The sequence below is a fragment of the Crotalus tigris genome, unplaced genomic scaffold, assembly GCF_016545835.1.
Source record: "Crotalus tigris isolate CLP2741 ecotype Arizona unplaced genomic scaffold, ASM1654583v1 scf7180000017940.1788314, whole genome shotgun sequence".
In the NCBI taxonomy this organism is placed as follows: domain Eukaryota; kingdom Metazoa; phylum Chordata; class Lepidosauria; order Squamata; family Viperidae; genus Crotalus; species Crotalus tigris.
In genome coordinates this window covers 1,408,582-1,539,845 of record NW_024096732.1, presented here as the reverse complement: position 1 = coordinate 1,539,845, position 131,264 = coordinate 1,408,582, and the positions used below count along the sequence as shown (strand labels likewise).

General features: G+C 45.8%; 4 protein-coding genes across 8 annotated transcripts; all 4 read right to left on the bottom strand.

The window, feature by feature from the left end:
- Positions 1 to 12,637: 12,637 nt before the first annotated feature.
- Positions 12,638 to 56,779, bottom strand: ABL1 (ABL proto-oncogene 1, non-receptor tyrosine kinase). Of its 3 annotated transcripts, none has more exons than XM_039345163.1 (11): positions 55,567 to 56,779; positions 30,429 to 30,599; positions 29,808 to 30,103; positions 27,414 to 27,686; positions 21,122 to 21,206; positions 20,583 to 20,760; positions 17,435 to 17,619; positions 17,164 to 17,316; positions 16,801 to 16,890; positions 16,233 to 16,394; positions 12,638 to 15,726 (listed from the first exon to the last, which is right to left on the bottom strand). In XM_039345163.1, the coding sequence occupies exons 1-11, from the start codon at positions 55,700 to 55,702 to the stop codon at positions 14,099 to 14,101; spliced, it is 3,357 nt and encodes a 1,118-aa protein (XP_039201097.1). In that variant the 5' UTR covers positions 55,703 to 56,779; the 3' UTR covers positions 12,638 to 14,098. The 3 variants fall into 3 exon arrangements, with proteins under 3 accessions (XP_039201097.1, XP_039201096.1, XP_039201098.1); XM_039345162.1 differs by having other exon boundaries at positions 30,429 to 30,602; positions 55,567 to 56,778; XM_039345164.1 differs by lacking the exon at positions 55,567 to 56,779 and adding an exon at positions 36,441 to 37,032 and having other exon boundaries at positions 30,429 to 30,602.
- Positions 56,780 to 59,028: 2,249 nt separating this feature from the next.
- On the bottom strand, positions 59,029 to 64,112 carry EXOSC2 (exosome component 2). 2 transcript variants are annotated; one of them, XM_039345166.1, is made up of 10 exons: positions 64,016 to 64,112; positions 63,492 to 63,593; positions 63,014 to 63,059; positions 62,576 to 62,665; positions 62,166 to 62,231; positions 61,726 to 61,794; positions 60,943 to 61,119; positions 60,277 to 60,405; positions 59,920 to 60,016; positions 59,029 to 59,630 (listed from the first exon to the last, which is right to left on the bottom strand). In XM_039345166.1, the coding sequence occupies exons 1-9, from the start codon at positions 64,060 to 64,062 to the stop codon at positions 59,936 to 59,938; spliced, it is 807 nt and encodes a 268-aa protein (XP_039201100.1). In that variant the 5' UTR covers positions 64,063 to 64,112; the 3' UTR covers positions 59,029 to 59,630; positions 59,920 to 59,935. The 2 variants fall into 2 exon arrangements, with proteins under 2 accessions (XP_039201100.1, XP_039201099.1); XM_039345165.1 differs by having other exon boundaries at positions 63,915 to 64,076.
- A 1,007-nt stretch (positions 64,113 to 65,119) lies between these two features.
- PRDM12 (PR/SET domain 12) lies at positions 65,120 to 79,724 on the bottom strand. Its single transcript, XM_039344855.1, has 5 exons — positions 79,457 to 79,724; positions 73,822 to 74,012; positions 71,333 to 71,488; positions 68,681 to 68,792; positions 65,120 to 67,976 (listed from the first exon to the last, which is right to left on the bottom strand). The coding sequence occupies exons 1-5, from the start codon at positions 79,722 to 79,724 to the stop codon at positions 67,594 to 67,596; spliced, it is 1,110 nt and encodes a 369-aa protein (XP_039200789.1). The 3' UTR covers positions 65,120 to 67,593.
- A 16,208-nt stretch (positions 79,725 to 95,932) lies between these two features.
- Positions 95,933 to 127,906, bottom strand: FUBP3 (far upstream element binding protein 3). 2 transcript variants are annotated; one of them, XM_039345159.1, is made up of 19 exons: positions 127,807 to 127,906; positions 119,551 to 119,656; positions 116,354 to 116,404; positions 115,796 to 115,829; positions 114,093 to 114,142; positions 112,982 to 113,053; positions 112,035 to 112,092; positions 108,128 to 108,290; positions 107,456 to 107,554; positions 106,957 to 107,058; positions 106,597 to 106,699; positions 105,237 to 105,337; positions 104,882 to 105,023; positions 101,245 to 101,405; positions 100,696 to 100,769; positions 100,080 to 100,156; positions 99,440 to 99,511; positions 98,581 to 98,702; positions 95,933 to 97,568 (listed from the first exon to the last, which is right to left on the bottom strand). In XM_039345159.1, the coding sequence occupies exons 2-19, from the start codon at positions 119,651 to 119,653 to the stop codon at positions 97,560 to 97,562; spliced, it is 1,593 nt and encodes a 530-aa protein (XP_039201093.1). In that variant the 5' UTR covers positions 119,654 to 119,656; positions 127,807 to 127,906; the 3' UTR covers positions 95,933 to 97,559. The 2 variants fall into 2 exon arrangements, with proteins under 2 accessions (XP_039201093.1, XP_039201094.1); XM_039345160.1 differs by having other exon boundaries at positions 115,796 to 115,826.
- Positions 127,907 to 131,264: the final 3,358 nt, after the last annotated feature.

Sequence of the window (131,264 nt, the reverse complement as noted above, 5' to 3'; positions counted from 1 at the left end):
CCATTGTAACTTTGATCACTAAACAAACCGCTGTAAGTTAAGGGCTAGCTATATTTGACTTTACAGAGCCCCTGTGGTCTTCAAACCACATTTTGACAACTGCAGCTTCGGAGGAGCCCTCCCTACGAAATCCCTGCTTGTCTTTACAGCCATTGCTGGGATCATTCAAGGAGAAGCTAGCAAGCTTTGTCAAAAAGGACGGCATTTGTACTGCCAGCCAGCCTGAAAGTTGGCAATTTGATTGTTTCTAATTTCTCTATCTGAAAAGTTGGAGGTGTCTTTAATGCAGGGATTGTTCGTCTCTGTTACGGAGTGTTTGCACGCTTCAAAAATCAACAAGTGCTATTTGGCCGCAGCTGACAAAATCAAGACCGAAAATATGAACAAACATATAATCAGGCACGGCTTGTACCACTTTGGATTCTCTTTAAAACAATTGCTTTTTTCTTCCAGGATGTCAGAAAAGAAAACTTCTGCAGACTGTGAATGAGGTGGGTTTTTTTTTTTCTCTTCCTCTCCCAATGAAAATGAAAAAAAGAAAGAGAGAAAAAGAGAGAAAGGGAGAGAATAAAGCTTTTATTTTCATTCAGAAGAGGCAAGGAAGAATTCACCTCTTAATTCCTGTTGCCCTTAATTAGCCTGCTAAAAAACATCAGCTCTGTTTGGATAATGACTTTTCTAGGCAATGGGGAAGTCCCTCAAACAGCATCAGTGTGGAAGACAGATGTAAACCTAGTGTTATTTAGGTCTGGGAACATGCATTCTTGCAAGTGAAGTGGGCTGCAAGCAAGGCTGTTAGGATTTGTCCTCTCTTCTTCCAACAACTGCTCAACCACAACTGTAGCCCTAGTGATGATACCTAGTTGGGTAACACAAGATCTGCAAGCAACCAACCAACCTAAGAGTTATTGTATGTCGAAAGGGAACAAGTCACAGCACTGATGATGTTACCTAGCTGGGTCATGAAACGTCTGCAAGAAAACAACCAAGCTCCGAGCTACTGTATATTAACAGGTGCAAACCTCTTTTTCTCCTAGCACTGATGATGGTACCTAGTTTGGTAATGAAATGTCTAAGAAAACAACTAAGTACCAACGTCTTCCTCTCCTCCTCCTCCTCCTCTCTGCAAACCCCACTCTCTCCAAGCATTGATGATATTACCTAATTGGGTCAAGAAACGTCCACTAGAAAACAACCATATAATTGGGCATGACTCGTTTAATTACCTTCCTGCTCAGCAATGGAAATTCTGGTCTCCATTATAGTCACAAGTCAAGAAGTTACTGAGTAGGGGTTGGGCTGGATGATCTTTGAGATCCCTTCCACACTGTGATGTGGTAGGAGAAGCAGCATCTTTCTCTCCCATCCATTCAACCCTCCTGCTGGGATTAAGCCCAACAGGAAGGGCAATGAGGCTGAAAGCAGACTGCCAGTTGTGTCGGTGTCAGAAGAGACTGGGAAAAATGGGGGTGGGGGGGGGTGAGACGGGAGCCCAGCTAATCCCAGACCGGGTCTCGGATCCCTGCTGATCCTTCAGGGGCCTCTCTCCAGCTTTAAGGATTAGCCGGGCCCTCAGTCTGTCCCCAGAGTCGCTCAAGCCAGCTTTTGAAGCTTTAATGCAATTCCAAATCCTTTCAAAGGTAACCATTGGTTGCAGGCTTTGATGGGAGAGGAAGGGAAATAACCCAGAATAGAAGTAATTATGATATCCACTCTCTTTCTTTGGTTACACTTAGCTCTGAGTGAGTCAAGGGAGACCGTCTGCTGGAAAAAAAGAGAGGGGGAGGGTCCATGCTTATGACACCCCCTCCCTATTCTGGGGCTGTTTAATAACCAAGGAATTGGGAGTATGGAAAACAAACTGGCTGGGATGGGAAGTATAAATGCTCTGGGCCTGTTCTTACATGGTTTTTAGAAGCTCATACACGAATTAAATAAGATGGAAGGGCTAAAGGAATCAATCTCTTGCTTCCCCCCCCCCTTCTCCCATGGAGTTTATATGAGTCTAATCAGGTTGTCATTTTCACTATATCCCAACCATTCATTATGGTATCTTAGCCTCTGGAATGTGTACAGCAACAAGCACAATAAAGGGAAAGGTGAGAACTAATGAGGTGTCTTATTTAAAGACAGAGAAGCAGGGATATTCAGATGCCATCTGACAAACTATCGGAAAAGATCTGAATCCCAAAGAGATAAAAATGTAAGTAATTCAATCTTTTTTATCTTGCGCTCAATTCCGTTCTTCCCTCTTTTTGTCCATCCATCCATCCAATACTTTCTAACCAATAAAGGAGAAATATTTCTAGTTCAGGATTGCATCCCACCCCGTTATTTCCTTTCAAATTGATCAGGAACTTTGTTTTATTGAGGACGATGGGTTTGTTTCATGACTTGTTGCCCAAAAGTTATAACATTGGATCGCTCACGCGATCAACTGACCAATCTTGGGCTCAATTACAGTCAGAAGTCCGGGACTGCCTGTATTGTAGGCTTTGCCAATGTGTTGACGGAGGGAAAAAAGGGAAAAAAATGTGATTTTTATGACCTTTATTGCCATGTTGTTAAGTGAATCGCTGCAGTCAAGTGGCGGTTAAATGCATCCAGCTATCCCAATTGATTTTGCAAATGGTGGTCTCGTGGGCTTTTGGGATGCTTCAATATATGTCGGTAACTGAGTGCCTGAATTTGGACCATGTGACCCTGGAGAGGCTGTGAAGGTTATAAGGGTGAGGGCCACTTGTAACGCCCTTTTCACAGTGCTGTTAACTTCAAATGGTCAAAAAAACAAATTGTTGTCAGTCAAGGACTGAGGTGCCCAAACGCTCCCCTTTCAATTGTTCAATGCAACAGGAAGGAGAGTTCCGCGTCTGTTCCTCTGCAGAGGCTGATTCTAAAAGCAGATGTGCCACCTCCAATAGCTAGCAACACAAAATTGCCCTTCCCTTCGGGGATTGCTCACACCCTCCCAACTACACAACCTACAAAAGCACACACGTATGGGATTGCATCCATCCCACACAGCCTGTTAACCAAACAAAAGGCAGGTTCCAACAACTGGAAACCAGCTTTGAACTGACAATTCGGGTAATCAAAGCGTTTCTGAACATCTCATTCTTTGCAAAAAGAGAGAGAGAGAGAGGGAGAGAGACAATTTGTACAAAAATAGCACACGGCAGCCTGGCGAGCTGATGAAGATCATGCTGAAGGTTTGCTTCAATCAAGGAGACGCTGTGTTTATTGTTTAGGGGAGCATTACAGTGGAACAGATTATATATTTTGCCTTGGAGGGGCAGGAAACGGGACTAAACAATTAACTACACTCAAATCATGGTTTCTGAGGCATCTCCTGCAGCCAGTCAAGGGGGAGCTGGAGATGAGGGTGCCCCACATCCAGCTTTAAGGCTGGAAAGGATCTTGGAGGTCTTCTAGCCCAACCCCTGCTCAAGACCTTATTCCATCATCGACAAAGGGTTGTCCAACCGTTTCTTGAAGACCTCCAAGAATGGAGCCCCACAACCCTAATCCTGTGTCTGGGGTTGCCCCTCTGATGAGGAAAGAAAATCTGAGCTTCCTCAGATTTTCCCTTGGGATGTGAATTACATTCTCCGTTCTCACAGCTTGAGAATATTCCCCATTTTAATTCCAAGAGCCATTGTGTAGATTGCAAACTTGATTACAATTCCAGAGGATCTGTTTCGTGAGCTTCGGACTCCAAGCTGGTTTACGTGGGCCCCAATCTCGGCTTGTTCAGCTTCCTCAGAGGCCTCGTAGCCGAAAAACGAACTGGCTAGAAACAAAAAACAAAAAAACAAACTCCAACACACAAAGACAAAACCTCCCAAATGAATCATATTTAGACAGCTTAATCTGGCCAGGCAGGTAGGAGGGGGAGAGAGGGCAAATTCCCATCTCCATCAGTAAGATGGTTTTATGGTTCAAAGAACCTGGCAGAAGATCCTTTGGAGAACTTGACCCACAATTGATGCCAGACAAGATTGTAGACGGAGCAATATTTGTGTCTGTGGCTCTTCCTTGCTTCCTGCTGCGAAATTAATTTCCTCTTTTGAACTCGAAAGATTTGATCGCCTTTGCAAGCTTATGACTTATTTCTCACACCTACGAGTACTGCAGCATCCTTGCGGTCACATAATCAGAATTGGGGTGCTTAGCAACCAGCATCTTATGACGGTCGCAGCGTCCCAGGTCACATGATCTCCTTTTGCAACCATCTGACAAGCAAAGTCCATGGGCAAGCTGGATTCACTTAACAACCATGTGACTCACTTAACAACTGCAGTGATTCATTTAACAATGGTGGCAAGCAAGGTGGTAAATTGGGTCAAAACTCACTTAAGAAATGTCTCCTTTAGCAACAGAATTCCAGGGCTCCCTTGTGGCTGCAATGCATTCACCGTTTGTGACGTTATCATCAGTTTTCTTCAGAAAAAAAGTTTCTTCAGAAATTTTCTTCAGTTTGTCTTCCTACATCTCTGGAATCTGAGTATTGGCACATATAATCCATTAAGCTTCACTTTTCATCTGAGACTGCTCTTTTTTAAAAAAGAAAGAAAGAAAGAAAGAAAAAGCAAGCTTCTGGCTCCTTCTGATTACCATGATGTGCTTGAAGAAAAGCAAAAGAGGGAACATCCATCCCTAGCAAGAAATATCTTTTCAGATGGGGAAGCAGAAAGACTCCTGGTGCTCTGCCTAATTTTCCCTAACCAACGCAACAATATATTGTTAGGAGGACTCAGGATAATGAACTGTTTCAGGGGTGCTTTGAAAAATGCTCCTAGAACAATGTAAGCGTTGCTTAAAGGAAGCAGAATTTGGGGGAAGGGGGTTAATCTTGCCCCCTTCCCTGAGGTAGATCAAACCAGGAGGAGGAGGAGGAGGAGGAGGAGAAGGAGGAGGAGGAGGAAGAGAACTGTGAGGTCCTTGGTGCTCTCCGAGCTTGGTGGTTTCCTTGCAGACATTTCATGACCCAACTAGGTAACATCATCAGTGCTAGAAAGGAGTGGGGTTTGATCTCTTTTTATGTCAGGGGCTTGCCCTGACAAGGATAATGGGAGTCTTTTTGGTGATTCCTTGATTAGGCTGTTATTTATTGTTACCTTGCTTGTTTGAGTTGGCCATTCCCTGATCGGGGTATTGTTTACTGCCGGATTGTTGGCCTAATGTTAACCTCGCTGTTAAAAGACAAGCAAGTTCAGAGATCACCAAGGACCCCATAGTCCTCCTCCCTCCCCTTCTCCTCCACTCCACACACCCCTCTCTCCCTACCCCTGATAATGTAACCCAGTTGGGTAATGAAATGTCTGCAAGGAACACCACCAAACTCAGAGAATCCGTACGACCCCGTAATTCAATCTTGGGCTACAAATATTCTCTTCAGTTTCAAGTAAAAATTAGCAGGGACCCTTCTGTCTTCCCGCAGAGAAGTCCACAAGGCTGCCTCGAAGTGCTCTTTCCCTCAAGGAAAAGATGGAAAGATTTTGAGTGACTGATGAATGTGCCATCTTGTCATTTGGCTTCGGTACTGGCCAGTGATCTGAGGGTGTTTGTTTTTCTACAGATGAGGGTCCCCAACCGCATCTCCTGCCTTCTCCTGCTGAGTTTTGGGACCTCTTTCCCTGCCAACAGCCTCCAAGCCCCAAAACACGCTGGAGAAGGAGTCCAAGTAATCCCAAATGGACCTGATTTGGGGGAAGCCGAACATGTGAAGTGGCGGCGTTCACCTGTGGACCTCAATTCCCTTTTCAGCATCGCCAAAGAGCTTCAGAGCTTCGGGAAAGAGAAAGCGGGAATCCAGTTCCGATTTGGGAGGCAGGAGATGGACGAGAAAGAAGCCAGCCGTCTGGAGACCCCCGGAGAAGAACTGAATCGCTACGACAACAGGAAGAAAACCGGCCTTAGCATCTGGTTTGGGAGGCGACAAAGAGAAGCATTTTGTTCCAAAGGCAGCTTTCCTGGAGCGCCAATGCTGACAGGATCCATTTGACGTGATTCTGACAGGATCCATTTGCAGTGCTTGCTCTTCTCCTAAACCCATCACCCATTTCTCAGCTCTGCAGTCTCTGGGGATCTGAAAGTTTCCAATTCCTTTCCTTTCTCTTTCCTAACCTCTCCTCTCCAAAACCGAGTTGGCTTCAATCTAAAGGGGTGCCTCAAAGAAGAGGAGGTCAACCTCTTCTCCAAAAGACCTGAAGGTGGGACAAGAAACAACGGATGGAAACACATCAAGGAGAGATCTAACCTAAAATTAAATAGAAATTTCCTGATAGTTAGAACAATTAATCAGGGGAACGGCTTCCCTCCAGAAGTTGTGGGTGCTCCATCACTGGAGCTTTTCAAGAAGAGACTGGACAGCCATTTGTCTGTCATGGTAGGGTCTCCTTCTTGAGCAAGGGGTTGGACTAGAAGACCTCTAAGATCTCTTCCAACTCTGGTATTCTGTTATTCAGAAGAGCATGAGATACATCCAAGCTAACTGCCCAAATCATTTTTTTCCTCCAGCTCCTTTGAAAGATCCAAAATGATTTGGACCATCCCAGGTGGATTTTTGCTTGCCAGGTGCTATTTGATGGGAGATAATGCAGTGTGTGTCATTTTCTCCTCTTAAGATCCACAACCCACAGCGCAAGTGCAGGTCTTCCAGATGTGCAGTAGAAGGCCACCTTCAACGGCCCCACAGGGAGTTAGTCTTCCACATCTGGAAGACAGATGGGGAAGAGCTTGCCCTGAATCCTTCACCATGCTGCTTTTCAGCTCTGCGGCAGATGTGCTTCTCAAAGAAAAAAAGCGCTTGAGATCAAACATCTGTAGCGCCAACCGCAAAACTGTCTCACATATTTTTTTTTTTCCTTTTCGCATTCTTACACACAGAGTTGTCCTCAAGTGCAAAGGTAAGTATTGGATTAGGAAGGAAGGAAGGAAGGAAGGAAGGAAGGAAGGAAGGAAGGAAGGAAGGAAGGAAGGAAGGAAGGAAGGAAGGAAGAAAGGAAGGACAATAAACAAGCTTGTATCAAATTGAAGGCCAGATTCTCTTAACAACCGTGTTTACTAACTTAACTGTAGTGATTCACTTAACAACTGTGGCAAGAAAGATCGTAAAATGGGGCAAAATTCACTTAACAACTGTCTCATTTAGCAACATAAATTTTGGGCTCAATTGTGATCGTATGTTGAGGACTACCTGTATAAGCTTGGTAAATTAGCATTCCACGTGAATCCAATTCATTAATTCTGATAATTCAGATTTATTGCCTCCTTCCCCACCTTACCCCATGCTTGCAAGACCGAGCCCCCAAAACCGACTGCACATCTACCTATATTTTTTTTTAACTTTTCTGCTCTACCTGAAAAGTGGAGAAATAAAGCTGGATACGATCATTATCCAGGGAAGCAAATTAATGCATATATTTCCAGACTTGTGGCCATAAAAAGAAGAAGGTTCTTTTTATGAAATTCGTATTATTTTTCCAGCTCGCCCCGTGTCGATGGAGAATTGTCAGAGATGAAGCCCCCCACCTGGGGACAATTTGAGCCCCCCTGCTGAAGAAATGAAATTATACTCTTGATCTTGCCGCTGTCAAGGGAAAGTTGGGGGGAAGGGAGGTGGGCATTAATGGACAGGGGAAGGAAAAGTGGATTTTTCCTAGCAATGCTGGGATGCACTTTTCTAGCCCAGAGACATTATTCTGGATGTCAGTAGCTGGTGTTAGCCTTGCAAAGCAACTGCCCTTTCAGTGCTTCTCTGCGGGCGATCCGATGCCCACGGAGGGCTGGCCTTGCCCACTCCTGTCTCTGCTTGTCAAAGCTGGCAGGTGCTTTAAAGGAGTAGAGATTTCTGGAGTCCACTAGCTGTCCATCAGAAAGAATTGCTTTTAATGGACCTGAGCTCTCAGGGGGTCAATTTTTACTCCAGTTGCAATGTTCTCTCTCCCCCTCTTCCTTCTCTTAGAACATAAAATCATAGGCTCGGAAGGGACCTCGGAGGTCCTCTAGTCCAACCCACTGCTCAAGCAGGAAATCCTATACCATTCCAGACAAAACGTTGTGCAGTCTCTTCTTAAAAACCTCCAGGGATGGAGCACCCACCACTTCTGGAGGCAGGTCGTTCCACTGGTTAATTGTTCTCACTGTCAGGAAATTTCTCCTTAATTCCAGGCTGCTTCTCTCTTTCCTAATTTTCCAGGAATTTCTCCTTGTCCCATCTTCAGGTGCTTTGGAGAATAAGCTGACCCCCTTTTTCAGATATGACTCATATTTATGACGGTCACAGCCCTCTTTTATGTTTTTAGGGCCACCCCATCCTTCCACCAGACCACAGAACCAGCATCAAAGCACCATTTTAAATCTGACCAGCTCCTTCCTTCCCTCTCTTTAGAATCTTGCAGCAATATATATTCTCAATTTTTCCTGTCTCGGAAACAGGAAAAGCAGCTGAAAGCTAATCAATCACTTAGCGTGCCTCTGGAGAAGACCAAATGACAAAAAATTGTGAAGAACAGGACCCTTGACTAAGTAAACAGAGGTGAGGATGGAATGATTAGAAATTTGATCATTGCTGCCTCAAACTGGGTTAAGCTCTAAGAGAGATACCACCTGTTGCCCATTTTTTTTTGTCCAAAGGAGCTAATACAGTCCCAGCTTTGTAAATTCAGCAGATCTGAAGATTGGAAAGGGTTCCACAATTTCATTACAGAAATTTCATGAAACGTTATTAAAGCTTTTGCCGAAGAGAGAACTGCTGAGCAATTTTTACATCGTCTCCCATCCCGGGAATGCAGGGCTAACCCACCACGCCTGCCCCTTTAACATGTGGTTGGGAAGGTGAGGCTAGATTTAAACTGCTGGCCCAACTTAGGCAACTAATAACCAAGAGATGGAAGGGCTAAATTTTGCAGAGAAAGTATGAAAGCTGGCTGGGTGACTTTGGGCCGATCACCAGGAGACGGTGAGTTCTAGTCCCGCCTTAGCCATGAAAGCTGGCTGGGTGACTTTGAGCCAATTCCTCTCTTTCAGCCTAACCCACCTCACAACGTTGTTGTGCAGAAAACAGGAGGCAGGAGTATTAGGTACGTTCACCGCTTTGAATTATCCTATAATGTAATAAAGATGGGATAAAAATCTAATAAATAACAAAAAAGGTGAGTGGGCACAGGCAGGTAAACCCAGAGACGCATCAACAAAAGAGATAATGAAAAAAGACGGTTTTGTTCACGAACTTTCAAAATAAAGGATGATGCAGGTAATTGAATTTGCAAATGCCCAACTTGGCCTGGGCAGGGCAGCAGTATTTGCAAATTCAATGCTATTTTTGTGTGTGTGTTTTGGGGTTGGCGAATCAGCATTACTTGGGCTCCCCTTCATTTCTCTCCTTAGAAGCCCACTGGGAGAGATAGAGGCCAGGCATGACTGACTCTCTATTTGGCTGCCTAACATTATTTTAATTAAAAAAAAAAGTTAGAGAGGGATAAAAGACACAGATGAAAGAAAGCCTCACCATTAAACCGAGTTTTGGATTAAGTCACGCAACAAGCCTGTCGATAATCTAAACAATAAGGTTGGATCTGCACAACGCGGAAGTCAATCGATGGCTACCATCAACCATGGTTAGCATGTTGTGCAAATGCACTGGCTGATTTTTATTGCATTAAGCGACGGGTGTGATCCTGGCTTCCTACACTGAGAATGTGAAAAGTCTTTCTTTTTTGCTAGATGTCATTGGTTTAGTTTCATGGATGGATCAGAAGAGGATGGGATAACTGTGATTGCCCAGGAAGCAGAAATTCAGCCATCGTTTCAGCAGAAGATATAAAACAGGGCTTGTTCGCTGAAGCCCGTGTTGACAAGAAGGCCCCAGGAATTGTCCAAAGTGGCCATCGAGTTGTAATGTTTAGAAACTCAGAAAGAACAAAGTCTGAAACTGTGTGAATGGGTCAGTTAGGATTCAGGTGCCACCCCTTCTCTTAAGATCTCCCAGCAAAGGGGGAGAAGAGGAAGAGAGGGGAAGGAAAAGGAGGGGAAGGGGAGGGAGGGCAGGAGCAGGAGGGAGGAGGAGAAGGAAGAGAAGGAGAAGAATGTAGATTTTTTTCCCCCAACAACAAAGCAACAAAGCTACTTAGGGGCAACCTGTCCATAAGGCCACTTTTCAAAAGGCAGAAACATCCTCACAACCTGCGCTGCAGCCTCAGTTTCCCTCTCTTGCCCGACTTCAAAGAATTACCTCTGCACCGAGTCAGCTGGAATGGAAAAGCTGCAGGAAACTTTATCGACTTTCCTGGGCCTTCTTATTTCTAATTTCTTCTTTCCCCACCCCCCCCACCCCCAAGTGTTCAGAGCCTTCACAAATACTCACCCTGTCAATTTTCTATCGAGCTGTGGCCAACAGATGTTTGCAAACTGGACTCAGTTCGAAAAGAAACAGGCTAATTGGCCAGTTTCAAATCTCCAGCTGACTTCTCTTAGCCGTGGAGAGAGCAGCGCAATAAACAAAGATTTTGCCAAGATTCATGGTGCACTAGTTTAATTAAGACTCCTTGGGGCTTGGGAGGAGGGGTGAGAGGGAAAATGGGATTGGATCCTTGCCTTGAGCCAAGAATACAGCCCACGTTGCCTCCATGCCATGACTTCTTAATCAAGGGGCAAATATTGAAAGCGTAACGCGTCATCACGTCACTGAAGATTGGCCCTTGTCTTAATAAGAAAATCCTTGGAGCATCTGGAGATGGGAAATATTTCAGTGGTTTGCTGGCTGGTGGGGGAAACAAATGGGCAGGAAATACTGATTTCAAGAGGGTGGTTGAGTTAGGGTTTGGTCCCACCCATTCTATTAGACGACACCATGAAAGGAGGAGGAGGGGGGAAAGAAAGAAAGAAAGAAAGAAAGACGAGGGAGGAAGGAAGAAAGGAAGGAAGGAGAGGAAGGAGAAGGAAAGAGAAGGAAAAGCAAGAAGAGGGAGGTGAAGAAAGGAAAAAGGAAGAGAACGAGAAGGAAGGAGGAGGGAAAGGAGAAGGAAGGAAAGAAAGAGAAGAAAAAGAAGGGAAGGATGGAGAAAGAAAGAAAAGTAGGAGGGAAAAAGGGAGGAGGAGGAGGAGAAGAAGCCTCAAAATCCTCTTTTTCCTTCCAAGATGGAAATGAAGTTTAGAAAACCCTGTCAACCCCCCCCTGCCCCCCCCCACTACTAAACTGGGTCACTGGGAAACACCTGAATGGCACAGTCAAGCCTTCTTAGTTGGGAACCAGCAAACTGGGTTAGACAGTTGTGAACATCGCTTATATGTTTGAATCGGGCTGGTTTTTTCTACTGTATTCCCCCCACCCCCGTGGTTGAGGCCATCCTCAGAACAGTTCGCCTTTCAAGGAATGTCGCAATCCGTCTAATTCCAATTGTGTTCCTAAGTTGAGGACCCCTTGTAAATCAGGCAGCACAAGGCTGCCGAGGGGATGTTGGCTAATTGTTGTTTTTATGATCACCGGCTGGTGAAAGAGAAATCAAGGCTTATTAAAAAAGAAAAGAAAAAGGCTGTTTTTCAAGCTAGCTTCAGCCAGAGGCTCCTTCATGCACAAAATGACTGCGGGAATTCAAGATGAGGAGAAAAATAAATTTGGTTGGCTCTGTGACTGCGTCAACTTCGAACAATACTGTTAATGGAGAGGACAATTTTTTTTCCCTTATGGCCTCTTCTTCTCCCTACCCTGCCCTCAACTCTTAGTCTTCCAGAAACAAGGGACAAAAACTAGGTATTATACAAAACAAAAACAAAAAACAGAACAATGCAGGTATCCATCCATCCATCTATTCCTTTTTTAAATGTCATTCTAGTTTCCCCCACATTTTTTTTTAGAACATGGGACAATGTTGGAAGGGACCTTGGTGGTCTTCTAGTCCAAAACCCTGCTCAGCAGGAAACCCTAGGCCATTCTGGACCAATGAATATCCAGTTTCTTCTTAAAACGTCCAGTGATGGAACACCTACAACTTCCAGAGGTAACTCGTTCCACCGATTAATTATTCTCACTGTCAGGAAATTTCTCCTTAGTTCCAGGTTGCTTCTCTCCTTGATAATTTTCCATCTGTTGCTTCCTGTCCTGTCTTCAGATGCTTTGGAAATCAGTCAATCCCCTCTTTTTCTGTGACAACCTCTCAAATATTAGAAGACAGGTGTATCATGTCCCCTCCACCAGTCCTTCCCTTCCTTAGACTAGACCAGGAGTCCTCAACCTTGGCAACAAGCCAAACTGGCTGAGGAATTCTGGGAGTTGAAGTCCACAAGTCTTAAAGTTGCCAGGGTTGAGGACCCCCTAGACTAGACACATCTAGTTCCCTCAACTGTTCATCGTACAGCTTAGGTTCCAGACCCTTTATCACCCCTATGTTGTGTTCATAGTCTAACATGTAACGTCCTGACCATATCGCAGTCTACAGACCCAGGAACAGGCCTTGTTGATCTGGGTTTAGTTTTCTCTAAACCGTGTTTGCAGAAGGCTCCCAGCTCTCTGCCAGTCTGCTTCAACAAGTTTTTAAATTCTCATCAATTCGCTTCACCCTTGACAAATGCCAGGCTATCAGTCTGAGGCCCCAGTGTGGGTCCGTCTGAATGCAAGAAAGTCAGCTTGCTACAGACCTTCTTTCTTCTTTTCTTGAACATCAATTTATTTAAAATAAAAAAAAAAATCCAAAGACTAAGAAATACCATCTTGAATCCTTTGAAAGAACACACGTAAAGTGGAGGAAGAGAAAGAGGAGAAGGAAAATGGGTGAAAAGATTTTTTAAAAGTCCTGGATTTGGCAAACATAAGCTAGAGATGAAGGGGGGGGAATCCCTCCCCTGTTGAGTATTATAGAAATTACGAAAAAGAGTTGTAGCTATTTACACATCTGAAGACAGAGTGGGGTCTACAAAAGGTGTAATACTGAGATATGAACATAGTCTATATTACAAGGAGAGAGACTATTCACAAAAGTATTTGTACCCTCTGTATCCAACTCACTCTGAATTTGGGGGTATCTTCCCCTTCACCTCCATTCTTTCAAAGCTTAAATCACAGTTTCATTTTTTTTCCCCGTTAGGCTCGGCACAAGACACAAGGGCAGCCTGGTAAACTGAGTATGCCAGCAAAGACTGCATCCACATTTGTGTAACCATCGCTTGTGGGGGGTAAAAATAATAATTAAAAAGGTTTACGGGTGGAGATGCTCGGGGTAAGGGAGACAGTGAATCAAATAACCCCAAAAGATGCTTCAGTTGGTCCTCATAAGAGCCCTGCCTAATTTCAGACTGAAGGCTGCAGCGTACAAGAGGGAGACACAAATGCTAGAGGGAGAATGGGGTGGAGAATGCGTCCATGCGCGTAGGAGAAGGAGTGGCAGAACTTGGGGGGGGTTAGAGTGAAAAGAGGCATCAGCTTAGAATCCCTATGTAGCCACAAACTAACTAGGTCCCACTTCCCTTGAATTTCACTAACCCTTATCTAACTCCTAGCAGGTGCTGATCTCTAGCTAAGATTCCTACGCAGAGGCTTTCAGCAATAGAGTAGCTTAATTGAACCTTCACGTGTGAACCTGATCTTTCGCACCTGACAATGTGCAAAGAGGGCTAAGTAGGAAGCAACCCAGAGAGATTCCTGCAATCAATTTGGTCTTGACAAGTGGTGTTCCACTTTCCACACAAAGCTCACCCTACAAGCAAACAAGCATTAGTTAGAATGTCCCAAAGGATGCAACATTAAGACAAGTTAAGCTTCACCAGACTTGGACATCCCAGAGTTAAGAATGAGATGGAGGGAAAATCCCGATGAGAGAGATGGAATGGGGGCGGGTAGGTGTGTGGGGAGGGGTTCTTGTTTCACAAGGTGGCTTGTGAGGAGCAGAGGATGAGCATATCCTGAGGGTGAGAGCAATCCAATCAAAGCAACATCTGGAATGCTCAAAGTCAATGGTTTTGGACAACCCCAGAGGATCACTAAGATACAATCCACATGGCTAAGTCTGTGTGTTGTCTCTTTGAGGGATGGGGTCCATTGTTCTGTCCCGGGAACCAAAATGTCTTGGGTCAGCTCTATCTAAAGATTACCTCTCCACTTCTGCTACCTCTGAACAATATCGCTGATTTCTTTGACCGAGCTGAGCAACTTGCTAAAATCTGGGGTGGTGGCAGGACCTCCACCAGCCGTGGCAGGGCAGATCTGAAGCTCCCGGAGATTGTTCTCCAGTTTGTTGATGGCCTCTCGGAAAGCAAACTTATTCCGCATCTGCTGGATTGAGTCCACATAGCTGACGCAGAAGGTGTACAGGTTTTTGCCCGCTTCCAGGACGGCACTATGGCTGACCATCTGTTCGGAGTTTTTGCTGATGGCATTCCGCAGAGTCTCAGAGCTCTCCAGGACTGTTCCCTTCGTGACGGTACCACTTGCTATCTTCTCCGGAGGTAGGCGGGTCTTCCTCAGGGAGACCCGAGTGGAGATGAGAGGGATGAAGGCTGTGGAGGTGGGCTGGTCTGCAGCCAGAGCGGACGAGATGGTGGGGGGTGACGGAGAAGGGGAACCGGCCATCAAGAGCAATTTGGCGGATGAGGGAGACTTTGGTACGGAGGACATCAATGCTTTTTTGCTTCCTTCTGTGGACAAACTGGACTTGGGAGTCTCAGCATTTACGGGGGGCTCTGCAGCCACTACTGTCTGCTTGCCCTTGGCCAGGGACCCTTCAGGTCCTTCATGGCTGGGCCCAAGACCCCCTTTGCTATTTTTGCTCGAGTTCAAGACTGGAGGAGGTGGGGCAGGTTTGAGCTTCGACAGCTTCCCTTTTTCCTTCTCTGGAGCTGGCTTCATCTTGCGTAGACGGGACTCCTCGGCCAGAGCTTTGCCAACAAAGAAGCCCAGGGTGGCTTTGCCCATTGTGGTCTGCTCAATCGATGGACCCCCACAAGCAGAAGGGAGCAAAGGCTGCCTCCGGCTGAGTTTAGGGGTGAGAGTGGGCGGACTGGAGCCCGGGCTGCTCACAGCCTCTTTGGAAGTCTCTTCCAGCATCTCCTCATTCTTCTTCAGCAACCGAGGACCCGAGGTGATCATTCCCCGGTTGATTGGATCAGCCTTTGCCTCGCTGGCTCGTTTCCGAGGCAGGGCGGGCTTTTCGCTCTTGTGGCCCCCAAAAGTTGACGAGTCAAACTGGTGCCCCATGGACTGTGGGTTCCGAGGGAGGGTGACCGACTTCCACTCGGTGTCCCTGCCCCCATGGGGCACACAAGAGGCAGAGCAGGAGCGCAAGAAACGCTTGCTGGAGATCATGCCGCCATCCTCTTCGCCGGGACACGGGCGATTATTGGCCGAGGACCCCGATTTTTTCCAAACATTTGGGGTCAACAAATTGGAATTCCCAGTCCCATTGGCCACTCCAGCTGCCTCGTTGCTGGCATTGGGGAACCTGGACCGGTCCTCTAGATCAGCAGGCTGTGTGAGCAAGACCCCGTTGCTGCTATCTTTGGTCTCGTCCTCTCCGACTCCTTTATGCTCCAGGTGGCCCTCCACTTCCCGGAATGAACTGCTCCGCTTTGGAGGGGTGGGGGCCGTTTTCTTTTTCTTCTTGATCAGAGCACTGAAAAGATTGGTCTTTTTGTCTTTCGGGAGCAAACGGTCATCTTCATTTAAATTCCCATCAGCAACAGCCCTTTCCTTCCGCGGCAGTACAGGGGACACTGCCGGCTCGTGTTCTGCGCTTTCTGCAAAATAAAAACAGATAGATTTTGACGCAAGATGTTGTGAAACATCCAGCCAGACAGGGAAGGGGTATCAAGTAGGGAATTAGCCTTGAATCATTGCATAGTCACAAAAAATCCGAGACAGACCCCTGGAACCTTAACTATCTATTCTCAATCAGCCTGGGGAGATTCCTACAGAGGTAGTCCATGGTTGCAATGTGTGAAAAATGGCCGTAAGTCATTTATACAGCGCTGTTGCGACTTCAAACGGTCACAAAATGAACTGCTGTTAAGTCGAGGACAGCCTGCATGATAGGCAGAATGCACTAAAGTAGTTATCTTGAAACCTACAGTTGTGGATCTGATCACTTGCCCTTAACCCAACCCCTTAAGCCAGTATTTCTGAATGTTGGCTATTTTAAGATGTGTGGACTTCAACTCCCAGAATTCCCCAGCTGTCGAGGTCATCCATCAGCTGCCCACCCTTCAGACAGTATCCCATTATGGTACAGAAGAATTGAACGGACCACTTTCTGCCGGGCCCTTCACAGGCACTGCTTCCAAGTTCTCGGCGTCCTTCCATTCAGCCATCTTTCGAGACGACCTGGTTTTCGTGGGCAGCTCTGGTGCTTGCAAAAAAGGGTTGGCCACACTCCTCCCCATTTTCTTCCCCAGCTCTTTTTCCACTTCTGAAAAGGAAAGAGATAAAAGAAAAAACTTGGACCAGATTTAAGGCCAGATTAAACAGCCGTTTTGCAAAGCCACGAAAATTTTGGGCTCAACTGTGATCGTAAGTTCAGGGCTGCCTGTAATGAGGTTTTTCTCAAGAGGGAAAGACAGTACAGCAAGCCAAATATTAGCAGCTGAGACAGGATTCCAGGTACAGATTAGCTTCTAAGTGGGGGTGTTAGAGAACTTATTTTTGCCCTTTCTGCACTCAGAATAAAGACTTAACTTATGTTGTGGCATCTCCGCCAAGGAAGGAAGGAAGGAAGGAAGGAAGGAAGGGAGGAAGGAAGGGAAGGAAGGAAGTAACTTGGGTTTTCCATTGCAAAAAAAAAAACAAAAAAACAAGAATTATCTGGAGGCACCCACCATCTGAAATGCTGGATTCTTGAAACATCGTCTCAAACGCTTGATGGATTTCGGCAAAAGACGGTCTGTCTGAAACACTCCACTGCCAGCCTAAAGAGAAGATTGAGAGAGCAACTGGTGAAAAATGCAAGAGTGAACTCTAGAAATATTGTCTTTCTCTCTCTCTCTCCCTCCCCCCTCCTCTCTCTCGTTCTTACAATGACAGCGGGAGGGACGAGGCTGCAAACTTCTGCTACTCTAACCTTATAATAAAAGTACAGCATTCATAACTTGCTTTCCTAGTTTAGTCTACCTTGAAGGGTTGGCATAAAAAAGCTACAGGTGTGGGGCTGTGGGGGTTAAGGAAGCGGAGCGCAAACTCACATTCCCTCATGAGCTCGTAGACTTTTTCGGGACAGCCCTCCGGGCGCTCCATGCGATAGTCCTTCTCCAAAAGTTCATACACTTGCGACAGGTCAATCCCAGGATACGGGGACATGCCGTACGTGGCGATTTCCCAAAGCAAGACACCAAAAGCTGTCAGGATGGACAGGAAGAGAGTGAGGCTCGCTCCTTGTTTATATACAGTAGCTCTGAGCTGGGCTGTTTTCTTGCAGACAAGGTCCCTTCCAACTCTCTTATTCTGTATTCTTACCCCAGACGTCAGATTTGATGGAGAATTTGTTATAAGCCAGGCTTTCTGGCGCGGTCCACTTGATAGGGAACTTAGCTCCAGCGTGGGCGGTGTAAGTATCACCAGTCATCAACCTGCTTAAGCCAAAATCAGCCACCTTCACCAGGTGATTCTCTCCTACCAGGCAGTTTCGGGCAGCGAGATCTCTGCAAGGGCAGAAGAAGAGGGCTGTTAAGAAAAGACCAAGGGAAACAGCTTAAAAAATATTCCAAGGGAAAGCAGGAGTAAGGTTAAGAACGTGCGGAGCAAAGGCAAATTAAAACAATGCTGAAATAAGTTTTAAAAAATGCTGAACTTAAAAAATCTTCAAGAATAGAAAGATATAGAGAGGAAGATAACCCAGGTAGTATGATTTGCAGTTTGGATAGGTGATACATTAAACAGGGAGATATAAAAATGTTAGAGAGAGACAGGGTAGTATGGATGGATAGATGGATGGATGGATGGATGGATGGATGGATGGATGGATGGACAGACAATAGACAGAGAGAGATAAATAGATGTGATAGATTGCACTGGAGTGCGGAGTCTATACTAAAAAGAGGAGGAGGATTAGTTGACAGACAGATAAGGAGATGGATAGAATCCAGGGAAAGACAGATTAGACAGACGGAGAGATAAGACACATTGGTACACATGAGAAAAAAAGAGACGGTGTTAAAGATCCAAGGACTCACATTGGTTGGTTAATAAAAGAAGTTATTTTCATTGAGAAGGTAACATTGAGAAATGGCTAAAACTCCCTAAAATAAAAGAGAGAGAGAGAATCTCTCCACCCTACATCACATTAAATTGGACACTGATCCAGGGCTTCTGCTTTTTCTCACACTGGAAGATCTGTCGGAGAAGTTCACTTTGCCTTAAGCAGGAGCAAAACAAGTGGCAGTTCTGTCATTCAACATGAATGACATATCCCCGAGGGCACTTCAATTTGTCCTGCGTTGTTCAAGCACAGCTTCTGTTCTTCCAAAGTAGCACCACTAATGGGAAACAGCGCCTCTTGAAAGGGTGAAACCTCAGATGCTTGAGGTCCTCCAAGAAGACATGGGAATTTGAAAACCATCGCAGGTCAGAAGACACAAAATACAGAGAAAATACCCCTATCTCCTCCACAGACGTTCTAGAATTTCCAGATCTTCTAAGGTTTCACACTTAGGCAAGAAAAATAAAATAGGGGGTACCTGGCGCCACAGCAGTAATTGTGACAGAGATCTAGCGATCCTAATGGACAGGTCACTTAAATAGGAGCCCGCCATGTGCTGCAGCTGCCAAAAAAGCTCATACAATCCTACCCTGCATCAACAGAAGGATAGAGTCAAGATCACGTCAAGTGTTAGTACTACTTTATGCAGTCTTGGTAAGACCCAACGTGGAGTACTGCAGCCAGTTTTGGTCACCACGGTACATAAATAATTTTGAGAGCCTAGAAAGAGCACAGAGAGGCCCAACCATGATACTAATAGCTTTGGAGGATAAACTATTACGATGAACAGTTACAGGAACTGAAGAGAAGGACGAGGGTAACAATATTTGAAGGGCTGTCACATAGGAGAGAGGGTCAACCTATTCTGCAAAGCGCCTGAAGGCAGGACAAGAAGCAACCGATGGAAACTAATTAAGGAGAGAAGCAACCTAGAACCAAGGAGAAATTTCCTGGCTGTGAGAACAATTAATCAGTGGAACAACCTGCCTCCAGAAGTTGTGGGTGGCCAAGTTTTTAAGAAGAGATTGGACAACCGTTTGTATAAAATGGTACAGGGTTTCCTGCCTGAGCAGGGGTTGGACTAGAAGATCTCCAAGGCCCCTTCCAGCTCTGTTTTTCTGAATGGTGCACGGTCTCCTGCCCGAGCAGGAGGATGGACTAGAAGATCTCCAAGGTCCCTTTCACCTCTGTTATTCTGTATGCTCTAGAGAGCCATGGGGTTTCTCACATTGGAGAAACCAGGGCATGGGCTTAACAAATACCAGTTTTCAAAGTCAGAGAGAAGCATCTTGGCAGCATCTACCTCCAATGGAACAGAGTCCCAAATTTAGCTTGGCAAGCGGGGGGGGGGGGTGTTAGGGGAAAATGACATAAGAAGGAGACTTCCCCCCCCCCCTACTGATGGAAGAGTGGATCAAGTCTCCCGCTAGGCTTTGCTATTAGGGCGATCAGAGACCATTTCCCCAGACAAAGAATGCAAAGCATTAACGGTAATTGCAGCTGGCTTAAAGGTCAAAATCCTCCAGACGGGCAGGACTTGCAAAGATGGTTAATAGAGAGTGGGAGACAGATAAAGCTCAGACAATAAAGAATCATGAAAGCCAGGGATGACAAGGTGAGTGAAAGATGGACGTCATCACAAAGGAGCTTTGGAGGGAGAAGCAGCCCAGGAAGAATAAGAGAGAGAGAGAAAGAGAGAGAGACGAAAAGAAAATGGAGAACTTCATAAGGTCTTCTAATAGAAGGAGAACAGGAGGGTCATTATGGGCAATTTGGTGCCGTTCCTGGAGGCCCTTGGCCGGCTTTGTCTCACAAAGAGCTGTGATGAGTGAGGAAGATGGTTTCACCGCCAGCCTTATTGCAAAATCACAAAGGCACCCGGAACGGCGGCTCACCTCCGCTGGGCAAGACACAACTGGGTCAGGGGAGACTTTCCAGGGGTTACGAACCCCTTAACAGATGCAAACCGAGCCTTCGCGGTTCCTCTCCGGCGAGCATCTCAGGAAGGTACCAAGGGTTGTGGGACACTGTGTAGAGGTACGCAAAGATTCAAATATTGGGCCCATCTTGGGTCAAAAAAGGAGGGGGTGACCATCAATTTCAGCTGATGTGTCACCCTAAATGGGTTTAGCCGGTCCCACTTGGTCCAGGCAAAGAGGCTAGCTGTGGCCCCTGGCTGTCAAGAAATTTTGACTGGTGGGATTGAGGAGGAGGGCTTTTTCTGCTGTGGCCCCTGGAACAAGCTGGTGTTGGAGGTGAGATCTGCTTCCACCCTCCTGGCCTTCGGAAAGAATCTTCTGGAAGGGAGAGGAAGACGGAGAGAAGGGAAGGGAAGGGAAGAGGAGGGGAGGGAGGGAGGGAGGAAGGAAGTCTGGGAATGGAGCTGGCATTCTCTGCCCATCCTACCTGTGGATGAAATTCTTCTTCTCCAGGTACTCCATGGCAGAGGAAATCTGGGTGGCCATGTAGAGAAGCACAACCGCGTTCACCTCTTGCCGGCTGCAATCCCGCAAGAAGTCCAGCAAATTCCCGTAGGTCATGAACTCGGTGATGATATAGAACGGGGGCTCCCTCGTGCAGACCCCTGCCAAGCAAGGCGGACAGGAGTCAGCCAGGACAGAAGCTCAAAGGGAAGCCTGACCGACCTCAAAAGCTGAGCGCGAGAAGGGCCCAAAGCCAGGCCTTCCCAGATAAGACACCGAAGCTTCGGGCCCTCCGTAGATGAAAGCCACCTCAGAAGAATTAATTAAAGACCTTGCTCTGCTTTTTTATTTTTTTTTTTACTTTCCCTCCTTTTTAGTCATCCACTGCCAGCCCGTCAAAGAGCTGAAACGTCTCGATGTGAAGCTACGGTGCAGTAAACGGCTCCTTTGCTCCTTCGCCTTCCCGGTGCCAGGCAAGGGTCTCCGGTGTGCGCGGCCATGCTCGGGATTTATGTCACTTACCCAGTAATTGCACCAAATTGGGGTGCTTGATTTCTTTCATGACAGCGGCTTCTTTCAAGAATTCTTCTACCTCCATGGTGTCCTCCTGTGACGAGAACAGAGGGGGAAAGAAGGAATCAGGCCTAAAGGCTGGTTGCTGGCGAAAGAAAGCTATGCTCAGCACAATCAGTAGAATACCTTCCTTCCTTCCTTCCTTCCTTCCTTCCTTCCTTCCTTCCTTCCTTCCCTCCTTCCTTCCTGAAAGAGACTAGCCCAAAGTTACCCAGACAGCTTTCATGCTTAAGGTAGGACTAGAACTCACCATCTCCCGTTGATTGGTTCAAAGTCACCCAGTTGCCTTTCCTGCCTAAGGCAGGACTAGAACTCCCAGTCTCCTGGTGATTGTCTCCAGGTCACCCAGCTGGCTTTCGTGCCTAAGGCAGGACTAGAACTCACCGTCTCCTGGTGATTGGCCCAAAGTCACCCAGCAGCCTTTCAGAACTAGAATTCACGGTCTCCTGCTTTCTAGCCTGGTCCCTTAACGCCTAGATCAAACTGGCTCTCTATGTTTCTCTTGAAATTTCTCCACCCTTCTTAAAGTTGCCCTGCCCACTTCGCTTCTGCCCCTGTCCCAATTCTTTGCCCATCTCCGATCCTAATGAGATTCCTGACCCTGAAGTAACCAGGATGAGAAGAAAGGACAGATCATAGGATGGAATCCTTGCCAATCAAAACAGCTTTTCCCTTTAATTTTGTTCTCCCAAGGATAACATGGAAAACTTGAAAGAACATGTGATGCACTTGCAAAGGGATTGTTGGGGTGGAAATAACTCCCCTTCCCCAATATTCACTCAATTCACATCGGTGAAAACCCTTTTTTTTTCCTCCTTTCCTTTTTTCCAGAAATTTCATTATCGAGATTGTTTTTCTTGTTTTAGGCCTGAAGTGCAAAGATGCAGGGGAAGTGCAAAGACACAGCCAAGCAAGAAACACCAGTAAAATCAATCCAATTTCGCAAGAAACGCACAAACACCACCAATTTTCCCTCTGCCCTGTTTTCTCCAGCCCCCTAATCATCTTGGTTGCTCTTCTCTGGACTCTTTCCAGAGTCTCAGCATATTTTATGTATCGTGGTGACCAAAACTGGATGCAGAATTCCACTTTCAGGAGAGGCATGAAATTTTCAACAAAATAAAAACACAGATCTGTGCAATAAAATCTGTGAAATTAGAAATTAATTGGGGGGGGGGAATAAACAGTAATCTTTGAAAATAAAACTCACCATTACACACACACCCAAGCATTTCTCTACTATCTTGGGTTTTTCTGCACATTTCCATTTACTCCAGCAGACAAAAAACTGCATTGATATAACATACAATAGGAAAAGAGCAGAACTGTGGGAGGGCAGCTCAGAGTCTTAAAAGGACTATTGATTTGAAAATATAAGACAATCAGACCCACAGCCTATTTATTCCAGGCTAAGTAGCACTCTTATTAGTTTACCAATGAGTTTGAAAACGTTGCATGCAACATTGAACTGCAGTACCCCACTTTGGATCAAATAACCCAGCAATTCATAATTTGATCCTCGAAGCACTGTAGAATCTTCGTTAATTCTTTTTCCCCTGCAATGAAGCTATCTAATCCTTCATGAGGGCCTTTCCTGGTGATGGCCATTACTCCAGAGCATGCAGTTGTAAAAGGGAGAAAGGAAGGAAGGAAGGAAGGAAGGAAGGAAGGAAGGAAGGAAGGAAGGAAGGAGGGTAGACAAACAAGTATCCTGGTATCACTGGCTATGTTACAGAGGATCAGTAAGGGAGCATATTTCAATCTTAGTAAAATTCAGATGTGTGGACTTCATTTCCCAGAATTCCTTGGCTTCCATAGCCAGTGATGAGAATCCTGGGAGTTGAAATACACCAATATGGACGTAGCCAAGGTTGGCAACCCTGGCCAACCTTGGCTGGGTTTATACCACATTCTGTTCATTTTACCAAATCTAGAGCGGCTTGACTCCCACATAAACCTAAGCCATAAATTATGGTTTATAAAAGCATGTTGACCCAAACCCAACCCAACCATCATTTGGCTTTCCTCAGGGTGTGAACCAAGCCACAATGATGTTGAAACAAACAGAGTCAACTCACAAAAAAACAGAGACTGGAAGAAAAATGGAAAAAGAAGAGCTAAGGATCTAGGTATTAGGAGGAAAAATTAAAATATGGACGAGATCTGGAATGGGGAAACTGAGGCAACCAACAAAATCAACATCGTTCCCAATTGCAAGGAAGAAGGAAAGTCGCCATCTTGATCTAAAAATTACAAGACTTCCTTCCTTCCTTCCTTCCTTCCTTCCTTCCTTCCTTCCTTCCTTCCTTCCTTCCTTCCCTGGATCCAGACTACAGTCCTCAACTTACAACCATTTGTTTAGTGACCATTCATAGCACTGAAAAAAGTGACTTATGACCGGTTCTCACACTTATGACCGCTGATACATCCCCCCCTGCAAAGATTCCTATGCAGAAAACCGAGCGAGAACAGCTCTTCCAACACATCCCCGTGCTTCTGCTCTCTCTATGTGTGTGGGTGTGTGTGTGTTGGAGTGTGCTTGTTGTGTGTGTGTCTGGGCAAGCATCCCACGCTAATTGAAGTCTTATTTAAGGGCATCACCGAGCTAAATGTTGCGAGGAGGAGTATTGAACAGGGCAGTGCCAGCCATCATTTATCTCTCTGCAGAAACTACTTTGTCAAACCAGCTCTCTGTGGCTCCCAGCAACTCCGAAAACAGGATAATAAATAGTCTGCACAGGAAAATAATTAAGCACCAGCCGAAGTCCAGTCGGAACTGCAGAGGTGGCTTCCTTCCCACTGTTAGCTCAGCTCGGAGAGCACCCTTGCTGGTGGAGGCAGTCCAAAGGAGACTGTCCAAGCCATTTTCAACAATTTCCTCCGCCCTTCTCATGAAGAAAAATTATAGTTCTCAAGAGCTTAAGTGGGTCTCCCCCTGCTGGCTTCTGAGTAGGGAGACGAGGGGACTGGAAAGGCTTCCGTGCTTTCTTGACTCCAAAGACCCAGCCATAATCTTGAACGTCAAAAGGCTAAATTGACAGGTTTAAGAAAAGTGTGTACAGGGACATTCTGTCACTAAGTAAGAAGGTGATAAGACCTGAAGGAGCAGGTTGGGGGGCAGTTCCTCCTGGAGAACACATATGGAGTGGCTAAGCATTGACACCAACTTGGTAGCGTGTAATCCATCAATGGGTCAATGCAAAGAGGGAGCTCCCTTTGAGGAGTCCATAATGTTGGGAAATCTGGAAAGAAAGAGAAGAAGAAGACAACCAACAGCAAGTGGTTGGACTTCATTACAATGGAGATAGGGGCAGAGCTGGAAGACCAGGATGAAGACCGATCCTCCTGGAGAAGATTTATCTATGTGTCCCTAATAGTCCATAGCAACCTGACATAATCAATCAATGGATCAATGCAAAGACTCAGCTCACTTTGAGAAGTCCATCATGCTAGGAAAGGTGGAAGGAAAGAGGAGAAGAGGATGAGAGACTCAGAGGAGACACAGTTACAGGGCTGATGGGGGCATCATTGGAAGACCTGAAGGACCAGGCTGGGGACAGATCTTCATGGAGAAAACCTATGGCTGGATGGCCCATAATCAGTCGTCATCATGGACAAACTAGATGGTTGCTAAGAGTTGACATTGGATCAATGATACCTGATCAGTCAATGAATCAATGAGAAGATGGAGAACAAGACGATGACCAGGTGGATGGACTCAGTTACAGTGGTGATAGGGGCATTGTTGGAAGACCTGAAGGACCAAGTTGGGGACAGATTCTTGTAGAAAAAATTATCTGTGTGGTCTCTAGGAGTCAACACTGACCTGATGGTAGTCAATCAAGCCATCACTTTCTATCTGGCAAGCCATATAAGCCCATACAACCCATACAAGGCAAGACAAGAAACAATGGATGGAAACTAACCAAGGAGAGAACCAATCTAGAAACAAAGAGGAATTTCCTAACAGTTAGAACAATTGATCAGGAGAAGGGTTTGCCTTCAGATGTTGGGGGTGCTCCATCATTGGAGGCTTTCAGAAAGAGACTGGACAGCAGGGTCTCCTGCAGAGCAGGGAGTTGGACTAGAAGACCTCCAAGGTTCCTTCCATCTCTGTTATTCTGTGTTCTAGGTCTCAGATATGTTCTAATGCTGGGATGGATGGAGGAGAACAGAAGAAGACAACCAGCAAGAAGGTGGAGGGACTCAGTTGCAATAGGGATGTGGCTACCATAGGGAGACTTGAAAGAACAGACTAGGGATAAGAGATTCTCCGGGAAAAAATTCTATGTTTTTACTCACTAGGAGTTGAAAATTGCTTGCTGGCATTATAATCAATCAATCAAAAGTGACAGGGGAGAGGGAAAATGTGAAAAGATGAGTTATCTAAGAGTTAGATAGCTGGGTGCCAGAGGGAAAGCAAGACTGCCTTGAAAAACAAGAACCCGGTGTAACATTTTACGGGCTCATTTTTTTTTTCCAGGGACAATTCAGCAAACTCGATAAGTCAACAGCGGCCCAGGAAATCTGGTTCCATCCCCACAACTGGGCACCTTTCAGCTTCTACATCAGAATAATCACTTGGGCTTCTTGATATATTGTGCGTGAAGATGCAGGGAAGACAGATATTGAAATAAAGTGGTTTTTAAAGCCATTTTTGCTCTATCACCAGTCACCCTTTTCTTGGGGAAAATAGATGCTTTCCTAGAGGCGCAGCTTCCGGGGAAGAGATAAAAAGCTGTGATGATGAATGCAACGCTTGTCTTTCGTGCTCAGGGGAGAACTGGAGGCAATTTGGAGTAATAAAGAGATTGGCCAGATTTAATGCCATGAAACCAACTGTAGTCCTCAACTCCAGTCAGCCCAAAATTTCTGTTGCTAGGCGACGGTTAAGGGAGTGTTGTTGTCCCATTGCCACAGTTGTTAAGTGGATCGCTGCAGTGGTTAAGTTAGTAACAGGTTGTTAAGTGAATCTGGCCTCCCCACTGTCAGAAGGTCGCAAAACGGGATCGCCTGACCCCTTTTTTTTATCCCTGCGTAGGAGCAAAACTCTCCATTGTTGAGTTGGCCCTTCTTCTAGCATTAGCCAAGATTCCCGGTTAATAACACTAGGTGGCGCGATTTCCCCACCGTTAATTTCAAACGGATTTAGGGTTAAGGTTTGGATGGGGCCTCCTGTGTGGGGGGGTGTTCTTGTACTTAGAATGGCTTAGAATAGAGCTGGAAGGGACCTTGGAGGTCTTCTAGTCCAGCCCCCCACTCGAACAGGAGAATCTATACCAGGGATGTCAAACTGCCGGCCTGCAGAGCCGCGCCCGCCCCATTGCCGGCAATGGCAAAAAAGCTCCGATACGTTGCGCGACGTCATGTGACATCGCGAGTTTGACATGTCTGATCTACACCATTTCTGATTTCTTTTTAAACTTAATCGGCTTCATTTGGGGGAAGATCCAAATTCTCTCACGTCCCTTCCTTCCTGTTACCATTTTTAAAACAGGAAAGAAGGAAGGATTTGGATCTTCCCAAAATTTAAGTGAAAAAGGAAATCAGAAATAAATTCACAAGAACAAGAAGCCACCACCCTGAGGTCCCATCCAAAACCTTAATCCTAAATCCATTCGAAACTAAAAGTCAGCTACTGACTTCACAACTGCAGGATTCGCTGAACAACTGGGGCCAAACTCAGTTAAAGACTGTCTGGCTTGGCAATGGGAAATCTGAGCTCAATTGTGGTTTGTAGGTCAAGGAAAACCTGTGTTCTCCAAAACATTTTGATGGGTTGAATAAGCTCAGATATTCCTCTTTTAGTTCATTCAGTGTTTTCTGCAGCAACGCAATTCCCAGCTGATGGGAGGAGCTGCTCCTGCTTTCCAAGTGCAAAATCTCTCTCTCTTTTTTTTTTTATTGATCATATTTTGTGGTTGCTCACACCCACGACCCAGACCAGAGTATGAAAGTATAAAATAAAAAAGAACCCAGCCATTAAAAACAGCTTGAGATCCATAATTCACGAGACAGGTTTCTAAAAATTGCCTAAAGAAAGGGGCTAGGAGGTATTCAAAGCCTGTTCGAAAAGGAAGCGAAAAGCTATTATGCAAAATAACGATGATGATAATAATAATAATAAGCGACATCTTTTAATCCATTAATTTCAGCCTCTCCTAAAGGTCTGGTCGTTTATAAAGGCTTGGCGGGGATCGAATGCAACTGAGGATTTAAATTGAAGACTTGCCCCTCTTACCTTGAGGGTCTTTACCGCCACGGTGAGATTGTACTTCTTCCAGACGCCTTCGTACACCTCTCCGTATTGCCCACCCCCCAGTTTGTGCTTCATGGTAATGTCCGTCCGTTCGATCTCCCACTTGTCGTAGTTGGGGGACACGCCGTAAATGGTGGGCTTGTTCCTCTTTGGAGCAGGATAATGGAGAGTGATGATCAGGCCATCAGCCACGGTCGAGTGGTGGTGGACCAGCTCAGCCAACGTGTTGAAGCGGCTTTCTGAAGAGACGTAAAGCTAGAGAGAAGCACAGAGAAAGGTCTTCTGAAGTTACGCTTCTACGTGAAGGTGGGGGTGACCATGATTGAGCCACAAAATTTCTGTTGCTATGCGAGACGGAGGTTAGGCTTGGAGGTCCTCCAGGAGAGCCTGTCCCAAGTCAGATCCTCCAAGTCTTCTAGTGAAGCAGTGTTTATTTCCCCTTGTGTTGTCACTGCCTTCTTCTGGACACGTCCTCAGCCCTGGGATCTCCCGGTGGTCTCCCTTCCAGCTACCAATGAGGTCAGCCCACGGGTAGCTTTCCCAGAATCCGCCAAGATCAGGCAGCTCCTAGGCAGGTTCCCACTTATAAATAAATACAGGCCCCTCTTTGCAACCAGAAGGAATGGCTGCTCTGTTATACTATGATTAATTCAAGGCAGTCGAAACGATTATCAGTGGCCAGAAACTGCAGCCGGGCAAAAACAAATTATTCATCCATACACTTGTAGCGGCAGGCTCCCTGTCGTGACAAAAATCACTCTGAGAGATGAGGCACAAAAAAAAAAAAACCAGAAACGAAGAAAGAAAGAAAGAAAGAAAGAAAGAGAGAGAGAGAGAGAGAGAGAGAGAGAGAGAGAGGAGGAAATTTACATCCCACGGTCATCAGCCATGTTTCTTTCCTACATGAAAGTCATCTTAGAAGTAGTTACAATTCTTAGGGGGGGTTACTAAAAATAGTCCTTGACTTACGACTGTTTATTTAGGGACCGTTTTAAATTGCAAGGAAGGGAACTACGATCAGTTCTCACGCTTACGACCGTTGCAACATCCCCAGGGTCACGTGTACCAAAATTTGGGCCCTTGGCAACTGGCATGTGTTTAGGAAGGCTGCCAAACCTTCCAATAAGCCGATGGGCAAGCTGGATTCACTTAACGGCTATGTGATCTGCTTAACATCCACAGCAAAGAAAGGTCACAGGATGAGACGCTTCACAATGGTATCCCTCAGCAACAGAAGTTCTGGTCCCACTCGCGGGGGTTAAGCGGAGGACTGTCTACCTACAGCTCCTTCCTCTACAGCTTTTCGATAGGAGCAATTGAAAAAAAAAATGACAATTTGACCTCGTTTCAAATTCCTCCTCTGTTTTCTGCACCCTCCTGATCCTTTTGCAGCGGCTGCCTCCCGCCCCGATTCCCCAGCCTCCCAAAACAGCTCTATTTTCAGCACTTGCAGTTATTAACTTGCCCGATTAAATTAATAACGGCACGATCGGGGAAGATGCTTCGGGAGTGACAGCAAAGAGCTCCACCTGATTTCTCCCAACAAATCCCAACAGGGCCCAAGATACGATATCTATTTCATCAAACAACTTAATATTGTTTCGTACTGCAGGGACCATGATAATGGGGCCAACAAGAATCTAATTCCGCACAGTTTCCAGGATGGTTATTTTATTAAAAACAGAAAACCTCCAGCTGATAAGACTCTGACAAGGAGCCGGCGGATGTGGGTGCTAATGAATTCTCATCGCCGTTATCTCTTCTTGAAAATTCTGATTAAAACAACTGGGGTAAGAAAAGGAGCATTACTCTTTTCCACAAAAATTCTCCCCAGCCGTTTCCATCGAGCAAGGATGGACTGTCCTCTAGTGGAAAGAGAGCAGAAAGAAGCAGCAGGTGCTCCTTTGAGCAAAATTACACAAGGTGCAGGTGGTGGGACTCACAGCCATTAGAGACGGTCCTCGACATACAACGGTTCATTTAGTGATCGTTCAAAGTTACCGTCTTTTTGTGACCATTTTTCATGCTTACGACCGTTGCGGCGTCCCCCAGGATGACGTGATCAAAATTCAGACTCTTGGCAACTGACTCGTATTTATGATGGTCGCAGCTTCCTATGGTCACTTAACAACTGTGTGGCTAGCTTAACAACTGCAGCGATTCACAACTGTGGCAAGGTAGGTCGTAAAACGGGGCAAAAGCCACTTCACCTGCTCAGCAACAGACATTCTGGGCTCAAAATAACCTGTAGAGAGTTTGGGTTGATTTTATTCTACAAAAATAAGATCTGGAGATGCCTCCATCTGAAGCGTCCCAAACACACCAAGCTGGTCACTCACTGTGTGCTTGTGGAGGGTCAACGTCAACGGCACTCACCTTCCCATCCGAGGCGGTGTTGATCCGGTAGTGGTAGACCCTCCCCTCGTATCTCAAAGATATGGACCGCTGGCCAGGACTGCTCTCGCTTTCCCGTACCAGAAAGCTGCCATTGATCCCACTGCTCAGCAGATACTCCGCCGCGTTGCGGGACACCGGTCCCTGGTACCACGAGTGCTTTTCCAAGCTGTTCACGGGGGTGATGTAGTTGCTGGGGACCCAGCCTTGCCCGTTCTTCGTCTGGGCTTCGCACCATTCTCCATTGTGGTTGTAACCCAAGACTCGAAGTTTTTCCCCTGTGGGTAAAGAAAAAAAAACCAATCACAACTCTGAGAATTGTTGAATGCTACTTGGGAGCAAGTGGTTCACAGGCAGAGATTAAAACACAGCAAAAGAAGGGGACATTTGCAGTTCAGTCCTGGGTGTTCTCTGAACTTGAGGGTTTTCTTCCAGGCGTTTCATGACCCAACTAGACAACATCATCAGGGCTAGTGAGTGTGGCTTGCTCCGTATTTATATACAGTAGCTGTGAACTGGGCTGTTGAAGTGGAATTCCTTCCCCCAAATGCCACCCTTTTCTTCCTTCCCTTCTTCCTTCTGCTTTCCATTTTGAGGACTTACCTTTAGTGATGCTGAGTGTGTTGTCCCCGCTGGCTACGAAATCGTACAAGGCCACAAAAAGATTCGGATCATTTTCACCCGGAGCACAAAGGAGATTTTCCTTGGAATTCCAGCGGGCGGCTTCGCTCAGACTCTGCGGCTCGAACTCGGAGGCCACGGGCCGTTGAAGCGCTTCTGGTGGGAAGGGAAGGGAAAGAAGAGAAAGAAAGGAGGAGAGTTCATTTTCTCGTTTGAGGATCTGGAAAAAGCACAGCTGAGGAAGGAACCACGAAAGAAGGAAACGCTTTGCAACCGAGAAGTGAATGGGTCTACTGTGAGGCCTGCACAATGCCACAACTGCAGGACACTCAGTTCCCTTCAGGTGAACTCTCTTGCATTCAGTTCGAGGGGACAGGATGGGATTCCCTGGAACAAAGAGGGATTATTGGAGAATATGGTTCCATGCTGTCTAAATTCAACCCAGCATTTACAGTCTGAATTGCAGAGATCTGTATAAATACTTCACTGAAAAGAAAAGAAAAAAAGGGGCGGGGGAACTGTTATCACAGCCTCTTTTGGCTTGGTTTGGCTTTTGGTAACTTCAACATTTCTTCTCATAGACATTTTCTCTTTCTCTCTCTCCTTCTCTCTCTCTTTTTCCTCTCTCTCTCCTTTGCTTTTTCTCAATTCACCAAAACTGGAGGCACAATTACTAAGACTTTGTAGGGTTTACAATGGTGAGAAATGGTGGGAAAGGAACTCAGAATCACTCCATCCTGATTGCAGTAGGTATACGTTGAAGCAAAGATGGGCTTTGACTGATTTTGACCCGTATGTTGGCTTTTTTTTTTTTAAGTAGTTTATATTTCACTGTTTGGTGTACAGAGTCTCCCTCCCCCCCCCCTTTTAATCCATAATCAGCCCCACTTCAGGTAAAAGGAGCTGAACATTTAAAAAATAAATTCATAAAAGGGAAACTCTTTCATGTCTGCTCGGGTTCTAAGGCAGGAACTTAAGCATTTGTTCAACAAAGACTTCGGCTTTTCTGGCACAGCAACATCCGTGTGTTTATAAACAGGGAATCACCGTTGGGGCAGTGCAAATTGTTTCCAACTGTTTGCAAAGTGAGAGGTTTTTGATCCGGTTTCCCCCCACCCCACCCAACTCTTCAATGTTATGGAGGAACCACTAAGCAAGTTTGTTTTCTCTTTTCTTTCAGAGACCATCCACCTGGTTCCTTTTTCAGGGTTTAGCAGGAGCTGTTGGGACTTTTTTTTCTGCACGGGGAGGGGTGACGCATAATGCAAGTGAGGGGAGAGAGTTCGGGCTTTGCCAACTGGCCAGGTTGCGCTGCCAAAATCTTTCCTTCTTCCGGCCACTTAAGATAATATTTACCAGGTGGAATCAAGTGGAAAAAAGAATACAAACCAAGATTGGTGGAAACCACAAAAGGAGAGCTTGGTTAAGTGCCCTGGATTGGTATCTTTGGAGCTAAGCCAAGTCCTTTTTAGAAAGAAAGAAAGAAAGAAAGAAAGAAAGAAAGAAAGAAAGAAAGAAAGAAAGAAAGAAAGAAAGAAAGAAAGAAAGAAAGGGAAATATTGGCTCACCCAAGACACTAGCTTAAAAGCAGTTGGATGAAATCAATGGGAGTTGCTTTTAGGAAGCACGGCATTAACTAAACAAAAAAAATAAGGAGGTTAGAGGGATAACTTGCAGGGGTGTGTGTGTGTGTGTGTGTGTGTGTGTGTGTGTGTGTGAGAGAGAGAGAGAGAGAGAGAGAGAGAGAGAGAGAGAGAGAGAGAGAGAGAGAGAGAGAGAGAGAGAGATTCATTTTTAAAGGAGGATTGAGACGAGCTGAGGAAGGGTCAAAGAAGAGCAGGTCAGCTGGGATGGCCTTGAGGTCCCACAAGGGAAGACAGAGGAAACTGAGCGTGTTAAGCCAGCAAAGAAATGGGTGGAGATAGGATAACACCCTTCAGATGCCTAAAGAGGAAAAGTAGAAAATGGCTTAAATGTGCTCTCCACCCTCTCTGAGTTCAGGAGGTGGAAACACAATCTTAAATTACGAGTTGGTGGATTCATAATTTGTCAGGGTAAAAAATGAGAGTTCTTCAACAGTAGAACGAACTTTGGACGGATTCGGAGATTCCCTTTTTGTTGATTGTGTTCAGGTGCACAATGTAAAATAAAAGAATTGAAAGGGACCTTGGAGGTCTTCTAGTCCAACCCCCTGCTCAAGCAGGAGACCCTATACCATTCATTCCAAGCAAGTGGTTGTCCAGTTTGTTCTTAAAAACCTCCAATGATGAAGCACCCACAACTTCTCGAGGCAAGCCATTCCACTGGTTGGTTGTTCTCACCGTTAGGAAGTTTCTCCTTAATTCTAGGTTGCTTCCAATTAGTTTCCATTCATTGCTTCTTGCCTTGCCTTCTGGTGCTTTGGGAAATAGTTTGACCCCCACATCTTGGTGGCAGTCCCACTACAAAAGTGAAACAGATGCTGATGGCCTTCAAACAACCAGGAGATGGAGGCTATGGGAGATAACACCAATCCAAAGACTGCAGATCTGTTGGAAACCTTCTTGAATCTAATAAATATTTGTAGCTCAGGGCTGAAATGAGGGGTCATTGGTTCTCTCTGACCTTGGTTGTTTTCTTGCAGATGTTTCATTTTCCAAACTAGGTGCCATCATCAGCACCGGTAATGAAACGTCTGCAAGAAAACAACCAAGCTAAGAGAACACCAAGGATCTTCTTGAATCCATATGGAATCCCTAAATGAGATCTTAAGCAGGCTTCATGACTACATCAAAAATCAGATGCATTTAGTTCCTTCAGAAGACCAACATGCCTGTTGAAAGGAGTTAAGCGACCCACTCGGTCCACGTTCAAGGTCTAAGTGTATCAAACCCCAGATCCAAAATAGGAAACGTGATCCTTCTTCGTCCACTCAACCTTTTTTGGCAATCGCTAACCACAACAGAAAGTCGAATTTCCTGCTGTTTTATGATGATGGAAACCCAGCTCCTGGCTCTGGATAAGCACCAGGATTCCTCTGTGTACCTCCAGACCATCATTCCTGGCTTCCAAAATCAACAAAGGAAGGCAATGACTCTCGAGTAGAGTTTCTCAACCTTGGCAACTTGGAAGACGTGTGGACTGAGGAATTCTGGGAGTTGAAATCCATACCCCGTCAAGCTGCCAAGGTTGGAAAACCCTGCTCCACCTTTCTCCCTGGTATTGTTACACAGTCTCTGCCTCTTGACATTGGCCAAGTTGTGGAGATCTACAAACCAGGAAACTTCTCATAAATTAGCTACTAAGATTCAGCCTGGTAAGCGAGAGATTTGTTAAGTGGGTTTTGTCCCATTTTTACAAACTTTCTTGCCACAGCTGTTAAACGAATTGCTGCGGCGGTTTAGTTAGTAACCTGGTTGTAGTAACCCAGAATCTGGGTTCCCCCTTGACTTTGCTCGTCAGAAGTTGCAAAAGGGGATCGTGTGATCCCCCGGGACACTATAACCGTCATAAATATGAGTCAGTAACCAAGCGTCTGAATCTTGATCACGTGACCATGAGGATGCTGCAACAGTTGTAAATGTGAAAAAGAGTTCCTTTTTCCAGCGCCGCTGAACAGGACTACCTGGAGCTTGTGCTGGCCTTACCAGCAGGTGTGGCAATTCTCACTGCCGCTGGGTCTATCTAATCTAACAAAGAGAAGGATCAGAGGTGATTCCTCGGTGGCATGAATTGAGTATGGCCAGTCTGGAGAACAGACGGACTAGGGGTGACATGATAGCAGTCTTTCAATATTTGAGGGGCTGCCACAAAGAAGAGGAGAGGGTCAAGCTATTCTCCAAAGCCCCTGAAGGCAGGACAAGAAGCGACGGATGGAAACTCATCAAGGAGAGAAGCAACCTGGAACTAAGGAGAAACTTCCTGACCGTGAGAACAATTAACCAGTGGAACAACCTGCCTCCAGAGGTTGTGGCTGCTCCATCATTGGAGGTTTTTAAGAAAAGATTGGACAACCCTTTGTCTGGAATGGCACAGGGTCTCCTGCTTGAACAGGGGGGTGGATTAGAAGATCTCCAAGCGCCCTTCCAGCTCTGTTCTGACTGATTCCTAAAAAAATGGGCTGATTTTTCCAGTTTGGAGGGTTTTAAGGAACAAAATTAGTCCTTTAAGGCATCTGTTCTACCTTTAGAGGCCCCCACCTCAAACATCTAAAGCCAAAAGGGTTCAGTCCTTGAAGGTCATTATTTACAATCCTGCTTCTTAAGGCCCCCCAGGCAGACAGAGAATTTTAATAAAGCCTCCAGTCCCCAAAGGTCCTTCTGAGCCGATTGTGACTTAATCAAGAAACAATTGTGTTATATGAAGACCTGGCAGATATTGGAAGACAGCCGTCTTCTAACATTTGAGGGGCTGCCACAGAGAAGACGGGGGCAAATTGATTATCCAAAGCACCTGAAGGCAGGGCATTTTTTTCAAACTTTTTGGCTTTGGGGGAGGGTTTTTTTTGGCCATCTTTTGACACTCAAGCAACCACAGAGCTGACTGGTGGGAGAAAAATCACGTGCCCCTGTTTCTGCTTTCAAAACTGACAGGCCGAGAGGGAAAAAATAAAAATCTTGGCCGTCCTGATGTTTAAATTTGAGTGGAGTCCAGAACTCCTGACTAATCCACCGTTGAAATCCTGGAAAAACAAAAGTTATTAAGTACAATACCACGGGAAAGGGGAGGGGGGAAATTTCTCCTCAATTTGGAAAATACAGATGGTTGCCTGCTGCAAAAAAGGAGCAGAGTCACGATGCGATGAAGGGACTTCAGCAAGTCTGAGCGGAAAATATGTGATGAGCTAGAACAAAGATCTAATGGGCAACATTCCCCAGAAATGCCATAATTAATAGGATTAATCCCCCCCCCGTTTGCAAGGCAAATGTTTTCCTCATTCTCAACATGGACTGGGAGTTCACCCACCTAAATCCTAAATCTGCACAGATGGAAATCCGAAGGGAATATTAAATTTAGCATGGAAATATAGGAAACTAAAAGCAGTCATGGTCACAAACGAATTCTCCCTCCCTCCCCCCCCAAAAAGCCTTTTTTGGCCAGAATCATCGCCTTTTTCTTCCCGAGAGATGGAACTGTGTTTAAAAATTCTTCTTGGAAAATTCAAGTGATTTCATCCTTCTTTTTTTTTAATCCACCAAAGGGATACCCAGAGGTGTACCTGAGGATTAGGTTTCTCTCAGCAAGTTTCCTCAATATTCTTTAACCATACATGGAAGAGAAAACAGGCGTCCTTCTGGTGTGGACTAGAAGTTAATAGAAATCACTTGGTTTGGCCAGTACCTTTTTCCCCTGTGGGAAGGAAGGAGGAGGAGGAGCAGGAGCAGGAGGAGGAGTTGTTGTTAAGGAGCAGGAGGAGAAAGAGAAGAAGGAGAAGATAAAGAAGGGGAGAAGGAGAGGGAGGGGGAAGGGGAAGGGACGAGGAAGAGGAGGACATGGAGAAGCAAGGATCCTCTCTCACTTGAGCATGGCATGAGGCTGACCAAGGGGAAACTGAGGCAGCCAAGATCCATTGCTTATTCCATTGCTCTGTTTTCTCCTGGAAAAGAAAAAAAGCAAAGGAAGGAAGGAAGGAAGGAAGGAAGGAAGGAAGGAAGGAAGGAAGGAAGGAAGGAAGAAGGGAGGGAAGCAAAGAAGGAAGGAAGGAAGGAAGGAAGGAAGGAAGGAAGGAAGGAAGGAAGGAAGGAAGAAGGGAGGGAAGCAAAGAAGGAAGGAAGGAAGGAAGGAAGGAAGGAAGGAAGGAAGGAAGGAAGGAAGGAAGGAAGGAAGGAACTTTGGGACAAGGACTTTGAAAGTTCCTAATTCAACCCCCTCCCAAAAGGAGCCATTCTTCTCCAGATAGTAATTTTATAGAAGGACTTCTACTCCAGACAGGGAGTAGTAGCTACAGGCCTACAGCAAAACAGAGGGGGAACAAACCCCCACCCTACTTTTCAACCAGGGCAGCTCTGGACTTACCTTCCAAATAGCAGCTGGAAGAGGAGGACAGCCCTTTTTTTGACTTGCAACCGACTAATTTCAGGCAAATCTCCAACATTTTCATTGGTTAGAGGAACACCTCCAGCCTGATTGCCCCCACGGACCCCCGCTTTCTTCCTCTTCTCCCTAAACTTCCAGGCCAAAAACCCCCTCTCTGCTTTTCTTTGCTTTTTAAACAAAAAAACAAATCCACTATAAATCCAGCCTTCTGAAAACCGTTAGCTCAACGCCGACCGTCCATTTCTGACACCGTCCATTGCGTCTCTCCCCAAAAGTTAGAAACTGCTTCTCCTTCACTTTACATTCTTCAGGCTTCCTTAAGCAGGTCCGGCAGAAAAGAGAGAAGTTGGCTTTCCCCCCAAAAAAAAGAAGACGAGGGAGGGAGGGAGGGGAAGATAGAGAACTGGAGGGAAACAGACTGAAGTTACATGGAGCAAAGGCTCCTAAATTTCCCCCATCCCTCCGTCCGTCCGTCTGTCTAGGGAGGCGCTGCAAAGTCTCTCCGATTTGCAAAGCTTGAGTTGCCAACAAAGGCCTTCCTTCATTTTCTGGCGTGACATCAGGAAGGCCTGGAACGCCCACAACACACACTTAACTCCTTAGAGTCATGATTTTGCGGAGAGCCAAAGGGTCAAGCGTGCAACTTCGGAGAGAAAGAAAGACTGTTGGGAAATTCCTAGCGGGAGAAAAACATCTCTGGATGCCCTCTGTCACCCTTCCGGATCTGCGGCGGCTGCACAAAGCCAAGTTTTATTTCAACAGGAAGTCAATCCATCAGAATAGAGCTGGAAGGGACCTTGGAGGTCTTCTAGTCCAACCCCTGCTCAAGCAGGAGATCCTATAGTACCATTTCAGATAGGTAGCTGTCCAGTCTTTTCTTAAAAACATCCAGTGTTGGAACATTCACGGCTTCTGGAGGGAAGCCCTTCCACTGATTAATTGTCCTCACTGTCAGGAAGTTTCTCCTTAGTTCCAGGTTGCTTCTCTCCTTGTTGGTTTCCATCCTGCCTTCTGGTCCTTTGGAGAATAATTTGACCCTCCCTTTGTGGCAGCCCCTCAAACATTGAAAGACTGCTATCATGTCACCCCTTCTTTTCTCTAGACTGGTCATAGCCAATTCCTGCAACCATTCTTCATGTGTTTTTGTCTCCAGGCCTTTAATCATTTTAATTGCTCTTCTTTGCACTTTTTCCAAAGTCTCAATATCTTTTTTTTTTTGTAATGTGGTGACCAAAACTGGATACGATATTCCAGGTGTGGCCTTACTAAAACGGTACTAACACGTCACGTGATTTTGATTCTATGACTCTGTTTATACAACCAAGCTTTGTTTGGCTGCTGCTGCTGCACACTGCTGGCTCATGTTTAAGTGATCCCAACGATGCTTTTTCCAAAAGGCAACTGGACTTTCTTGGCTGGTTTTTTTCCCCTTGAAAACGTTTCGTTTCTCATCTTAGAAACTTCTTCAGTTGAAGGGAAGGGAACAAGAAAGTCAATAATCAGGTGCTGTCACTTCATTTTCCAACAGACCTTCATAGTCTTTTTTCCCAGCTGACTTTTTCTTTGTTTCCAGAGAATTCAGGAAGGAAGAGTCACTTTGCACAGAACACCAGAACGAAGCAGCAGCGGCTATTTTATCTCACAATGGCAGGAAGGAATTCCTGTTTAGATAGCTGTCCAGCCATCTGATATCTATTGCTTTGTTTGTGCTGGATTTTGTCCCTGGTTTCTAAGCTTTTGATCCAGCCCTCCAACCATAACAACATCACCTTGCCAGCCTGAATGACTTTCACCTCTCTCCTTCTTATTCCCAAGTGGGTCAAGGTGGAGCTACCTGGGATCAGTGGAACTCCTTGCCTCCAGAAGATGTGGGTGCTCCATCACTGGAGGTTTTGAACAAGAGATTGGACAACCATTTGTCCGGAATGGGACAGGATCTCCTGCTTCAGCAGGGGGTTGGACTAGGAAAAGAATTCAGAATACTAGAGACTTCCAACTCTAGTATTCTGAATTCTGATCAAGGGTTTCCAGAACTGGCTGACAGAGAGGAGCTACTCAGGGAACTCCTGCTCCCAGACATAATATTAAAGGAGAAGAACTGGGGGGAGGAAAAGGAGATGTCCAAGAGGAAAATACAGGAGCTACTCTTTCGATGTTCTCACCGTGATTTTTTCTGAGTGAATTAAAACTCGCTTAAGATTGGCCATCTTTTCTGCTGGAGATGTTTAAAGAGAAGATGGATGGATTGTCAGAGATACTAGGCAGGCAATCCCCAACTTACAACCATTTGTTTTGAGAGGGTAGTGTGTGTGTATTTATTTTCGCATATTTTGACTACAGAAACCCAAGGATTATTAGCCGGTGCCATGATCTGCTGTAGGCCTTTAGGATGGGGCTAATTCCCTACAGATCAATTTCCGCTCAGGATTTGAACCAGGAATTTGGAGTTGGCCGACGGTGGCTCTCCAACACCTTCATTTGGTGGCACCTTGTACCAACTGTAGGGTCCGTGGCGCTCTCCCTTCTAGCACTGATGAAGTTACCTAGTTGGGTCATGAAACATCTCCATGAAAACCACCAAGCTCAGAGAGCACCAAGGACCCCACAGTTCAACCCTATATTCTCTTCTACCTTGTACCAAAGATCCACTTTTAATTTTTGCCCTGTAAAACTTCCAAATTATTAAAGAGAGAGAGGGGGGGACCCAAATTCCTCTCCTTACCATCAGGCCGAGATGAATTAAACCCACCCCACTTCTGGAAGGAAAGCCACCATTCCAGGCCCACGAAAGGAGCCATTGTCTGCTCCGTTGTGACAGAACTGACTAATCCATTCCTTGATAAGCAGAGTTGAGCATAAAGGGGGAGGGGGGAGAGAGGCAGCAAACCACAAGGGAACCCAAGATTACATAACTGGGGTCTTGGTCCGCCTAGCCATGAAAACACTTCTGGGAAATTGCAGTGTGGCTGTGCTGAGAGGCATTGTCACGAGAGCACAGCCTGGAACGGAGTCCTCCTTAAGTTCTTCTGCTTGTTTGTAACTGGAGGCCCGTCTCCAGCCGCCCAGCTGCAGGATTCCAGAAAGAATTCCAGTGGAATTACTAAATGGGATTGCTAAACGCCCCCCCCTCCCCGTTACCCCTCGAGATCGTCAAGCAACAAGGTTAACACACTTGAAGCCAAAGGACTAAGAATGAGTCAGAGAAAGTTATTTGAACAGCCTTTCTAGATACCAGCCCAAATTTTTTCCTCCTTCTTCTTCTCCTCCCTCCTGTCTCTTTCTCCCCATCTTCTCCTTATTTCCTGCTCCTCTTCTCCTGCCCCTTCTCCCCTTCTTGTCCATCTCCACTTCAACTTCTCCTTTCTGGCTGCAGGACAAAACCCCCTGAGGGCATCTCAGATCTGCCTGCGTGTGTATCGGTGGAAGCTCCACCAAACTCAACGTCTACTCCCAACAGATGGCTGATGGGCCCGCTTCCAACATCTAGGAGATGACCAGTGCCATGGGGACACAACCCAGGTCATACACAACCTCATCTTTGAAAGAATGAAGGTCCCAAAGCAGAAAACACATGTTGGCAAGCACACCCTTCAACTGCAGACACAATCATGATCTCATTTAGGCCCCAGGAAGTGTGTTTTCTATCGTAACATGCTGCTGTGAAAAACCTCTCGCTAAAGACAAATAAATACCACTTGTATTGGGGGAAGGAAACTATCTGTGGTGGGGGAAAACAATCTGGGAGAGGAGGAGACAGAAAGCCTAAGGAGAAAGGCACAACCTGGTAGTTTTAAGCAGGAAAAGATGGGTCCAAATCCAGGCTAATGTAACACAGTTGCTGGATTCACACAACATACAGCCCACAAAGACATGCTAAAACATCCATGCTGCTCTTCCTGAAGCATTAAATTTTATATGCCTATTTTAGCTTAGCCCACAGCCAGTGTAGGATTCGAACCAAGCCAGGATTTGACCATGGTTTTACAATTCAGATTCAGGCTGGATTGGGGTCACCCAAATGAAAGCTGTAACCTTTATCTCGGTATCGATACAAAAACAGCAACTCCATTTTACTCTCTGAGTAAAAGCCAACTTTACAATAGAGTGCAGTGCTCTGAACAGCCATTAGATGGCGGCAACATTTAGACCTTTTCTGTAGCTCTCTGACACCATCTAGTGTTGCCCTGGAGGTTTGCGATGCAGATAAAGTAAGTGGATCACTGCAGTTATTAAGTTAGTAACCCGGTTGTTAAGTTTTCCCCATTGACTTTGCTGGTCAGAAGTTCACAAAAGGGGATCACATGACTTTGGGACACAGCAACGGCTTTGTTGAAATAAGGGAAAATAAATACACAATATACAGGCACCAGCACAGCAGCCCTCTGTCTAAAAAAGATGGGAGAATTCAAAGCATTTGCAACATATGACTTTGGTTTTAATTCATTATCTCCCTGCATTTATTTTAAGCCGAATTACCAAGTATATTGCCTGGAGCCATTTTGTGAGTGCTGGAAATGCGACATAAAAAGAAATAAAGCAGTAAATCACCCATCTGACAGCCTGGGAAAGCATCCAAGGAGAAAACTTTTTCCAAATGCAGCGGAGAGGAAAGAGTTAATGGTTCTATAAAAGAGGAACAGGCCTAAAAGATCAAATTGCATCCGAATGGAGAAAAGAAAAGAAAAGAAAAAGCTAGGAATTCTTTTTTTTTTTTTTTTTTTTTGCAGAACTGGATGTGAGTTGAACAAGGAGGAGTTAAGATTCCTCCAAAGTTGTTTCTAGGGTTGCTAGAAGAAACTGGAAGAGGAAAAAAAACTTGGTGCATTTTAAGCTAAAAAGTACAGAGACGGTGCTTGACTAACCACAGATAGTGACCAAAGTTATAACGGCACTGAAAAAAAGTGATTTATGACCATTTTTCACATTTATGACCGTTGCACTCAATGGGGAAGCCGATTCACTTAACAGCTGTGTTATAAATTTACCAATTGCAGTGATTCGCTTAACAGGCGTGGCAAGAAAAGTCGTAAAAAGGGACAAAACTCACTTAACACATTTCTCACCGTGCAACATAAATTCATAAATGCATTGTGTTATCCCTCATTCTTCCCTTCATTAGATTAGACCAGGAGTAGCCAACCTTGGCTCTTTTATGACGCATGGATTTCAACTCCCACAATTCCTGAGCCAGCATGGGGAAACTATGGCCCCCTCATGACTCGAGGACGTCAACTCCCAGAATTCCTGAGCCAGCATGGCTCAGCTTGGAAACCTCTCCCTTTCCCCTCAGCGTGGCTGGCTCAGGAATTCTGGGAGATGAAGTCCACGAGTCAGAAAAGAGCCGAGGTTGCCTACCCTTGGATTAGACAAACCGAGTTCCTGCGACCATTCTTCACCCATTTGAGCCCCCAGGCCCCCTAACCCTCTTTGTGGCTCTTTTCTGCAATCTCTGGTTTTTCCTCTTCTCCTCCGTCCTCTGGGGAGGAAGAGAAAATAGATCCTCAGCCTAAAAAGGGGAGAAGCTGGAGAGCAGAGCCCAGGCTTGGCTAAGCACCAAACAGCAAAGCAAAAGCTTTCCAAGCACAAACGTTTGTTAAGTGAGTTTTGCCTCATTTTACGACCTTCCTTGCCACAGTTGCTAAGTGAATCCCTGCAGCTGGGTGGATCTGGCTTCCCCCTACTGGCTTGGCTTGTCGGAAGGACGGAAAAGGGGATCAGGTGACACAACAGCCAAGCACGCACACCCACCTCGGCAAATGCTTTTCCAATTCAGATGCCGCAAAGAAGAGACGTTCACACAAACACACATGCTCTCCTTCCTTCCTAAGCAGCAGCAAAGCACCCAAGATGCGTGACCTACTTAAAAATGCTTCCCAGTAACACAGTTGTGTTGAAAGACGACATGTTAAGTGAAACCAGCCAGGCTGGAAAACGCTTTTGGGGCTCTCCAGAGTGACTTTACGGCAATGTCGGTCTAACGTTTCGCTTCTTCAGGAGTTCAGGAAGCCCACATGCGAGGCACCAGACTGGCCTATTCTATGTAGCTAGTCCTCAGCTTACAACAGTTCATTTAGTGACCGTCCAAAGTGACAAGGGCATTGAAAAAAGGGACCTAGGGCCGTTGTTTCACATTCACGACCATTGTAGCATGCCCCATGGCCACGGGATCCAAATTCGGGCACTTGGCAACCGGTTCATATTTATGACCGTCGCCGTGTCCCAATGTGATGTGACCTCTTTTGCTGCCCGGTTGGTTTGGATTTGGAGAAAGAATTTAAGCTTTAGGTCAAAATATTAATATCTTCTGCAAAGAAACAGAGATGTGAGATTAGAAATTGCAGAAAAGTTTAGGCATCCAAGTAGATTTCACTGGACTGCTGTGTTTGGCTTGAGGGATAAATAAATCAGCTGCACCAGAGTTAGAATGGAAAAATAATGGCCATAATAATTACAAAATAACCTACCCCCAGGAAAAAAGCAAAGTGGTATTTCCATAAAATATTTCAACATAAAAAAATGTAATAACGTTGAACAAATATCTTTCTGCTGGTCTAGCTGGTGGACTGTTTCCAGTTTATTTGGTTTTATTGTATATGTTTCTATTTTAATGGCATATTTAGGGTGTTTATTGTACCACCCAGAGAGTTACAACTATTGAGCAGCTTTAAAACGTTTAATAAATAAAATTCAGGTGGTTAAAAACATATTTTGTCTTCTGAATTTTAAAACCCCTAGCTACCCTCCAAAAGGATTCTTACAATAGTTACAAGTTATACAGCTTTAAACTGATTAGGGGTCATATGTTTGTGTATTGATATTTCATTCATTTGTGTTGGATTATAGTGAACCATGGGGTGGTGGTGGTGGTGGAGGAGGAGGAGGAGGAGGAGGAGGAAGAGAGGAAAATGACCGTGGACTCCCTGGTGCTCTCTGAACATTAAATAAATGAGATTAAATTGAACTGAGGGAGGGAAGGAGGGAGGGAGGGAGGGAAGGAGGGAGGGAAGGAAGGAAGGAAGGAAGGAAGGAAGGAAGGAAGGAAGGAAGGAAGGAAGGAAGGAAGGAAGGAAGGGTTTCTGAGCCAAAGAGATAAGGTAGTTCCAATGAAGGAGAATGAAGGAGATAAGACACCTGCCACAATTCCTTCTGAAGCTCTCAACTTCTTCTGGTGTTCAACCAAGACATGCTATACATCTACAAATCAGTTTTATACCTGATTTTTACCCCCTCTGATCACTACTTCACAGTCACATTCTCCCAGAAACAAAGATTGCAAATCATCTTGTTTACATCAAATTTAACTACCCACTCCTACGCATTGAAAAGTACAGATTATATACAAAAGAAAATGGATATTGATTACTGCACTGTCAACAGCAAAGTACCCAATTCCCTTTTAAAGAAAGACAGAACACTAAGGAAACATTTGTTGATTGAATAGCTTGCAATTTGCAATAAAAAAAAGAACAGGGATCCATAAATATTTCTCTTTCTCTGTACAAGGATCCATCAATGCAACTTTTTAACAGTAAAAACAAAAAACAAAAACAACCCTGTATCCATCATACTAAAATAATCCATCAATGCAACTTTGTAACAGCAAAAATAAAACACCAAGTCCATTAGGACATAATAATCCATAAATGCAACGTTATAATAGCAAGAATAAAACATTGCATCCATCAGAATCCTGAATTAAAACTGCAGCTCTCAATTAATCAATCAAAGCTCGCTGCATTGATCAAGAAAAAAAACTTTACAGCCTTCGCAAAGTAAATGCATCAAATTTTGGTGAGAATAAAATCAGAATTAAATAAGGAAATGAAGGCAATTTCACAGGACCATCAATAAAGAAGTATATCTGTAGCTCAAGATTGAAATGAGGGGTCCTTGGTGCTCTCTGAGCTTGCTTGTTTTCTTGCAGACGTTTCATTACCAAACTAGGTAACACCATCAGTGTTCATAGGGAGTGGGATGTGTGGAGAGGAGGAGGAGGAGGAGGATGACGACTCTGGAGTCCTTGGTGCTCTCTGTTGTTTGTTCCCACCTAAAGTCCCCAAACGTCTCAAAGTAGATAGACCCCATTCCACTGAGCCCAAATGTCCTGCCACTTTTTAAGGCTGTTGTTGCTTATTTTTCCATTCCCAATTTGTGCGAAACTGCACTGAAATCTTGGAGCGACGGACATCACCACTATTCCCGAATCCTAAGTCTGAAATTGCCCACAAAATGATGCAACCGTAAGTTTTCTTTCTTGTGTAGCCTTTAATACTTGCTAAAACTCAAGGATCTGATTTTCTGTCATCAGAGGTTTTTAAGCCAGGGATGAATTGCCTCCTCTCAATGACCCCAGAATACAAATACATCCATTAAGATGATTCATAGATTGGCTGTTGATATGCAAACGGATGCATAAGCTGTTTTCCTTCAAAATAAATAAATATATATATTATGCAAAGCATTGTCTGAAAGCCAAATGAGGCTGCTCTGAGACAAGGGAAGGTTTCCAGGGGCACCTAGCAGAAAATAAAGCTTTGATTAACTCTGCACAGGTGGCAATCCACCAAAGGAAAAAGAATGAAAATGAAAGAAAGAAAGGAATGAAAGAAAGAAAGGAAGGAAGGAAGGAAAAAGGAAGAAAAAGGAAGGAAGGAAGGAAAGAAGGAAAGAAGGAAGGAAGGAAGGAAGGAAGGAAGGAAGGAAGGAAGGAAGAAAGAAAGAAAGAAAGAAAGAAAGAAAGAAAGAAAGAAAGAAAGAAAGAAAGAAAGAAGGGAAAGCACATCAACTAAATCAAAATCTGCAAAAAAAACAAAAACCAAAAACCTGCAAAATTCTATCCAGATGTTGGGCTTCATAAACCAGAGATGCAATTTTAAGTCCCTTTCATAATTAGTCTGTTGAACTTTGGAACAGCTTCTTCAGTAAAGATGACTAATTCTAAATTCCTAGAATATAAGTATCATCCTTTTGGGGGGGGGTTATCACTCAAAACAAACAAACAAACACAAAAACCCATCACATACACACACCAGCTAGGTTTTGTCCCTGCTACAAATGTTATTTTACAGCTGCTTCTTTTCAAACAAACCTCTTCTTCTTCTTCTTCTTCTTCTTCTTCTTCTTCTTCTTCTTCTTCTTCTTCTTCTTCTTCTTCTTCTTCTTCTTCTTCTTCTTCTTCTTCTTCGTCTTCTTCTTCTTCTTCTTCTTCTTCTTCTTCTTCTTCTCCTCCTCCTCCTCCTCCTCCTCCTCCTCCTCCTCCTCCTCCTCCTCCTCCTCCTCCTCCTCCTCCTCCTCCTCCTCCTCCTTCTTTTTGGAAGAGCACTCTCCAGTGGTGAAAAGGAAGAATTGTTGGTGTCCCACAGTCATGTGTGTCCTCCCCAGATGACGTCCGACAAGCAAAGTCTACAAGGGAGCCAGATTTGCTTAACAACCAGGAGGGATTGTTAACAACTGCAAGGATTTGCTTAATAATCGTGGCAGAAAAAGGATTGCCTAGCTCAATCCTTTACAACTATCGTGCACAACAACAGAAATTGTGGTCCCAATTGTGGATGCAGTCATAAGTCGAGGTCTAGCTGTTCTTGATAGTACAACAGTACATCTAAGTTTGCAGCCTTGTCCTGATGGCCTCTGGATGCGAAAGACCAAAACTTCGTTGACTTCAAGCCAGCAGGATGGCTTAGCAAGATTCGAGACTTGTGCTCCACTTAAGCCAGGGGTCTTCAAACTTGGCCCTTTTATGACTTGTGGATTTCAACTCCCAGAATTCCTCAGCCAGGCACGCATCAACACTGTCTTTCCAAAAGTGACCGTCTAACTCGTTTGAGAAGCTCTGCATTCATGGAAATTAGCTATTCTGGGTCTTCTAACTCTTTTTTTAAAAACTGAAATTAATTGCACAGTTTTTTTCATTTGCATGCTGGTCTTTTTCTTTCTTTCTTCTTTTTTTTAAGTTTTTCTTTTCTTCTTTTCCTCCTTTCTGGGCTGCTGCTGCTGTTCATTTATTCCAATCTGCTGCACATTCCTGCAGCAAGGTTATTAGCTCTTTTGCTAATGGCTGCCAGGACTCATTTAATTCTGCTTAATGAATGTATGTCTGAGCAGCGGAACCTATTATGTAGAGCTTAATAAAAGTTGGGAATGAATTTTCCTCCCAAATTTATGACTACAGGCTGCTGCTTTGAGATAAAATACGTGGTAATTGTTTGGAAAAAAACAGGCAGGGGGGAAGGATTAAAAAAAAAAAACTACCACCAAGACGGGTGGGTGGCGGAAAGTACCCCAAACCTCCCAAAATTTCCATTGTTAAGCAAGACAGATGTTATGTGAATTTTGCCATATTTTACAAACTTTCTTTCTTAAGTGAATCCCTGCAGTTGTTAAATGAGTCACACGGTTGTTAAGTGAATCTGGCTTCCCCGTTGAGTTTGCTCGTCAGAAGGTCGCCAAAGGGGATCACCTGACCCCGGGACTCTGCAACCGTCGTAAGTATGAACCAGTTGCCAAGAGTCTGAATGTTGATCACATGACCCTGGGGATGCTGCAACGGTCCTAAGTGTGAAAAAGGGTCCTAAGTCACTTTTTTTAGTGCCGCTGTAACTTTGAGCAGTCAATAAACAGTTGTAAGTTAAGGACTCCTGTAAATGTAAGAACTGATGTTTCTCTAAGCATCTCCACAGATGTTTAGGCAATCTTGGCTCTTTTATGACTCGTGGACTTCAACTCCCAGAATTCCTGAGCCAGCATGCAAACCTCTCCCTTTCCCCTCAGCAGGGCTGGCTCAGGAATTCTGGGAGTTGAAGTCCACAAGTCATAAAAGAGCCAAAGTTGCCTACCCCTGCCCTAGACGTTTCTTTAAGGCAGCAAGAAGTTGTTTTTGGCCTCTCAGCTACTTCCACTGTCTCCCTCCACCATCCGTCCATTGTGAGTGTCTCAGAGTCTTTCCATCTTTACATTCCACAAACTCCTTTTCCCAACCACAAGACTCCTTTCTCACAAGGACGTCACACAACACCTCTTCTGCTGCTCCCTTGACTCACTCCTGGGCTAGGCTGGTGATACACGGGTCCGGCAACATGACTCAGAAGCAACTCAGCACCTTCCGAGATGCATCAGCCACGAGGCTGGTGGACCCATCTCCAAACTCAACTTCCTAATTTGGAAGACAGAGTTGGAGGTCTTCTAATCCAACCGTCTTAAGTACATGCCAGTTGCCAAGCTGCTGAATTTGGATCACGTGACCACAGGAATGCCGCAACATTTTGCGTGATAAAATGGTCGTCGTTCACTTTTTTCCCCCCTGCCGTTGTAACTTAGAATGGTCACTAAACTAAACAAACTGTTGTAAGCCGAGGACTCCTTGTTTGGTAACCGTTCAAAGTTTTATTTATATTTATTTATATTTCTCATTCCTAGCCTGCCCCTCTCCCTCTAGATGGGACTAGTGACAAACAAAGTGAGTTAAGAAGAGACTGGACAGCCGTTTGTCTGAAAGGGTATAGGGTTTCCTGCCTGGGCAGGGGGTTGGACTAGATGACCTCCAATGTCCCTTCCAACATTATTCTTATTCTTATTCTTATTCTTATTCTTATTCTTATTATTATTATTATTATTATTATTATTAGAATGGCCCTAGGGGGGGAAATGCCATCACTAAGCAAGGCGATTGTTAAGTGACCCACCCCTCATTTTATGACTACCGTTGTTAAATGAGTCAGCTATTTCTCTCAGCAAAAACAGTAGCACATTCAGGCAGGAAAGCTGATAGGTAGATATATTTAGACACAATAATAATTATAGATGACAAAACTCCCCCAATGTCTTCTGTCAGCCCAGAACTAAATGTCAAAGCTGGAACAGAAGTTGCGGCACAGTTGGGGTGGGGAAATACAATTCTGGGGGGGAAAACTCACCCAAGCCCAGCCAATTATTTTTCCTTGGGTCTGCTCCAATTACAGATCCTCCTTCCTATCGGTCCAGATTTGCATCCACCTCCAGACAACTCAAAATTGCCTCCTCCACCTCTGATCATCTGTAATTTTTTTTGCAAAAGCTCTAAATTCCTCGTTCCTTCAATGCGGCACCCAGGGATGCTATTTTTTTTTTTAAAGGAACAATACAATCTGCTTGTTTTCCATAAATAGACTATCGCCCACCCCTCAAAAAAAATAAAATAAAAATAAAATAAGGCGGAGAACTGGGGAACAAGGTGGAAAGAGATTAAAGAGGGAGAACTCAACGCATTTCACCAAGTGGTTTTCCATCTAGGTAGACATTTTCCTAGGTGAAAAAAGAAAAGAAAGTTGGTTGCCTTGAAGACGGAAGACGGGGTAGCAGAACAGATGTTATTCCCTCTTCTCGCTCCCTTTTCAAGTTTTAAAACAGCCCCTAATTAAGTCACTTAAAGGAGATCTAATTAGGTGCTGTCGGGAGACATAGCCATTATCAAGACATTTCAAAAGCAGGGGTAAAAGAAAGAGGGGGGGGGCATTATCAGAAAGGAATTTTTAATAGCTTCAGTTATACCCCCAACTGCATTTCTTACTTAGACCAGCTTCAGAATATGCAATCTTCTTTTTAAATTCTAAATGAATTCTGAATAGTCCAAAGCTTGATTTAAAAAAAAGCAGTCAAGGGCTGAAACTGAAATTGAGGACAATCACGTGAGGACCTGCTTTATAACTGTCACAAGTTATTATAGGTTATAAGCTAAGGACTATCTGTATTAATTTTAAGCAGTGCTTCCGATTAACTTAAGGGGCAAAAGTTAATCCAATAAATGCCAAAGTTATCGGTTATCACAAAGGCATTTTAAAAACAGAAAGCATCCTTTTCACGCTGTCACAAACAGGAAATTCTTTATTTTCTTCCAGCAACAGAAAAAAAGAAGAAGAAAACATCTTTTTTTAAAAATCCATTTCTTACAATCCAGCTGTTTTTATTTATTCATTATTGTTGTTATTATTTATTAAATTGGCATACCAGCCAACTCCTAGTGAAGTGACTCTGGGCAGTTGAGAAATTGTTTTTTTTTTTCTTTAAAAAAAAGAAAAAAGAAAGAAAACAAGAAAAGAACATTTTATTTATCCACCTTCAAACGGTTCAATTGAGTGGGTAGCTGATAATACAGAAAAAAGAATAGAATAAAAACAATAAAGGCAATGAAAAAACAATGCCCTGGAGGCTGCAAAAAACACAATTTTTCCATCATGTCAGGCTTTTGCAATTTATTGGCAGGTTTAAGATTGTGGTTGGTTCCTGGGAGCCCTGCAAACTCCATCAAGGATTGAGAAGGAAGGAAGGAAGGAAGGAAGGAAGGAAGGAAGGAAGGAAGGAAGGAAGGAAGGAAGGAAGGAAGGAAGGAAGGAAGGAAGGAAGGAAATATTTCAAAACTAATCAGAGATCTTCAAGATCAAGTCATTATGTGAGTTTCCAAAATTAGTCCTTCCAATTTTCCAAAAAAAACTGACATAAGATGTGCCAACCTTTTTGTGATCAGTGACTGCAATAAAGACCACTTCTCAAGCCATCCTTTCGCTCTTAGTGTGTGCAGACCCCTCCTGCCACCCTGTGGTCATTTTCACACCCAAACACAAACACACCAGCTCTGTTTGAAAGCAGAGGGATGCTGGAAACATGGCAGCCAGGAAGTCAAATGTCTCCTTCCAGATTTCCAATAGGGGCCATCCTTGATTTACAACATCAGGTGGAAGCAGAGTTTTTCATTGCTAAGCAAGGCAGTTAATAGATCTGTGTGCAATTTTACAACTTTTTTTCTTTTTTTCCCCCCTTTTGACCAGGGTTCTTCAGCAAATGACCATTAAGTGAACAATGCTAATGGGCAAATGAGATAATTCAGAATTATGTCATGAGAAGAGCTGCAAAGATAAGCTCGGCTTAAAATTTCTGCAGCGCCTCTTCTTAATTCTAGGCTTTGGGATCCTCCTGTTTCTCCTCTTGCATTTTGCTTAAGCTGTTCAGTTCAGGCAGTCCTCAACTTACAACAGCTCATTTAGTGACCGTTCGAAGCTACAGTGGCGCTGAAAAAAGGGACTTGCGTCGTTTTTCACCCTTACGACCGTTGCAGCATCCCTGTGGTCACGGGATCAAAATTCAAATATGGCTCATAGTTATGACAGTTGCAGCATCCCAGGAGGGGGGGGTCACATGATCCCCTTTTGCGGCCTTCTGACGAGCAAAGTCAATGGTTTCACTTAATGACCACATGATTCAGTTAACAAGCGCAGTGATTCGCTTAAGAGCGGTAGCAAGAAAAGTCATAAAATGGGGCGAAAGTCATTTAACAACCGCCTTGCTTAGCAACAGACATTTTGGCCTCAGTGGTGGTCGTAAAATGAGGACCACCTGTATTTGCAATCCTGGAGACCTCTCTTGGGCTTCCTTGGGTGGACCAATGAAATCTACCCTGCTCCACTTTGCGCCAGATTTGACCACCTTCTTAGGAGACAGATTTCATCCCGAGAAGCTGAAACCGATGCAGATTTGATAACAGGAACCACGAATCGCTTCTCCCCCCAGCAGCAAACAGATTCGCTCAGCACTTCTCCAGGAAAACAGAAAAAAAAAAATACAAAATACAAAATCTGTTCCACTTCTTCAGTGCTGCCAAACCCACGCAAATGTGAAAGTCAGCAGCGATAAGGATATTTATTTATAGGTCTGATGGTGCATTTTGTAGACGTGACCCTGCGCAGAAAAAATGCAGACACCCCCCCCCCCTTTCCTGGCAGCAGCTCCTATTCAGTGAAGGGGCTGGAAAGTGCGCAATGCACCCTTCGTGTTTGGGGAATCTGCTGGCATGATTAAAACCATGGAATTGTCTCATCCTGTGAAAATTTGGGGGAAACGTGTAATGCTCAGTGACCCCTTCCGAAACCAAGGAGTGGGGAACATAGTGCTTTTTTTTCTTCCCAATTCTCCCCCCTCCCCATATAGAAAGACCTCTGTTTTAATCTCCACCATCTCCAGGTTAGACAGGCTCCAGTTATAAATCTGGAAGCGTCACTGTGGGACAGTGTGACCTTCCTGATCATCTGAGCCCACAGGCTGACTCAGTTAAAAACAATTTCCTAAGCTTGCACATTTCCAGCAATGTTGGAAAAGGATCTGCTCTAGACCTCAACTCTGATGCAATTCGCTGAGCCTTCTTAAAACTGAAATTCAGAATAGTCTCGGAAAAAGTTTCATTTTTACAAGTCAGATCTCTCCTAATACAGAAAAAAATCTTGCATGAAAGCCCTTTGGCTGTTGGGCTACTTGCTAAACAGCTCTTAAAGGACAACTTGGAAATGCTCAATGTAACAGACTAATGTGTAAAATGGGGGTCTGTTAAATCAGAAGGCCCGTTAAAAGAGAATTTAATCTATTATTTGGAACAGCACCTCAAACACAAAGTCCAAACGCAGCTCCCAAGTAGAAACAAAGTTAATTGTGTTCTTTGTTGTTGTTGTTGTTGTTTTAATCAAATTGGTCAATTTAGCCATCTCTGCTAATTCCATCATCTTTGGCATTGTGGGAAACAAATTGCCCTTCCGTTTTTGTTTCTCCATAAAGTATTCTTGCTGCCATCAACATACATAACATCTCTCTCTGTATCTTTGGCACTCTAGCTATGGATCAAATAAAGTTATTTCACCCCTTGAAAAAGCACAAAGAAAGGTTTGGCCCATCCAACTTGAAGACTACTAAAAGTGAACTCAATTAAATCTCACATCCCACTAACATTATGAAACCTACTTATCACTCTGCGGTGCCATCATTCCTCTTAATAGCCTGCCAATGCTAGAAAAAAATCTGTTTTCAGAGGAACTAAACTGCACCCCCAGAAGATAAAGCAGAAGGAGCAAAAGTTGATCAACTTTTCTTTTCTTTCGAAAAAGTGAGAAACCCACCAACCTTTCTTACAACTGGAAAGAGCCACGAGGCCCTGATGCAAACTTGGCTGGTCCTAGAACAAGAATTCCAAATTCAATATTTCATTTTAAGGTGGGTTTTTTTTAAAAATCATGCAAAGCTTCATAAAACTGCAAGGCCGAATAGGGAGCAATTGGGTGGTTTGAGTAACTGAGAAGCATTAAAAAAAAAAAAAAACACCATTTCCATTCAGAGAGATTATTCTGTAAAAGTAGGCAACTGTCCTCCTGAGACTAAACAAGGTTTTGGCTGATCTTTAATAGGTGTGTATTTCTTTTCTTTTTTTTTTTTCAAGTTATAGTCTTCTTTTCTCCCTGATCAATTTAGATACCCAGAATTTTTACCAACATATGGTGAGAAGATTCTAGAGAAGTTCATTTCTGCCGGGGAAAAAAAACGGGATTTTCCCCAATCAAAGATATTAAAGCACAAGCAACTTTTTTAAAAAATGATAAACATCCCATTCAGTTGATTGATGTTAGATTATCAGGGCGCGTGTTTGAACAGGAAAATGAAGTTGGCTTAAAAGTTATTGGATCAGGAGTTTTTTCTCTCTACAACTTTCAAAATCTCTCCCCTGAAAGACATAGAAGCATGAAGTTGTGGAGTTGGATGGATCCCCAAAGGTTATCTAGTCCAGCCCTCTATAAATCAGTAAGAGTCTCTAAGTAGCTAACCAGTCTCCTGAAGAGAACTGATTAATTGTTCTCACTGCCAGGAAATTTCTCCTTAGTTCCAGGTTGGGTCTCTATGTTCAAAAATTACTCAGCAGGTATCAGCTAAGGTGGGAAGCTAGGTAGAAGTGAAAAGAACGCCACCTGGAGATCTCAACAGTAGGAAAAAGTAACCCAGGATGCTGAAAAACATTGGGAAGAAAAGTGCTTCCAAAGCACTGCCAAAAACATCAACATGAACGTGTCTGCATAATCCCCAGGAAGCAAGTATGATTTTTATTTTTTAAAAAAATCATTTCTTCATCCTTTTTAAATCTTTCAGATGCCAAGATAACCTTAACCGCCTTGTGAACTCCGAGTCACACCAGGGCAATGTGCTCTGGCTAAGACCCAACACAACAATGTTATGTTTGCTTTTTCAGTTATCCCACTGGGTTGAAATTATCTGTAACTCAAACCCAGCGTCTTAACTACCCACATAATAAAGAGGCAAGAAGAACACTGCCAGCTATGCAAATGAAAGGGGCTTGTGTGTTTGTGTGTGTGTGTGTGTGTGTGTATGTATGTGTGTGCTGACTATACTTTGTGCGTTTGGAGCACAAGCAGCCTGTGCATAGGTAGGAAAGCCCAACCCTAGCACTACATCCCTGAGAAACAGGCAGAGAATCGAACGTGGTTCTCTGTGGTTGTTGCTGAACTGCGAAGCAAACCACAATTCAAAGATTTCGGACGCAGTCCAGATCCCCCTGGAGAAGAGGACACGGCTGCCAAAAATGAGACACACAAACCAGGGTCGAACGGAGCAGGAGAACCAGAGTCAAACCACAAGGCCCAAGCTTGGCTTGGGCAACTGTTTGGAGAATCAATTTGGAAAAACAGATCCGCCTCTTCACCCGTGAATTAAAGAGAAACCAAAGTCAAAAGTTCAGCTCCGTGCAAAGCCCAGGACGGGTTGAACCATCTTCCCGTGGCTACAGAGGCCAGCAAAAGCTGAGAAAGGGGCGGAAAGAAGGCCTGTTGAACACCAGAAAATCTTGTTTTTCGAGCCCCTTAAGGATCTGGGTGGAAATGTATTTGTCAATCAAGGAAAAACTCAACCAACATCAACAAACGTCAGGATCTGCCTGTTTGCAAAAGGGCTCCCCACATTCAGCTTTAAAACAATCATGGTTTGCTTGCAAAGCGCTGTCTCACATCATGCTACACCCACAAACTTGGTTTACAAACCACGATGCCCTAAACCAAGCAGGCCAATCCAGGTCAAGCAAAACGATTCACTGAAGCAGGATGCTTCAGCCAAGCCATTAATCTGCTCTCCCACCTTCTTCTCTCTCTAAGGCAGTCTGAGAGGCCAGACACCTTCCCATTACCAAAATATTTTAATTAACCAGCCCAAAATTCAATTTTCCAACTCTTAAGATCCCGAAGCCCCATTCTCTGCCATCCTTCCCACCACCAACCCTGATTTCAGCCGACTTGAGTTAATTTAGTTAAAAGCTAAAAAAAAAAAAAAAAAAAAAAGCAGAATTAACTTCCTAAGTCTAGGAAGAGGTGAGAGAAGTAAATAAATGTATAAATTAAATAAATAAATAAGGGAAATGTGTCTGGAGCCAAACTAATCACCCAGCTGATGAAATGATTACTAAGTAGCTCAAATATTTTATTTACAGGCTTGCAAGGAAAGCAAATTAAACCCTAATCAGAAGCAATTCAATACGCAGATCACACTAACGCTTATTGTGGTCGCTTTCATGTGTCATGCGAATCCCACGTTTGTGGTTTGCAAACTGGGGTTTAGCCTCTCCAAAACTTCCTTTTTCTTATTTATTCAGATTTATTTTCTTAGATTTTTTTCCCCCTAATAACCAGAGACCAGATTTTCTTATTCTCCTTCTCATTTTCCCTCAAGCCAACCATGGGAAGCATCTGAAAGCTACTTAAAAAGACCAGCTATGGTCACAACAACCTATCAAGCTATTGTTTTTGTTAACTACAGTTGTTAAATGACTTTGGGTTGAACCACGGTTTAAACATCACAACAACGTGCAGTGCCCAGCTTACATATCGTGATATGCCACAAACAAGCGTCACAGCCTCATTCTCTTTCACACCTGCTCTGGGTAACACAAAAAATCGAACAGTGTGATAGTTGTTATGTACAAACAGGTAGTCCTCGACTTACGGCCAAAAATTGGGAACCAAGTTTCCATTGCTGAGCAAGGCAATTGTTAAGTGGATTGCGCCAACTTTATGATGCTTTTTGACATGGTTTTGATCATGTGACCCTGGGGATGCTGCAACAGTCACAAGTGCGAAAAACAGCCCTAAGTCATTTTTTTTCAGTGCTGTTGCAACTTCAAATCGTCGTAAGTGGAGGACTACTTGAATTTTCAGTCTTAAAGGCTCAGCCGCCTCCCTCCCCCATGCAAATTCAACTGACCAGGTTAAGCCTGCTGTGCGAACCCAGCCCCCTGCTGAAAACAAACCAGAACTCTTACCATGCTCCAGAAAGACGTTGCAATGGGTCCCTCCTTGCTTGGAGGCTTCCTTCTTCACCCCACCCTTGATAAAGTGCAGGGCGGGAAGACTTGGCCTCCGTTGGTCGCCCACGACTTTTCCAGGTTGCTGACCCATAGATTTCCTCCCACGCACGCGACACACCACGGCCTTCCGAAGGGACAGGAAACTCCACGTTGCGTTCCAAGTACCACCCTTTAAATGAAAACACACGCTTTTCTGTCTTTCCCTCCTTCAGCCCTGCGTCAATTTGTGAAGTTCCACTGGGTCACCAGGGCTGGATGGCTCCTTCTTCGCAGCTTTCCTGTCGTAAGGTGAGGTCATCCGACTGCAAAGACTCAGACCAAGAAATGCCCCATTTTTCTTGCATAGCCCAGGTCAAACCCCCAAATCTCTTGGGCTTCAAGTATTATTATTCCAGCTGAATCAACAGAGTCCAAGAACTGTAATTTTTTGTCCTTCAACAGCCCCCCATAAAAGTTCCCAAATTGCCATCCATAGCAGGAGTGCAAGGAAAAGGGAATGTTCCAGTATTATTTAGTCCGATGCAAATCCTTATGAATCCCGTAGTCCTTCCGTTGCTGTTGCTTCTGCTCCTTCGATTCTGCTCTTTGGAGGTTCCTATGAAGGTAAAATGACAACTGGTGTGGATGGGGGGCATTTTAAGGACCAAACCGTGAAGAAGCAGCGATATCTGCGGATAAATTCAATAAACACAGCCACAGTCAGATGCTCTGAAAAGCAAAACATTTGTAAGTCCTTGAAGGAAGAATGAAGTTGGTCCGAAGAGACGGAAAGTGAAAGAGATGGAAGAAAGAGTTGCATGGGGGGGGGAGGTCATCTCAGGTCAATGCTGTCAGGTTGTCCTCAAAGGCAGGTGTTTGGGGGGGTCTCTCGAGCAAGATGGGGGCCCAGCATCCATTCAGAAGCAGCAGGAGGACCCAGGCAAACTTGGAGCCTCTGAGGAGGACGTCTGAAGGGCCCCCTTTGAATTATGCTGTGGGAGGTTACAGCAAAACAGGATAGAAAAAAGTGGGAGGGGAAGGAAAGGAAAGGAAAGGGAATGTGGAGAAAACTAAAAGGAAGAAAAATGTGTCAGAGGGTGAAATCAGAAAATTAGGGACCAGGGGAAGGAATTATGAAGGGAAAATAGGAAGGAGGGAGGGAAGGAAGGTCTGAGGAAGTAATAAAAGAAAAAAGTGAAAGGAAAGGAAAAGAAAGGTTAATGAAACGGTGGTCAGGAAGGAAGGATGAAGGGAAGGGAAGACGAAGGGAAGAAGGAGAAAAGAGGAAGGAAGGAGCTGACGAGGGAAAGAGAAGGAAGGAGAGAAAGAGAAAAAAGAATGAAAGAAAGGAGGGAGGGAGGGAGAAGAAGGGAAGGAAAACGGGAGCTCCGGAGGGCGGCGAGGCCAGCAGAAGAGCCGAGGGTCCCGGGGGCAGCTGGGGCTGCGGCGGGGGGCGGCCGGGGGGGCTCAGCGGGGTCCGGCCGGCTCTCCGGCCTAGGCAGCGGCGGCCATGGCTGAGGAGGGCCGGCGGGAGGGCGAGGGCGGCGCCCGGCAGCAGCAGCAGCAGCGGGAGGAGGAGCAGCCCGGCCAGCCAGCCAGCCGGCGCACGCGAGTGGGTGGCCGGGGCCCGCGAGCCCATCCTCCCCTGCCGCGCGAAAGGCAGCTCCCATGCTCCGCCGCTGCAAGGAGTGTACCCATCATCCCCCGCTGGGGCACCCCCGCCCCTCCTCTTTGCCTCGACTGCGTTGGACTACAAGCTCCATCGTCCACAGGGCTGGGCGAGGGCTCCCATCCTCACTGCCCTCCTCGCCCAGTGGCGTGTCCAGCTTTAGCACCACCACCCCCCAACCCCTTCTCTTTAGAATACAATAGAGCTGGGCTGGTAGGGTTTATCTAGTGAGCCTTGGACTACAACCACCATCATCCACAGGGCTGAGCAAAGAATCCTCCAAAGCCTTTTCCCAACCTCATTTGTCGTGTTGGGCTCTGGCCTATCATCCTCTGCCAGGGATCCCCGGGGGCCCAGGGATCTCTTAAAGAAGCGATTTCTATTTTATTTAATTTTTAATTAAAAGCAAACTCCTAAATCTGTTAATAAACCATCAATAATAATAAAAAGACATAAGAAACTAATGTATCTTCAGTTGTTTTTTATTTTGAAGTCCTGGCTTAACTGTAGCAAGAGTGGATACTAAAATTGTATAATAAACAAGCTTAAAAATGTGAGAATCCCTAGGAAACTAATGTATCCTTTGCCAGTTTTTGTTTTGAAGTCCTGATGCAACAGTTAAGAAAACCTACAAAACCCTTTAAAAATAGAAACAATAGAATTGTGGAGAATTGCACCTTGAAACAAACTCGAATTTTATTTTTTTCCTGGAATTTTCATCCAGAAGGAAATAAAAACAGCTTTTTTTCCCCTTACGCAAGATTGATTCAAGTTGACTTCTGATGACAACCTTGAAAATATAAATCTCTGTTTTCTTGGCAAGGTTTCAGAAGGGGCTTGCCATTGCCTCCTTCCTAAAGGGCTGAGAGAGAGCTGGCCCAAGCTCACCCAGTTGGGCTTTGCGTCTGAAGCAGGATTAGAACCCAGAATCTCTGGATTTCTAACTTGGTGCTCTGAAACCATAGAAAGGGATTTGAAAAAGGGATTTTCAAACCCTATTTAACTTAACCACTCATTGCTTCAATAGGAGCTGATGTAGAAGCAGCACCAAAAAAATGTGACTTGACACTGGTCTTCAGGCTTATGACTGTCACGGCATCCCCATGGTCGCGTGATCAAAATTTGGGCACTTGCAACTTCACGTGTATTTTACGTGATCGCGATCTTCCCAGCCAGCTTCTTCCGACAAGCCGAATCAATGGGGGGAGGCTGGATTTTTTTAAAAAATGGCAAAAAAAAGGTCATAAAATCAGGCACCCACAAGCACCTTGCTTAGCGGTGGAAATTGCGCGTCCAGTTGTGGCTTAAGTCGACAACTACTTGCATTCCAATTTTGCTCCTGAGAATAATCCGACAGAAAAAAATTAACAGATTCCTCTTTGGCGGTTGAGGGTTTGGTTTTTTTTTCCTTCCAAAGTTTATTGAATCTTTTTTTCACACATCGCTACAAACAGGAATCTCGGCATCTCCCAAACCTGGAGAAACTTTGAAAGCGACTACAAAATCCGATGACTTCGTTGGACCAAATTCCACAACTCCTGGGATGACATGAGGAAATATATTGAGAATTCTCCTTCCCTCGTACAAAGAACTGAGCCAAGGGGACACAGTTCAGAACTTGGTTTCACTCCGAATTAAACGCAGCTCTTCTTTGCAGCAACCCAGAAGTTCAACCCAGGCAAAGTTGCAAACGCAGCAATTCCAGCTTTTTGCCCCCAAAACAGAGGACTATTCTCTCAAGTGGCCGAACCAAGGATGTAAAATAGACATTTAAAAGATTGTTATTTCTTTATTCAACAAGTTTATATAGCTTCCCAACTTACTCAGGCAGCTTGTAACATTTTTTTTTTTAATTAAGACAAACAGTTTAAAGAGGAGATGTAAATTACACAGGGATTGGAGATGGGTGGTTCCTTTTTTTAATATCAGGTTCTTGTTTCTGCTAATGAACAGTTTTGTGCCAAAGAAATCTCTTCCTTGTGCAATTATGGATTTTCAACCGATACGAAACTTCAAAATCAAGCATTTCTCAGGCTAGGGACAAATACTGGAGCAAAGTTCCAGAAAGTAGGAATAAAAAAACCTCAGAATTTACAGAGATGCTGTTTGAGGAAAAGAAAGATGAAAATTATATGAGTTCTTCCTTGCTCTTCCTTCCTTATATGAGCTTTTGATGTTATTCACAGAAAGGGAGAAGATGGACCGACAAAAGGACCACAGCTCCTTGTGGTCTACAACAGGGGTCCCCAAGGCCCGAGCCATGGCCCTTCCCTCTCCTCCCCCCACGCTTGGCCGCCAAGCTGGAAATGAGGTTGGGGACCACTCATCTTCTGCTGCTGCTTCCTCTCAGCTCTGGAATTTCTAAGAGGTTCTGTACCAAAAACAGAGAGCAAAATCAGAATGGATGGATGGATGGATGGATGGATGGATGGATGGATGGTAGATGGAAGGAATGGGAAATAAGGAGAGAGGGAAGTGAGATAGAGGGGGAAGAAAGGTGAAGGAGGCAAGGAAGGATAGAGATGGAAGGAGAGGTGGGAGATGAGAAAAAGGAAGGAAGGAAGGAAGGAAGGAAGGAAGGAAGGAAGGAAGGAAGGAAGGAAGGAAGGAAGGAAGGAAGGAAGGAAGGAAGGAAGGAAGGAATCCTGGCCACTCCTCACCACTCCTTTGCTGCCATCATCCTTCCAGTTCCAGAAGCCTCTGACGTGTCTCCAACACAATCTCCTCCACCACTTCTGGTTTGAGAAGGTCTTTGATCTGCAAGAAAGGAGGAGAAATCCAGATAAAGGTCTGAAGCCCCCTTGCTAACTTGAGTTCCTCCTGGACCACTCTGGGCACCCTGTCTGCAAATTGCCACGGCTGAAAAACTCGGCTTCCGAAGACCGCCCCAAATATTGCCAAGGGGTTGGACCTGAAGCCCAACTGTGTCTTGCATAACCTCCGGGACCCTTCAAACCCCGGGGCAGACCTGGTGCCCAAGCCCACCAGAGATGCCAAATGGAAAAGAGAGGCGCTACCTGGTGAGGGAGAGAAGCTTCGTAGCAGTACAGGATGCTCGTGTCGTACAAGGTCATCTTCTGGGACACCAGAGCCACGATACAATTTCGGAGGCGGGAGATGACCTCACGGTCAGGCAGGGGCACCGGCTGGACAGACAGACACCCAATCTTAGCAGCTTCGGGCTTGGTCCCTATGCATAGTCCTTGGCCTATGACCATTCATTTTGCAACCGTTCAAAGTTATGACAGTGCTGAAAAAGTCCAGCCCTTGCTCCTCCCTCCCTCCCTCCCTCCCTTTCCTTCCTTCCTTCCTTCCTCCCTGCCTTCCTCCCTCCCTTCTTCTATCTTCTTTCCTTCTTGCTTTCTTATCTATTTATCACACTTCCTAACCACTCATCAAAATCAGAGAGAAGCTCTGGGCAGCGTACCATTTAATCAATTAAATTAATCATTAAAAAAAACATTCTAAAATTACAAAAGAGTCTTCCAAGATGGAGAGCTTAGCAGTGGTTAATGCAGGTGGGAGGGGGGATTTCACAGGGCCAACCAGCTCCATGGTTGCGTGGGCCCTCCACGCACGGTCCCCCAGGCAGGTTTGACCCCTTTGCAGAAGGCCAAGCACTTGGGGCCCCCCCAAAGTTTTGAAATCTCTTCCATCACGGTTTCCCCAAGCCTTCAACTCACCTCCAGGTTAGCCACAAAGCCCCCAGCCTCGTCTTCTTTCTGCTCAGGGGTGGGGTAAATCCAGATGAAGCCGTTGTTGCCAAGAATGATGGAGGCCCCGCACGGCAAGTCGTGGAAGTGAGTTTTCTGACGCTTCACCAGGGACGGGGAGACCTGGACCAGGACCCCCTGACCAAGCTGGAAAGAGAAAGGAGGCCAGGAGGAATAAAGGTGATGGTTAGCAGGTTGGAAAAATACAGCATGGACCTTGTGGGAAACCTCAATCACAGCAAGAGGCAATACTTTGCTTAAAAGCTGCAGAGAACTGAATAACTTTCTCCCCTCTTTTACGTCCAAATATGAAGTATAAGCCAATTCTGATAAAAAACACTTCATTCTGATATAAGAAAAAAACAACAACACACATTTCCAAAGCATCCTGTCACCTCATAAATATTCCATGTTGTACGGAGAATTGCTGAAGAATAGAAATTGTTTTTGGGTAGTCTTGACTTCAGCTCTGCCTCCTGTTTCTCAAACTTCACAATTTCTGGAGGCAAGTTATTCCACTGATTAGAACAATGAATCGGTGGAACAGCCCGCCTCCAGAAGTTGTGAATGCTCCAACACTGGACGTTTTTTAGAGACTGGGACAACCATGTCTGAAATGGTATAGGGTTTCCTGCCTGAGCAGGGGGTTGAACTAGAAGATCTCCAAGGTCCCTTCCAACTCTGTCATTCCTGTTCCCCATTACAGATAGAAGAGCACTTTCAATGCATTAAGAAAAATTAAAAGTAGCTCACCTTTCCATATTTGAGACTTCGAGTGTGCAATGAGACTGCCCCGTCAGAAAACACCGCTTGGACTTCGGCCTGCCAGGGGCATTTAAGAAAACAAAACCACAGTGGGCTTCCCTGCATTTCCACCCCCGATAAATACAAAAGGACCCGGGGTCAGGAATAAGAGGAATAAGATTGTCTGAATTCACACTCCGTTATCTTGGGTTTTAGCAAGCTACACAAACCCAGTTTGACTGATTAGTTTAGGAGGCCAGGAAACAAGGCTTTAACACAAGTCAATCCTAAAAAGGTTCTGCAGTCAACATGGCAATCTGCAGGAGGGATGGAACACAGGCCCCATCATCCCCGGAGTATGGGTAATGGTGCTCCATCAGCAATGGGGTCCGAACAAGACTGCGCTAACAATTCTTAGGGATTTTCTTTTAACTTCCCAAAAAGGATACGCTGACAAGGTCTCCTTCTTGGAGAAAATCTCTCATAGCTAATTCATCTTCTGCTGATCGGCGTCTCTGGAGAATAAAAACAAATGGAACTGAATTATTTGGCCAAGTGTGATTAGACATACAAGGAATTTGTCTCCAATGCAGAAGCTCTCAGTGTACATGTAAAAAAGCAACAGAATGCAGGTATTCCTCAAACTTACGATTCATTTAGTGACCATTTAACAGCACTGAAAAAAGTGATATGACTTTCACGTAACAAAAAAAAAAATGGGGGGGGGGCAATTGTGTTCAGAAGTCAAGGACTACCTCTAATCAGAGTAAAAAAAAAACCAAATAATCAGAGTTAAAAAAAATATAAATTACCCATTTCTTAATGAAAAGAACATTTCTAACTGTTTGAAGATACTCACCAACTCTCCACCTGGAAGATTCATGGAAGACAGCAACAGCACAGATTCTAGTCTAGAATTGGTTTCCACCTTCCATCGTTTCTGCTGAACCTAACATATTTTATAGATAGATATATATGTAAATAAATCCAAACTTCTTCAAAATGCTGTCCCGCCAATGAGCTGAAAGAGAAAATATTTGGCAAGCCCTGGACATGTCCTAAACCACACCATTCCTCAGCAGACATCATTTTAGGAGCTTTAATTCTATATTTTACATTCCTAACAAATTGTTCCAGTGGACAAGCCAAAACAATAGCAAATATTTTCAAGATGGCGCTTTCTAAAAAAAAAATACAAGTTCAGAAGTTCCATGAGGAAAAAAAATTACAGGATTCTTCCTGTTCTGCATATTTCTGGGAAGGGAGGAAGGAGCATATGTTTAAATCAAAATGTTACCTCTGTAATTCTCCCAACCACGATGTCTCCAACTTCACCATTGTACCTGCCAGGAAGATCAAAAAGAAATATTATTCGGATTCAGTAACTCTCCAGCTAAAGATAGAATGTGTAACCTTAGGCTGTAATAAAGATGCTAATCTTTAAAGATCCCGTGAGATTATGGGTTACTTTTCAATCAGAGGTGAGAACTATAACAAAGAAAAACTCAGATCCACGATAATCCAGCAGACGCATCAAAGCCCTCGGTTGAGAGTGATGAATTCTGATTTAAAGGCTTCGCTCCAGGTTTCTCAACTCAGTAACCTTTAAAATGCCTGGATTTCAGCCAGCATTCCCCAGCCAGCCTGGCTATCAATGTATCATATATCACCAGACTGGCTGGGGAATTCTGGGGGCTGAAGTCCAATCCTCCACAGCGTGCCTTGCTTACCATTCCCAGGATCATATATATCTCGAAGGCCAATTCTTTCCTCACCTGGCTTTTAATGCTTTGACACACACCAGTTTGTTCACCCTCTCGACAACTCCAGCCACGGAAGCCACCAGCTTCTCATCCCCGAGGTAGGTTCCGTGGCCCCTGGCGAAGCAAAAGGAAAAGGAAGATTAAAAGGGGTGAGGAGGGAAATTGAGAAAAATGAGAAATGGGGGGGGGAAAAAACTACATTGTTTTGGGACAGAGACCTAGGCAGACAGATTGATTGCAGGCAGTCCTCGACTTACAACAGCTCATTTAGTGACAACGGCATTGACAAAAAGCGGCTTATGATTATTAAAGGAGAATATTTGTAGCTTCCATCCGTGGAAGGGGGGGGTGGGCACGTGAAGGCCACAGCTAGGCCCAAGGGGGCTCCTCAGCCTGGTCCCCATTGGAGCCCCCCCCCGGTACACCCGCCCTCACCGCATGTATCCCGGGTCCGTGGTGATGGTATCCCCGGGGGCCACCAAATCCCGGTCCCCGCCGCTGCTGTGAGGCAAGTTGGACGCTAAACGCTTCCTCACCGCGGGCAGCCTGAAGTCCACCGCCGCCATCTTGGCTGACGGCGCATTGCGCAGGCGCAGAAAGTGCGCGCGGCCTCTGTGGCCGCTATGTCTATTCCGGGCAGGTCCTAGAGGAAAGGGGTTGGGAGCGCAGAAGAAATACTTCCGGCTTCCCTTTGCGGTGCATTTCTCTTTTGCAAAAGAAAAAAGAAAAAAAAGCCACTCTTCTCGCCATGGGCAGCTTGGATGGAGTTAGGGACACGCTGAACCCCCCCTCCCGCCTCAGCACCCTCTGCAGGATTTCCCGAGAATGCAAAGGCTGCGCTCAGCACTCCCCCGACAGAGAGGATGTTGCAAAGAGAATAACTGGCGGAAGGGAGCTTAGAGGTCTTCTAGTCCAACCCCCTGCTCAAATAGAAGACCTATTACATATCAGACAAATGGCTGTCCAAGCTGCAGGCACCCGCCCCCTCCTCACATTGCAACCAAGATCCATTAGAGCACTCCCCTCTTCCTTCGAAAGTGCCCCTGAGCATGGGCAGAGCGCCTTACCCGCGAATGGCTAGGCGACAAGACTCGTCCCTTCCGCCAATTCGCTAGAGATGCCCTGCGTTTGCATGGATGCTTGGAAACCGAAAACCTGAGCTTTAATTCACTTCTCACTAGACTGTTCCTCTTGGGGTTAGCAGAGCCCCGCCGGGTTGAGAAGGCTGCTGCCGTCTGGCTCTGCGCCCATTTTAAAAATGGTGCTCTGTTGCCCTCTTGTGGCTATTTAGAGGATATAACGAGAACTACCTTTTAAAATTAAAAAACAAACGCTAGTATGCTTTATTTTCTCAGGTCTATTGTTAATTTATTTAAGCATACTGAAAACCGCTGAAACAGTTGTTAAGTGAGTGTTGCCCCATTTCTTGCTACAGGTGTCAAGTAAATCACTGCCGTTAAGTTAGTAACACGCTAGTTAAGTGAATCGGGCTTCCCCATTGATTTTGCCCGTCAGAATGTTGCAACAGGGGATCACGTGACTCAGGGACGCTGCAACCGTCATAAATATGAGTCAGTTGCCAAACATCTGAATTTTGATCACGTGACTATGGGGATGCTAACCCTAACCCCTGCTCTACATCAAACTACATTATGATGAACATGCTGGCTGGGGAATTCTGGGAATTAAAATCTAGGCATGCTATTGGGGAATTCTGGGAGTTAAAAGTCGCTAAGGTTGGGAAACATTCAGTAAATTGTAAAACTGATCTTGGAAGTGAGTGCGAGCTTTCCTTAAAAATCAAAGAAAAATCAGCCCAGGCTAGCAAACAGAATAACGAGGACTAGGAACTTGAAATCACCAGTTCCCTTATTCCCAGAACACAGCCGTGGTAAATTAACGGTCCTAAAAAGCTTTTCATTCCACAATGTCATATTTTGTTCGTCTTTTATTATTATTCTTTATTTAGAATACAAGAGCATGAGAGATACAAAGATATATTTATATTTATATATATTTATGTATTTACAGCTGTGTACATCATACAATTATTATATAATTGATATTAAAATGTTGGGGCGGGATTGTTTTGTTTTGCAAATGGGTGTTTTACATGATTTTATCTACAGGGTTAAAGTGACCATTGTTTACTGTCCATTGACTATGTGTATGACGATTCAAAACATCCTTATCAGAAGGAGAGGTTTTCAGAAGCAGCTGGGGATCTTCGCGTTTCTTAAAAATGTGTATTTTACCAAAAGTCCGTTCCCGATTCCCATTTAGGTCCGGTGATGGGAATCAGGTAAAGAAACTGTTTCTTCTATGCCAAAGATTGCAGTGAGCACCAAGCCTCTGCAGAACTTCGATTTGACAAGAGAGAGAAATTGCACAATTTTTTTTCCTCTCTGGGGAGACCTAGAAAGCTGCAATCCTAATATACAAAGCTGAGTAAAATCCTTTCCTAAAACAAAGTCTTTGTTTTTATTTCAAGTCTTTTTTTTTTTCTCCTCCAAGTTTTAAACGTGAGTGGGCAACGATTTTCTATCCACCAGACAAACTTACATCAGGCAGGAGGAGAGAGGCAGAAAAATTTGTGCCGCGGGTGAAAATTATTTAAAAAAAAAGAGAGACCAGCTTATTAATTGATTTCCCCTCTGATCAATGCAGTACAACTGTCTTGCCTGGGCTGCGAAGCTAAGCAGGGTTCAACCTGGTGAGTACTTGGAGGGGACTGGAAGAAAGCAAACGGATTTTATTTAGTTTAAAAATCCCTTTTGAACAGTGACCCAACAATGGAAGGAAGTCTTCAGAGAAGGTCTTCGTGTTTTGGGGGAAATGGGAATACAACACCCCTGCCAACTAGGCTGATGTTATTTGCAGCTGGTCCTCGACTTATGATGGGAATTTTGACAGGAATTTCCATCACTAAGGGATGCGGGCATTAAGCGAATTACACGTCGTTAAGCAAATGTGGCTTCCTGCACCGATTTTTCTTGTCAGAAGGCAGCTGGGAAGGTCACAAATCACCACCACATAACCCCAGGATGCTGCGACCATTGTAAATGTGAGCCAGTTGTGAAGTGCCTGGATTGTGACTTTGTGACTGGAGGGGACACAGCAATGTCATAAGCGTGAGGATGGCTCCTAAGTCGCTTTGTTCAGTACTACTGTAACTTTGAGTAGTCACTATATGAATGGTCATAAGTGTGAGGACTACCTGTAATGGGAGAAGGGAAAGATGCCACCTTGTGGCTGAAATGGGAAATTAGCAACGGAGGGAGAACTACAGGCTGCCTAAAATCCAGAATTTGCCCCCAAATTAATAGTTCCTTTCTGGGAAATGATCTCTAGTCCCAGGCAAGAAGTAAAAACCCTAGACTGCAATCCTGTTGACTTAAGGATCTTTTCTTTCTTTCTTTCTTTCTTTCTTTCTTTCTTTCTTTCTTTCTTTCTTTCCTTCCTTCCTTCTTTCTTTCTTTCTTTCTTTCCTTGTCTGTTTTCTTTTTCTCTTTTTTCTTTTTTTTATTAAATTTATATGCTCCCATCTTCCCTACAATATGACTCTGGGCATCTTTCTTTCTTTCTTTCTTTCTTTCTTTCTTTCTTTCTTTCTTTCTTTCTTTCTTTCTCACTTCTGGAAAGCCTGAGTGGAGAAACCACTGGGCACAATTTGCCATTCCTTCTTCCCCAGACCTCTTCTGATGTCCCATCTCTACCACAACTTGCTTCCCCCCAACAGCTGCAGCTCCCCAACTGGAGGGGGCCAGAAAACCTTCTTCCTTAGACCTCCCCCCACCCCAAAATGATCCAAATCCTTCCCTGCTGAATTAAAAAGTCTCCTCCAAAAAAAAAACAAGGACCCTTCCCTCGTCTGGCTGCCCCACAAGAGAAGCAAAACCTCGGCTGCCAGGAACAGCATCTTCCCCGGCTGTTCGCTGGAGCAGAGCTCAGACGGCTGTACAATAACCCAGGCTTGTGTGTCCGATGGGGGGCAGCCCGAGGCCCCTGGGGACCAGGCCAGGGGGCCACGGAGACCGTTCCCCCCACTGTGCAGAGTCAGCTTTCCTTGGAGGAAGCCGCCCCCCCCTGTGCCCCGGGAGAGTCCCCCCCGGCCTCACAGCACCATGGTGGGGATGTGGTGGCCCAGAGCCGTGGGATGGGGCACTGGCAGGGCGGGCGAGTGGGGCTGCAGGGCTCCGTTGGGGGGACGGTGCCGGGCGCTTTTCTGGTGTGCCCGGAGGCCGGCCAGCTGCGAGTAGGCACTCTGGCAGACCTGGCACTTGTAGGGCCGCTCTCCGGTGTGGAGCCGGACGTGGTTGCGCAGGGTGGAGGACTGGCTGAAGCGCCGGTTGCAGAAGCGGCAGATGAAAGGCTTGTCCAGCGTGTGGATGCGCATGTGGGAACGTAGGTTGCTGCGGGAGTTGAAGCCCCGGTGGCAGATGACACAGCGCATGCGGCCGATGGTGCTGATCCCGGCATCGGGCACATGGAAGTCTTCTGTTGTGGGGGGGGGAGAAGAAAGACAAACAAGGGGAGTAAGAGGGATCCTTCCATGGAGGGGTTTTCCGACAGCAATGCCACGAGAGGCCAAAGGAGATCGAGAGAACTTCAGGAATGGAGATGTTTATCCTTCCACTCCTCCCTCCTTCTCCATCCATGTCATTCCTATCTATCTATCTATCTATCTATCTATCTATCTATCTATCTATCTATCTGTCTGTCTATCTATCTATCTTCTATCTATCTTATCTATCTATCTTATCTATATCTATCTATCATCTATCATATCTATCTATCTATCTATCTATCCATCCATCCATCCATGCATCTTATCTATCGGTTTCATCTCTCTATCCATCCACGTCATTCATCTCTGCCTATCGATTTATCTGCCTATCTATCCAGGCCATCTAAAAAGATGGTGGAGAAGTTGGCAAAGGGGAGGATCTGCGTTATCCCTGTAGTGCAACCATGAGTGCATCGGTCATATCCGTGACTTTAATTTGCCTCTATCGCTAAAGCATGACATGTGGTGGATGCAAAGGACATCCTCAGGGCTATTGGGGTGCTGAGGTCACAGCAGCTGTGACATCCAGGGGGCTTGTCCTGGACATCCATGAAGGCATCAAGCAAGGGGTCAACCCAGAGTCCTCCAGGCGTGAGCCAGAAGGATCCTGCCGACACCCAAGAGATCTCCTCACCGTGCTTGCTCTTCTTCTGCTCCTCTTCAAGCCCCAGCACTCCAGGGATGCCCAAAAAAGTGTTGTGGGAGTTTCCATACCAGACCAGCAGTTCTTGATCTGGGGGGATCATCTGGAGGGAAAGAAGACAGAACAGGTGTGTGGTTGCTTCTCTTGTGACATCATCACAGATGATCTGAATTCAAAAGCCTGGCAACTGGTTCATATTTACGACGGTCGCAGCGTCCCGAGGGGTGTCACCTGATCTCCTTTTATGACTTTCGGCCAAGCAAAGTCACTGGGGGAAGGCAGATTCACTTAACAATCATGTGACTCTCTTAACAACTGCAATGGTTTCGTTTAACGACTGTGCCAAGAAATGGGGTCAAAACTCTCTTAAATGTTTCACTTAGCAAGATAAATGCTGGGCTCAGTTGTGGCCGTATGCCGAGGACCGCCTGTGAACACCGTTTTGATGCTCTAAGGAAGCCAACTCAACGAAGCAGGATAAAGTCACAGCCAGCGTGGGGCTTCCGCCTTCCCGTTTAATCTTTTAATTATAATAATAGCTTTAAAAATTAGCCAAATGCAGCCAGGAGGCACCTGGGAAACCATCCCCTGCCTTGATTCTCACTCAGCTCTTCAGAGGCGCCTATGGCTAAAAAATGAGGACTGCAAAGCCCAGCTAATTAATTAAATCCGTTTAAACGTAGCTCTAATAAACCAGTTCGCTGTAAGGTGGAAAGTATTTATTTTGTGAGTTTAAAAACATCCAAAGAGCATCGAATGGGATTTAATTTTTCACGCCGTAGAGAAGTACTTTTGGTGCTGGTTTTTTTCCCTTTTAATTGATTTTTAATGCAGGTGTTCACATGAACTGCAGGCAGCAAGCCGCGGTGTACATTTGTGAGGGTTTGTGTGTGAAATGACAGACGCCGCACCTTCTGATAGGTGTGAAATCCTTCCTGTGATTTTGCACCTATTAGAAGCAAATATCTGTACTGAAATTGTCAGGAGTTAGATGGCAACAATTTCTTTCTTTATTTATTTCTTTAAAAAAAAGAGGATTTGTGCTGATGGCTTAAGGTCCTGACAGCTTCACCTGTTTGTCCCCTGTCATGTTTTCATGTTTGGTCTCTTTGACAGTGTCACCTCACTGTCATTATCTTTCTTTTTGTGGGTTGCCAAAGAAATAAGCCGCAAATTGCCATCAACAAGCATTTGAAATCCTCTAGAAAAGGAAGAAGAAAAAAGAGAGATACTTGGGTTTTTTTTCTTCTCCAAAGAGGCTCAAGTGGGATTCTTAACTGTTATTTTTCCCATTACGAAGCCCAACCTAAGCCATAAAAGAAATGAAGCACCCCATAATAACAGTACTTAGTTCATGCGCGGCACAGAATCACATAGATTGAGAATGCGCAAGGAGGTACCACAAACATCGCAACCTGTTAGCGGGCACGTTGCTCTTTTGCGAGGCCTGGAATTTTAGCATTTTTCAAACTGCACAGCCATTAAGGTTGTTAAATCGATCAACGGAGGCTGTAAAGTGCAGTTCTCAACAGCTAGGTTCACAACAAGCCAGGGAAATTATGACACCCAGAGATCATTTTAAACTTAGTTCCTTTTTTTTTTTGGTTTTTTTTTTTAAATGGCAGACTGTCATTTAGCAAGCAAACTTGGACGTGGCTCGCTTCTTCAGCCCAAACTTAGCTAAACACACAACTTTTGTGACAGAGGATGCCTTTCCTTCTGGTGCAGCCCAAGAGGCTGCTTTAAAAGTGATGACAGGGCTAAGAAATTTTTTTTGTAAAAAAAAGATTTCTTTTCTTTGGGAAAACCAAACGAAACTGGTTTCTGTAAATACACAGACCATATTTGAGATCAGAACCAATGAGCAGAGCAGAAGATGCAAACTTGAAATAAGGAAGAATTTCCTGGCCTTGGATGAAGCCAAGGCCGGCTACCTCCTGGAACTGCAGGGTCCCCATCATTGAAGGATGTCAAGCAAAGGCTGAAACCAGCTGTTTGTCTGATTTTGGATTGGTCTAGAAGACCCCAAAGTCCCGTATTCTGTGTTTCTTTGATGATTCTATGAGTCTCTTCTCCATAGTTCCTGCTTGAAGGAGAAGAACCAACAAGCAGAGTAGAGGCTCTCTTGAGGGAGATACAACGTCAAAATAAGGAAGAATTTCCCAGCTGTGGCAACTACGAAGCAGTGGTCCAGCCTATCTCCTGGAGATGTGAGGTCTCCCTCACTGGAGGGTTTCAACCAAAGATTGGACAGGCATTTGTCTGGGATGGTCTGAGGGTTCTGGGTTGGTTTAGGACCTTCAAGGTCCCTTCCAACTCTATGGTTCTATGGCTCTGTGACTCTATGATTCTACGGTTCTATAAATCGATGAGTCTAGGGTTATATGATTCTACATTATTATGACACAATGATATTATAGCTCTATGAATCTACGATTCTATTTTACTAGGATACTACAGTTCTGTGGTTCCTGTCACTGTGATATTTTAGTTCCATGAATCTATGGTTCTGTGGTTCTATGAGTGTATGAAAATAAGATGAAATAAAACAAAATACTGCCGGAGATCAGCTTGGCAAGATAATCATCAATCCGCAGTCGGTAGCCAAGAACTTCTCTTCGTTTTGGCTTCCCCGTTTCATACCTCAATGGCTTTGTAGAAAATGCTGTTTCCAATCTGGACCACTTCCAAATTCTGTTCCTGTTCGTTCCGGGCGCATTTGATGTAGGTCATCCAACTGCGATGATCTTCCTGGCTCGCATCAATGAAGTATCGAACCGTCCCATCTTCATTGAAGACCTGGGGTTAAAAAAACCCAATGATTAATCCTGTTTTTTGAAAAAGGAAATCTTCAATATCTAATCCTTTATTGACTAGCTATTAAACCACTGTATCTCTACCTTGGCAATTTAAGACAGGTGCACTTCAACTCCCAGAATTCCCCAGCCAGCCTGAGGAATTATGGGGAATAACGCAGAGTTTCTTCCTACTGGGGTCTTAAGTGATTCTTAAACTGTTTGACCTAATGGCTTCTTATCCCAGTTTCAAATAATGTCCTTATCCCCCTATAAAATAATCCTACACTCCATCATTTTACGCAAACAGCCCAGACTGGATGCAGGACTCAAAAAAATAAGCAATTACACACAGCTGCATCGTTCTCAGAATATGTCTAGATTTATCCCCAGTTTAGGAACAACTGCGTCATATTGTTATTAGGAGAATTAAATTATTGGACATGACTAGATGGTGTATAAGGTTGTGGAAAAACTTTGTCTCCATCTCATGAACACCACAGTGGGCCTTAAAAAAAACTCACAGGAGCTTCTAAGAGTCCATGCAAACACATTCTGATTAACCTGGTTAGGAACAGGCAAAAATCTTGGGCATTAAGCCTTTTTAATTTTCTTTGCTGTGTGAGCCACTCAACAATGGCTCAGAGTATTTTCTAGTTTAGGAAGCTTTCTCCTGTAGAAATTGAAAAACTTTCAGGGAGCAAAAAAGAAAGAAAAGACAGCTTGCAAGGAGAAGTAAAGAAAAAGCAAAGTTGCAAAGAGGAAAAAAAGGAAGAAAACTCGCAAAGAAGAAAAAGGGAAGAAAACTCGCAAAGAGGAAGAAAAGAAGAAGAAAACTCGCAAAGAGAAATAAAGAAAGCAGAAAACTTTCAAAGGAAAGAAAAGGGTCTCAGGAGCACAAACGGGCTGGGAACGGAGCTGCAGCGATGCTGATCCGCTGTCAGTTGTGGAATATCCTACGTGGGCTTTGCAAAAGGTTTTCTCGGGAGAATTCAAGAGCACGAGAGGGAAGAAATGTATTCAGTTTCACACTTTGCCAATCAAATGGGGAACATCCAGAAAATAGGCTTATTTTCCCATTCAAACCGCACACGGGAAGGCCTCCGTTCTGGGGAACAGCACATTAGGATGCATTCAGGAAGAAATTACTTTTTTTAAAAAAAAAGAAAAATGTTGCCTGCAAAAGGAGGCGCCTGTTAGGAAAAGCTTTGCAGAAAGCGTGCATCCCAAGAACTGCAAAAAAACGAACAACAACATACAAATTTAAATGCATGTTATTTATAGGCCTGTATCTCCCATCCAATAGATACAGAATGAACTGAAGTGCGAAGCGGGAAAAAAAAAACCTTGAGCTTAATAGGCAGATTCCTTTATTCCCAGGTTGAATAGCTGTCATTTGCCTTCATTTATGGAGTTTTGAATAAAGCAAATATTAGAAAGGCGCCATTATGTGTCTAATGGCAGCTTAAAACACACATTCAGCTCCTTATTCTCAAGATACGTAACAAAAACCAGCAACTTCATTCATAGAGCAGGCGAAGCTGGGCCAGTTTTAACCTTGGTTTCTTTTTAGCTGCGTAGCTTTCTGAATTCAGCCTCTTTTCCTAGCCTAAGGGCTCAGGACCTAGGATTAATATTTATTAATATCTAACATTGTTACTGATTTTACCTGTTTTCTGCAGGAGCACAGAACCACGAGCCACCATAAATTAACCAACATGATTGTAAGCCGCCCAGAATTATCCTGTGGCAATAGGGGCGGCCAATAAATTTTACAAACAAATAAAACAGGCTGGATTCTGACAACCTCTCAAACATCAAATTAACTGAGTAAAAACTAACCAGGATTAGAAGGTTGTGAGACTGGAGCCAGCAACCCTCTCCTGAGCAGGACGAGTGTGAATATAGGCAGTCCTTGATTTATGATCCCAACAGAGCGCAAACTTTCTTTCGCTAATCAATATGGTTGCTAAATGGGATGTGTCCACTTTACAACCTCTTTTCCCAGTTGTTAAGTGAATCCCTGCAGTTGTTAAGTGAGCAACATGGTTGTTAAATGAATCCAGCTTCCCCCATTGACTTTGCTGGTCAGAAGATCGCAAAAGGGGATCGCGTGACTTGGGGACAAGGCAAGAGGAGTAAGTACACGCCAGTTGCCAAGCCTCTGACCGTTGATCACGTGATATAGAGAGATGCGGCAATGGTCCTAAGTGCGAAAAATAGTCCTAATTCGCTTTTTTTCAGTGCTGTGGTGACTCTGAACGGTCACTAAACAGATTAAGTCGAGGGCTACGGATCAATCAAGGTGTGTCGCCCAACCCGTGAGCCCGCCTTTACCTCCCACATGAGGCTGTTGTTCTTGCAGAGGTCCACGTGTTCAGGAGAGATGATCCGGCCTGTGAAGGGTCCCATCTCGGTGCCGGCCTTGATCCAGGTCTTGGAGAAGATGCCCAGTCCCTCCCCGGGGATGGAACTCTGGGCGATGATGACCTCCGAGGGCAGGACGAGGCTGGAGAGCTTCTGGACTTCTGCCCAGGAGAGAATCAGCAAGGGAGGGAGAGATTAACCACAGCAGAATAACAGAGGGGACCTTGGAGGTCTTCTAGTCCAACCCCATCCCATCTTGGACAAATGACTGTCCAGTCTCTTCTTGAAGGTCTCTAGCGATGGAGGACCCACGACTTCTTAGAACATAGAATCATAAGATTGGAAGGGACCCTGGAGGTCTTCTAGCCCATCCACCCCTGCCAAAGCAGTAGACCCTACGCCATTTCAAACAGAGGACTGTCCAGTCTCTTGTTAAAAGCCTCCACTGGAGGGAAGCCCTTCCACTGGCTTATTATTCTTGCTCTCAGTTCGATCCTAACTGGCTCAAGGTTGACTCAGCTTTCCGTCCTTCTGAGGTTGGTAAAAAAGGGACCCCGATTGTTGGGGGCAGCAGGCTGAACCTCTGAGAGAGGGCTGCAAAGCAGGGTGAAGCAGTAGCTGAGTCTACGTCCTATTGCTATTGCTACCTGAGCAGTTCAATCTCCTCCCAAAGCAGAGAAAACCTGTACAGATATCACCCAGGGATGCAAAGCCGCTCAGAATCAGAATAATAGTAGAGTTGGAAGGGACCTTGTAGGTCATCTAGTCCAACCCCTCGTGCAAGCAGGAGACCCTAAGATCAGCCTGGGACAGAAATGAAATGAATAAAATACTGGAGCCTTATTTTGGAAATTCATTTAGTATGAATTTGCACAAGCCATCTAAAAAGCCCAAAGCATCTTTTTTTTGTCTCCTGAGAGCTGTGTTTTACAAAAATGAGAAAACACAACAGGAACCACACAATGCTCATGGAAACACAACACTCACAAAAGTGCAATTAACGCCACAGAAATGCTCCCTTCATCTGGGTTAACTGCCACACTTTGCCTTGGTTTCTTCAACCAGGCTTTGCCACCATCACCTAGATTTGCCCACCATACAAAGCTGGACTGGCTTGGCCCCTGCATAAGGAATCCCAGTTTGCACTCTGACCTACATCATCTCCAAATTGTGTGGGCCCCCCCAGGAGGCTACGCTGAAGCAGAACAAGCCACAGCCTCATTGGCACCCACCGATGAAAACCTGGTTGCTAAATTGCTCAGGGAAGCATTTTAAGGGATGCTTTGACAATAAGAAAATATATTTGATTTAGACAAATTAATCCTCCATCAAAACCGGCTGCAAAAAAAAATTGGGGAAAATATTAGAGAAGGAATAAGCCACTTGGCAATGTGGCACAAACTGGGAAGTGCAATTGGTTTGGTTTTTAGATTAAGGGATTCCTTAAAAAAAAAAAACCTCTTCCAAATGCAGACAACTTGTGCATCCAGGAGAGTTGTGCTAATGAGCCACACAAAGAGGTCCAGTCTTTCTCACTGGTCAAGAGAGATAGGTCAGTGTGACTTTGCCAATAAAGCCTCTATCAGGTGTTCTCATACAGTTTGGTTAAACTGTAGATGTGAACAATTTGGGTCAATCAATCAATCAATCAATCACCAGCCCTTTTTACAGTTCTACTTTCCTATAGAAAATTCAAGGTCATGCCCCTTGTAATGTCCACTAAGCTCATTTAGAGATTGTCTAGTGTAGAAAGGAGAAAAAAAACTAGCTGTCCGTCAGCTGATTGAAACATCCACAGGTATTCTCGGATCCATCATGTTTTGCAGTTCCACAGATATTGTCAAGGAAATGCGCACAATCCAGAGATTGTATTTCCTAGGATCTATGGTACACGCCCAGGTCCTTTTTGATACGATTAATCCACTCCTTGCTGGTGTAAGAACATAGATAAGAGAATCCCCTAGCATTATGTACAAGGTAAAAATGGGCATGTCACAAACTTGGGTAGCCCCTATGTTGTTAACACACCCATGTTCAATTAGTTCCACCTTCCTTTAAATGCTTAACAGAGTTAAGATGGGAACCAGACAAATATTTGCAAACATGATTGTCTCTGAGAAAGATCGAGACACGTTAAAGATACTCTTAACAAGAACTGAAGCTGAGCACAATCAGAGGTGACATGGAGATAATATGGAGAAATTTAGCACCCCAGCCTCTTAGAAGTCAGATGCAGAAAGCTATTGAGGTAATCAGGTGCAGTTAGACGCTTGGAATTGAAAACCGATTTCATGGCACATTTTTATTAATTAGGGCTGGTGGCGCAGTCAGACTGGATCTGGCATTTTTGTCCATCTACCGAGTGCTTCCCGAGCATCTGGGATAGGCAGATGTGGATGTTTGATGGGGTTACAAATGTTGTCGCAGGATGGAAGCTGTTGCTGATCAAGCTGCCTTTTGCAATTGACCGATGGTGAATTTGTCAATGCCGATGGGGTTCAAGAGGTGCTCCATATGTTTTGGAATTGCACCCAAGGTGCCTAAGACTATTGGTACTTTATTATCAAATTTATTTGCTGCCCATCTCACAGTTCGAGGCGATTCTGAGTGACATAATCAATCAATCAATCAATTCAATTCAATCAATCAAAAAATTAATTTCCAAGCCATCCATCAGCCATTATCTCTTCTAAAACTAGGATCGCACATAGAAACATCCACATCCACACACTGTCTTTCTCACAACTGCAAACTGCAAACACACCCCGCCACTATCAACATTAATTTAATTTATTCCTTCGCCCAAAGACGGAAGTATTTGTTTCTAAAATGTTCACCTCTGATTTTCGGGTATCTGGAACACCAGACTCAAGGTGCTAGTCCATTTTATGCCTCTGTTGGAAGCAAATTACTGGGGTACATCAAGACTTGCTTGGATCTAAAAGGACCCTTCTCTTTTTAAACCATCCTGAAAAATACACTTATATACAGCGTAAACAAGTATAAATCTCAAAGATAGGCTGAATATCTTTTCTATTGTGGCAGATTCGTTGCTTTAATTATTACCTACCCCACAGCTTCCTCTTTTGCAAATGGCACATGATTTGAGGTGTGTTGCATGCCCGTGGGGTAAATAAGGGAACAATGCACAATACAGGACACACTTGTCATGAAGTTATGGCCAGGGTCACACACCCAGCCTGAAATGGCACACTCAGGCGGATTTGCTGTGGCTGAGATATGAGAAAGAGTCTGTCAAAAATTTGCACAAGGGACCTCATTTTTTGAGATGCATGGAGTGTCAATCATCAGATGTCAAATTTGAGATCTCCTCATTGCCTCTAAAGGGTCTTTTCTCCAAAGGCATCCATCCAACTCAAAAAAAAAAAAGGATTTTAAATCAGTGTTCAACTTTTCTTTTTTATTTTTGCACACACCTAAATTTCCTGTCTCCACTGCTGGCCCTTTTTACTTCTCCGTAGGCTTTCTAAGAGGGATTCCCCCCCCCCTTGCTGAAAATCCCCACTCACCCTGCATTTGAACCCCCAGACAGCGCCCAACTCCGTGCGCCAACTTTGTGCACCCTCTGCAAGATTGTAACCTGTGGCATCCTTAGATTAATTTTTTTCTCAATGATCTCCCCAGAGACCCCTGAGTTCCATGCCGCTTCATTTTGCACCTCTGGTCCCTGAGAAAAGTGGAACAAGGACCAGGCTTTAAAAATAACACAACTGCAACAAGGCTACCTTGTAAGATGGCCCAAGAAAGAACTTGAGAGAGAGGGAGGGGAGGAAAAAAAATCTTTAAGAAGCGAAAGAGTGTGAGGTTAAATGGTGCCACGGCATTGCATAAAGCAATTTGTCACGCTGTTTAAAGTGATCCGCATTCATTCAGGGCCCTTAGAAGGAAAATGGCTAATTCTAAATTCATTAGCCTTTAGAGAATGCTGTCGGCCAACACTGGGGAGAACTGAATGGCCTAAGAAACTTGTTTTAAAAGGCGCAGGAATTTCTGGCGACAAAATGGGAGAGATTAGCAGGCTGACATCTTTTGAAAGGACACAGAATGGAGCTTTCACGGTAGATTAAGAAAGGAACAGTAATCTTTTTGGGGGGGTGCAGGCGGGGGGGGGGAGAAAGAACAGGGAATCCCAAATGCCAAAGGAAGGGAAAGGAAGGGAATTGCTTGTCCTGAGTTTGATGAATGAAGAGTAAAGACTTGAGACACCTTAGAGAAAAGAAAACGGTCCCAACAACTTTTAAAGTTCTCAGTTTAAGTGGGAACGGCCCCTACCCCTTTAAGGTCAGGCCCAAGTTAACTAAATGAATTTAAAATCTTTTTTTTATCAGTCAACTGCTATTACACGCCTAATAAGCCTTTAAATGCCTGGGGCTTTTTTTTTTTTTTTTAATGAAGGCAGGAAGAGATTGGGAAGGGAAAACTTGAGTGGGAAAAGCCATAAAAAGGAGGAGGATTATGAGGATCCTGATTTTTTTTTGAAGCCTTTGGAGAAAAGCACCTCGAAATCTGAGCTAATCAGTTTCAGAGAGGCGGAAAAGAAAGATCTTGAAGGGTGGGGAAAAAAAGAGAAAAAGTTTTGGTTCTATGTTTAAAATAATCAGGAGAGGGTGAAATTTCAGCCATTAAGTAGAAGCTAAAAAATTAAGCTTTTTTTGGATGTTCAGAAGAGGTGGGCGAAGGGATTCATGATTCTTTTTTAAAAATATTTTCACTGGGAGGATTTTGTAGATCAAAAGGAGCTGCTCCGGATTTGATCGGGAGGGTAAGAGAGAGAGAGAAAAAAGAAAAGGCAGGATTCACACTAGAATGGATTCCAATGGATTGTTCCAGGGTCAAGCGGTTGTCTAAACTATGATGTAGTTGGTGGAGCATTGCACAGTCTGTGTTTGGGATGGTTGGGGGGGGGGGAATTCAGGATTTCAAGGTTGTGTGAACTCAGTTTAATAGTCCCAACACAGGGGCTGGTGTGGCTTGGGGAAAGTGGTGGCAACTTTAATTTTAGATTTTAATTTTAATTCTTTAATTTGTGTCTTCTTTTAAACTTTGCATACACAAAGAGGACATGGCTTGTGGCAATTCCTGGACCTCCAAAACACCTAGATGCATCCACGGCACCCATACTAGGAACAAGACACACACGTGTAGAGAAACCAACAAACACACACAACTCCAGATGAGGATCCACTTTCAGACCCAGGTCTGTAGTAAAAATCGGAGTAGCTGAGAGTCGAAGAAGCTCCTACAAATGAGAAACTGCGCGGCTTGGCTTCTTGGGTCAAAAGACCCCCTAGCCGGGGTCTTTCTCACTACGTTGGGCTTCGGAGGGCCCAACCTGCGCAAAGCGCGCACACGTGTCCGACCCGGATCCTAGCACTCTCCGTGGCGTTTCCTCTCCAAAGCCAGAGAAGGAGAGACCCGCGGGCGTCCAGAATCCCGCAGCTCTCCTGTACACGTGTCAGCCTTCTGCCCACCCCGTTCCTGGGAAGAAGCAGAGCATTCACACGTGCAAATCGTTCCCTCCTAGCGCCTCGTCACCCCCCCCCCAAAAAACCCCAGAGGTTGGAAAAGAAAGGAAAAAACTCACCCCCAGAGAAGGACTGAGCCAGGACCTCCGCCGTGAAGGCCGTTTTGGGGTTCCCGTGGCCGCTGCTAACGCCACCCCCGGCCGCCGCCGCCCCGCCGCCGCCGGCGCTCTTCTCCTCCAGCAGCTGCTCCCCCAGGACGTTCCTCCAGCGGCCGTAGAGGAAGCTGTGCAGGATATCCGACGTGATCACCTCGGCCAGGGAGAGGCTGGGCGGCTTGAGCGCCCCTTTCAGCACCAGCGCCTCGGCCGGCAGCACCGAGCCCATCATGCGGGAGGCCGGCGAGAGCGGCGAGGGTCGCGCGAAGGGGCAGCTCCACACCTTGGGCTCGGAGAGCGGGAGGGAGGCGCGGCCCCCCAGCCGATTGCCAGCTCCTGGCCGAATGGCAAAGTCAGGGACGCGACGGCGGGGTTGGTATATATGGGCTTCAGTGACCTTTCTAATTGCTTATTAATGACCCCCCCCCACCCCTGACGTCGACAGAGAGAGAGAGAGAGAGAAGAGGCGGGAGGTGCCCCCCTCCCTTTGATAGAAAGGGGTGGGGGCTCAGCTAGGAGAGAGAGAGGCGGGAGGAGGCGAGGCTTCGCCGGCCTGAGCCCACCCACCAAATGAGGGAGCCTGGGCTACCCCCAAAGACACCTGCTCTTCCAAGGTTCTTCGCAGACCAGAGGAAATAAAGGGGAGGGGGCGGTCAACCCACGAGGCGGAAGAGAAGCTCGGGAAGAAGGCAGCTTCACCCGGAGAAGCGGACCCAACGCCCACCCGCTCACCTCTGCAGGGCAGCCAAGGCGCGCCTTTTGGTTCCTCTTCCTAATTCTCTTTTTTTGGGGGGGGGGAGATTTCTTTTAGCCTTCAAAGGAACCGGGGTCCCCCATTTGTCCCTCGGGGTTCCCCCCACCCTCGTCTGAGTTTTAGGGGGCGCAAAGTCTAGCCAAGACGAGGCAGCACCCGCGGAGCTGTTGGGCTAGCAAAGGGCGCGCCGGCTAAACGCCCGCCGTGAAATTGACCAGCCTTTGGAAAACCGATTCGAAATTTTCACCTGGAAGGAAGGAGGCAAAAGTCTCCGGCTTAGTCCCAGCCATCCCATTTCAAGTCGGCGGCTTCTGCCGCCACGCAACCCGCGCGCAACCGAAGCTTCCCCCTGTCCTATCCTCAACACCTACACGCGGGCGCGCAGCGGGCTTGGGAGAATCCAACAGGTTCTCTCAAAGTTTTGTTCTGAGTCGGAGGAAGATTTAAGGCCAGTTTAAAAACTGCTTTCAAAGCGGGAGGGGGGAACGGACGGACGACGGGCGTCTGATTTGATTTATCTTTGCAATATTCATTCGGGTGCGTCCCCCCTCCTCCTGCGCCCCTTGCTTTGCCAAGAAGGAACAGGTCGTGCGTTTTCCAGGGGCGCGTCTTTCTTCGGGAGAGGAGGGGTGGGGTCCCTATCTCGCCCGAAAGAGCAAACTCAGACCCCCCCCCTCCACCTTTTGCAAAAAAAGAGGGTGGCAACGCAAGGAAACCAGCGCCGGACAAGACGGGGGGGGGGGCGCTGGCGGCTCTGCGGGCGCGCGCAAAAGACGCGGGGCGCGCCTGGGAAAGAAAAAAAAGAGACGCGTTTCTCCGGGAAGCGCTCTAGAAGCGACGCAGTGCGCCCCTCTTAGAGCAGCCTCTGCCGAAGGATTGTGAGTTCGCAAAAGCGCCTTTCAACTCGGAATCTTGGATTGAGGGGAACCCCCCCCCCCGGGCCCAAATTTACAGGGCTGGAAATTATAAGAGCAATTGAGGAGAGGGAGAGGTGGGGAGGAATGAACCCCCCCTGGAATTAAAAAAAAAAGAAATAAAATCAAATTAAATTCACCTTTGGCGCTTTGTGCCAAAGCGAGAAGCAAAGATTAGACACAGAAGAGTAAACGGAAAATAAGTTTAGATTTCATAAAAGGATATGGAGTCTTTTTCCCCCTCTTTCTCGACACGCACAGCCTGCTCAGTTCGGGGGCAGCCACAACTGCAGGGACGGTTCTTGACTTTGGGGGATGGAAGTCCTTTAATTCCGGGCAAAATAATAGCCAAAAAAAAAAAAAAAAAGCCTTCAGTTGTTCAATCCCAGTACAAAACGGGGGGCAGAATTAGAAGCGAACTGCAGCGATTTTATTCTTATTAAATATATATATTTCTCCCTTTGAAAGCTTAGAACACCTTGTCGCCCACCGCCATGATTTAAATCTTTCTGAGGAGGTGGGCGTCTTACCTGCCAGACCCGTGCTTTGCCCTTTCGGTTTGGCATCCAGAGAGTTTTTATTCAAGAGGCAGAAAAGGGAAAGAAAATAAACAACGGACGTCGGGAAAGGTGGATTTAAAATTCCAAAGAGCTTCCCGCTGTGCGTTAAGACAGCCTGGCGAAAGAATAAAAGAAGAGTTGGTTTTCAAAAGCAAACCCCCCACCCCCAAAAATGGACAACAAGCTGATAGGCAGAAATGAGCCCCCCCCCCAAATTGAACGCGGCTCGTTCCGGAGGAAAACCTACTTGGTAACCCCATCACCATCCCAGGTTTAAACTAGAGATGGGGCTAATCTTATTTGCCTAAACACAAACTAGGAAAAACTAATCCCAGCGCTGAAACAAAAAAACTATGCTAGGTCCAAAATTTAAAGTTCTCTGGAAAAGAGTCGGCCTCGGACTAACTGGGTTAACGCCGTTGTATCGAAGCTTAAAGGGTCCTGCTTTTCGGCAGCTCTGGATCCGATCTTTAGACGGGCTGGCGAGAAAGGGATGTTAGGAGAACAATGCAAACTAAATTCAGAATTGGAAGTTCATGCCCAAAAAACACAATGACACACGAGCACACACACACACCCCAACGCGAATTGGATTAAACGCGAGCCCCTAAAGTGAAAGTTAATTTTCGGAGGTTGCCAACCGATGAGGGATAAAACGGGGCGCGCGCACAAACGGGGTGTCCTAATGCCGGGTCGGGAAGTTGCTTCGTCGGCGCGACCCCAATTCCCTCTTGAATGCACCCCTTCAGTAAACGGGGCGATCCTCCTCCCTTTCGTTACCCCGGATTTGACAACGCCACCTCCGTTGCGGTGGCCGGACCCAACTGAAGCGAAGCTGAGAGAGGAGACCGAAAAAGATTCTCGAAGAGAGAAAAAAATACTTTTTAAACAAATTTTCTCCGTTTCTTAGGCGAGAGGAGAGGGGAAGCCGCCCCGCAGTGAAAGCCGCAAAAGACCCCTTTGCCTCTCGAGGTCCTGCGACTATGCGGGGTTCACACGTTTTCGGGGAACCCGCCAACGCTTCGTTTCGCTTTGGTGAAAATAAATGGGTGGGTTTCGGGGGCCTGGGCCGACGCGCTTAAGAATAGTGAGAATACAAGAAGTGAGCCGAGAGTCCAGCAACCCGGGTTCCCGCTTAGGACCACGGGGGGGGGGGACGGGGACCTGGCATTCTTTCACACGAGTTAGGGCAGCAAAGGTAGCTTCGCCCAGTTTCTATGCGGCTAAATGCGCCTTGCCTTGGCGTCTTTTTCCCTATACGTCGGGGTTTTTTTGGGGGGGGGGCGACTAAGAGCGCCCTTGCCAATCAAGATGTCCAAGTTTCATCGAGTTCACACGTTACGTTAATATAAATATGCCCCAGACGTCTGATCTCTCTCTCTCTCTCCCCCCTACTCTCTCTCGTAATTAATTGGCTTCAAACTGATATTCGATTTATATTTCCTAAATTCTTGTTTTTCGGGTGGATGGGGTGGCTGGCTAGGATTTTCCTTAGTCCGACCAGAACCGCCTGTGAAAAAAAGACGCTTCTGTGGCTATTGATTGCCCAGAAAATTGGGGTGTTACATTTCCAGCCAAAACTAACAATTCGTCTTTGCGCTTTCCGGAACCGAGCGTGCGTAAAGACGGGACTGCCAGCCACGGGGAAATTTATCCCGAGCCAGGACTGGGTCCGTTTCAAGGAAAACCTTTCCGCGACGGAGGGAAAGAAAGGCGGCGGGACTAAAGGATAGGGCGCCAGCCATCTACTCCCAAATAAACTGATTCCGGAAGTACCTCGGGTTCCCGAAGACTTCCGCAGCCAAAGTAAGACTAGATCGGAAAAAAAAATAGCAGGAAACCCGCCCTTTGGTTCCCAGTATTCGGTATTCAGGGATAGACTGCCTTGAGACGTGGAGGTTCTATCCGACCAGTAGGTGAAGTGTTGCCCGGGAAATCAAGGCCTCCCCTTCACCAGCCTTCCAGCCTTTTGCAAGCACCAGCATGCTATTATTTCTTCCACCCCAAATCTATCCGACCCCGGTCTCCATCTCAAGGACTCTGGGCATTTTAAAACAAGGTTTTCTTCTCTCTTTAAAAGAAAGAAAAGAAATAGAAGGGCGAAGGATTTGAAAAGCAAGCCTGCAGCCTAGAAAAGAAAGAAAAAAAAAAGGGGGGGGGACCCAGGGGCCGGCCAATCTACCAAAAGGTTCAAGAACCAGCTGACTGTAGAGCTAGAACTAGGAAGGGACCCTCAAAGACCATCTAGCCTGTCTCCAAGGTGCCAGGGAATGAATTAAACCAGTCCTAAGCTGTCAGTCTTTTCTGGAAACCTCCAGAATTCTAGAATACAGTGAAATAAACTTTGGTTTTCTCCAGAGATAATAAAGCTCAGTACTGTTAACCAGTGGAACTCCTTGCCTCCAGAAGTTGTGGGTGTTCCATCACTGGAGGTTTTCAAGAAAAGACTGGACAGCCACTTGTCCGGAATGGTATAAGGTCTCCTGCTTGAGAAGAGGGCTGGACTAGAGGACCTCCAAGGTCCCCCTGTTATTCTGCATTCTATTCAATTCTGGATTCGCACAATGTACTGATCATCAACTAACCAAACAGGCTGGGTTCTGACAACAGGGATCTGAATTCCTGTCTTTAGACTTCTGAGATTTTTCTGGCACTGCCTCATCCGACCTGGGGGAAGCCCACCTGCGAGACCCTAGTAGTTAAACCAAGCGGGGTGGAGAGTTGTGTGCGAAACTGGACACCAAGAGAGACAGAGGCAAAAGAGGGAAGCACTCTATGTAAATAAAAACTTATTTTCCCAGACTCCTCCTTCCTCTTTTCTTTCCTTCTCCTCCTCTCCTACCTCATCTCTCCTCTTCCTCCTCCCCCTCCTCTCCTTCTTCCTTCCTTCCTCCCTTCTCCTTCTCCTCCTCTTCCTCTTCTCCCCCTCTCTATCTTCTTCCTCTTCTCCTCCTCTCCTCCTCCTCCTCTCTCCTCCTCCTCTTCCTCTTCTCATCCACATCCCTGGGCTGGCTTAGGGCTCCCAAGGTCACCGGAGCACGAGGCAAAAAGGGGTGGCTCTCTGCTGTCCCCTAGTGGCCTTTTGGAGTTTAGCAGCCCTGGTGCTGTAGTTAACTCGGATGCTTTAAATTAGGAATTTGGAGTCATATCTTTGAAAACTGCCAGATTTTTATTTTATTTTTTTCTCTCACCAAAAGAGAAAAGATGGCTTGGGAAAACTGGAAAAAACAAGCCTGCTATCTCTGTTTTAAAATCCCAGGTCCAACTTTGCCAAAGAGACCTATTCCGTTGACGCTCATGCCACACCTAGGGGGGCTCGCCCACTCAGAAAGGGAGCGTGCCAGGCGGCCTTGCAGCCAACAGAGGGCGTCAGTGTAAATCAGCTTTTGTTTCCCCCGCAAACTAATTCTGGTTTTTGCTGGAGAGGTCCACAAATGGAGGCTGAGCCATCCGGACCCCCGCCTCCCCCCCCCATGCTGTATAGAGGTCGAACTGAACCTCTGCAAAGAGTTCGCAGCAGATCTGGAATGCGTTCACACATTACAGGCTTCTGTAAGATTTCCTCGCACAACAGCCCTGTGAGGTAGGCTAGGCTAAAACCATAACCTGATCTTTTTTCTTTCTCACCCGAACCAAGTTGGTTTACCTTTAAGCTTGAAACCCAACCCCTCCCCTCAAATAAATAAATAAAAACCATCCGGTACGATTTTCACCCTCATCCCCTCCAATTCTGGCATCTCCTTCCACCTCCTGTTGGAAAAAGAATTGGGATTTCTGACTGTTTCCTTCGCCTGGCTTTTCCTCCAAAGTTAAATTTCCATAGGGGGGGGGGGAAACCAATCCACCCCACTTTAATATTCATAGCCTTTAATAGACCAGCAGTTCTCTTTAGGCCCCATTGTTACCCCACTCTTCCCCTGTCTATATTCCCATAGTTCCTTCAGAAAGCTGTTAATATTCATTGATGTTAATAGAGAAACCCCAAGTATATAGCTGCATTGTTCCAAGGTGTTCATGGAACCACCGAGTCAATAGGCAAAGTCCCCTTTCTCTCTCCCTCCTCGCCCCCTCCCTCTCCTTTAGAGACAGGACATCTTTATCCCGGCTTTAGAGCCGGCCCGGTCCCCCTATTCAGGGCAGAGACCCCCTCCCCGAAACCATGTCAAGAAGGGAAACAGTGGAACAGATCAATCATGTACGGTGCGCGAAGAGCAATCTGACATCCCTGGGCTGTGGGCTGCTTTGAAACACGGGGATGATGGCTGATGGAAAGGCGAGGGCGTGGGGAGGCTGGAGGGAGAGCAGGGGGATCTGTTGGGGGGCTGAGGGGCGACAGGAGAAAAGGGACGGGGGGAGGCCCCAGAGAGCCACAGGGAGGGAGAGAAAAAGTGAAGGAAAAAAAGATTAGCGCCACAGCTGCTTTATTTTGGGAGGGGGCGATCCCAGGAGGGGAAGGGAAAGGGCTCCCTCGCGAGGCTCATTCAGCCCCCCTCCCCGCGTGAATAGGGATTGCGCGGGGGGGGGAAAGAGGGGGACGAGGTTGATTTATGTCTCTGGCGACTGAACATTTATTTCTTCGGCAAGACAAGAGGCTGGGCAGCGCTTTTTTTTTTTTTGTCTTAGAGGCGATCAAATGAAGCTCGGTTGATGAGCGTTTAATGGTCTGCCCTAAAATGGAAATAAAATATTTCTCTGGGCGAGCTCTTCGCCTCGGGAGACACACATCCCATGCTCCCGGGCAGACGATCCCCGCTCTGCTTTTACCCGGGGTCTCAGCCAAGGGGGCGAGTGGGAGAGCCGGTTGGTTTGGCAGTTGTAGCAGGTTTTGGAAAGTGGACGCTGGCTCCTTCCTTCCTTCCTTCCTTCCTTCCTTCCTTCCTTCCTTCCTTCCTTCCTTCCTTCCTTCCTTCCTTCCTTCCTTCCTTCCTTCCTTCCTTCCTTCCTTCCTTCAACACGCAGCCCGCGCGTATTTAAAGGAGGGTGAAGAGAGCGCGCACGTCTGCAAGCGTGGGGAACCAACTTTCCCCGGTTGAGGGTGAGTGCAGGGGGTCGTTCCGGCAGTGGGACACCTCTAACCGGACTTACTTGCGAATAAGACCGCGTAGATCCGGCCGAGGCTCTCCTGCCCGTGTTAAAGTACATTCCCACCTGCAGGCGCGCTCATATGGGCGTGGGTTTGCGCAAAATTTGGCCAGACAGAATCCGCGCCCGCTTTCTACATCTTCACAACCCCCCTGTAAGGTAGACCTGCGAAGTGGAAAGCAAGACACACGATTGTCTTAAGGGGGGGTGAATTCACGGGGGTGTCGGCCCCCAGCTCCACTCAGGCGAGTTTTTAACCCCTGCCCCCTAAGCCCCTCGACCGGGACCCCTCCCCGGCGCGGAGATCAGAAGGAGCGGATTGTAAATCAGAGCGCAAGAGAAATTGCGCTTTAACTATCGATTAAAAGCCTCTTAACTCTTTTAAACTTTCTCGCTTCAATTTCTCGCCTCGCTTTCGGCCTCCCTGCGGCTCACGCCCCCCCCCTCTCTTGGCCTTCCCCCGGGGGGGGGACGGGGGGGGAGGGAGGTTGGTTTTAAACATCTGCTGGGATGAAATCCACGCTTTAGGGCACTGCTTGAATCCGCACTCCAACGCCCGCCCCGGTTGGGAAGTCATTGAAAAGATATTAGTTAGGCTGTGAAGAAGGAGCAGCGGGCCCTGTATTGATCAGGAGGCGGGTGGGGAAGGGGCGAGGGGGGGAGAGAGAGAGAGCGGAGGGGTGGGCATCTTCCGGACCATTTGGTGAAGATTTTGGCAAATTCTTTTGCGCCTCTCTCGCCTGGCTGGATTTCTATCTTTTAATCGAATTTCTTTTCCTTTAAAGAATTCCTTCCTTCCTCTTCTCTTCCTTTCCCCTTTCCTTCCTTCCTCCCTTCCTACTGCCTTCCTCCCTTTCCTTCTCCTCTTCTTCGTTCTGTTTCCCCTTCTTCTCCTTCCCTTCCTCCCTCTTTCCTTCCTTCCTTTTTTTTTTTACTTTATTTTACTTTACTTGAGCAGGAGACCCTATACCAGTGGTTCTCAACCTTTTTAATGCCGCGACCCCCAACCGGTCGTAAGTCGAGGACTACTCAACTGGTGCAGCACCGTTTGCAGAATGGGGCTTTTGGCGGGCTCCGCAGGGCAGAGACAGCCTGGACAGTTCCTATTGGCTTTTGAAAGCCTATAGAATTAGACTCTATTCAAGAGAGTCTATTCTATTGGCTTTCAAAAGCCAGTAGAATAAAAGGGAGTAGCACAGCTAAGGAAAAGGGGGAAAAAATGGCGGACTGCGTTGTTTGGCGACCCCCGTGAAATGGTCGTTCGACCCCAAATGGGGCCCCGACCCACAGGTTGAGAACCACTGCCCTATACCATTCCAAACAAATGGTTGTCCGATCTCTTCTTAAAAACCTCCAATGATGGAGCAACTTTCGTTGCATTGTTTAATTGTTCTGACAATCAGGCAAGTTACTTCTGGATCCAAGGTGGATCCAATTCAAAACTGCTCTGGGATAGAAGGCAGTGGAGGGGGAAGAAAAGGATCCATGGATCAAGGTCGCAAAAGGGGACATGATCATATGACCATGGGGATGCTTCAACAGTCATAAGTGTGAGAAATGATCCTGTCACTTTTTTCAGTGCCATTGTAACTTCAAATGGTCACTAAGCCGAGGACTACCTATATTGAAATCCTAATGCTCTAAAAGGCGATTGGTCAAGCACTGCACCCAAAGACTAAGTTTTCCATCCCTTACTAGCACCGTCCTCCTTCAAAAATTGGCTAAAGGAAAGAACAAGCATATTTTCCCAGAGGAGAAAAAGAGGACAATTGTTTTTCCTGCTGCTTTGGTTGCCAATTCAAAATAATAATAATAATAATAATTACTCGCAGAAAATTTGGGACGGCCGAGCAGCAGACAGCAAAAATTCAGATCGTGCCATTTGTGCGGAAACGGCACCACCTTCAAAGGCTGGCAGCAGAGAGTTTGCAAACGGGGCCTTGCCTCTTGCCAACCATCCAGCAGCCTTAAATTGTCGCAAAGCTGGGGAACGCTTGTTTTGTTCCCAAAGTCATGGTTTCTCCGTGGGATAGCTATTCCTGTGTAAACACAATCCACGTGTGCAAACGGTCCGATTATCGGCTTCTGGAAAGCACTTGGGCCCATTGTATGCCATTGTCTGGCTCGGCGGGCATCCTCCGTGCCGCCCGAGCAAGACAGTTAAGCTTCCATTCTCGGCCGCCGATGATATTTGCAAAATTGTGCTAGGAAAAATTGTCGCCCGCCGGCCGCTACCTCTCGGTTTGGTTTGGTTCCCACTGGAGGCCGATTGTCTGTAAGCTCAAACTGGCAGCTGGCCAAGGCGATGGAATTGGCTGAGAATCAGGAACAAGTCTGAAAGAAACTTTGAGGGCCCTAAAGTGCTATCTAGGAGATGTGGACTATGGAACACTTCAGACTAAAATAAAAGGAAGAACTGGTTCTTGACAGGCACACAAAGTTGCCTTGTGCTGAACTGGATCATTGGTAAATTATGGCCTTGGATTATCCATGCACTGCTGCGCCACTTATTCTGTTTGTCTGTTTGTACCCTGAAGTTAGCCCAAACAGTACATCACACTCTCCAGGAGCCAATGTAGGCTTTGCTCTCTGTTTATATACAATAAAGTATAAACAGGGAGTAAACCACACTTACTAGCTCTGATAATGTTAGCTAGTCGGGTAATGAAAAGTGTGCAAGCAGACAACAAAGCTCAGAGCTGCTATATATTAACAGGGAGCAAGACACACTCACTAGCACTGATAATGTTACCTAGTTCGGTAATGAAATGTCTGCAGGAAAACAAGCTCAGGGCTACTGTATATTAACAGGGAGCAACTGATGATGTTACCTAGTTAGGTCATGAAAGGTCTGTGAAAAAAAAATTAAGACCCAGCATATCTAAGGGGGAATAACATCCCCAGACTTTCAACATCTGTGTTTCTCAACTGTGGCCACTTGGAGTTGTGTGGCCTTAGAATGACAGAGTTGGAAGGGACCTTGGAGGTCTGCTAGTCCAGCCCCCTGCTCAAGCAGGAGACCCAATACCATTCCAGACAAAGGGTTGTCCAATCTTTCCTTGAAAACCTCCAGCGATGTGGAGCACCCACAACTTCAGGAGGCAAGCTTTTCACTCAGCCTAGTTTTTAATACTAGCTACCCCCAATCTCTTCATTGTAGGTAGTCCTCAACTTACAGCCATTTGTTTAGCGACCCTTTGAAGTTACGATGGCACTGAAAAAAGGGACTTAGCACATTCCTCGGAGTTAAATCCGGCACATCATCTCCACGGTCACATAGTCTAAATTTATCTAACCACCGTGGCCGAAGGTGGTTCTCCCTTAACAACATCTTCCTTAGCAATAGAAATTCCAGCCCCAATTGTGGTCCTAATCCAAGGACTCTTCGTACTACATTTAAATTTCCCCAGGACGAAAGTAGGATGAGAATTTCCTGCTCCCAAAATTGACCGTTCCCTTTTTTTTTCTGGCAATGCATCAATGTGTTCAATGCACTCACATACCAGACTGGAACAGAAGGAAGCATTTGCGAATGGAATTGCAATCCCCCGCTCCCCATTCGATAAATTATAAATGCAGAGAAGGGAAATAAGATTCCAATAAATCAGTGTATTGTCAAATAAAAAGCCTTAAGAGTTAAATAAGGTCTGGACCACCAGCAGCTAAATTCCCTGGAGCTGGTGCTTTGCTAACAGAAATTACTGTAAATAAGAGGAAGAGGAAAGGAAAGACAAATGGATTTTTCAGAGTCAAGAGACTCATCTTTGATAGCCTTTGGGGGAAGCAATTACTGCAGTGAGACTTTGCAATGAAATCTAGACAGGCAAGGGTAGTAAGGATTTCTCCCCAAAATATTTCTAGTCTTCTTTTTATTCTAGCAAAACAAAATGAACCTTTATAGCGTTGTGTCAAACCACCTAATCCTAGAGCCTTGAGTTGAAAGATAGCAGGGAAGATACTGATTGGTTAGTTGAGAGTGGATTTTCAAACCGATACACGAAACCCAAACCCCATTTCGCAATGGGCAGTTTTCCAAAATGTGTAATGCGCTTCAATTATCATAAAAATAATGGGTATTAAATAGAAAACTGCATCTATTCTTGACATTTAGAGGCGTAAATGCATTCATTAATTGCCACTGAAGTGAGATCACCTGATGGAGATTATACAAAGGGGTCTTTGAGCTGCCTTTAATGATTAAAGTAAGAAAAAAACACTGCATGGGAGGAAGTGTTTGCTAAATCTGTGGGCGTGAGATAAAGTTGCAAGGAAAAAACTGCACGTCTTTGAAGAAACGTGCAGCCATTTTTATAGTGAACGTTAAACAAACAAAAAATACCAGATTTTTGTGATACTGACTATCTCTCGTATTTGTTGAGAGGAGAAACCAAAATGGGTTTAAGATTTTTTTCCCGTTTTTCCTTAATTGAACTTGTTACGTCGATAACTCGAAATGCTGTAAGTAGAACTGACTACCTGTTACAACAGGTGTGTTCAGCTTGACTACAAAGGTGAATAAATTGCCATCAATAATCTGAAATGTAACTTGTACAATTCTTTAATCATTTTTGCTGTATTCCCAACTAGAAATATAGGCAGTCCTCAATGTCCAACAGTGTGTTTAGTGACTGTTTGAAGCTACAATGGCATTGAGAAAAGTGACTTATGACGGTTATTCACACATTGCAGCATTCCCAGGGTCACGTGATCAAAATTCGGAGGCTTGGCAAATGACTCATACTTATGACAATCATGTTACTAACTTAACTTGTGCAATGATTCACTTAAGAACTGTGGCAAGACAGGTTGTAAAATGGGGCAAAACTCACTAAGCAACAGAAACGTTGTTATGACTCCATTGTGGCCTTAATTCGAGGATTCCCTGTAATCCTAACAGACAATTATTTTTTAATTTAAGCCTCAAAAGTTCACATCCCAGCTCAGAGGTACTGACTCTGATGCCTGGGATACCAGATATTTAAAGACTGCATGGAGACCCTGTTAGTTTCAAACAGTCAGATCAGAAAACTCAGGAATTCAATGCAACGGCTGCGGCAAAGATGATGGAAAGATGAAAATTGCTTAGAGGAAAAAAATAATATTTTAAGCTCTCATGGAAAAAGGAAGGAAATATTAGACCTACCTTTTTAAGCAGGGTAAACCAGCCGCATGCGAAGATGGTTACAGAGAAGGGTGGCTTTGTCTGAATTAGTGTAAGCTGGGGAATTCTGGGAGTTGAAGTCCGCTCACCTTCAAGGTGTCAAGGTTGAGTCTGAACCCTAAAAGAGATGAAATGAAACCTCACCAATGTGGCAAGAAACATACTAGTTAAAACTAATATATTGGCCAAGCTTTCTTTAGCTGAACATCTTCTAGACTAGTAGCTTGTAACTCCCAGAATCCTCCAGCTACCGTTTGGTCTTTGCTAAGCACTCTGGGAATTATAGGATATTTACCCAATGGATGGCATTCACCTCCCAGAATTCCTCAGCCATCATTTGGGCATTACTGAGGCTTCGGGGAGTTGAAGTCCACTTAGATTGTGCTTCAGCAGAGAAAAAAAAATTAGTAGAGTAGAGTAGAGTAGAGCAGAGCAGAGCAGAGCAGAACAGAACAGAACAGAACAGAACAGAATAGAATTTTTTATTTGCCAAGCGTGATTGGATACAACAAGAATTTGTCTCCGGTGCATAAGCTCTCAGTGTACACATATACAACAACAAAGGGATAGGTCATAGATCATAAAGCACAGTTACAATCATTAATCATAAGATACAAACAACAAGTGATAAATCATAGGATACCAACAGGAGAAGACAGCAGGAAGGATGAGAAGGATAATACAGCCTACTACATGGGTAAATGTCAAGACAGTGCTGTGCTGTGGGAAATAAGGGTTCAGCAAAGCGATGGCATGGGGACAAAAACTATCTTTGTGTCTAGTTGTTTTGGCGTACAATGCCCTACAGCGGTGTCCCGAGGGGAGCAGTTGAGACCCCAGGATGTGAGGGGTCTGTAGATATTTCCTCAGCCCTCTTTCTGATTGGTGCAGTATACAGATCCTCAATGGAAGGCAGGCTGGTTGCAGTTGTTTTTTCGGCACTCCTAACTATCCACTGAAGTTTGCACCTGTCCTGGTTGGTTGCCGTGCCAAACCAGACAGTTTATTGAGGTGCGCATGACAGACTCCATAATTCCTCTGTAGAATTGTATCCTTGGGCAACCTGAGTTTTCTACGCTGGCCAAGGAAGAACCTTCTTTGTTGTGCCTTTTTAATGATGGTTCTAATTTGAGGTGTCCCCTTCAGGTCCTGGGAGATCATAGAACACAGAAATCTGACGGTCCCTACAATATCTCCTTTTCGGTTGATCTTTGATGGTTCAATAGAAACAAACCGTTTTGAATTCTGTTAGTGGTTTAATGAGGTTGAGGGCAGTTAACCTAGTCTGTTGGGCAAAGCCATTGTATTGTGGCTTAGCTGGTTAACCCTAGATTAACAAGCCATGGTTTCTTGCAATGTGGGGGCCAGATCAAATCCTCTTCTGCCATGTAAATATAGCTATTTTAACCCTTTTTCCCGAGAAGGAAGAACACGCTTTCCTTTTCTCCTACAAAGAAGCTCATCGTTGAGAACTGCTCTCTGTGTGGTAATAATCACTTGATCCTCTTCCAGATGTTGGTAAACTAACCCATCTCCCAGTCAGCAGATATTTAGACTGGATCTGGCATTCTTGCTCACCTGTTGCTTGCTAAGGATCTGGGCGAGGCAGATGTAGCTCTTTGATGGAGTTACAAATATTGCCGCAGGATGGAAGCCATGGCTAATAAACAATGATGAAGAAGACGACTCTTGTCTCTTTGCATGTACACCCAGAGTTTCTGCACAATTGGGTGTCTAATCAGACTTGGCTACATCAAGTATTCAGAAAAAAAATCCAGCTCAGGTTGTCCATAATCGCCGTGAAGACATGGAGCCAACGTTAATGGAGGCAGACACGATTTCCCCAAAGTAAACCACTGGCTCTTTTTGTGATGCCACATTCAAAAACAACTCTATGTCTCTAATGCGGCGAATGGCCCGATGTGGTCATGGGTGGCCGTTGATGGGGGAGACGAAGAGCAGATGAAAGCCCATTACTAGATTTGGTATCATTTCAAACCCTTAAGTGTTCTTCCTCGACACGAGTCTGCTGACAAAAAAAAAAAAGAGCAGCTTCACATTCCTAATGGCTGGATTGGTCTTGGAGGCCTCCGTGCCGGGCGGCCCCACCCAGCAGATATTTGAAAAAAAGGGAGGGGGGGCATGAAAATGAAGGTTGCATAAGAGCCGGGTTCCATAATTCATATCAAGGATATTCCACCAGGGACCCACTCATCGGTACTTACAGATAACATTTAAGAAAATGCATCTCCTTGGCTTTTTCCGAGCACTTACGGTTCAGGGTGGAAGGGCACCAATGCATCGGCTTCAATTAAGAGACACCTTGGAGTTCATTAAGCAACAGGCCAAATGTTCTTTTGGCACAGAGCTTGGGAAATGAATTAGGAGAAGGCCTCTCATCTCCATCAGACATTCATCTGGAGCTTCACCATCTCCGTGTCCCTCCCTCCCTCTCTCTGCCCAAATGGCGTTTTCCCCTTCCCGTTCCTGCCTCGATTCTCTGGAGGTGTCTTTTAAAAGATGCCATCTTCCCTCTGTCCCCTCACTGGGTCTTCCTTTCTCTCCTTCCGGCTTTCAACAACAACAGCCCCCTCCCCACCCTAAGCACTGCCACTTTTGCAGATGGGGTCGAGAAAAAAAGAATAGAAATGGTAAGAGCAGATGCCAGAGGAGGTAAATTGAAGGACGGCCGATCTCCCAGGTTTTGCAAAATAGAAAGGAAGGTCCAGGATGAGGCTGGCAAAGCTGGTGAAATTGGCAAGGCTAAGAATGAGGAAAGAGAGAGAAGCGAAGGAAGGAGAGACTTTGATTTTGGGAATCTTTAAGCTCGGAGGGGGAAAATATTAATAGAAGACGGGTTATGGGTGATGGAAAGATTTCTGAAAGTAACCATGTTTCAGGCAGGTGTGCGAGCGTGGAAGATTGGATGGAAAGGGGCCCTTTGAACTGGACGCCATCAAACTGTAGGCAGCGAAACTGGATGGATCCCTCTCTGAGGTTCTGCAGAAAACCAAAAATGTTTTCCAAGCCTCTCCAAAGCTGACTCTCCCTTTTCATCATGAGAAGGACACCGCTCCCCAAAAGAACTTCCTAGCATTGAGCAAAAGGATGAAAAAGATCGAGAAGACTACATCCTGGAGAGAAGACGATGCAATCACATCAAACAGAGGAGACATTTGCACAAAAGCTAGTCCACCTTGCTTGGGCAGACTGAGCAACGTGGAGCTAGATCTCTGAAGCTAATTTCCTTTTTTTTTAGGATGCTGGACGATAAAGGTATCTTACTGATGACACCCACAAAATTTTGGAACTTTTGAGTGGTGGCTTCTGAATTCTGACTGGGGGACAATCCAAGGATTGTAAGGAATGTCGTCTTTATTCAATGGAGATAGCCACACATTCACAAGAGGCACTTAGCTACCTCTGAGAAAAGGGATTGTGTTGTAGGACAGAGGCCCTCAAGAGAGCCAGTTGGGTGTAGTGGCTAAGGTGCTGGCCCAGAAAGCAGAAGGCTGGGAGTTCCAGTTCTGCCATAGACGTGGAAGCCAGCTGGGTGACTTTAGGCTAATCACTAGGAGATGGCTGAGTTCTAGTACTGCTGTAGACATGAAATCCAGCTGGGTGACTTTGGGAGAATCACCCGGAGACGGTGAATTCTAATACTGCCGTAGACATGAAATCCAGCTGGGTGACTTTGGGAGAATCACCCGGAGACGGTGAACTCTAGTACTGCCGTAGACATGAAATCCAGCTGGGTGACTTTGGGAGAATCACCCGGAGACGGTGAATTCTAGTACTGAAAAAAAGAGAAGGATGAGAAGGAGACTCGGCTATCGGGAGCTACAGGGTTCAAAGAGACACCCCAAACTGCCTCCAGGGCAACATTCAGACAGAAAACAAAGAGGGGGAACCGAGATCCATTTTAAATGTGATTTTTGTGTAAGAGGACACCGACACAGCAGCCCGAAATGTAATCGTGTGGAATTTTTTTTATTATAGAGAGAGTGTAAAATGCAACTGTCAGTCAAATAAAAAGAACATTTTCGTTTTAAAACATCATGCTGAACATTATCCAATTTTTTTTTCTGTATACAGTTAGACATTTCAAGCATTATAAAGAAATAGGAGGGAGGGCAAGGAAGATCCTAAAACAGCAACTTCGATACAATTCAAAACGGAATGTCCCATAGATCAATTAAAAATGTCAAGAAAAAAATAGCTTTACTTCCGTTTTTTTTTTCTCTTTAAAAATACACTGTTATCTGTACAAGAAAACACTACAATAAACACTGGAAACCATATTATCCCTTTTATTAAATCAAAAAATTATTCAGAACATACCTATGGTTAATACTAGATTTCATTTTTATTTCCTCTAGGTAAAATTTGACAAATATTAAGGTAAGAAAATACTTAAAAACAAAGAAAAAAAAAATAAAAAGCCAAAAGCAAACACACACCCTGGAATTAAAAAATAGTTACTACTATTTTATAGGATTTAATGTTCCACAGTGCTTGTTAAAGATACTAATAGCAGTTTCATCTTAATATTAAAAATAACAGTATTTATTTCTGAAATAGACAAAAAAGTATTTTGCTCTTTTTTTTGTTTGTTTTTTTTAAAGATGCTTGGAGGTCTTAGATTTACAAATGCAACTAACCAGGGAAACATAGAACGGAAAACAGTATCACTAAAAAATTAACACATTGCTTTTATATTAACCCTTTAGATCTCTAGAAATTATACAGCCCCTATAAAATGCCCCCCGCGATAAACGAGCTCGACAGCAAACAGCAACTGTCTCAATAAAGAATTCACATAATTAATTACAATACATAGCATAATTCAGTTTCTTCTTTTTTAAAAAATGCAATAAAATCAAAAAAGACAGCCAAGGTACAAGAAAAATTAGAAGTAAAATATTTAATGAATTTACATATTTAAGAATATTTAAATACTGTTTTTTTTAAAAAATTCATTTTCTTTTCTTTTTAGAATTCGTTACATACCACCTAAGACTTCCAAGCGTGTTTTTTTTTCTGTTTCAACAGAAAAAGATTTTAAAATCAAAGTACAAGGAGAAGAGATGGGGAAAAAAAGAAAAAAACCCAACAAAACTAAACACACGCGCGCACACACAAAAACCCATTTGTTGAAACGTCACAGCTTTGGGGAAAGTTGTGATGCCAGCTGTTCGTTGGCTTCCCTCCAAATCATGTTCCCGGAGTTTCACTTTGTTTTTTTTTTTCCTTACAATTTTTGAAATGAATCCTCCCCGAAAAGCAAAAAACAAAACAAAAAGCAGAAATTAAGGAAATGGAAGAAAATGATGTCGCATGTCCATAAAGTTTAGTACACATTGCTAATTGTTCCTGATTCTTAGAAAAAGTTCAGTATAGATTATCCTAACCACTAGTGTTTCACGAAAGAAAGAAAGAAAGAAAGAAAGAAAGAAAGAAAGAAAGAAAGAAAGAAAGAAAGAAAGAAAGAGTCTTCAAACGGTTGCAAATCTAGAAACCTCTGTTACAAAAAAGGTTTGTTTCCACAATGATTCCAAGGAAAAGGAAAAAAAGGAAGAAGAATCAAACAGTTGTTCTACTGCTCCTGAAAAAACAAAGAACAAAAAATAAAAGTGAGGGGAAACAGAATTAAAAATGTTCCATCCTAATTTGACCCTGCAGATAGGAAAGACAACCAGACCCATCATCCTCACCCACGCAAACTTCTCACCTACAACTGAAGGAGTCCCCATGTCACCAATGCTTTGGGCAAAAGTTGGCTAAACTGTATTTGCAATTTCTTTTTCTTAAAAAAACCCTCTGTGTTTTACAATGTTTCTTGCCACAGATGCTAAGTTAGGAACGTGGTTGTCAAGTGTAATCGGGCATCCGAATTTTGATCACGTGACCACAGAGATGCTGCAATGGTCCTAAGTGTGAAAACTCATCGTAAGTCACTTTTTAAAACTGTTTTTCACACATACGACCGTTGCAGCTAGCAGCTACCTGTGGGTCACCTGATCAAAATCCGTCTGCTTGGCAACTGGCTCGTCTTTAGGATGGTCGCGATGTCCCGGGGTCACATGATCCCCTTTGGCGATCTTCTGATGAGCAAACTCAAAGGGGAAGAAGCCAGATACATTTAACAACCGTGTTGCTAACTTAACCGCGGTGATTCACTTAACAACTGTGGCAAACCTCACTTGGCAACAGAAATTCTGGCCGTAAGCCGAGGACTCTTTGTTAGAGGATTCTTGACTTTATTTCTTGGTTTCTGCGGTCGGCTGGCAAGAGGTCAAAGCCCGGCTGCCTTGAGGCCATCCAGTCTCCTACAAACCGGCTTATTCTGCCTGCAAGAATCTCGGCTGAGCGTAACCCGTTGACTTTATTTGCAATTTCTTTGTTTAAAAAAAAAAAGTGTAAATTTATTAGCCGCCCACCTTACTACGAGGCAACTTCCATTAAATTAAGTCTCTTTTTGTCTTTCGTCTTGTCTGTGAATGGCCAGCGATTAACAGCTTTCCTAGGCTGCACTTTTCATTCGCCGGGCGCCCAGGGATTCGATTAGCTGCCCGATGGGCTTAAAGACGGGAACTCCGTGCGAGAGAAACACCCACCTGGCTGTGAGCTTGCCCTAACGTCTGCCCATAGTAGGCCGCCTGCTGTCGGTAATACTCTGCCCACGCCATCGTGTAATCTGGCTGGTTGCTGGCTTGGGAAACAGCTGTGGCAGCGTGACCTGGAAGGGAGGGAGGAAGGAAGAGAGGAGAGGTAAAGGGGATGCCGAAGAGGAAGCTGGGAAGCAGCTAGTGCCCCCCCTCCCCTCCCCAAGGGGATTCCTGCTTCGGGCCCAGCATTCTTTCGCCAGCAACGCTCTGGATGCTAAGCTCGACCAATCTAAGGGTGGGCACTGCCAGTCTTACTCGGGAAACAGGAAGAGCAGATGAACTAATTCTACTTTGCTGTACAGCTCCCTTAACAAAATCTTGCAAGTCTGAAGGTGCAAATCGCCCACCGTCTCTTTTGCAGCCTGAGCCGTTCCTTTCTGAGTTTCTTTTTCGGCCCGTTATGCAGCTCTGGGACGTCCCACCCCTTATCTGACTGTTCTCTAAAGCTACATTCACAGACTCTTGCCAGTGTGAAGGCACAAAACTCCCACTGCCTCCTTTACAGCCTGAGAAACTAGGGAGGATCCCTTCTGAAGGTTTGGCCCTGCCTGTTGTGCAGTTCTGGGCGATGCTGTCTCTTCTCAGGCAGAACTCTGGGGATGCTGCAACGCCCTCAAGTCCCTTTTTTCAGTGCCGTGTTAACACTGAACAGTCACTAACCACCAAATCGAGGTTTACCTGTATTTTATTCTGGCTGCCACAACTTAAGTCCAAGTTTTTTGCACACATAAAGGAACCGTGTTTGGAGGTTCTTCAGCCTGATCCCTGCCTGTCGGTCGAGGGTCTCCCAGATTGCCCGTCTACTTACTCTGCTTCTTGTAATAGTCTTCCCATGCCTTGCTGTAATCCGGTTGGCTGTTCTGCTGCTGGCTTTGCTGACCTAGACGAAGAGAAGCAAAGAACGAAGAAGAAGAAGTTACAGTGGGGCTGGACCGAGGACAGGATCCACTTCCTGGGCCTGAACTCCTTCGAGATATTTATGGATCAACTTTTCAGAAGAAGATCTGGGATCCCATGCCTCCAACTACCGGAGGGAGAGGATATGTCACCCAAAGGCAGAATGTGGCTTTGCCAGAGCTGACTGTTCCCTGTTTTATCTGGGAACATACGTCAGAGTGCAGAGAAGAGCAACAAAGATGATCAGGGGACGGAGGCTAAAACATGTGAAGAAGGGTTGCAGGGATCGGACATAGCTAGTTGGATGAAAAGAAGGACTAGGGGAGACACGATAGCCGTCTTCCAATATTTGAGGGTTAGGGTGAGGGTTAGGCTACATTAACAGAATCTTGCTTGGGGGCAAAGCTGTCAATACATCCCCGTGCAAGCAAAACGCTGCTTTGTCTCCAGTGAGAGATGTTGACTTGCAGGTCTCCAGACTGCCCCAAGTACCCACCACACACACACACACACACACACACACACACAATCTAGCATAGGGAGATACTTACTTGGAACCTGCTGCCCTGGCTGCTGCCATGTTTGGTAAGTGCTGCCCCAGCCCTGGGTCATGAACGCCTGGGGACCGCTGTGGATGACAACCCACCGTTACTGAAGCAGAGTCCTTCCATTCGTACCGACACGGCTATAGTATATAAAATGAGAGCAAACCCCACTCCGCTCTAGCACTGATGGTGTTACCTAGTTGGGTAATGAAACGTCTGCAAGAAAACCACCCAGCTCAGAGAGCACCCAGGACTGTGGAGGATTGTAATTGCAACTCTGACTTGAATCTTCCTCTCTGTGAATCAACCACTACCTAACAACGCAGAAGCTGAATTCTCGGATGACAAGGCCTGTCTTTTTTGTCTCCTGGATGCTGTGACCTCTGTCCCCCGTTGCCCCCCCCTCAAAAAAAACAAAAACACAAAACCTTTGAGCACTGCCCTCTGCTGATTCTGACCTTGAGAAGCAAAGGCCCAGGTTTCAAAAGCAGAGAATGGCCTTTGTCTGCATCCTTAAAGCATCCAGAAGGATGCCACATTACAGACCTGTACTTGGATTGCAAGCACCAGTCAGGCAGGGAGAAACAAATAGAAAAAAACAAAGAGAAAAAAAAAATCTTACTTTTGATGAGTTGTCGCAGGTGGCTGGCTGAAAGGAGCCTGGCTAAATCCTCCGGGTCCACCTAGGCTGGTGCCCTGGAAAAGACATCATTAGGGGCCCACTTAGACCAAAAGCTCCATGGCTGAATGACAAGGTGACCCTGAAAGCATTCAGGGGCTGCGGGCGACTCGGGGATACCCAGGGTGAAAGGGAGAGACGTCATCTATGGGCCCAGGGTCTCCTGCAGTCAGGACTGCTGAAAATTCAGAGTCCTTTCCCACCACTGGGAAAGACACGAAAATGGTAGCACCAGCCTTCAAATGGACACCAACTGGGTATTTCTTGGTCTTCTTTAGCTTCCAATTTAGTACCATTGTTTAGTGGTGAAGGTGCTAGGTTAGAAGCAGGTGACTGAGTTCTAGTATCGCCTGAAGCATGAAAGCCGGCTGACTTTGGGCCAATCACCAGGAGACGGTGAGTTCTAGTCCCGCCTTAGGCATGAAAGCTAACTGGGTGACTTTGGACCAGTCACCAGGAGACGGTGAGACGATGAAACGAAAGAGGACTTACTCCAACTTTCTCATCGATCAAGTGTCTGGCCAGCTCGATCTGCTGGGGCACCCCCCGGATGGTGAATATCCGAATGTTCGGATCCGTGTTGGGAGGCGGATTTCGCTGGAGTTCCACATGCGCCCCGGATTGCTGGTTTATGCTCTTGATGTTCTCACCCCCTGCAGCAGGATAAAGGTGAGGGAGACGTTGGGCGAGAACGTGCGCCTGGAAAGCTGTATGGCCCAAGGCCTTCCCCCAAATCCACTGCAGATGTGTATATTTCCAAGGTACACAATCTACCCAGGGTGAGGGCATTCAGCACCCTCTTCTGCTAGACATGATCCTGGGCTACTTGGGGTCAGGAGGTGGGGGCCCTTCTTTCCCAGAGAGCAAAGAGACAGCTAAGCTTGGAGCTTTGGGTATGCAGGGAAAGGGTGAAGGAGGACCCAGCGACTCACAAGTATTTAGAATCACAAGGCTGGAAGGGATCTTGGAGGTCTTCTAGTCCAACCTGCTGCCCAAGGAAGGAATTCTTATACCGTCCCAGACAAAGTTCTGTCCAATTTTTTCCTGAAGACCTCCAGTGATGGGGCTTCCTCAACCTCCTCCTTCTTCTCCCCTTCTCCTCCTCCTCCACCCCACAAACCCCACTCCCTCCTAACAGTTGGGTAGTTGGGTAGTGAAATATCTGTGAGGATAACAACAGAGAGCGCCAAGGACCCCACAGTCCTCCTCCTCCTTCTCCTCCTCCCTCCACTCCACTCCTAGTACTGATGATGTTGCCTAGTTGGGTAGTAACACATCAGCAAGAAAACATCCAAGCCCAGAGAGCACCAAGGACCCCACACATCAGCCCTGAGCTACCAATATTCTCTTCCAGAGTTTAGCATCTTGTTCAAAGCCCCTAAAATAGATTAATTCACAAAGCTAAACTCTTGGCCACATGGCACTCAAATATAAAACATCCCCCTTGCAAGAACAGAGATTAAGGACCGTATCCCAATAGGTGCAACGTACTTGATTTTATTTATCCAACTTATAGGCCACCCATCTCGCCTGGAAGCAAGACGCAACGAAACAAGGTCACACTTCAACCATGAGACCTCCTGCAAAATTGCCCTATCCCAGTAACTCCAGGCCAGCATTTGATTTGCAGGTCAACAAATGCCGCCACGCTGCCTTATAAGAGTTTGGTCCCCGATTCCCCAAAGGGCTCCCCAAAACTAGCAAGGGCTGGTGGAAAGCCTCTGCCTGCCATCTCTGGGAGAGAAAGCACCCAACAAGGAAGGGCTTGTAGAAGGGTGGAGCACAACTCATGAAAATTTAGCTCCCAAAGGGAAGGAGACCTGGAAAGATATACCCAGAGGAGGGCTTCGGTCTCGCTTTCTTAATGAAATTTGCTTAACAAAGGATTCCTCCACCGGCTAACAATGGCTCCATTCTTTGGCTGGAAACTTCACACAAGGCGGGAGGATGGCCTTGCTCCAAAGGAGGCGGGCAGATGTGATACGCATGACCCTCTCTCTGCCCCGGGTGAGCGGCCAGGAACCAAAGGCAAAGGGGAGATGGACCAATTAGTTCAGCAGCTGAGAACATTTGCTCTAGGCAGGCAAACAAGCCCCTTTGCAACAGGTTGGGATCGGCCGTTTTGAAGGCTTCCCGCCTTCCTGCTCTTGGTTGCAGAAACCAGCAAGCTCTACCTCCTTGCCAGTTTCGAAGCCAGCAATCGGGGTTTGATTTTCAGAGTCTTGGGAAGGGTGGTGAAGGCACCACCAGTTCTACTCCCACCTTAGGGATGAAAGGTGGCTGGGTGACTTTGGGCCCAAAATTTCTGTTCCTGTTAGGTGAATTTTGCCCCATTTTACGACTTTACTCGCCACAGTGGTTAAGTAACATGGTTCTTAAGTGAATATGCCTTCCCCATAGACTTTGCTTGCTTGTCAGAAGGTCGCAAAAAGTGATCACATGACCCGGGACACTGCAACCGTCATAAATACGAGTCAGTTGCCAAGCATTTAAGTTTTGACCACGCGACGTTAGATGTTAAAATGGTCAATAGAATTCTTTATCGGCCAAGTGTGCCTGGAGGGCGATAAGTCACCTTTTTCAGTGCCGTTGTAATTCTGAACGGACATTAAATGAACATTACCTTCTCACCCGTCCTTTGTGTCCTGATCAGGGCACACTTGAGGACTTTGTGGCATAGCGGCAGAATTCAAGGAACGTTGCTAATTTCTGGGCAAGATCCATTTAACTTGCTCATGTTTTGATCTTGTATTTTACATCTAGAATTTTACGTCGTACAGCAGGCCTTATTTTAATGGTGGGACGAACAAACTTTGGTCACGGGAGAGCAGATTTGGCCACGGGAGTTTTGGGACAGATTCAAAGTTTAAATGCGCCAGTCGACTCACGTCCCTGGGCGCCAGGACGGGGGAAATATCAATTCCAGCCTCTCCGTGCAGATTCTGCTCAATCCCTTCGCCTAAGATTGGAGGGGCGAAGAAAGAGAGCAAGGCAAGATGGAGCATTCGGTTCCAGAAAGCGCTCGCCCCCTTTTCACAAAGGCAGTCACCCGCTTAACACATGGTGCTTGTCTGCAGACAGCTATTCAGGACGGGGCTGCTTTTCTTCAACCTGACCGGGAAACAGAGGGGGGCCCACAGCTGGACACAGAATCGTAAAGCAATTAATCAAACAAGGCTAAAAGCCAACGGTGACAAGGAGGTGGCTGCGGAGATGGTGGGGTTTATCATGGAAATCCAACTCTGGGCTTTTGAGGAGGCTACGAGACTGTCCCGACTGGGCCCTTGACCGGCCGTTCTGAAGCCTCCCCTCCCTCCCCCCACGACCCTGCCCCACGAGAAAGTGTCTGTGGAGGACAACTCCAAGATACTTTGCTAAGTTGTTTTCCAGGGGATTTGCTCCCTCCTTTGGAGAATTGCGATTCATTTAACGACGGTGGTAAGAAAGAAGCTCAGGAAAGTTATAGAACCATGAAAGGAAGGATGCAAAAGGAGGGACGGAATGAAATGCGAATGGCAAAAACTAAAATATTTTTTTTCACATATTTTAAATAATTATATAGAATTGTTTAATCGACCCGTGGCGAGTTGTCCCGTTCCCACGGCCATGTCCTGCAAACAGCATCCCACAACGTGGCTTGCATCACCTTCCACTTTAAGACAGAGGGCAAGTGTGGAAGGCTGCAGCAAAGATGCCCAGATACACTACATGGAGACGCGAAAAACGGGCAGCTGGACCCGGATGCTGCGTTGAATCGCTCAAGGTGGCACTGGCCGATACGAAAAGTGGGCCCTGCACTGTGGGAGAAATGCCAGGGTGAGGAGGACAGCAATAGCGCTTAGACTTATATACCGCTTCACAATGCTTTGCAGCCCTCTCTAAGCGGTTACAGAGTCTGCCTGTTGCCCCCAGCAATCTGGGTCCTCATTTTACCGACCTCGGAAGGATGGAAGGCTGAGTCAACCTTGAGCCGGTCAGGATCGAACTGCTGGCAGCGGGCAGAGTTTGCATGCAGTGCTGCATTCCAACCACTGCGCCAAGCAGCTCTTGGTGATGATGGTTAAAGCCGCAAGGACTGATTTTTCTTCGTGCACATTTACCAAGTTGCTGACATTCCCCCGCCACTCACCTTTGCCGATCACCAGGCCACATTTATCAGCTGGCACCGTGTAAGTGATTTCCTGCATGCCACCGGGCGTGCCCACGCTCCAGTCTCCCCGTCCGCGCCCTCTGCCCCGGGGGACCGCGAGGCTCCCAAAACCGTCGCGCTCCTGGAAGTGAAGAAGACTACCTCTGACCACGTGGGAAACGCCTGCGTGCTGGAACAATTTCATCCCCTTGCTACCACGCCTGCAATCCTGTGCTCTAACTGCAGCGCCACCTCTCTCCCCCCCCCCCCCATCAGAAGAGCAGTTCAGCCCCATTCAGAAGCACTTGAAGGAAATTGTTTAGTCCTAAGCTTGCTGGTGCTCGGCCTGACTTACCTGTGCTGTGAGGATGAGCTCGGTGATGATGTGACCCGCGTGTTGGCACCGGTCAGGCAGGCCCATGACCTGTGCAACTCTTTCTGGACTGATGCCATCATCTGTGGAACAAAGAGAGAGAAAAGCCCAGTGAAACAACCACAGAAGGAAGGGAAAAAAAGAGGCAGAATCTTGGTGACGTGAAGAGCTGCAGACTCCGACTCCCAGCCACCACAGTGAGTTCTCAGCTTACGACCACAACTGAGCCTCAACACTTCCACTGCTAACCACTGCTAAGGGGAGTTCTGCCCCATTTTACAACCTTTGTTGTTAAGTGAATCACCTTAGTTCTTAAGTTAGTGACGCAGTTGTTAAGTGAATAGATATGAGTTGGTTAACAAGCGTCCGAATTTTGATCATGTGACCACGGGATTGCTGCCCTGGTTGTAAGTGTGAAAAACCATGATAAGTCATTTCTTTTCAGTGCGGCTGTAACTGTGAACTGCTCTAATGAGAGGACTGCCTGAACATCGGATGGATGTGACTTTTAGCGGCATCCACCTGCTGTCCCTCGCCATGTTCTTGTAAAAATGTATAAATTAGGGATGTGCAAAATGTCCCTTATTTCGATGCTGTCTGGCTTGCAGCCTTTTGCCTTTGAAATAAGCTTGTGCAACATTAATAAAAAACCCACTTCGGTTAAATTGCCAGCTTTCTAAATTTATTTTAAGCAGGCTGCCATGGTTACGCGACTGGGAATGAGAAATCCAGGCTGATCCACTGAAGAGAGAGAGGGGGAGGGGGAGGGAGGGAGGGAAAGGGGGTGTGTGCTCAACAACTGCCACCAAAAAGTGATAAAAATTGGGTGCCGTTTCGTGACAGCTCCCTTTATGGCCGTCATGACTTACGACCGAAATTGTGGACTCAATTAAGGTTGTAAGTCGAGGATGACCGTTAGGCTAAAAATAAAATAAAAATAAAAATGCAAACCTAAAATACTGAACCATGATTAAACCATATCATACAGAAAGAGTCTAGACCAGGGGTGGGGAGCTATGGCCCCTTCATGACTCGTGGACTTCAACTCCCAGAATTCCTCAGCCAGCATGGACTTGTGGGAGTTGAAGTTCACAAATCACGAAAGGGCCGTGGTTCCCTCACTCCTGATCTAAAGCAGCGGTCCCCAACTTTTTGGGCACCAGGGACCAGTTCCACGGAAAACAATTTTTCCAGGGATATGGAGGGGAGGGAAACGTGGTTTCATACACTAATTAGATCCCACGCCAAGTACAGATGAAGCTTCGTTTGCTTATGTGGCTACCGGGGACCTCTGGTAGCCACATAAGCAAGAAACCTGGCTCAAACCATTGAAAAAACAAACCTGGTTTAAACTGAATCCTAACCCCCGCGTCGTTCTGAATCTTCTTGATCATTTCGCCGTTTCTTCCTATTACGATCCCCACGGCAAATCTGGGCACGGAGACCTGCGGAAAGGAAGGGTGTTACGATGAGGAGGGGGCTTTAGACATGAACCCCCCCTCCAACTGGACCGGGTTCAGGTATCAAGGCTGGAGCTTCGTCTCACGCCAACGCTGAATGTCAAATTTTCATCCCTCCCTGCAGTTTGCATTCAGACCAGGAAAGGGAGTTAAACACTGGTTTACGCCCACAGAGGTGGAGATTTTAGAACTGGGTTTAGGAACCGGAAAGCAAAAAGACACAGGTTCACACGACTGCATACCTCTATGCTTCCTCCCATTCTGGATGTAAAATCGTTGCGTATGCCCCGGAAGTCGGCCTGATCTTTTTCTCGGATAATCTCCAGGACCATCTCTCTGGCTTGCTAGAGGATTTTGAAGGGACAAAAGGATCCTTGTTAATTAATGGAGGGGGGAGCCTGTATTTGGGTCTGCCAGGAGAAGGGCTGAGGACCTGGAAAGCAGGGTGAGGCTCTTCGGCTGCTCAAACTCTCAGCAAAAAGCAGGACAGAAGTTGGAAGATTATTAATGCAAAAGGCAAAAGAAAGAAAAGGGAGAGAAAAAAACCACACTGGAAAAATAATCTCAGGCAAACACACAAACAGAGACACACACCCCTTCTCTCTCTCTGGGCTGTTCTTCCAAATCCTTCCCCAACTCTTTATTATTATTATTATTATTATTATTATTATTATTATTATTATTATTATTATTATTATTATTATTATCAGCACGACTGCCAAATCCTCTCTCGATACACACCTGTACTTTAAAAGCATCTCCCGTAATCCGAAGAGGTTTATCTGCTCCAGTCGGTAAGGGGCCATCTTGGATCATCATCATTTTCACGCCTGTTCGTTCCTACATATGCATCGCACAGATAACGGGAAAGGGAGGAAGAGAGAGAGAAAAAAACTACAAGAATAAATGAAATGCTAAACCACACACACACACACACACACACACAAAAAAAAAACCCTGCTTGAAAGCTATGAAGATAAGACAAGGAAGGGAGGACTGCAAGGGAAGGAACTGAAAGATTTGGTCATTTTAACAAAAAGGAAACAATCCTTTATATATCCCTTCATTTTTAAAAAAAATTTACAGTCCAATCATGTGTGCTGAAAAAAGGGACCAATGGGTCACGTGGTCCATCCCCAGGGTCACGTGGTCAAAATGGCAACCGACTCATAGTTATGACAGTCGCAGTCCCCTTTTGTGACCTTCTGACAAGCAGTCAGATTCGCTTAATGACCGTCTGACTAGCTTAATGATGGCACCAATTCGCTTAGCGGTGAGAAAGGCTGTAAAATGGGCAACGCTCCCTTAACAACCGTCACGCCTAGCGACGGAATTTCTGGGCTCCACTGAGGTCGTAACTCAAGGACAAGCAGCAGGGGACGGAGGGCGAAGGGGAAGGAGGAGCCTACGCACCTGCAATTGTTTTATCGTTTCTCCGCCTTTGCCGATCACCAGGCCCACTTTGGAGGCTGGAATGAGGATTTCTTGTATTGTGCTGTTGCCGTCCATCTCGTTGTGGAAGCCGGGTCCGTTCCGACACCGGTCTACGATGTGGCCCAGAAGCCGTTTCGCTTGTCTTCAGAAGTTGGGGGGGGGGGGAGTGAGAGAGAAAATACAAAGAGAGACGAAGGGAAGGGGGGAAGGGGTGGGGAAAAAGAGAGAGAAAATCTCAAGGAAATTGGCTAGCAAATTGCACCCACTTCCCACCTTGTCTGGGTCCAAAAGGGAACGCAGGGTGTTTCTTTTGGTGGGGAGAAAGGAAAAAAATAAAAGGAAAGAGAAATGAAGAAAGTAGAGGCAGTCCTCGACTTACGACAGTCCATTTAGTGATCGTTCAAAGCGACAACGGCACTGAAAAACAGGACCGTTTTTTCGTAGTTACAACCTCTGCAGCATCCCCAGGACCACGTAGATCAAAACTCAGATGCTAAGCAACGGGTTCATACTTATGACCGTCGCTGTGTCCCGAGGGGGTCACGCGATCCCCTTTTGCGACCTTCGGACAAGCGATGTTGATGGGGAAGCCGGATTCACTTAATCACCGGGCTGCTAACTTAACAACTGCAGCGATTCACTTAACTGTGGCGAGAAAGGTCGTAGAACGGGGCAAAACTCATTCATCCAATGTCTCGCTTAACAACAGAAATGTTGAGCTGTAAGTCGAGGATTACCTGTAACACCGCTTCAGTGCTGGGGTGACCACACGCTAAACCAACCGTTAAAAGTTTTGGTTCCCCCTATTTGGAAAGTGGCTTTTCTCCACTCCATCCGACCCTCCCACCCGAAAGAGAGAGGGGCTTTCTCTAGGTCAAGTTCACCCTCTAGACCGGGGGGGGGGGAAACTAGGGCCCCTTTAGGACCTGTGGACTTCAACTCCCAGAATTCCTGAGCCAGGCCCCTTTGCTCTAGACAGGAGATTGACAGGACCCCTTCAAAGCATTTCAGAAAGGGACACACAACCCTCCATCTAGACTGGCTGGCCATCTTGACAGATGCCAGCTTTGTACGCAGTTGATACCTTCCTGACGTCTCCTCAGACTCTTTCTGAACCTCTGTAGGACTCTCCGTAAACGTCACAATCAAAGTCAGACAACCACCTCTGGTGGCTACTATTTGTCCGTGGTGACGCAACTGCTGCAGTTGCTGGAAGTCCTGGCGACATCAGTTGTCTACCAGCAAGTTACTGATGACACAGCCCTCAACGGGCCAACTTTTGTGGGGTCCTCGGTGCTCTCTGAGCTTGGTTGTTAGAGCTTAGTTGTTTTCCTGTAGATGTTTCATGAACCCAACTAGGAAACTTCATCAGTGATGAAGTAACTAGCAGTTCATTACTTGGATAATGAAACATCTGCAAGAAAACCGCCAAGCTCAGAAAACACCAAGGACCCCACAGTTCAGCCCTGAGCTACAAATATTCTCTTCTATCAGAGTGATTTTTTTCTTCCCGATTTGGGTGAATAATGGCCAAAGTAAATAAAACCCTCTCACTTAGATACAAAGAAAGTTTTAAACAGATAAGAGGCAGGGCCCAATTCAAATGCATGCGCGCCCCCGCCCCAGTCTTCAGACCCTGCAGCTTTGAAAAACAATCCATTTTTCAGAAGATGAACTCAAGAGTTGAGGACCACCCATTCCGAACCAGGAAAAGCAGCCAGGGCAGAGCCTCAAACCAAAGACCCTCTAAGATGGCACCAAGCGGTTACATTTATTGTGCCTTGGTGTGCACAGATTCCCCACCCTGAGGCCGAACTTCAAAAAGGAAACCAGAACAACGTCAGTGAAAGAAAGAAAGAAAGAAAGAAAGAAAGAAAGAAAGAAAGAAAGAAAGAAAGAAAGAAAGAAAGAAAGAAAGAAAGAAAGAAAGACTACTTTTCAAAACGTCCAGGGTTTATTGCCTTTAACATTCGTTAATCACCCCAATGTAATTCTTTAAAATTAAAAAGAAAAAGAAAAAAAGATTCCCACAGATGGATTTGGAAAGAGCCCACCTACCCAAAGGCTGGCTGGGGGAGTGAGAGAGCAGGTCCATATTGTTAAGTGGGCTCCTGTAAGCCTGAGGCTCGTGGTTCCAGCAGGAAGAGATCCTGGAGAGAGGCAAGCTCCGCGCCTGAGAATGGGGAGGGAGGAAATACTGTCCCTAAAGTTTCTATAGGGCGTGAGAGAGCAAAAATTCCCCCCTCCCTTGCTGGGCTGCCAAGTGGAAGGGTGTTAGGGGGGAAGAGGGAGAGGGCAGCGGTTCGTCCCCTACCCAAAGGAGCAGTCAGGAGAAACTGACTGGCATGCATCGGTCAAACGCAAAAGGGTTGGGAGGAAGGAGAAATGGCCGGACACCTCTGCGCTTCTCTGGCCTGCTGCTGAGACGGCCTTCTCCAGACCCCCTTTCAAGGAAGGAGGGAGGGAGGGAGGGAGTCGAAGCCCACCCGTTTTATCTCTGATGGTCAAGCATGTTGTCCATTATCTCTGGTGGCTTCTGGGCTTCCTAAAGGACCACCACTCCTTTGTAGCAGCGGTTGTAATTGTCTCTCCAACAGGGCCTGGGGGCCTCGCGATGATGTTTCACAAGAGGGACGGAAAAACAATTAGGACGCTTAGAGTTCCCTGGGGCGGCCTCGCCTTGGTCCCACCGTTATACAGGTAGTCCTTGACTTATGACTTGCTAAGCGAGGCATTCGCTAAGTGAATTTTGCCCCGTGTTACAACCTTTCTTGCCGCAGTGGTCAAGTGAATCCCTGCAGCTGCAAAACTAGCGACGCTGTTGTGGCTTCCCCCCTTGACTTTGCTTGCCAGAAGGTCGCCAAAGGGGATCACGTGACGCCAGGACACACCGTGGCCGTCATAAATATGAGTCGGTTGCCAAGTGGCTGAATTTTGATCAGGTGATCATAGGGAGGCTGCAGCAGTTAGAGGTGTGAAAAACGGCCACGTGGGGTTTTTTTTCAGCACGGTTGTAACTTCGGTCACTAAATGAACTGTTGTAAGTCAAGGACCATCTGTACTCCAGGTGATGCACAATCCCTGCTCCAAAAGAGGGAGTTTTCTCCAACAGGCCCCCTCCTCTGCTCTGAGGTGCCCTTTCTTCTCTCGTTCCTTCCAGGCACCAATGGAAGACCTGGAACTAGGCTCTATCTTCCTAAAAACCTTATCATCCTACCAAGATCTAGTGCAAAGGATTGAGGCCGAATGGAGAGATGGAAGGAAGGGATTTGGGGCAATTAAAAAAGAGGGGGTGGGGGTGAGAACGGAACTCTCTCTCAAAAGCCACCCTTCCCACCCTGGAGATCTCCTCCACACAACTCAGCCAGAGCTGGTAAAGTTTGATTTCTAGATGAAGGAAGGAGCAGATTTATTCTCCATGCGTTCTACGTGGCGTAAGTATTCGCTGCAATAAAAAACTGGTTGATTATCCTGTTGCCCTACTTTTGCAAAAATGATTGCTGGAGGGATTAAACCTTTTTCAGTTCTTGGCATCAAACCACCCTCGGCACGAAGCGAGCTCAGGGTTACATCATATTATTATTATTATTATTATTATTATTATTATTATTATTATTATTATTATTATTATTATTATTATTATTATTATTCAGAACTCGAAGAAACGTCTAAGGGGCGTGAAGGAAAAGGGAACCGCACTAAGAGAAAACTGCACTAAGAGAAAATGCTTGCCAGGCGAAAAGGCTGGCAAGCGCACCGTGGCTTGTTTCGAGGCAGCGTGGAGAAAAGTAAAAAACAGATCAGGGTAGAACCGAAAAGAAGAGACGATAGAGGACAGAGTTGAGGGGATGAAAAGAAATCACAGACACTGGCTTTAAACGCTTACTCGATGCTCTCTGGGGATCCAGTCAGCATGCAAGGCCGCTCCGCCATCCCACCGCTGTCTGTCAAGGCAAAATAAGAAAAAAGTCAATGGCTCTTGTCCATCCTGCTGCCAGCTTTCTGTTTAGAAAGGACAGGGCTGACGGTAATCCATAGAATCCTAGGATGGACGGGACCTCGGAGGTCTTCTAGTCCAACCCCCTGCTAAAGGCAGGAGCCCTTGCATCAACCCGGTCAAATAGCTGTCCAGTCTAACTTTGGAAACCTGCAGGCATGGAGCACCCACAATTCCAGGTGGCAAATTATGCCATTGATTGTTTTCACTGCCAGGAAATGTCTCCTTAGTTCCAGGTTGGCTCTCTCTTTAACAAGCTTCTAGGCTAAAAGACCCCTCTTCTGTAATTGCACATTCAAGTTATGAGGCCAAATTCAATTTTCAGAGCCTCCCCGATTAATATCCACTGCTTGTCATTCCCCTTGCCTTAACCACGACCAATATGTCTATGTTAACGGAAATAGGGAAATCAAGCGTTGTGTTTATTCATGGATAACAGAGAAACAGGCTGAGTTCCTCCATCATGACAAGCTAAGGTAGTCTGACAAACCACTATTAGCTAAAATCAGACTATATCTCAATCTGGTTTTTCCAGACATGTGGGCTAAAATTCTCAGCATGCTCATAAATAGCTGCCAGGTGCTCAGGTGAGAGAGCGCCACGATAAGCCACAGAACATGGTTCATAAACCCCAATAGATGGATTCACACACTATAACCAGAACCCATGCAATCACGCTACTGGTCCGGTTTAATGTCCGAACCCAGCCACAGCCCTGGAATCAGAGGCCGGCTTGCAGACCTGGTCTTTCTCTGAGGCTTTCCTCTCTAAATAAGGGAATGGATTGGAGCAAAAATTAAATTACTGTTTACCACCCACCCGCCAAAGCTCCTTACCTGATGCAATCTGAATTTTGCACCCTGATTCTGCCTGAATCCGCGAGATTTGCTCACCGCCTCTGCCGATAACTGCAAAACATATAGCCAACGTCAGGCTACGTCTACTCGTGCTTTGGAGAAGAGGTTGACCCCCTTTCCCCCTCAAATATTGGAAGACCGCTATCATGCCACCCCTAGTCTTTCTCTTCGTTAGGCTATAGACGTGTTCAGTTCCCTCAACCATTCATTGTTCGCTTTAGCCTCCAGAGCCCTGATCATCACTGCTACTCTTCTCTGTACTCTTTCTAGTCTCAATATCTCTTTTATATTTCCTTGGCTCAAATTGGATATCAAAGCCAGCTCATCCTTAACACTGGCTTTAAAAAAATCCTCTTTTTCTCCTTTTCTCTTCTTAGCATGAAATCCTGGGGGCAAAGCCTGTTCTCTTGTGTGATCAATGCCAGGAATTTGGGAATACTATAAAGTTGGGGGTCACAGAACTGATTTCGCCTTATACTCAGGTTATCAGGGCACAGTGACTGCATTCACACAATACCCTAGTCTCCAACAAATGATACAGGTAGTCCTCGACTTACGACCATATTTGAGCCCAAAATTTCCATTCCTGAGCAGGACAGTTTGTTAAGCGAATTTTGCCCCATTTTACGACCTTTTTTGCCACAGGAGTTAAACGAATTGCTGCAGTTGTTTAGTATCATGGTTATTAAGTTACTCCAGCTTCCCCACTGGATTTGCTTGTTGGGAAGTCACAAAAGGGGGTCGCCTGCTCCTTGGATCCTGAAACCGTCATAAATACGAGTCAGATCTTGCCAAGCGTCCGAATTTGGATCATGTGCTGCAAAGGTCGTAAGTATGAAAATCGGTCCCTTTTTCCAGGGTCGTTGTAACTTTGAACGATCACTAAATGAAATGCTGTAAGTCGAGGACAACCTATGGCAGATTTCTGCAACGGACGGGAGATCACTGTCTTATTCTCAAGAGATTTTAGAAGCTTTGAGTCCCATAATCCCCTTCACACTCAGCTGTGTGAATGGCTCCACCCGAAGCAGCTTTGTTTCGACTTCCACAGAACGAGTGCTTGAATGCCCCCTCCTCAGCAAATACTTACTGAATCCAACCATTTTGTCAGGCACTTTGAAATCTTCAGTTATTACTGCCCTGAAGAGAACAGGAAAGAAAATTCATCAACTTTTCTTTCACCGTTTGGAAAAAAAAATCAGCTTCAGATGCCAGGAATAATGAGGGGGATCAGCTCAGCATCTGGGGAGTTGTAAAACTACACCCAGATGCAAATGGAAGAAACAGGCTTGGTATCACTGTCAGCATTCTTGCCTTGGGGAGGGGACCTGATGTCCCCCAGTGGATAGCTATAGAAGTGGTGGAGGTGGAGTCAAGAAAGGAATCAGCCCGGAGTCCTTACGTTGCCACAAATGGCCCAAGTCCAGCCTCTCTTGAATTCTGTTAACTCTTATCTAGTGCCAATTTTTAACACCCACTAATGGACTTATCTGGCCCTAACCTAGCCCATCTCCTCTTAACAGAATAACGAGAGTTAGACGGGACCTTGGAGGTCTTCTAGTCCAACCCCTTGCTCGAGCAGGAGATCCTATACCATTCATCCAAAGACTATTAGCCGTGGTTCAGTTTTACGACTTCTGCTTCCACCAGGATAGATTATTCTACATATAAAATCTCCACTTGGTTGGCTAGTGGAAGTTCTTTAGATGCCTGCTAAATGAATTTAGGTGTCATAGAACTGGATGCTCTCAATCTTCTAGACATGGCCCCAAGAAAGCATCTTGAATACAGGTAATTCTCAACTTACAATTGTAATGAAGCCTGGAATTTCCACTGTAAGTCACGACAGTCGTAAGTCGAGGCACCCGACTGACCTGATTTTACACCTTTTTTTGAGATGGATGCAAACAAGTCCATTTATTTACTTACTTTTTAACCTATTTATATGATACCTTTATTGTTCTTACAAATAACTCAAGGCAGCAAACATATCAAATACACCTTCCGCCTCCTATTTCCCCTCCCCACAACAACCCTGTGAGGTGGGTTGGCCTGAGAGAGAATGACTGGCCCAAAGTCACCTAGCTGTCTTTCATGGCTAAGGCAGGACTAGAACTCCCAGTCTCCTAGTGATCAGCCCAAAGTCAACCAGATTTTCATTGAACTCACGGTCTCTTGCTTTCTGGCCTGGTGCCTTAACCACTAGGCCAAACAGGCTCCATTCATTCCTAAGGGGTTTTTTTGGGGGGTGGGGGGGAGGCTGGAAGCTGGCAAAAATGCCATAAATCAATAAAAAAGCGAGCCAATTGCCAAGCACCCCAAATGTTTTCAATGTGTATTGGTGTCAGAACTCCAGAACCAAGTCATAAAAACCCTTTTGAGAGTGTCATAACCCTGAATGGTTGCTAAGCACCTGGTCATTAAGTGAGGACTATCTGCATCCTTTTACTCTTCACCCTGATCTTGTCTATCTATCTAATATTGTCTTCTCCTTGTTCAATCTCACCCAAGCCTCACTCACTGGCATCAGGTAAATATTTATTAACTGCAAGCCTCTTCTGTGTGAATACACCACCAATGACTCCTTCACTCCCTACGCCCCCCCCTTCAAAAAAAAATAATCATCATAGAATATTCTGAAGCAGAAGACTTAAGAAAAGGAAAAAGAGATGGAAACCGCCCGCAGTTTTGCGGCGTTCCCAACCTCTGACTTTCTAATACTCCAGTGCAGATGGCAGATCAATAAACAATTACCAGGGATCGATAAATAATAAAACATAACCCACGGCTTACCTTTGATGTACGAGGGCCCCTAACTGGTTACCTACTGTGGCACAGAAGAGAGAGAGAGAAAGGGGGGAGAGAGGAAAAAAAATCAAAGCATTAGTATGGATAAACTAACTTCATCTGCCCGTTTTCATCGGGGTGAGGGGAAAAGAGAAAAGCAAAGCGGAAAAAAAAAAAACCAGCAATTTGGGTTCAGTGACTGAAATGAATGCTCGTCGCGGGACGGGAAACAGGAGATGTTTTGATCCACCCCAGCCGGGCAGGAAAGCATCCAGCTGAACACTGGATAGGAAATTGATCCACCTCCCTTCCATGCTGTGAAGCATGGGAGAAAGACCCCCTCTACCCCACCCCACAAATCCCTGTAAGTGCTGTTCCCTGTCCCACTGGGATTCCCCCCACCTCTCCAGCCCAAAAGGAAAGCTGATATTAAAAAGGATCAAGAGGACCGATAGTTGTTAAAACAAAACCGGAGGAACCGTTAACAAAAGAGATTTGGAGAGTTTTAAGTCAAATCAAAAATAAAAAGTATTGGGAGAGAAAGAGAGAGACATACAAACATACTTCTGGGGTTATCTCTTATCTGCGATCCATGAAGCCAGTTTACACGGAGACCTGTTAAAGAGAGAGGGCGGTCAAAGAAGGCTCCGTCGTCAAGTTGAGGCTATGGTCAGCTTTCTACTCAAGAGGTCCACCTAAGATGTCCTCCGCTTGTCCGGAAGCTTCTAAGGAAGCTTGAGGTCAAAGAACTTTGCATCATCAAGTTGAATTTCTGATCATGTTTCCACTCAATGGAGGAGCCATAGTCACTTAACAGCCATGTTACTAACTTAACAACTGCAGTAACTGACTTAAAAAACTGCGGCCGTGAAGGTTGTAAAATGGGGTACAAAAATCACTTAACTGTCTCCCTTAGCAACAGAAATTTTGGGCTCAACTGTAGTCGTAAGTTGAGGATTACCTGTAGTTCATCAACTCAAGTCAAAATTATCCCTCCGGTCATGCCTTGGAGGGTTTAATAGGGTCTCGTGTCACGTATGAACTGAGAAGAGCCAAATGTGGCTTAATAGATTTGGATTAACAAATCATGGTTAATTAAGGCTACAGAGATGTTTCTGGAAGCCCTGCCCCAATTTATTAGTCTTCATTGCATTTTCCAATTTTTATAATCTTTGTGGGATGGGAATTATGGCACCTGAAATCCAAGATTATATATATATATTAAAAAAGAAGAAGCCTGAAAGCCTTCTCAGCAGAGGGAATAGAAAGGTAAAAATTAACACAGGGTTGCTAGGACGCAGCTTGGCAGACGGAAATCACAGGCAGGAAAAAGACTGGGTTCCCCCCCCCCTTCTTTGCTCTAAGCAACCCAATTACTCCAGGTTTTCAGCTGCTTGTTTTAAGAAAGTAGCGCACCCTTTGCAGGAAATAATTGAAAAGGGAGAGTGGAGAACACGAGAATGAATTCTGCATTTCAAGCTCCATTTCATGCCCATTTCCCAGGTCAGTTCAGTCATTTTCAGTGGCGAGAGGCATAGATTAAGTCTATTTTCTTACGAATGACACTCTTCCCCCCCCCACACACACACACATTCCACCCCTCAGAAAAGCGCAGGGAACTTGTGACAATCAATGTCCCGCCAGGACACCTCTATTTCATCATGCTCTACCAATCAATTGCCTATTTTCTGAAATGGGATAGGTGCAACTTTTACGGGTCTTTCTCGCTGCTGAAGTGGCTATTTTCTGCTTGTTCGAAAAGTAAAATTCAGAATATGCATGAGGATTAGAGAAAGTGACATGAGCAGAAGCAGGAAAGGAAAGCTTTAGACAACTTAGGACAAATTAAGGATGTAACCCAGATCCTTTCTTCCTCCTTCCTTCCTTCCTTCCTTCCTTCCTTCCTTCCTTCCTTCCTTCCTTCCTTCCTTCCTTCCTTCCTTCCTTCCTTCCTTCCCTTCCCTTCCCTTCCCTTCCCTTCCCTCCTCTTTCTTTTCTTTTCTTCCCATCTCCCTATAAGGTGGATCTGGGTGGTTTACAGGTTATAAAACGGGTAAAAAAAAATAAGTTAAAACGATGAAAAGAATGCAACGTTAAAATATTATTCTGCATTTCTGGTATTCCCTTAAATCCTTATCAAATCTATCAGCCCCAAATTGTCCAGAGCAATTTTACAGGCTCGATTTTATGGCCACCTTTATCGCAATTGTATGTCAAGAGTTGCTGAGTTAATGCATCAGTTAATTAATTAATTTAATGCATTAAAAGCTCAACAGCTCTGGAAGATGATTCATCACAGAATGAAACAAATGTCTTTCCCCCTTGCCAGCTGATTTTTCTATTAGGCATTATTAAGCTTTATGTCCACATAAAGTACATGAAGTCAGCTCTATATATGGTAATAGTTGCTAGGATATTTTATATTTCTTACTGGAAATGACACACAATTTGTCTCTTAGAAGAGGAGCAGGCTAAGCTATGTCCGCATGCATTGATGTCAAAAATTGCTTTGTGTTTAAACAAGTCAGCTACTGAAATTGCTGGCTGATCGTCATTTTGTTACAAGTTAGGATTTGTTTTTGTGATCTCGGATACCTATTAACTGTATTGTTGCTTTTATTGATTTTTAAGCTGTACGCTACTCTGAGTCGCTGCTAAAATGGGCTCCTCAATCACTTTTGCGGTACCATCGTAACTTTGAACGGTCTCTAAACAAATGGTTTGTAAATTGAGGACTGCCACTACATTTATTTTTCCCTTGCAAGAGGAAAAAGTTAACCTTCCTTGGAACTTAACAGCTCCAAAACTGCCCTTGGGCAAGCACTCTCTGAAGGGAAGTCTCAGCACCTTTGTCCCCTTATCAAGGGAAAGACTAAACAATCGCTCAAGCATTATTGCTGCTGCTAAAATGAATCTTCTAACCACTTCCAACAGCTCTGCATGATTCTGTTCTTGCAGGGCCCAGCGTGAACGCTGGTTGAGGACAAACCCCAATTCATGGCATGGGTCCAGGTTACTTGAGGGACCGTCTCACCCCACCGGGATTGGCTCGTCCCACTCATGATGGCAGAGGAACCCTAATGAGGGTCCCATCAGCCCGGTTATTCATTCCAGCACACAGGGTCCAGGAGAGGGCCTTCACTGCTGTGGCCCCCGCCCTCTGGAAGATCTTTCCACCCTGATGTGAGGTTGGCCCCAACCCTCCTATCCCTTCGCAAGGGCCTAACGACCTGGTTCTGCCACTTGGCTTGGGACCCCAGTGGGGGGGACAGCGCAATGGAGATGGCTGATTGAGTAACGACAGATCCCAGCTCCTCCCCATGTGTCTTTCATTCTAATGTTTGATTTTTAACTTTTTTATGGCTTAGCTTAGATGTAACTTAAGCCACCCAGCGTTACCCTAGGGCAGGGGTCTGCAACCTTAACAACTTTTAAGACTTGTGGACTTCAGCTCCCAGAATTCCTCAGCCAGCATAGTCCACAAGTCTTAAAAGTTTTCAAGGTTGCAGACCCTGGCCCTAGGGTAAGATGGCCGGCCAATAGGATGGATGGATGGATAGATAGATAGATAGATAGATAGATAGATAGATAGATAGATAGATAGATAGATAGATAGATAGATGAGAGAGAGAGAGAGAGAGAGAGAGAGAGAGGAAGAGAGGGGGGGGGATAGATTCTCTTCCCCACTGCCAGCCATTGCCAAACCAAACCAAACTTTCCTTAAAGTAAAAAGGATTTCAAAAAGTTGGGGAAAGACTTACTCCCGTCTTCCAAAGCCCGCTTGACTCCGTAACCGTACACCGAGGGGTCCACGAGGGGTGCAGAATTATTCACGTGAGAAATTTCTCCAATTTTAGCAGCCATTTGCTAGAGGCAGAGAAATAAAAAACAAAAATCATTAGCTAGGTTTAGACGGGGCGAGCTTAGAAAGTTCTCTGCTCTGGTAACGAACCAGCCTGGGAAGAAGCAAAATGGAAAGGTTTTGTTTATGACGATTGTGGCGTCCCAGGGTCCTGTATTCACCTTTTGCAGCCTTTTGGCAAGCCAAGTCCATGGGGAAGCCGGCTACGCTCAACAACTGTGTTACGAACTCAACAACTGTAAGGGATTCACTTAAGCACTGAGGCAAAACCCACTTGACAAATGCCTCACTTAACGGCAGAAGTTTTTGGGCTCCTTTGTGGAGCACTACCCGTCGTTTATGTCAATCCTCAGACCCCTGAAAGACAAGGTGTCTTCTGAAAGGCAGATGGGGGTCAACTTATGAAACCCCCCCAAGACTTCCAATATTTCTGAAGAAAAGCAGAGAAAGGTCGACTGCCTTTGTGAAAGGAGCACTTTGAACATGAGAGTTAGTTATTCCTGCTTTGGCAGCTGTTTACTCAGGAATGTGGATAACTGGGGCGGGGGGGGGTTAGCTTCTAGGAGACAGCCTTATCTCAGCTATGCGGGGTTACTGGCCACAGAGCCTGCTGACCAAGGAGCTCTCCTTCCTTCGCAGAAGATTACTTAAGGGGTGTCAAAGTCTTTTTCCTCTGCCCAGAAGACTTTTGGACCTAGAAGAGGCAGCGCTGTCTCATCTCCCCCTCCTCTCTGCGGATGACCCCTGCCCACCTATTAATGCTAAAACACACAGGGATGGATGGATCCAGGTCCTGTCTAAAAAGCTACAACGTTCACCACAACATTCCAGCTTGAACAAGAGTCAAATGAACCAAGGTGACTCAAGAGTAGTGTAGAATCAATGGGCTGGGAAGGACCCCGGAGGTGGTCTAGTCCAACCCGCTGCCCAAGGCAGGAGACTTTATACCATCCTGGTCAAATGGCTGTCTAATCTCCTCTTGAGAATCTCCGGTGTCTGAATCGCGTGACCCTGGGGATGCTGCAATGGTTTCAAGTGTGAAAAACGGTCGTGAGTCAATGCCGTTGTAATTTTGGGCATAAAATGAACAGTTGTAAGTCAAGGATACTGAGAACCCCCCCTCCCCCCCAAAAAAGAAAGAAAATTATTTTTCAGGGCTTAGGCCTCCTCAAACGTGAGGCTGCAGCTGCTTAGCAAAACCTTTCTGATCCAGCTTATGTAACACAATGCCCTTAGAGAGAGATAAAATGGAAAAAATGAGGAGCACCATTCAAGGTGCTTTAGCGCAGGGAGGAAAGAGAGAAAATGTGTATAAAACAAGAACTGGCGGCTCCAGCAAAACTCTCCCAACGCCGCACATTAAAGGGCGTTCCCTAAGAAAGCATTTGAGAGATAGAACAAGGCCCTATCCTGGGAACCCAGAAGACAACCTGCTACCGCGGTGCCAGCTTCGTTATGAAAAAGAGCAAGGATAAACAGACAAGAGAGAAGTATTAATGAAGGAGTTTTGTCTAGTGGTTAAGGCCCTAGGCTAGAAAGTGGGAGACTGTGAGTTGTAGTCCCAGCTTAGCCGTGAAAGATGGCTGGGTGACTTTGGGCCAATCACCAGGAGATGGTGAGTTCTAGTCCTGCCTTAGGCATGAAAGCCGTCTGGGTGACTTTGGGCCAATCACCAGGAGACTTAGTCTTAGACCGTGGACACTGGATGGAAACCCATGCTGAGAAAAATAATCAGCTTCTTTAGACGGGGAGAATAGAGATTGTTTTTTTAAAAAAGAAATAAAACTAAAGCGAGGCACATCAGGGGATTTTACGTATGTGTAGAGGGGTAAAACTGGCAGCAACTATTCAGGAAAGAAAACTAAATGGCTCAGTGGAAACCAGCCCTGTAGTGAAAGAGGGAGGGGGGGGGAATCCATGCTAGGAATCCGTTGGGAAGTAGTAAGGGAAGGCCCATGGAAGCAGCTGCAAGGCAAAGCCTTTGTGCAAACCTGTTATACAGATTCTCACTAGCCCTTAATGGAAAAACATTTGCTGACCTGGAAAAATGTCAGGGAATCGAGAGAGAGTCACAGGACTGGATGGGCACCTTTGCAAATGTTAAAATATGGGGAAGGGGGTGAAAGAGAGGCAGGAGGAGGAATGTGCAGAGAAAAGCAACCATGATGGCGAAAGGCCTGGAGGCTCAATCATAGGGTGAATGGTTGAGAGAAGTAGGTATGTCTAAGGCTAACGCAAAGAAGCCTTACGGGGGGCATAGAATAGCAACCCTCCAGTATCTGAAGGGCTGCCACAAAGAAGAGGGGGGTCAAGCTATTCTCCAAAGCCCCTGAAGGCAGGACAAGAAGCAACAGATGGAAGCTCATCAAGGAGAGAAGCAACCCAGAACTAAGCAGAAATTTGCTGAGAGTGGGAACAAATTAATCACTTTTCTCTAGAACTTGTGGGTGCTCCATCACTGGAGGTTTTCAAGAAGAGACTAAACAGCCGTTTCTCAAAAGGGATATACGTTTGCCAGCTTGAGCAAGGGGGTTGGACTAGACAACCTCCAAGGTCCCTTCCAGCCCACAGGATTCTATGTTCTAAAACATCCACAGTGCAAACGTCCACAACCATTTTAAAAACAGCAACAGCTAAGCGTGTTTGCTAGCAGGTCAGTTTGTCACCCAGAGTACGGAGAGGGAACGAAAGCTCTCCGTTTCATTTGGTAGCTTTCTGTTTGACTTTAGGTTGCACTGAATTAATTTGTTTTTGTTATTTGAACAAAGGTTGGCTTACAGCACACTCCTGGCCAAGTCAAGTCAAAAGCCGATGTTGATGATGTGGCAGTTTCTCAACAAATTACGGCTCAAAAGAGTAGCTGAAACGCTGTGAATGCCACAACTGGACTTTAAGTTACTTGATGGGATGACAAGTTTTTGAAAGTTTTTCGTTTCCAGCACCTGCCGTAAGTTAATGGGGAAACTGAAGTTAGGTGGTTTGATTACAGCACAGGTAATCCTCAACTTATGACAATATAAAAACCTAACCTGGGACAACTAGAAGCAAGCATTCACCGGTCTTTCTGGCAGCTTTACAGCTTTTGGCTCCTTAATCAGGCCACGAATCCACACCGGGGAATAAAAAAGCACAATGCCACCATTTGCCCTTCACTGATTTACACCACAAAAAGTGCTTTCTAAACCTGTTTCTGGCACAGCCTTGGATTGGTGGCTTAGGAGGTAATAATCTTATCAAGATTTGGGGGAAATGCACCACAGCTAGTCCTGGGCTTACAAATATTTGTTTAGTGACCATTCAAAGTTACAACGGCACTTGACTTATGAGCGTTTTTCACACTTACGAACTTACACTTACAAAAGAGATCAGACAGCCACTTGTCCGAAATGGCACAGGGTCTCCTGCTTGAGCAGGGGGGGTTGGACTAGATGACCTCCAAGGCCCCTTCCAACGTGTTATTCTGACCATGGCAGCATCCCCGCAGTCACATGATCAAAATTTGGAGGCTTGGCAACTGGCATGTACTTAAGACAGTTGCAGCATCCCAGGGTCACGCAGTCACTGTTTGCGACCTCCTGACAGGCAAAGACACTGAGGACACCGGATTCACTTAACTGTGTTACTAACTTAACAGCTGCAGTGATTCACTTAACAAGTGTGGCAAGAACTGTCGTAAAATGGGGCAGAACTCATTTAACATTGTTTACCAACAAAAACTTTGGGCTCAACGGTGATGGTAAGGCGAGGACTCCACGTAAAATCAAGCAGGTCTCTTCCTACAGCCTTTTGCAGGCCAAAAAGTATCTTTCAGGGAATATTCTCCATAACATTAGACATCTATTAGCATTAATACTCATTGTTTTAATGTTTCCACTTGTTGCTTTCAAGGATCGTAAACCACCCGGAGCCGCCTCTGGAGGGGACGAGCAGCATGTAAGTTGAATAAATAAATAAATAGTCAATAAATACAGGTAGTCCTCAACTTACGACCACAATTGAGCGCAAAATTTATGTTAAGTGAAACATTTGTTAAGCGAGTCTTGCCCCATTTTATGACTTCTCTTGCCGTTGTTAAGGTAGTAACCTGGTTGTTAAGTGACTCTGGCTTCCCCTTTGACTTTGTCAGGTTGCAAAAGGGCATCACGTGACCCCCCCACCAGGCGACCCACAACAGTCACAAATATGAATCGGTCCCCAAGCATCTAAATGGTCATAAGTGTGAAAAGCGGACATGAGTCAATCCCATTGTAACTTTGAACGGTCACTAAATGTACTGTTGTAAGTCAAGGACTACCTACAAACCTCCAACAATATTCCCAAGGAAAAGGGGTAGGAGAAAAAACAGACCTATAGGTCGGAAAGAGGCAGGAAAAGACGTTACAGGACGCAATTGTGTGTGCAGTCCAAGGTACCTGTTGCACTAAATTATCTGCACAGCCAGAAAAAGTCCTGAAGGGAATGAAGTACACTGGATCACAATGAACGTGCTGGGATGAGGTGGTCAGTTAAGTTCTGCCTTGCCCACAAATAATCACACGGGCTGTTCAGTTATGCAACTCGTTTTGATGAATAAGCTCTGTGCCTCTCTTACCATGGTTACTTAGCATGAGGCACCTGGGGCTGGACAGCAGGCTAAACAGCTCAGAGGCAGAATTGTCTATGCAATGGCAACTCTTATCACGCGCAGTTTATTTTTCATGATTCAAATAGGCAGCACTGTCAGATCCCAGAGAAAAAGAGAAATGATAAAACTATTACAGAAACATCATAGTTCTCGACTTACAGCCTAAGGAAGGACTAGAACTCACTGTCTCCGGGTGATCGGCCCAAAGTTATCCAGCTGGCTGTCATGTCTAAGGCAGGACTAGAACTCACTGTCGCCTGATGATTGGCCCAGAGTTACTCAACCAGCTTTCACGCCCAAGGCAGAACTAGAACTGCCAAAGACACCCAGCTAGCTTTCATGCTTAAGGTGGGACTAGAACTCGCCATCTCCTGGTTTCTAGGCCAGCACCTTAACCACTACAACAAACTGACTCTCCAGTTCACTGACTGTCTTGTTAGAGCAGTGGTTCTCAACCTTTTTAATGCCGCGACCCCCAACCGGTCGTAAGTTGAGGACTACTCAACCGGTCGTAAGTAGAGGACTACCCAACTGGTGCAGCACCGTTTGCAGAATGGGACTTTTGGCGGGCTCCACAGGGCAGAGACAGCCTGGATAATTCCTATTGGCTTTTGAAAGCCAATAGAATTAGACTCTATTCAAGAGAGTCTATTCTATTGGCTTTCAAAAGCCAATGGAATAAAAGGGAGTAGCACAGCTAAGGAAAAGAGGGGAAAAAATGGCAGACTGCGTTGTTTAGCGACCCCTGTGAAATGGTCGTTCGACCTCAAATGGGGTCCCGACCCACAGGTTGAGAACCACTGTGTTAGAGGAAGCGGGGTACAGCACAATAGGGACCCACAGCATAAGACAACTTCACAGAGTCTAGAAAGGTCACCACACAGAGATCCTTGGGTTCAACCTTGAAGGAATACTCAGTGGTGATAACGTGTGGATATCAAACAGCTAATGCACACGACAAAGGGAGATATCTGATCCTTCATGTACTTGTGGGGGGGGAAAATCACACAGTAACAATGCAAGATGGGTGTCTAGCTTAGAAGCATGACATATAGTCTGATGTTCACACATCCAAGTTATCTCTGTTTTCAAGAGCTCTCGAGAGAGAGATGCTAAGGAGCAACTTCAGGCCGCTTCACGAAATGATAAAACTCTGTACCGTTAGTTTGAAATACAGGCAGCCCAGAATTTACGCTGCTAAGAGAGTTTTGCCCCATTTTATGACTTTTCTTGCCACATTTGTTAAGTGAATCACTGTGGTTGTTAAATGAGTAACACGGCTGTTAAGTGAATCTGGCTTAGCTTGTCCGAAGGTCGCAAAAGGGGATCACGTGACCGTCATAAATAAGAACCAGTTGTCAAGCGTCCGAATGCAAATCACGTGACCAGGGGGATCCTGCCACGGTCATAAGTAACTTTTTTCAGTGCTTCGAACGGTCACTAAATGAACTGTTGTAAGCCGAGGACTACCTGTAGAGAGCAGTGCATGAACGTGATTGGCAGGAAGGATGATTTGTAGGACTAGAACGTCAGAGAGGAGGAAGATGAGTTAGATGCAGATACTTCCATTTTTCTTTCCCCCCCCCCCTTTTAAGTTGCACTTCCTCAGCTTACTGTTTGCTTTTCCTTTTCTGGGCTTTGCAAAAGAGCTGTTCGCCTCGGAAAATAACACAATAGTGTGACGGACATAGGCCTGCGTATGCGTAAAAAAAAAAAAAGCAAGAAAGAGCTGAAGAATTCAAACTTTCCTCTGCACTGGGCCAAAAGATGAAGCATTTGAGACAGGGGGCATATAAATTTAAGAAATATATAAGAAGCTATGCAAGTAGGCAAGAAGACGGATGTAGTTCAAGGCGATGGCAAAACAACTTGCCTTGTCCTGGTTGCCAATCTGTCAAACAACGTGCAGTTTCCAGCTGTGTGTAGACTTTGCACAGCTGCAGAAGAGAGCCAGCGAAGAAGCTGTAAGAGGCCTGCAGCTTTTCCCTTATCAGGACAGGAAATAAGGGATTTTTAGTGTAGCTGGAAGAGTCCCACTGCAAGTGAACGTGATTGTGGAAGTTGCCAAGAATGGTTTCAGGGAAGAGAGAGAAAGCCTGCACTCCCGCTGAACTATTAAAGCCCAGTGGAAGGAGACATGGGGCCAAACCTGTACAGGCAGTCCTCAACTTACAACACCTCATTCAGTGACTGTTCCAAGTTACAACGGCACTGAAAAAAGTGACTTATAACCGTTTTTCACACTTGATCACCGTGGTCACCTGATCAAAATTTGGACACTTGGCAACTGATTCATATTTATGACAGTCACAGCATCCTCCTGGGGTCACGTGATCCCCTTTGGCGACTTTCTGACCAGGAAAGTCAATGGGGAAGCAGGATTCACTTAATAACAGTATTACTAATTTAATGACTATATTCACTTAAGAACTATGGCAAGAAAGGTCCAAAATGGGGCAAAACTCAATGTTCCCTTAGCCACAGAAATTTTGGGCTCCATTGTGGTCGTAAGTGAAGGACTAACCGTAGGAGTACAGGAGGGTTCCTTGGTGTTCTCTCAGCATATTTTCTTGCAGACGATTCGTTGCCCAAACTAGGTAACATCATCAGGGCTAGGAGGCAGGACTCCCTTCTAACACTGATGTTGGTACCTAGCTGGGTCATGAAATGTCTGCAAAAAAACAACCAAAGTCAGAGAGCTCCAAGGACCCCACAGTCCTCCTCCTCCTCTTGTGTGATCGGACACACAAAGAATTTGTCTCCGGTGTAGAAGCTCACAGTGTACATATAAACAGCGGGGGAGAGGTCATAATCATAGTTACATTCAAGTTTAGTAAATAAAAATAAAGGATCTCAGCCAGGCACGGAGGCCTGCTGCCTCCGAGCTCCGGCAGGGACCTGTCAAAACACTCAGCACCCAAGGCAGGGTGGCTGGGCCTCTTTTCGGGATGCTCCCCCGCCTCCGGGTGGGCTGTAAGGAAGCAGAGTCCGGGGTGACAGGCCCTCTAGTCGGCCCTGCTTGGGCTGCCCTACTGACTAGGAGGCTGGAGCAGAGGGGCTGCTGCTCTCCCCTCCTAGATAGCCGAGCCTCCACATCCAGGAACAGTCTACCAGGGAGCCCCTAGAAAGGCAGCCTAGCACAGCCGAAGGCAGGCAGCTGCTGGTGGGCTCCAAGCAGGGTCCTGGGGGGGCCCCGGGGGCAAGGTCAGGGATGGGGGCTGTCAAGGAGCAGAGCGCCCCCAGCGCCCCGCTTCCCAGCGCCAGAGAGGCGGGAGAGTCCCGGGGCGGCGGGGCCCCCTTTTCCCGGCATGCCTCGGGCGTCCCGGCCACCCCCAAGAGCCCTCCCGGCCGGCCTGCTGTGGGGCGGCCCGGCCCACCTCCTGTCAAGCCAAGGCCGGGCCTGCGGCCTCCTCCCGCTGCCCGCTCTGCCCCGGCGGCCCTCGGAGCCCCGCAGCCGGCTTTCCCTGACCCCGCGGGGCCCTCCGGACGGCCCTGGACGTCGGCCCGCCCGCCGCCGCCGCCGCCACTCACTCGGCCTCTCCGTCTGGCGCCCGGGGGCTCAAGCGCTCCGGCTGCCTCGCTCTCCCTCCGCCTGGGGACCCGTACCCGGAAAAGGAAGTCCCTCCCTCGCTTCCGGCGGAAAGCGGAAGGAGGACGGGGTGGCGGCGCTGGCGCGAGGGAGGGAGGGACGCGTGACGTCACGGGCCGAGAGGAGCGTCATGTGAGCGGGGCTCCTCCGCGGGAAGGCCGCAGGGGGCGTGGCGGGGGCGTGGCGGGCGCGCGGAGCCGTCGTCGCCCCCTCCCTTTGCGCTGCGGCTGAGCTACGCGCTGCGCGGGGCTCCGTTGCGCGCCCCGTTTGCAGGATCGGTGCAGCCGGTGGGGGAGCTTCTTTGCCTCCCCGGGCTCCGTCCTGGAGGTCTTCCATGCCAGACCCACCCAAAGGTCTTCCATGGGAGATGCAGCCCATCCAAAGTGCTTCCTTGGTCAATAGGTTCTCCTGCTTGAGCAGGGGGCTGGACTAGAAGACCTCCAAGGTCCCTTCCAGCTCTATCCTATCCTATCCTATCCTATCCTAATATTCTTCATGCAAACGCCTCCATGGTAGATGTCCACCATCTGAAGTTCTTCCGTGGTACCCAGTCAAAAAAAGTGCCTTTCAAGACCCTTTTTCACATTTACAACCATCGTGGCATCCACGTGGTCACCTGATCCAAACTGAGACCCTTGGCAATTGGCATGTACTTAGGACGGTTGCCCCGTGATCCTCTTTTGCGACCTGACCAGCACAGTCAATGGGGAAGCCAGATTCACTTAGCAACTGCAGAGATTCGCTTGAAGTGGGGCAAAACTCACTTAATAGCTGTCTCGCTTAGCAGCGGATATTTTGGGCTCAATTGCAGTTGTAAGTGGAGGACTATGTAATCATGTCCCACAAATACTCAAAGTGATAGAAAGGGTCAAGATTTCTTGAGGAGCCCCCAAGTTGTTTTCATGCCAGTCGGTTTGCCTTTGTTTGCAGGCGTGCAAAGATGAGTTATTGCAAATTACTCTCTTGACTCACTGTAAGTGGAAAGTAATGAGTCACTCCCTTGGTTTATCCGACTTTTTTCCAGTATTTTGGGCTTCTCTGAGTCTATTTTTCCATAAAAACGTCATTTTCAGCCTTTCCCTTGTTACAAATGTACAGTACTCTGTGGGTGTGCTTTAATAAAGACATAATGGCCTTTATTAAAAGCTCTTAAATGTATTGGTAGACAGATGCTGCTACAAGAAATTACGTTTATTGTACATACTGTATTATCTTTTCTCAAAATACATGTTTTATATTGATCTTCAAACTACAGGTAGTCCTTACTGTATAGCAGTGTTTCTCAACCTTGACCATTTTAAGGCATGTGGACTTCAACTCCCAGAATTCCACAGCCAGCATTGCTGGCTGTGGAATTCTGGGAGTTGAAGTCCACATGCCTTAAAATGGTCAAGATTGAGAAACACTGCTGTATAGTGAAAGAGAAGGAGAAGGAAGGAGAACTGTGGCATCTCTGGTGCTGTCTGAGCTGGGTTGTTTTCTTGCAGACAGGTAACATCATCAGTGGATGGAGAATGGAGCTAGCTTCTGCCCCGTACTACCTTCTAGCACTGATTATGTTACCTAGCTGGGTCATGAAATGTCTGCAAGAAAACAACCCAGCTCAGACAGCACCAAGGAACCCTCCATTCAAGTTCTCTTTTACTCAAGATTTCCACCTCCGCCTTCAAAAAACTTGCTAAGCCCGCTATGCGTGCTAACTTTCCAGCCAATCGAGGGAGAACATTCTGACATTCTAAAACGCAACAACACCAGGGAGCCTGGCAGATCTCGAGCAGGCAATGTGACAACGATTGATGGAGAGACAGGAGACCAAGCTGGGCGAGTGGGAAGCTTAGGAAATCAAACTGCTGTTGGGAAAAAAAAGAGAGAGAAATTTAAAGTCCTTAAACACTCCCAGAAACAAATTTGTGATGTAAATCTTTCTTCTGAAAGTTAAAAAAGAGAGAGAGAGAGAGAGAGAGAGAGAAAGAGAGAAAGAAAAAACGAACCGTGCATTTGACAAGCTTCTTCCTAAGAGCTTCCGGGCTCTGTCAACAGGCGTGCACGCACACGTACCCCCGTGGGCACACTCGCTTTGCGGACAGCCAAAATTAGTTGTGACAGCTGAAATTCTCCACCCGTTGGACAGCCTTTGACAAGCTATTTTACAAAGAAAAAAAAGAGAGAACGAAATGCACACAGTGGCGTACAAAAGAGAGGTGCCGCTCAGCTTAACGCTGGGGGGTGGGTGGCAGGGCCGTGGGGGGGGGGGTTAAAGTGATACCAGACGCATAATTCAAGCCTTCTTGTGTTGCTAATAATTCAAGCCTTCTTGTGTTGCTAAGGCTCGCCTTACCTAAAGGGACAGCCTGCTCTATTTTTATCTAAATGGCTCAATTACCTCCAAGTCCCACAGAGAAAATTACGATGCAGGGTTTTATCTCTCTCTCTCTCTCTCTCTCTTTTGCTTCTCTCTCCCTCTTCCTCTCCTCTCCGCTGTATGTATTTTGTTTGGTTTCTGATTTTTTGGGAGGGTGGAAAGACTCCTTTTTCCAAGGAGGGGCAGCTTTTAATGGATCCTCCGAACGCGGCGTGTTTTCCAATGTATAACTGCACCCACATCACTTCAAAAGGATGCAGAGACCCCAAGACTCCAGAGTTGTAAGGACAAAAATCTCGAATCGTCCAGGAAAATTCAGCCTGTTTGGGCAGGGGGAACACCAAACACACCCTGACTCCCTTCAGTAACTGGTTTGGTGCTTTTATGCCCCAGCTTTCTTGCAAACCACCCCCCTCATCCATCCATCCTTCCTTCTCTGCCTTTTTCAACCCACTGTAATAGTAGCTTGTTTTGCACTTCACTCTTGTCTCAATGAGAAAATATCCCCTTTTTTCCCACACCTTGCCTTCTTGATTCCAAACCCTGCAATCGGTCTTTTGCAAAGGGCCCCGGGAAGTATCTATTTTTCTGCCTTTTGCCATGTTTTATGTTTGCCATTCTTCCAATTACCCCGCCAGGGGGGCTTTGCTTGGACCAAGACCGGGCCAGGCTATTTACGCCTCTCTTGGTCCTTGAGATCATGCAGGGAGAAATTAGTGATTTATTTGGAGTGCCTGCTGTAGCTTCGCCATCCACCCAAGTGTTTGTTTTGATTAGCAGCAGGGGGAAAGCAAAGGAAACAATGCACCCGAGAGCGGGACCATTAGAGAAAGGCTGAGTCCACTTCAGATGGAGAGAATACGGCGGCATTAAAAGCAACAACAACAACAACAAAAGTTGCTGAGGAAAGAAAGATCTGTACAGGTAGTCCTCGACTTACAACCGCAGCTGAGCTCAAACTCTCCCTTGCTAAGCAAGACATTTAAGAGAGTTTTGCCCCATTTTACCACTGCAGTTGTTAAAGTTAGCAACCCGGTT

Coding starts and splice junctions, on each gene's coding strand:
- PRDM12 (XM_039344855.1), bottom strand. CDS start 79,724: ATGATGGGCTCGGTGCTGCCGGCCGAGGCGCTGGTGCTGAAAGGGGCG. Junction 74,013..79,456: donor GGCTCAGTCCTTCTCTGGGG/GTGAGTTTTTTC, acceptor TCTCCTGGGCAG/AAGTCCAGAAGCTCTCCAGC. Junction 68,793..71,332: donor TTTTCTACAAAGCCATTGAG/GTATGAAACGGG, acceptor CTTTCCCTCCAG/ATGATCCCCCCAGATCAAGA.
- ABL1 (XM_039345162.1), bottom strand. CDS start 55,702: ATGGGTCAGCAACCTGGAAAAGTCGTGGGCGACCAACGGAGGCCAAGT. Junction 27,687..29,807: donor ACACCGCCTCGGATGGGAAG/GTGAGTGCCGTT, acceptor GCTTCTCTCTAG/CTTTACGTCTCTTCAGAAAG. Junction 16,395..16,800: donor AGAATCCAGCATTTCAGATG/GTGGGTGCCTCC, acceptor TTTCCTTTTCAG/AAGTGGAAAAAGAGCTGGGG.
- FUBP3 (XM_039345159.1), bottom strand. CDS start 119,653: ATGGCTGCTAAAATTGGAGAAATTTCTCACGTGAATAATTCTGCACCC. Junction 106,700..106,956: donor GAATGGGAGGAAGCATAGAG/GTATGCAGTCGT, acceptor TCCTTTCCGCAG/GTCTCCGTGCCCAGATTTGC. Junction 105,338..106,596: donor TAGGATTCAGTTTAAACCAG/GTTTGTTTTTTC, acceptor TTTGTTCCACAG/ATGATGGCATCAGTCCAGAA.
- EXOSC2 (XM_039345165.1), bottom strand. CDS start 64,045: ATGGCGGCGGTGGACTTCAGGCTGCCCGCGGTGAGGAAGCGTTTAGCG. Junction 61,795..62,165: donor AAGAAGGAGACCTTGTCAGC/GTATCCTTTTTG, acceptor TGCCCCTGGCAG/GCCGAAGTCCAAGCGGTGTT. Junction 61,120..61,725: donor GAAGTCTCAAATATGGAAAG/GTGAGCTACTTT, acceptor TTCTCTTTCCAG/CTTGGTCAGGGGGTCCTGGT.